Source organism: Folsomia candida, unplaced genomic scaffold (genome assembly GCF_002217175.1).
Source record: "Folsomia candida strain VU population unplaced genomic scaffold, ASM221717v1 Fcan01_Sc001, whole genome shotgun sequence".
Taxonomy (NCBI): Eukaryota; Metazoa; Arthropoda; class Collembola; order Entomobryomorpha; family Isotomidae; genus Folsomia; species Folsomia candida.
In genome coordinates this window covers 2488941-2601411 of record NW_019091193.1, presented here as the reverse complement: position 1 = coordinate 2601411, position 112471 = coordinate 2488941, and the positions used below count along the sequence as shown (strand labels likewise).

The 112471-nt window shown below is 37.1% G+C and overlaps 14 protein-coding genes and 3 long non-coding RNA genes across 26 annotated transcripts; 7 read left to right on the top strand and 10 right to left on the bottom strand.

The window, feature by feature from the left end:
- Nucleotides 1-13981: 13981 nt before the first annotated feature.
- Nucleotides 13982-14530, bottom strand: LOC110841926. The gene is made up of 2 exons (XR_002547266.1): nt 14319-14530; nt 13982-14218 (listed from the first exon to the last, which is right to left on the bottom strand). It is a non-coding gene; the product is annotated as an uncharacterized LOC110841926 (long non-coding RNA).
- Nucleotides 14531-20463: 5933 nt separating this feature from the next.
- On the top strand, nt 20464-22052 carry LOC110841981 (bacillopeptidase F). Its single transcript, XM_022087685.2, has 3 exons — nt 20464-21605; nt 21666-21837; nt 21915-22052. The coding sequence occupies exons 1-3, from the start codon at nt 20505-20507 to the stop codon at nt 21953-21955; spliced, it is 1314 nt and encodes a 437-aa protein (XP_021943377.2). The 5' UTR covers nt 20464-20504; the 3' UTR covers nt 21956-22052.
- A 185-nt stretch (nt 22053-22237) lies between these two features.
- LOC110855101 (oocyte zinc finger protein XlCOF6) lies at nt 22238-26360 on the bottom strand. 3 transcript variants are annotated; one of them, XM_022103528.2, is made up of 9 exons: nt 26166-26360; nt 26042-26086; nt 25789-25891; nt 25264-25666; nt 24696-24990; nt 23790-24560; nt 23377-23700; nt 23216-23294; nt 22238-23119 (listed from the first exon to the last, which is right to left on the bottom strand). In XM_022103528.2, exons 4-9 carry the CDS (start codon nt 25664-25666, stop codon nt 22757-22759), a joined length of 2235 nt encoding a protein of 744 aa, XP_021959220.1. In that variant the 5' UTR covers nt 25789-25891; nt 26042-26086; nt 26166-26360; the 3' UTR covers nt 22238-22756. The 3 variants fall into 3 exon arrangements, with proteins under 3 accessions (XP_021959220.1, XP_021959216.1, XP_035712041.1); XM_022103524.2 differs by having other exon boundaries at nt 24696-24993; nt 26166-26350; XM_035856148.1 differs by having other exon boundaries at nt 24696-24993; nt 26042-26350.
- A 204-nt stretch (nt 26361-26564) lies between these two features.
- LOC110844737 (retinol dehydrogenase 12-like) lies at nt 26565-29678 on the bottom strand. Its single transcript, XM_022091054.2, has 3 exons — nt 29271-29678; nt 28329-28919; nt 26565-28248 (listed from the first exon to the last, which is right to left on the bottom strand). Exons 1-3 carry the CDS (start codon nt 29571-29573, stop codon nt 28081-28083), a joined length of 1062 nt encoding a protein of 353 aa, XP_021946746.1. The 5' UTR covers nt 29574-29678; the 3' UTR covers nt 26565-28080.
- A 485-nt stretch (nt 29679-30163) lies between these two features.
- LOC110842383 (ABC transporter G family member 20-like) lies at nt 30164-32840 on the bottom strand. Of its 2 annotated transcripts, none has more exons than XM_035846121.1 (9): nt 32699-32840; nt 32341-32642; nt 32037-32279; nt 31795-31972; nt 31564-31679; nt 31421-31491; nt 31092-31354; nt 30597-30683; nt 30164-30532 (listed from the first exon to the last, which is right to left on the bottom strand). In XM_035846121.1, exons 2-9 carry the CDS (start codon nt 32368-32370, stop codon nt 30318-30320), a joined length of 1203 nt encoding a protein of 400 aa, XP_035702014.1. In that variant the 5' UTR covers nt 32371-32642; nt 32699-32840; the 3' UTR covers nt 30164-30317. The 2 variants fall into 2 exon arrangements, with proteins under 2 accessions (XP_035702014.1, XP_035702013.1); XM_035846120.1 differs by having other exon boundaries at nt 32037-32274.
- Nucleotides 32841-42415: 9575 nt separating this feature from the next.
- On the bottom strand, nt 42416-44198 carry LOC110842025 (protein SIP5). The gene is made up of 4 exons (XM_022087727.2): nt 44060-44198; nt 43934-43982; nt 43811-43870; nt 42416-42835 (listed from the first exon to the last, which is right to left on the bottom strand). Exons 1-4 carry the CDS (start codon nt 44111-44113, stop codon nt 42564-42566), a joined length of 435 nt encoding a protein of 144 aa, XP_021943419.1. The 5' UTR covers nt 44114-44198; the 3' UTR covers nt 42416-42563.
- A 4127-nt stretch (nt 44199-48325) lies between these two features.
- LOC118433590 lies at nt 48326-51925 on the top strand. The gene is made up of 6 exons (XM_035845646.1): nt 48326-49252; nt 49688-49762; nt 49865-49932; nt 50700-50962; nt 51030-51116; nt 51644-51925. The coding sequence occupies exons 1-6, from the start codon at nt 49181-49183 to the stop codon at nt 51862-51864; spliced, it is 786 nt and encodes a 261-aa protein (XP_035701539.1). The 5' UTR covers nt 48326-49180; the 3' UTR covers nt 51865-51925.
- A 3083-nt stretch (nt 51926-55008) lies between these two features.
- On the bottom strand, nt 55009-70028 carry LOC110863669 (E3 ubiquitin-protein ligase sina). 5 transcript variants are annotated; one of them, XR_002549286.2, is made up of 8 exons: nt 69611-70018; nt 69393-69526; nt 58478-58697; nt 58298-58395; nt 57878-57989; nt 57752-57811; nt 57573-57682; nt 56800-57104 (listed from the first exon to the last, which is right to left on the bottom strand). XR_002549286.2 is itself a non-coding variant. In XM_035855000.1 (7 exons), the coding sequence occupies exons 1-7, from the start codon at nt 69743-69745 to the stop codon at nt 56925-56927; spliced, it is 1035 nt and encodes a 344-aa protein (XP_035710893.1). In that variant the 5' UTR covers nt 69746-70020; the 3' UTR covers nt 56800-56924. The 5 variants fall into 5 exon arrangements, 3 of the variants coding, with proteins under 3 accessions (XP_035710898.1, XP_035710893.1, XP_035710890.1); XR_004835552.1 differs by having other exon boundaries at nt 57573-57811; nt 69611-70019; XM_035855000.1 differs by lacking the exon at nt 57752-57811 and having other exon boundaries at nt 57832-57989; nt 69611-70020.
- LOC110863008 lies at nt 61019-62994 on the top strand. Its single transcript, XM_022112217.2, has 3 exons — nt 61019-61192; nt 61408-61598; nt 62395-62994. Exons 1-3 carry the CDS (start codon nt 61117-61119, stop codon nt 62917-62919), a joined length of 792 nt encoding a protein of 263 aa, XP_021967909.1. The 5' UTR covers nt 61019-61116; the 3' UTR covers nt 62920-62994.
- On the top strand, nt 64769-65830 carry LOC110844648 (mitochondrial carnitine/acylcarnitine carrier protein). Of its 2 annotated transcripts, XR_004835577.1 has the most exons (3): nt 64989-65118; nt 65319-65423; nt 65533-65830. XR_004835577.1 is itself a non-coding variant. In XM_035855012.1 (2 exons), the coding sequence occupies exons 1-2, from the start codon at nt 64785-64787 to the stop codon at nt 65417-65419; spliced, it is 435 nt and encodes a 144-aa protein (XP_035710905.1). In that variant the 5' UTR covers nt 64769-64784; the 3' UTR covers nt 65420-65756. The 2 variants fall into 2 exon arrangements, 1 of the variants encoding a protein (XP_035710905.1); XM_035855012.1 differs by having other exon boundaries at nt 64769-65118; nt 65319-65756.
- Nucleotides 70029-71588: 1560 nt separating the features above from the next.
- Nucleotides 71589-72954, top strand: LOC110863197. Its single transcript, XM_022112450.2, has 2 exons — nt 71589-71929; nt 72234-72954. Exons 1-2 carry the CDS (start codon nt 71670-71672, stop codon nt 72859-72861), a joined length of 888 nt encoding a protein of 295 aa, XP_021968142.1. The 5' UTR covers nt 71589-71669; the 3' UTR covers nt 72862-72954.
- A 241-nt stretch (nt 72955-73195) lies between these two features.
- Nucleotides 73196-75375, bottom strand: LOC110863236 (mucin-2). The gene is made up of 7 exons (XM_022112492.2): nt 75216-75375; nt 75098-75153; nt 74912-75029; nt 74364-74586; nt 73739-74294; nt 73524-73667; nt 73196-73448 (listed from the first exon to the last, which is right to left on the bottom strand). The coding sequence occupies exons 1-7, from the start codon at nt 75295-75297 to the stop codon at nt 73311-73313; spliced, it is 1317 nt and encodes a 438-aa protein (XP_021968184.1). The 5' UTR covers nt 75298-75375; the 3' UTR covers nt 73196-73310.
- A 675-nt stretch (nt 75376-76050) lies between these two features.
- On the bottom strand, nt 76051-77581 carry LOC110863675 (lithostathine-1-beta). The gene is made up of 7 exons (XM_022113037.2): nt 77422-77581; nt 77283-77338; nt 77089-77206; nt 76793-77018; nt 76626-76728; nt 76365-76502; nt 76051-76291 (listed from the first exon to the last, which is right to left on the bottom strand). Exons 1-7 carry the CDS (start codon nt 77510-77512, stop codon nt 76160-76162), a joined length of 864 nt encoding a protein of 287 aa, XP_021968729.1. The 5' UTR covers nt 77513-77581; the 3' UTR covers nt 76051-76159.
- A 2232-nt stretch (nt 77582-79813) lies between these two features.
- LOC110842202 lies at nt 79814-80728 on the bottom strand. 2 transcript variants are annotated; one of them, XR_002547316.2, is made up of 4 exons: nt 80547-80728; nt 80420-80475; nt 80237-80354; nt 79814-80146 (listed from the first exon to the last, which is right to left on the bottom strand). It is a non-coding gene; the product is annotated as an uncharacterized LOC110842202 (long non-coding RNA). The 2 variants fall into 2 exon arrangements; XR_004833320.1 differs by having other exon boundaries at nt 79814-80354; nt 80547-80726.
- A 17367-nt stretch (nt 80729-98095) lies between these two features.
- Nucleotides 98096-99046, top strand: LOC110842195 (glycine-rich cell wall structural protein). The gene is made up of 4 exons (XM_022087906.2): nt 98096-98343; nt 98456-98536; nt 98628-98748; nt 98843-99046. Exons 1-4 carry the CDS (start codon nt 98241-98243, stop codon nt 98853-98855), a joined length of 318 nt encoding a protein of 105 aa, XP_021943598.1. The 5' UTR covers nt 98096-98240; the 3' UTR covers nt 98856-99046.
- A 5271-nt stretch (nt 99047-104317) lies between these two features.
- Nucleotides 104318-106113, bottom strand: LOC118433997. Its single transcript, XM_035846582.1, has 2 exons — nt 105898-106113; nt 104318-105452 (listed from the first exon to the last, which is right to left on the bottom strand). The coding sequence occupies exons 1-2, from the start codon at nt 105963-105965 to the stop codon at nt 104690-104692; spliced, it is 831 nt and encodes a 276-aa protein (XP_035702475.1). The 5' UTR covers nt 105966-106113; the 3' UTR covers nt 104318-104689.
- Nucleotides 106114-108380: 2267 nt separating this feature from the next.
- Nucleotides 108381-110321, top strand: LOC110841625. Its single transcript, XR_002547240.2, has 3 exons — nt 108381-108502; nt 109144-109562; nt 109903-110321. It is a non-coding gene; the product is annotated as an uncharacterized LOC110841625 (long non-coding RNA).
- The last annotated feature ends 2150 nt before the right edge of the window (nt 110322-112471 follow it).

The following is a 112471-nucleotide window of genomic DNA, read 5'->3' as shown; positions in this document are numbered from 1 at the left end:
TTCTCTTAACCAAAGAAACTTCCACCTCTTACGCCGCCATTATGGGACGAATGCAATGTACGCGGGTGAAATCGGGGTACCGCCAAGCTCAAATTATAACGCTCTCCATGGAAGAGTTACTTGGCTACAATTGTCTATTTGGGCACGGTTTAGCGTTAGTGAATAGCATATTGTTTAATTTTGTAAGTCTTAAATTTTATGCGACCTTGCCGATCTGGTTTTACGTGATATTTCCGTCCATTGCGGTTATCATTTTAATCACAATTCACGTCATGATGCCCTGCTTGCACAGTTTGCTGGATAATTCGAAAAAATTATTGGAAACTTTATACATATTTACTGCATGTCAGTGCAATAGGGGAAGGAAGGGGATGATCAAGGAGCTACGGTCGCTTAAGAAGATTACCATGTCGCCAATGCTGGCTCAACACAAGTTTTTCATTTATACGCGAAGTACCAAAGTCACATTCCTCGTTATCTTGGTGACGCATACGATCAATTTGTTACTCGCGGTTCCGAGAAGAGTGATTCAAACGGCGGCACATTTGTTTTGAGTCAAGGATGTATGTAAATACTAATTGCAACTAAATTGTATTGGCTAGAAACTTTTTCTTGTTGAAGTTTTTATTTAAAGTTTATGCGGTCACGAGTAATCTTATTGTAAAAAAGGAAAAATTGATTTGATATTTGGTTTACCATGGCTTGATGTCACCGAGCAGAAAGCGCATTCATAGAGTGGCACTATTCGGTACATAATTTGCCAGTGGCACATTATGTACCAAATACAGATATATGTTTATTAGGATCATAAACAAGAATGCACTCACATACGAGTCAATGCCATAACGCCATAAGCATCTTAAATTCAAATGTAGTATCTAGACTCTCATATGTACATGTTCATACAGTCATACATAGATCTTCTAAAACTGATGTGAGTCAGAATTTTATTTTAAAGTTGGAAACAAGATGGTGAGGTGACGGGTTTAAATTTCGAAATTTTAGGGCTGACGAATTATTCGAAAAAAATTAAAATGACAAAAGAATTGAGATATCTATTGGATATGATCACATGTAAATTTTATAAAAATCCGAACAAAATTGAGGTTTTGTGACGGCTGAAGCACATGAAAACAGTTTTTTTGTGTTTTTCATACCCTTGAGTAGGTGTGGCGTACGCAAATGTGGCTATAGAATTAAACCACTTGCGGGTTTTAGTAGACTCATAGGTTACTCTAATATATTCAAAGGGAATCGAGATTAAAGCGTGGCATATGAAGGGTCTCCCCTCCTTAGCTACAATACGTATAAGTATGACATACCAGCTTCATCGGAGAAATTTCGTAGCTAGAAACCCCAAAGACTACATCATCTAAGAAAAAGGTCACTTAATAAATAATTCCACCTAAGTTGCCCTTCAAATTTTCCCAGCGGGTAAACACTAGATTCCTCCTGATACAGACATAAAACAATATGAAAATTATTACTCACATTTCGTTGTACATACTAGGTGGCCCACCCTAAGTGTCTTCGAAATAAAACGCTGTAGTCTCAACAGTTTTGATGCTACAAATTTCTGGTTAATTTTAATTGAAAGCCAGTTAAATTCTGAGTGGAAAACAGTTTTTGGTTCTCGAAATTTCCTCCCCCCCGAATTAACTGAGCGCTGAGGAGGCGGCTCGAGCCCTCGATGAAATTACACACTGAATCCGTGGATAAATTGTCCAGTCCGTGGTGAAAGATTTTTTTAAAGCCTCCAAACTTCTATGAAGCTTAGAAAAGGTTTGCCCCTAACTTTGACCATTTTTAATAATCCGAGGATGCAAATCCGGCGAAGAGGATGACCATTCCGAATTGGAGATAAAGTTTGCAATTTGTTTTTTTAGTCACGCTTTTGTCATTTTTCGCACTATGAGCTGGTGCTGAGCCCGGTGGAAAGGTCTACTCGATTCCATTGAACTGGATCCCATTGAGGGGATGTACCACGGACTCAAAAACGGATTTTAATAAATTTGATTCCATCACCTTCCCCCCATCTGTGACAAAATGATGAGAAATTACTCCCGATCAGCTTGCAACAGCCAAGACCTTCACAAAACCTGGATAATGTGAACTTTTGACCTTCTTCTTCAATGGGGGATAACTTGGACAGATTCTGCGTGTACAGTGTATTTTTGTTTGTTAAAATATTTCCTCACACTCGAAATCTCCTCATCTGTAAACAGAATCCTCTTAACTTTTTTGGCGCGTACCGCTTGAGGTGCGCCGTTCATTTCTTTTGTGTGGCCCTATTAAGGGGCATGATAGGAGGTGGCAAGTGCTACGTGTCAAAGCCCCAAGCCTGAGGTTCAGTTTGAGCGCTCGTTGGATAATTTACGTCAACAATGTCAGCTGTGAGGCTATTTTCCGTTGAAATTTCGTGAATTTCTTAGGATTCTAGCCTTCAGCGCCTTCACGATGGGTGTGGTCCTTGGACGTTTTCAAAAAATCTTTCTTCGACTGTTCTTAGTCGATCCTGCCCCCATGAACGTTTTTAAAGTCTGTTGAACTCAATTCCAGTGCACGTTCAACTCCTCTCATAGTTTTCAAATTCGCTATTTCTCTTCAGGTTTTTTTGGTGCAAAATTATCACCGCCCGCGTCCTTTCAATACTTTCGCTAAGCTTTGCAACTATTAAAAAATTGATTGGTGATATTCATGCAAAATCGCATGAGGAATCCAATGCGTTTATCAGATTTTCATTTTCTCTAGCGGTTTTAAAGATAAAAGCTAGTTACACTTAGCCTGGGACCAGTAGGTATACTTACATACATACAAACCTACATACATATTGTTGCCCGTATCTACATACTAAATATTTCATGCTTGGTTTTTCCAGTATTCAATTTAACAATTTCCCAATATCCTACACATTCCAAACATCTTGCTCATCGATCAGCTTTATATGTAACCCTGGTAAAACAATAACCCTGGTATCTTAAACTGCATAATTCAGTCTTGGAAATCTTGAAGGGCATCATTCTGAGTCTAATATTTATCTTCTGGAAATTGTATTGGATTTTTATCAATATCACTCCTTATACATAGTAAGTCAGAAATCTTTCTTTCATAAGTAGCTATGTAGAGCATAAAATAAAATTCTTTATATGTATCAACTTGAATATTTTTCTACCCGTAATTATTTGTAGGACCTGAATTAACTAGCCAAAATTAATCTACGGATAATGCTTCAAGCTCTTGAAGAATACTCCAAGTGGATGCAACATTTTACGTCACCCCCGATCAAGTGGTGTCCCAAAAAGACAAAATTTGTATTCAGCATTCGGACGTTTAAAAATTTTCTCTGGTTCTTTCACACCTTTGTTGGCATCGGATTCTGCACAACTGGTGGAGTCGTGGTCATCCTTTTGTCACAATTTTTTCAATTTTATCCACCACTCCCACTAGCTTACGTATTCCTCCTTGGGATAGAGTTGGCCACTTGTGGGGCCGCATTTGCGATATGTAAACTTTGGAATGATTTTGTACGGGAGGGAGTGGGTCATGGGTTGGAATACGTTGTTCGAGATGCAGGCTAATCTCCAACGCAGAGGTAAATACTGGGCATTTAAGTCATTATGAAACATGTGCTGCGGAACTATAATGCCTTTCGAGACAATCTGTGTACATAAATCTAGATTTTTACTCATAGTTTCAGGAAATTTGCCTCAGCAAAAAATCAGTCACACTCGCATGAGTACTTATTAATTAAGGTTTTGTAGGGACAATAGCTTTCGAGACTAAATTTTGATTCTGACTCGTACTTTTATAAAGCTTATCTCAGGGAAATCTGTTAAAGATTATATTTTAAGTCTTCGTGAAACAGTGTAAAAGCAACTGTCTTGATTATTATTTAGTTTTTAGTTATAGGAACATTGTATTAGTTATCAAATTATATTCGAATTTGTCGCTGGATGTCCAGGGCTGAAAACCAGCACTTGTGCTGACGCTCGTACGACACCGTTAATAAAAACTTATATCAATCAATCAATCAAAAGTTGGTTACCTCGTTTGATCCACGACAAAGATAGCCATGCAGTACTAGATGAGTCCAGCAATTTCAATTTCCACTATTTCAATTTTTTAGGTAATTATCAAAAACGGTATCGAAATTTTATATACACAATTTATTTTCTACGTAAAAACTAGAAATGCCCAGCTAATTATTTTGCAATTATAAATATTAAATAAATATTTGCATATTCATGTGTAGCATGTATTGCACACGTCATAATTTTGTAATAACATTAAAGGATTTGTGAAGGGGAGGAATTATATAAGAATGCATGGATAGGGCAATCTCAATTTCTGTGGGGACATTGTACCAAATGGTCCATTGTCACACGGCCCGTTGATTTTAATAACATCTAGATACATAAAATAGCTGTTACTATTAGAAATTTGGAGTAGTGTGCAAAGTAATGGTAGAACATCAGAAGCTAAGCTAAACTTAATCAGCTAGAAAATATCTAAGTAAATAAGTAGCTTTGTGAATCTGTACTCCTGAGCGTCAAATTATGCATTGATAATTTTTAAGGGGTTTCAACTTATAATTAAACATGTTTGTATGTATCCAACTAGATAAAATAGAACAATAATTTATACACTTTTTACTTCTACCTTGAATACAAAAATTCCAAATTGAAATATTTACACTAATTTTCTTACACATTATTCTAGTACGATACCATCGCCTATCAAAAAACCTAGTTTGGCGTGTCATGACAGTTTTCGTCTGGGCCTTCACAACATATCCCCTTGTACTATCGCTGGCTGGAATTGTCTTCAAGTTGGACCCATTCTGTCATATCTTATCCATGTTGAGTATCACCCATCCTCTCCTGCACATCTTCAGATTCTATCTTATCTTCATAATGCCCGCCGAAATTTGCAGATTCCTCGCCTTGATAATTCTTTTCTCCACAAGCTCCTTCCTCATGCTGCGCGATACATTGGTTCTCTTGACCCAAGAAAATTCCATCTCTTTCGCCGCCATTATGGGAAGAATGCGGTGTACGCGGGTCAAGTCGCAGTACCGCCAAGTTCAAATTATAACGCTATCCATGGAAGAGTTACTTGGTTGCAATTGTCTAGTTGGGCACGGTTTAGCGCTTGCGAACAGTATCTTATTCAATTTTGTAACCCTTAAATTCTATGGGACCTTGCCTATTTGGTTTTTTGCCATATTTCCATCCGTTATGGTTATCATTTTCATCACGATTCACTTCACGATGCCCTGCTTGCACAGTTTGTTGGATAATTCGAAAAAATTATTGGACACTTTGTACGTATTTACTGCATGTCAGCCGAATGGGGGGAGGAAGGGGATGATTAAGGAGTTACGATCGCTGAGGAAAATCACAATGTCGCCAATGTTAGGTGGATACAAGTTCTTCGTTTATACACAAAGTACCAAAGTTACATTCCTCGTAACTTTGGTGACGCATACGATCAATTTGTTACTTGCCGTTCCACGAAGAGTAATTCAAACGGCGGCGCACTTGTTTTAAGGTATGTGAATGTAAATAGTAATTTCAGCCAAATTGGCACAGGCCGAAATTGAAGTCTTTCCCTGTCCGACTTATTTTTATCATACACCGCTCTGTCTAACTTCCTTCTAGATATTTTTAAGATTCAAATAGTTCAGCTTGATTTATTGGATCCACTGCTGCGGTAGAAGTGGATTCAATTTGAATTGCGATAGGAGTTCTACCGTAATTCAAATGAGTTATGAGAATGAATCAGTCTTTGTCAAATTTTCATGGAGCAATTGACATTTCATGCGTGGAACTTGAGAAATCAGTTTTCCTTTTACTTTACTACGCTTTACCCCATGATCAATTTGATGGATAAATTAAGGCCTGCGTTTTAACAGTATGCATTCGTCTGTGCCGGTGCTATATACACCTTGGATAAACAAGCTCACAAATCTAAAACTGATTTGAGAGAGTTAGACTTTTATTCTAAAAGCAATTGGAATTTCCAATTTGGAAACAAGATGATGAGGTGGTTCGGCTTCCTCAGTAATATGCAATTTCTGTCGAGTGAGGAGGTCATTAAATGAGCGCCAACCATAACTATCAAAACAAGAATTGGAAAGTTAGGAACGTTCAAACCCCGTGGTGGACTCTTTCCATTGTTTTTTTTACTTTTTACATTTTCTATATTTTAAAAATCCAGCAATTTTTATTAATTTTAGACTGGAATTTTAACTTTAATTTTTAACACCTTATTGATTATCATAAATTACCCGTATTTATTTGTTCAAATCTTGTCATATTTTCTCAGAGAAATGTCTGCACGAAGAACTTCATCGATGAAGTGCAGATCAGTTTGTATCTCTTGCATCTCCTATTCCAGTTTATTCCAGCGGATCTAGTTTTAACGAGTCGAACACTATGCGTTGAGGAATTAAAATTAGAGCCATTTCTTTATGAGAGTCAATAATGAAATGTATTTAATTTTAATCCCTCGACTATAGAATTTAGTATTAATGATTCATTAATAATGAAGAAGGGTTTGTATATGTATGTCTAATTTTTCATATTTTCAGCGGATTAAATATTAACTAAAAGTTTCATTTGTCTATTGATTTTCCAATTTAACTGGATTGATTCAACGTATTCATGTACATATTCACCGGACAGTTTCAACGGATTTATTCATCGCGTTAGTTTCAAGGGTTTCATCAGATATGGCTTTGGAGCTTGAGAGTATTAAGCTAATCGCTGAGATACTTGAAGGGCATACCTTCAACTTGAATGCTTCAAGTGCCCTAAACAAAGCCAAATGAAAAGCCAGCCGGGACGTAAAAGTTTGTATTTAAAGTTAGCGGTCAAGAAAGAGAGGTTATCTGCGTCCCCCACAATTAAAATTTATACAAGAAAAATTATGGCAAGCGACTGAACCACCTTTTAAGTCACTTGATTGACTTTTATCATACCTTCTTAACGTTAAGCATACATATCTGGGCACTTGTAGTCCAATTTATGAGAAAATACTGAATTGTCTCACATACGTTCTGCACATCCCATTCGTATGTTTATCTTAATTTATTGTACACAAATGAATTCAATCCATTGCTTCAAATCCCAGTTGCCTAAGACTACATTATAAATTTAAGAAGGTTGCTTAATAAATATAGAATTCCGCCTAAATTGCCTTTCAAATTTGTCCGCATACATTCTGCTGGCTGGTAAATGCCAGACTGCTTTATACATGAACAATGTAAAAAATTATTACTCGCGTCTCATTGCATACATGTATCTGATAAATATTTTATTCGTTGTTTTGCCGGTATTTAATTTCACAATTTCCCAATATTCTACACACGCCAAGCATCTTAATGACTTCAGATCGATGATCTTAATATCTATACCATAACTCCAATATCTTACATTTTGTAGTTTAGTCTAGAAAATCCTTAAGGTCATTATTCCGAGGATCTAACGTCTTTACTGAAAATTTCATTGCATTATCCTTGTCACGAGATAATACATAAATATATTAAGCAATCGTACGTTTATTTTGGGTGCTCACCCAACATACATAAAATTCTTCGTTTGTATCAACTTAAATATTTGTTCGCCCTATTTAAGACCTGAATTAACTAAATAAAATTAAACAGCAGACAATGCTTCACGCTCTTGAAACGTACTCCAAGTGTATGCAACATTTTACGTCACCCCCGATCAAGTGGTGTCCCAAAACGACACAATTTTCATTCAGCATTCGCCCTTTTAAAAATTTTCTCTGGTACTTTCACACCTTTGTTGGCCTCGGATTCTGCACAACTGGTGGAGTCGTGGTCATCCTTTTGTCACAAATTTTCCTATTTTATCCACCAATCCCACTAGCTTACCTATTCCTCTTTGGGATAGAGTTGGCCACTTGTGGGGCCGCATTTGCGATATGTAAACTTTGGAATGATTTTGTACGGGAGGGAGTGGGTCATGGGCTGGAACACGTTGCTCGAGATGCAGTCCAATCTCCAACGCAGAGGTAATGCTGGAACATTCAAATCATAGCATGTGCTGTGGAACAATAACTTTTGAAAGACTACTAAATCTGCCCGATCTAGATTCTGATTTAAGTGTTTGTACCTATAATGCTAAAAAAATAAAAACAAATTTGTTATACATACATTATTCTAGGACGATGCCACCGTATTTTAAACAACCCAATTTGGCGTATCATGACCGTTTTCGTCTGGGCCTTCACGACATACCCCTTGGTAACCTCGCTAGCTGGAATTGTCCTCAAGTTGGACCCATTCTATCACATCTTATCCATGCTCAACATAACGAATCCTCTCCTGCACATCTTCAGATTCTATCTTATCGTCGTTGTGTCCGCTGAAATGTGCAGATTCCTCGCCTTAATGATTCTCTTTTCCATCAGCTCCTTCTTAATATTGCGCGATACATTGGCCCTATTAATTCAAGAAAATTCTACCTCTTTCGCCGCCATTATGGGAAGAATGTGCTGTACGCGGGTGAAATCGGAGTACCGCCAGGTTCAAATTATAACGCTCTCCATGGAAGAGTTACTTGGCTGTAATTGCCTGTTTGGGCACGGAATGTCGCTAGTGAACAGTGTATTATTCAATTTTATAACCCTTACATTCTATGCAACTTTGCCCATCTGGTTTTACGTGATATTTCCAGCCCTTATGGCTATAATTTTAGTCACGATTCACTTCACAATGCCCTGTTTGCACAGTTTGTTAGATAATTCGAAAAAATTATTGGAAATTTTGTACATATTTACTGCATGTCGGCCGAATAGGTTAAGGAAAGGGATGATTAAGGAGCTACGGTCGCTTAAGAAGATCACCATGTCGCCAATGCTGGCTCGATACAAGTTTTTCGTTTATACGCGAAGTACCAAGGTTACATTCCTCGTTATCTTGGTGACGCACACGATCAATTTGTTGCTCGCGGTTCCGAGAAGAGTGATTCAAATAGGGGCACATTTGTTTTAAATGGAGAATGTTGATAGTATGTATTGGCTGAAGTTCTAGTCCGAGTGAAATTTAAATAAACCGTAGTAACGTTAGAAGTAGCTCACCCTATCATAATGATTTGCATATAACTTTCCACCAAAGGTACGGAATAAGCCGACAAAATAGAAACTCTCACCAATGGTGCAATATAAATGGAAAAATATAAAAAAAAATCCGGAAATAGTTTGCACCACTAGTGCAACATTAGCGACCAACGGGATACATAATTTAGAAAAAATTGTATGAACAAATAGAATAGAACTCTGACAAGATTTTTTGGGGAAAATAGATGGCCCAATTGTTACGCCTGATTTTTAATAACCAATTGCTCGGTACTAACGGCCCTACTTATTCCAAAATTATAGTCCAATCTCGATCTATCTACTGAATTAACTTGCACCATTTGCATCAACGATTGTTTAATACCAGTGGTGCTCCTCAGTCCTGCAATAATAGAGCAGGGACTTATTAATTAGCATCAATTGATGCAAAACGGTCGTGAACAGACAGACGGACGGACGGACGGACAGACAGACAAGAGGAATTCAATAGCTCCCGTGCTACGCAGGGTGAGCTAATAAACATCAACCACAAATTATGCAACGTAAAAATGATAGTTTTTTGTCATACGCAGCTATAGCTCTACCCACAATAGCGTTTAAGATTGTTTAGCATACATGAACTATTGGACGTACTTTTATTGTAAGTCAAATTAATTATGGGAATTGTACGAATTTTCAAACCCCGATTAATTTTGTGTAAATTACATTACACTGAACAGAATAGTGTTTCTTGCCTGATCATTTCACATTGGAAAATTAGGTTGAGCATATGCCGAGCATTCGGATTGTCAATTAGAAATTTTATAAGTACACAAGTAAATAAAATTAATTATGAATGACCAACTATTCATTTTTTTGTGTCATTACGAACGACACTAGACAATTATACATTATACTTTTTCATAAACACAAAGTTCTAAAAATTTCGGCTTGAAATTCATTGGGGGAAAATGTGAACGTAACTTCGAATGCAAGTTAGGATAAAATTAATTTACACATACATCACGATATGAGGCATTTAAACGCTTTCGTCGCTTATCCTTAGTGCTGTACGACCATACATGTGTGGTGGTCCAGCACAGTTGTTGACTAAGGATAAGTGTAAATTAGTGTAAATTATTGCAAAGGCTATAACACAAGGTCAATTCAGGGTAGAAAATCTGTAACATACTTTATGCACAATCCTAGCGTGTGTTTAGCATAATTTAATGATATCTACTATACGTCACGAATTCGACCAATGCTTAGAAATCCCACGTGTCTTAGGAGTAGAAGGTCACTACTTGTCGGGCCCCGATTTCGATCTCCTTTGGATATGTTGTAGTACTACATGAGTGTAGAAAAAGTGAAGGAGGGTTAGACTCCATGAGCCCATTTACGCCCGCCACACCCCCTCAAAGCCGCCCAAACCCCCAGAGTTGCCGCACTAAAATCATCGCCAAAAATCGAGTTTTGGTCAGATTTTCAAAAAATTTACGTTTTTGTGATCCCAGATAGTTGCTTTATCATATCCAATAGCAAACTCAACTTTTTTGAAATTTTCAATATTTTCGAAAATTTTCTGACCAAGGGTATGTATTGAAAAAAATCGAAATTTCAAAAAAGTTGAGTTTGCTATTGGATATAATAGAGCAACTATCTGGGATCACAAAAATGTAAATTTTTTGAAAATCTGACCAAAACTCGATTTTTGGCGATGATTTTAGTGCGGCAACTCTGGGGGTTTGGGCGGCTTTGAGGGGGTGTGGCGGGCGTAAATGGGCTCATGGAGTCTAACCCTCCTTCACTTTTTCTACACTCATGTAGTACTACAACATATTCAAAGGAGATCGAAATCGGGGCCCGACAAGTAGTGACCTTCTACTCCTTAGACCACATTACATATTTATATAGGTGGGTTGGTTAATAATTCTGTCTGAATTAAATAAGTATGTACAGATACGTATTTATGCACACATTTTTCAGCTCCCAGCTCCTTCAGAAAGTCCTAAATAATGTTGTTTTCTTCTCAATATTCAATCTAATAATTATATCCCATATGTAAACCCATAATGGCTCAGATCGATCATGCTTGCCAAAAAACAATTACTATACCTTCGCTTTGAACTACTCAATTCATCCTCCATCTTGGAAACCTTGTCATTATTCAGAGGATATAATATTGTACCTCAAAAATTCCTTGAATTGCTTAAATATTGTCCACATTTGCGCTTCAAAATAGTCAATTTAAATATACCGCTGAGCGCCTTACGACAGAATAGCCTGAGCTGCTACTAAATAAATATTTTCCCGGCCATATTAATAATTTTACTTAGTGCGCCAAATTTAAAAAGCGTACCAAATCATCACTATGCTTCTCGCGTTTGAAGCGTACTCCAAATGGATGCAACACTTTACCTTGCCTCCAATCGTGTGGTTTCCTGAAAAGACAAAATTCCTCTTTAGTACTCAACGTCTTAAAAACTATCTCTGGTACTTTCATACGTTTATTGGACTCGGATTTTGCAGTGTGGGCGGACTAGTGGTCATTTTACTGTCACAAATATTCCAATTTTACCTCCCGCTCCCTGCCGCTTACTTATTCCTCCTTGTGGTGCAGTTATTGTCCTCAGCATCGGCCGCATTTGCGGTCAACCTGGGAATGATTTTGTACGGGAGAGAATGTGTCAAGGGTTGGAACACTTTGCTTTGGACGAAAAATAATTTTGAAAGAAAAGGTGAGACAAAAATATTAGGAATTGAAATTTCTACCGCTTTCTTAGATCCTTCTATGTAATTGTAGTATTTTTTGTATTTGTGTACCTCATAAATTAATTAGCTTCATTTAGTAATCAGGCACGAAAATTATATCATTTGGAAACAAAAGAGTTTTTTATGTATTTTATGTATTTTTCTAAATAAATAATTTGTAAATACTTATTTTAATGCAAGAGACGACATTTTTGTGCTCAAAGAAACTCGATTACAAAAGTGCAGATCAGTATATTCAGAAATAAAAATTTTGGCAACATTTTTATTTTTATAGTTTATTTTGTTCATGTTTCGTAATTGCTTTGGAGTTTTTTTTTCTTAAACACTAAATACCATATTTCAGCGGTTTTTCGTAAATATGTACAAACCCGTCTTCTGTTTAAATATGCCTATACATATGCATAGATCGGAGTACTCCGGGCTTGGAGTACGTACTCCGGCCTCCGGAGGCCGGAGTACGCAGCTTTTTCTGGAGGCCGGAGTACGCGGAGGCCGGAGTACATGTGGCCAGCCGGAGGCCGGAGTACGCGGAGGCCGGAGTACGCATGGCCGGCCGGAGGCCGGAGTACGGAGGCCGGAGTACGCAAAATTTCCGATCTATGTACATATGTATATAAATGTGTATGTACATCTCTATGTGTATGCACATTTTCTACATAAAATACTTATATATTGTATACTTTGTGTACATATATTGTGCCCAAATTACAACTTATGTACTTCAAAATATTCCAGGACGACGCCATCCAGTTTCCAGACGTCCAGTTTGGATTACATTGACCATATTCGTCTGGGCCTTCAGCACATATCCCTTGCTGATCTCGCTAGCCGCAATTTACCTCAATTTAGACCCATTCTATCACATCTTATCCCTGCTCAATATTACACATCCTCTTGCGTACATGTTCAGATTCTACCTTATCTTCACAGTACCAGCCGAATTGTGCAGATTACTCGCCTTGATAGTCCTCTTTTCCATCAGCGCGTTTCAAATGGTGAGGAACACGTTGAATGCTTTAGTTCAAGAAAATTCCACCCGATTCCGCGCCATAGTTGTGAGAATGCGCGGTGCGCTCGTGGAATCGCAGTACCGCCAAGTTCAAATCACAGTGGTGTCAATGGAAGAGCTACTTGACTGCATTTGCCTATTTGGCCAAGGTTTATGCCTAGCGAATGGTATCTTGTGCAACTTTGTAACTTTTAAATTCTACGCGATCCTGCCAATCTGGTTTTACGCGATATTTCCATGCATTTCAGTTATGATTTTAGTCATATTTCACGTCCTGATGCCCTATTTGCACGATGTGTTCGATAATTCGCACAAATTACTGGAGATTTTGTCCCTCTTTACAACCTGTCAGCCGAAAGAGGTGAGAAAGAAGTCGCTCAAGGAACTCAGGTCGCTGAAGAAAATTACCATTTCGCCAATGCTAGCAGGATATAAGTTTTTCATTTATGCACGTAGTGCAAAAGTAGAGTTGCCACTTCAACTCGGCTTGACTCAGCTTATTGAGTGAGTCGAGTCAAGCCGAGCCGAGTTGACCTCAAATAAGCCGTCGACTCAATGAGTTGGCTTATTGAGTTGTGAGTGAGTTGGACTCGGCTTGACTCACTCACTCAATAAGCCGGCTGGCTCCGCCTCCTCGTACTTACACACATACACAACTAAATTCAGTTCTCTCAACTTGTAAACACAAAATGCATGCACACGTATGTGCATATGCTTCGTCAATAAGCTGCCTCGACTCACTCGACTCACTCAGATTCTTAATGAGTCGAGTCAAGCCAAGCCGGCTTGCTTCTGACTCGGCTTGCTTCGACTCACAACTCAATAAGCCGGCTTGCTGGCAACTCTATGCAAAAGTGACATATTTCGTGATTTTGGTGACACATACGATTAATTTGTTACTCGCCGTTTCCAGAAGAGTGATTCAAACGGCGGCGCACTTATTTTAATTGGGAGAGAGAACTTAATTAGTATGTACACATATTCAAACTAAATTGTCATAATAAGTGGGTGGGTGGTCATGGTCCAATGATATCATGCCTATGTGATACATAAATGTTAAAAGGCGGAGAGCACGTTTACGTAATGCAAAAATAAAATCATGAAATCACATCAAAATATTCACACCAATTCTAAAATTTATTAAAATACTCAACAATTCACTTTAGTAACGCCCCACAAACTCCTCTAAAAGTTTAAATCTACGAGAAAACTTGTATGCATTTTATCAATGATGAGGTCCACAGAACATTTGACCATTTTGGCATCCAGTCCCTGCAAAATAACCGTTCGCTTCACAGCATGCGTGCTGCTGGTCGACAGGTCTACCACAGACTTCGTTGCATTGAGGAATTGCTAAAAAATAAAATTAACGTATCACACAAAATTACTTATTTATCTCTTCGAGTTTATGAATTATGTACTTGAATGACAGCAATAGCAAAAAATTACTTACCATCAGCCATGTGCAGAGCAAAAATGGCTACGATTAGGAAGAGAAATGCGGCTAAATTTCGTGACATTCTTTCCAAAACTTTGAGAAACTTATTAAATTTTAAGAAACAAGCTGAACTTTCTTAAACAATTTGGACGTTTGACTTAACTGTGAAATAATGAGACTTTTTCTGCACTGCAAATCTGTTATGATTTCCATTCAACTTGACAAAGCTCTTAAATACTTTTTAAATAAAGCTAATGAATTTATTTATTTATATAAATTTTGTAGCAGGGGATTTTTGTTGGCGTTTTGTACTCGAGTTTTACGCCTTAGTGGTCATTATGCAAAATGATTTCCTATTTTGATGACTCCTTTATGACCCATTCCAACGAAACTGCATGCATAATTACAGGTGTGATGATCAGAGGGCGGATATGTGCTTATTTTAAAATCTTCCATTTGATGACGACCGACGCTCAAACTTTGTGGTGTTTACACCACCAAGTTTACAAGAATTTCGAAATACTTTTATATATTGTTATATATTTCTCGGTTTTCAGAATTATTTATAAATATTTATTATTATTCGAAAATAAGTAAATCCTTTAGATATTTTAGCAGAAATACATACATGCATAAATATGTACTTTGCAAATATCTATTTCAACCATATTAGACGATTTTTTGCTTAATAAAGAAGGCGAATCACAAAAAATTCAGAGGATTAAATTAAAAAATTTAAATTTTGCAAATACTCTTATTTTTATGGTTTTTATTCATACATATTTCGTACATATTTTGGCATTCTTTTTGTAATTATGAAATATGTATTTCAGCGATTTTTCGTAAATACATATCCGTCCTCTGGTGATAATTTATTTTCTGACTTACGCAGTAATATGCATTGGGCTACATACTTATGTCTTTCTACGTAAATATCTATATAAGTACAACTTTCTTCGTACATATTTAGTGCATGCATTACTTATGCAACTAAAGACCAAAACACAAACGACCAAACATACACAGATAATGGCTGTGTACCACTTCAACAAGTTGACAACAAGTTACGTGTGGATTATATAACAGGTGAAAATTAGTAAATATCAGGACATACGTCCAGGTGTGCACGTACGTATATATCCCTAATTATTTTCTAGCTAGGTCTAATTATTTAATAAGTATTTTCAACGTATTTATGTACATTTAGAAATATGATATTTCTAAATGTACATTAATACAATATACATGTATATTCAATATACATGTATATTGCCCACCTCTGGAAATATCTTTCCTCAGCATCCAGCAAATTAATTTTTAATATTTTTCTGGTTAATATGAATATGTATTCTCATATTTAGATATATATTAATTAAATTTAGTAATGTTTTATGGTTGGACATTTGGGTCAACTGTTTCAAGGAAATATGTATGTGGATGCTAATACCTGATTGGTAATTATCAGCATGTGGATTAATTTCTGGGGATTAAATATTTAGGAGATCAACTTTATGGAAGTAATTAAATTAATTTTATTCGGACCTTGAACATGTAAATATGTATTTATTTAGTTACTTAGCATGTAGCATGGCATGGCATTCATGCTTCAGCACGTAAGTAAAAATGCATGAAAATACGAAAATTTACATGGCACTACCGTGTTTTTTAGAAAGTCTTACAACAATATTTTGCTACCATATATAAATATATACATCACAATATTGGAATATCCACACAGATTTATTAATTTATATGTTGGTGAATATATGTAAGTTGTAGCATAGGCTACACAGAATTATGCAATTAGTGTAAAATCCATAAAAGTCAGCTATCTGTGTCACCTATCCGACGAGCTCGAAAGTGCTTCTCACGAGAAATTACGGTCAAGTAGTAGGCGCAAGCAAAAACATTTACGTAAAAGGATAATTAAAGCCTTGCTTAATTGTACATGATAACCTTTCATGTACCCACATGTACGACGGACATGGCTAGCCTTGACTTGTAGACGCACACATAATCTGTATATATAAAACATGAATGAATGATTATTGACGTTAATTATAACGCTAATTTTATTTATATACTCAAATGCAATTTGGTGTAATTAAATAAAATTGTTTCTATTGTTATGCAAAGACCATAAATCAACAAACTAAGATATTTATGTAGGTATGAACTTATGTAAAAATGTGTAGGTATATATAGATCATCTCACTTAGGAAATACTGAATTGTCGTCTTACTTTATAATAGCAATAAATTGATCAATCGGTCAACACAAAATTGCCAAATGACGAATGACGTCAATCCATCGAAAAACTTTCCGTCGCCCATCCCAACCTTGAGTGAGGGGCATGACCTTAAAAACCTTTTAAACCAGGGATCCCGCTTGTGCAGCCGTTCCATATTTTTTATAAATTTGACCGACGTCACGTACGACTTGCTCAAGGCGCGAAGGACGACGTGAATAATTATGAAGTAATCCACCCCCATGAGGACGAAGAACATGGCGGCATCCACAGTCAGGTGGCGGGAGGACGTTGTCAGGACGTACATGGCGGATATTTCGGCCATAATGCTCAACCCGAGGAAGAGTTGGAGACAAGGTTTGCTTAAGACGTCATTGGTCAAACTCTGAGCGACTTGTCCGACTCGATAGTCCACTACGGCACGTGTAGATTTGCGAACCTGGCTGAAATTTTGAGAATAAATGGAATATATTGCGAATCCCAAAAACAATGTTTAGCCCAGTTTTCTGTACACGTTGAAATTCAGAGGATAATTATCAGAGTGAATATGTATTTACGAAAAACTCGCGGAAATATGTATTTAATTTTTTTGTGAGTAAACACTAAAATATTTATGAAATATGTGCAAAAAACCATAGAAATAAGCATTTCGTAAGCAAACTCGTAATTTGGAATTTACTGGTCTGGATTTTTTTGTGATCCAATGTCTTCAATTTTCTAAAACCTATGAATTTTTGAAAATTATCTAAAAGATTTAAATGATTATAAGTACCTATGTTTAAATGGTAATAAAAATTTAAATTCTAAAATATTTCCGGCAAACAAGAAATATGTAAAGATATGCCAAAAATATTTTGAAATTTTTGCTACCTATGTATACGAGTTAGAGAACACACCCACAAAGTTTCCCCATCGGTCATCATCACACAAAAAAGTTGAAAATAAATCCATATCCGCCCTCTGATGATTATGAATACATTACCTGAACAGAGAGACAAGCAACCACTTACATTTCACCACATCTCATCCACAGTTCAATCATAACGGCGGGATAAACCACGATTACGGACATCGTTACGACAACCGCGGCCGCCAGAACGTACCACACCCACGCATAGCACAATCCACTGAACAGCCGCTGCATCACACCCAACGTATCCTCAACCCATCCGTTCTCGCACTTAAAAATAAATGCGGCTATGACTGATGGCGGCGCACATGGTCGAAAATAGCCAAACAGCGACATCAAAATTGAAACTGTAGGCAAGGAAAACTTTGCCATGGTCAAACTTAACAGCATTTTTAGCTGCAGGTAGTTGGACGCTCCTGAAAATAAGGTCAAGGTTAAATAAATACTTACCTGGAAAATTCAAAAACTACGAAAATATTAGTTTTTAAAAATTTGCACGAGCTTAATAAAATGTTGCACCTACTGATACATATGTGCATGTGTATTTAGGTAGCTGACGAATTGATTTCGTATCATTTTTGCATGCAAATTTTGCATCTGTATGTAGTCTGGGACAATCTATCGACAAATTTGTTTGGCAATAACACGACATTGTTAGCAAAACAAAGTTTGCAAAGGTATGCTTGCAATTTTTGCTAACTTCCCAAATGGAGAAGATCGCAAATTCGTACATTCGTACATGCAAATCGAGTTCGGAAGTAAATACACAAATAAATACTCAGTTGGCAAACAAAAATATTTTCCGATTATACAGACTGTAACTTACAATACATAAGTAAGTTTCTTCGATTTACCTCTCTTAATGCACGTTTCTTCAATCCATAGCAAAGTTTCGAGAAGAAATTGGAACTCAGATCGTCTCAACAGAAGGGTCGCTTGCATACCAAAAATTATCAAATACGAGAACAAAAAATAAATTGACATAAACACTTGCCAAACTTGGAGATTGTTAGGAGAATTGTAAATCGTGGTGTAAAACCAGTAGCAGTAATTTCCCGTGTAAAACAAAGTTATCGTGAAAGATGCGAAATAAAAGTACCAGTCCGATTTTGTGTGAATTACGGAGAAACGAGGCTTGCTATTTTTTGAATTTTCTTTTATCGGAATAGCGTACGATATTGCAGTCAGATTCGTGATAAAAGTAATTTCCGGAATATAAGACGTGTAGGAAAAGGGATTTATCAGCTTTTCAATTAATTTTCCCATTTTTATGACCAACTGTAAATATGTTTCCAGGCAGGAAAGTAGTTTGCGCTTGAATGATCGATTTCGAATCGATTAATTTTGAAGTTATTTGGTTGACGCATATCCTGCAGTAGTGATAAATTAGCAGGTTCAGATTGTAATTGATTATTTAGCAAACAATTTAAATTATTGAGGAAATAATTGGTTTGTTACGTATGAACCATGGTGATAATTTGCTTGATTGACTTTCGAACCAATTGGGCCTCAGTGTACTTTGATAGTTAATTCCAATGTCATTTTAAACTCGTAATTGCTCAGGGCTTGCATACTACTATACACATATGCCCATATTTCTGCTCCTTTTATACATATATGTACGCTCAATTTGAGTAATTAATGGCCGAAATTGTAGACAAATCTTAGGTTATTAAGTACGTTATGTTACGACACAAAATATGTTTATATTTATTATAGATGTCTCCATCCACAGTGGCTGACCCCCATATTTTGTGGGGATACATAATATGCAACATATGTACCAAGTTCTGAAGTCATTAGATACATAAATTCTGTTACTCCTGTACAAGGCAGAAAAAATGTCGATCAACTTTAAACCAAACTGAAATGCGTTTGATTAATTTTCGTAGATTCTTGCGTGCATACCTATTTTTCTACCATGCTGCACTTATGCGTACAAATTTAGCATACATATTTATGTATGTACAGATATGTATATAGCTGCACATAAAGTAGATAACATCTTATCTACATACATCTCGTCCCATCTGTAGACGCACAAGATATACCGCACGAGATGTAAGTGGTCGCATAGTGCGACAAATTTCGAAACTAATTTAATTAAAACAATCCCAATATATTAGCATTGAATACATACTAAATATGTACATACGCCTGTATCAATGTATCTAAATATGCAAGTGAAGCAAAAGCGTTTACAAAATAAGTTCCCAGTTTTTTAACAAGAATTTTTGTCCAACCGTTCAAGCAATGTGCATTATACCAAAACAATCATACAAACATATGTATTTCATATGCAAAAGTTAATTATGCACCTATGCACATTCGCACCGATATTCTGCTGGTGATCCATTATTCATTTTGAAACTATTCTTTAGTTAAAAATCTGACAGTGTATGAAAACATGACGAAATTTATTTATTTTACTGATCACTTAATCTGACGGAATTGGCTTTTTAATTTCATACCGTAAATCAATTGTTGTCGAGCTGATCACTTAATTTGGAATTTCCATAATTGGGTGGTATTCCCGATTTATAAATTAGACCTTATACAAATTATATATCTTCATAATTGCAATTCGATAGCCATAAAGAAGATTATCCCGTATTACCGAATCACATTGTGATCGGAAAACCCTAAATGCGTAAATAAATAATTAATTAATTATATGCATGTGTGCACCTAATGCTACATAACTGATCTTTAGTAAGTATTCAATCATGTCTGGGATTTAACGTCTCCCTTTCATCAGATTTGATCAATGGAGTAGTACCGATAGACGAAACGAATTGCAATAACTGATAACTATGTTGTATGCATGCAAAACTGGGCTTTCCCTATTGACCAGACAACGATTAACCGCTTATCTCCGCTTATCGAAGCATTGCCACTTCTAGTTCTATACAAATTAATCTTTGTATATGGTGTCATCGTGTTTATCCTTTTCATATAAAAGCGCTCCAAATTTCCCATTTCTTCACACCGCTCCAAAACCATCAATCCAATAAAATATCTCCTTCCACTCCTCAGCTCCACCATGAAGTTGCTTCTCGTCCTCGCTGCCTCCCTGGCAGTCGCCGCCGCCGGCACGGTCCACCCTGCCCTCAGCCGCGCCATTCAAGAGGGCGCCACCGAGGCGATTCTCGAACTACCCCAGATCATGAACCAGGTCGAAGCCAGCCGATCACTTTCCTCCCTCTCCGGTGACGCCAAGGTTTCCGCCCTCGTCGCCACGCTGCAAGGTCTCACCTCCGCTGCTCAGGCCCCCTTCGTCCAAGTCGCTTCTTCCCTCGGCCTCGAGACCCAGACCTACTGGGGATCCAACATCATCCTCGTCAAGGGTTTGACCCCCGAAACTCTCGCCACCCTGGCCGCCACTCCCGGAGAATTCACCCTCCGCAAGGAAGTCACCGTTCAAATGAGCCCATCCGTCATCGTTGAGTCACCACAAAACATTAGCCAAGCCGCGCAATGGGGTGTTGAAAAGATCAGGGCGCCCGAAGCCTGGGCGCGCACTCAAGGCGAAGGCGTCGTCGTTTGCATCATCGATACCGGAGTGAATCTAGGACACGTTGCCCTCGCTGATGCGTACGGTGGTGCCTGGAGCGACCCGTATTACAACACGGCTGAGCCAACTGACCAACAAGGACACGGATCTCACTGTACAGGGACCATTCTTGGACGTGCCAACGGTATCGGTGTCGCCCCTGCTGCCCAATGGGTCGCTTGCCGAGGACTTAACCACCAAGGGTCTGGAACTGAAGCTAACCTCATCAACTGCGCCCAATGGGTCTTGACCGCGAATCCCAGACCAAATATTGTCTCCAACTCGTGGGGTGGTGGTTCTGGGGATCCATTTTACAACACTGTCGTATCTGCGTGGCGATCGGCTGGAATCATCCCAGTTTTCGCGATCGGAAACTCAGGATCATCCTGCAGAACGGCCAACTCTCCCGGAGACCAGCCCAACCTTATCTCCGTCGGAGCCACCACTGACACCGACGCCATTGCGACCTTCTCCTCCCGAGGACCCAACACACAAGGAGCACTCAAACCGGAAATTTCCGCTCCAGGAAGCAACATTGTGTCGTGCGGAACGGGAGCTAACAATTACGTCACCATGTCAGGAACTTCAATGGTGAGTTACATTGATTTTTTGTAATTTCTGAGGCAAATTTCTTAAAAATCGTCATCACAGGCCACTCCCCACACCGCTGGAGCCATCGCTCTTATCTTGTCTGCCAACCCAACCTATGGATTCGACGAGATTTTCAACGCCCTCACGACCACCCCAGCCCACCCCACCGTTTCCAATGCTGACAGAAATTGCGGACTTCCAGGACCTGGAGATTTCCCCAATCAAGCATTCGGTAAGGTTTGCTACAATTTCAGGGAAGACCGGATAATGTTCAATGAAGACGTATTAAAAATATTTTGTGAATTTCAGGTTACGGACGTATCGACGTTGCTGCTGCTCTTGGACTTTAAATTGAATAATCACAACTTGTTTTAGCCAAACTGAATTATTTTCAAATTGGAATATACATATAAATAAAATTTATTTTCAAACATAATTAACTTCAAATATTTGCGTATTCTTGTCTGAAAATCATTACGCATCATTAAGTAGTAAGTATTTTGAACAATATGCATGTACATAATATCATTTAAATGATAAAAATTAGGGTCAAATGATGAGATTGTTCATATGAAAACCAGCGGAACGATGTGACGCGTAGTTCCTACTAAAAATGGATCCGACATCTTAAATTGTTCATAAACAAATGAAAATTTTATTTGTAATTTAACTTCAACAAATGAATCCACTTAGGATTAACAATTTTATAAATACAATTTATATAATTAATAAAGGTAGTAAAGCTATTATGTCGATTATCGGGTCAAAATTCTCCGTTGGAGATAAGATTATTTTTCAAAGAGAAATGATTGTCTAAATAAATACTACAAAATTACGTAAAGAAAACGATTATGTAGTCTAGATGACTAAAATAAGACTATTTTGGATTACAATTAATTCTTATCTTGTGTTCTAAGGAAATTTAAAATAAAAATAACAGCGCCATGGGTACAATTGACTTACATATTCTCGTTTTTATAAGATAACAAAATCTAGTTCTAATTCATCGGAGAGATTAATCTGTCTACTCACAGTTCTGGTTTATATTATAATCGTCATCTATTACAATCACCTAATTGTTAACATTTACTGCTTATATTAAGAACTATTAAATATTCATTAATTCAGCCATTATCTCTCTCTCGTCCCCTTTAAACTCGTCTCTTTTGACTTTTCGCCATACCGTGAGTATTTCTCAAGTGCAGTGACAGCTTCTCCTTGACGGAAAAGGCCTTTCCGCACAGATCGCAGGTGAAGGGTCGGACCCCCGTGTGGACCTGGCGGATATGACCCTCCATCAAGTACCGTCGGTGGAACGGCTTTCCGCAGTGTGGGCAGTGGTGCGGGGTGGGGGCGACATAGCCGGGAGTGTGGACTCGCTTGATGTGGATTTTTAAACTGTGCTTGACTTTGAAGGCTTGTTCACACTGTGGGCAGGGATAGGGACGTTCATCCGAGTGGCTTCTCATATGAGCGAGGAGATCATGTTTTCTGAGAAATTCGGAGTGACAAATCTGCAGATTAAGAAAATTAGGGTAAAATTATGTATTATGTATATATTCTCAAAAAATTGTGGAGTAAAACACGTTAAATTGTTTTTGAAATCATACCGGACATTTGAACTCTTTTATCCCCATGTGCGTAATCTTATGTCGTTTTAATGCCGTCAAAACCGTAAAAGTCCGACCACTTTAAAATAAGAAGGATATACAATTATGTAGTTTTGTGATTTAAATACTTCATGACAAAATTCATTTTTTTAAGTATATACCATTCCTCACAAACGAACGGGTCTTCTCCATGGACTTTGATCCTATGCGATTTCAGTGTGGTCAAGTCGCTCAAGGTTTCACCACACGTGTCGCAAGCGACTTGAAATTTGCCCTGGTGCCGATCCAGGTGCGTTTTGAGATCAATGGCGAGATAGAACGATTTGCCACAAAGTTGGCATAGGTGAGATTGGTCGTCTCCTGTGGAAGAGGTGGCTGCGTGGTCGCGGGCAATGTGGCGCTTCAGACTCTTTGTATGAGAAAAGGTAGCATCACAGTGGGGACATCGTGCGTATTTTTGCGCGCCACGATGGATGGCCATGTGTCTAGAAAGTTTAAAAATAATTTAGCAACAATTTTCGGTTAGTACTAGTATCCCTAACAGCCTTGCAAAACTATACATGTAATTATTTACTTGCGTAACGCCTTCTTCGAAGAATATGACTTCCCACATTGTTCGCACTTGGCTGGTTTTGACTTGTGCGTGGCCACATGTCGCTGTAGCCGCGCTTCGTCTGCAAATCTGGAATCGCACACGTCGCAAACGAATGGTTTGATCCCGTCGAATTTGTGCAACTCTACATGTCTCTCGTAATTCTGGATGAGGCAGAAACTCTTCGGGCATTTGTCACAGGGGAATTTCTTCTCCCCATTTTCATGACGAATGACCATGTGCACGGCAAAAGTGGATTTGCGACATTTTGTTGAACAAATTGGACACTGATAAGGGTCGAGCTCCTCCTCTACCGAAACGTCGGGATGGATGACATTCAAGTGAGAGTTCCTTGCTTCCATGGTAGCAAACTTGCTATCACATGAGGTCACCGGACAAGCGATGTTGTGGTCGCGATTGATGTGGCGACACAGAAAGGATTGCGTGGTGAAAGCCTTTGTACAAAACATGCACTTGTGGGTACGGGCGGCCGCGGTACCTGTTTCATCTTCATCGACACCCTCCTCGTCAGAGGGAGTTGAGTCTGTGTCGTTTTCAGTTTTGGGCGTCCATTCATTATCAGATTTTGTATCTTCTTCTGAGTCGGAAGGAGGAGATTTTTGCTTCTTTGGTTTTACAGCTTTTTTTGGCGCCACACTAGTGGTGGTTTTAGGACGCTTGACTAATAAGACATTTGTATTGGGATTTTCGTGCTTTTCCGTTTCGGGAGTAGGTTCTCGCTTACGTTTCGTTCTAGAAATAAGTTTGACAAAATTAATACACACACACAAAAAAAAATTACATAATAATTTAATACATGAATTTAGCGTGAATCTTCAAAGCTTTAAAATGATGCATTACACTTTATTAATTCGTATCTTTTCATACCGTGACGTCTCACTGCTTTCCGGCCTTCTCGGCAGCCTCTTCTGACTAGACGGGAATATGGCGAAATTGAAATCGTCATCTTCCACAATTTCCGGTAAATAATTGAAGTCTGGTTCTTCTTCTATCTCTATCTCTCTCTTCGGTGGTGCTCTACGAGTTATGTAGCTAACGAACAATTCGTCCGGACCAAGGCTGTAACGATTGTACCCATTTTCTAGTTCCCTTTTTATTTCCGCTTCGAAAACGTCCGATAGGAAAGGTTTTGTTAGATGATCAACTTCTCTCTGATTTATTTCTTCTAAATTAAAGAAAATAATATTAATACCTATGCACGTTAAATTCGGGCAATTTACGCATTTACGGCATTGGTAACTTGTAAAATCCGTAAGTTTAGTAAAAAATAATTTTACACGCTTTTACATAATAAAGCGACTCCCTTGATTTGCTTTAGTATACAAAAATTTGTAAGCTAATTTTCCTTACAAATATTTGTAAAAGTTTGCAAATTTACAGATTTTATAAAGTTACCAAGACCTACATTAATTGCTTCATTATGTAAATCACCAACCTATCACGGTTAGTATTTCCTCATGAATTTTTAAAATCGCATTCCCCCTATCGTTTCTCGGAGGGTCGTAGGATGACTGCAACATTGTGGACTGAATTTCGTTCATTTTTGCCACCGCTTTTTCCCCCAGCTTGAACATTAGATTCCTGATTTCTTCCAATTTTCCCACCAGAGGGGCACAATCTTGGCAAAGTTCGCAATTATCTTCTATCTCGAAACTTTTATATGGAAACTCGAACATGGCGGATCGACGTTGTGTAAGCAGGTCGCAAAAGAGTTCGATCTTCATGGCCTTGAAGGGGAGGACTTCTGATGGTGGGAAGGAGCGACGACTCCTGGCTTCAACATCTTCCAGTGATTTGAAACAGAGAAGACAGCAGGCGTCCTTGGACATCTGTTCCATCTGTTCAGAATGGAGAGAATTACTTAATTAATTATACCATAAAGTTTTAACTGTAATCAAATTCATAATTCATAATTGTAAAGTTAAAATGTGATTTTTTTTCTTCAATTAATACAATATACCTTGAATATTATGATGTGTATAGTCTAATTTGCAATTAGAAATTAAATTTCATTCAATCCTGAACCTCCGAACTCCAAAAATCCAGATAAGGCAGGTGGACATCTAAAGATAAATTATAAAGAAAACTTGAATTGATAATGAAATACAAATATTTACAAGTGCACTTTTTTAAATATTTACAATTAGAATTTTTAATTAAAATTTTTAATATTTGTAATTGAATTGATAAAAGATTCTTTATTTTGTTTTTACTTGACTCCAATAGATTGAATTCGCATCAGTCAATATCACTCTACCCTAGAGAGAGAAAAAATTAGTTAATTTAATAATTTGTCTGCCCTTGTATTTAATTTAATTGGGAATATTTCGTATTTACGAGAGACGAATGAAAATCGTGGCACATTCGTTGAAGGGAAGAGAGGATATGAGATTAAATTCGTGCCAGTGAAACTCGTCTCAACGTCGCCGGCGAAGGAATTTCATGAGATGGGCATGCATCTATCTGATTCAGATAGCATTCATCTATCCAATATATGAAATGGAATGCCTTATCATGGAATGTCTTAACATGGTATATCTTATCTTGGAATTTCTTATCAAATTCCATGATATCTAAGACATTCCATAATGTCTTACCATGGACTTTACTTGGTGCATGAAAATGCATACCTTGTCTGTTTGCCCAGTTATCTAAAATTTAGATATGTAATTTAGATTCTACTTGTAAATTATCTAAATTTTTTAGTTACATGTATAAAAGAAAAACCAATACATATTTCATATTAACTAATATTTTATTTTTACACAATCTTATGAGTAGAAAATTTGTATGAATTTTCACACATGTTACAATTCTGCGTACCTTTAAATTTTAGCGTAAAACTTGTAACTTATTTATTGAGGGTATTCACGCACCCTTGGTAACTACGTAAACAGCGTAAAATCCGTAAACTTACAAACGTTTACAAACAGCTTCCCGTGAATTCACTTTCGTAATTATTTTTGTAAAAATTTATCTGATAATTGAAACAAAATGAAGATCATTTTCAGAAAAAGGAAATTAATGGAAGAAATTTGTGGAGCTGCATTTATTGATATAATAAATACCACGAACAGTGGAGGCTGTTAACCCTCCTAAATTCTAATCCTAAGTTATTTTTCGACTCCACACTAAATCTTAGCTGAATATATAAATTCTTTTAAATCGGTATGGGTACCCCTTCCTTATTGCCTATCTGGTTATTTTGTGTTCATCTTTGACTTCATATTCTTTCATGAGAAGCTATTAAGTATCACCGTTCCGAATTTCAGCTTTTTGAGACAAGTTATGAAAATCGGTATGGGTGACCCCCTCGGGTCCCGGATGCGAAAATTTTACCAATTTCACGTCATACAAAAGGCGAATTATGACGCTTTAAACGAATTCGCGCTTGAATATCTCTGGTGCAAATTCTAATTTTGAGCTGATTTTCGTAGGCAAGCAAGATAATATCATCAAAAAGATATATCCAAAATTTTAGGGTGATAGCTTCAGAAATGTCCCCTCCAGGGCCCTCAGAGTTGGAGGGTGCCGTAAAAACACTTTCTAAACTTAATTATTCATGTGGCATGATTACCAAGGAGGTCAGAGGTGAAAAATTGTTTTTATTATAACCCCAGATAATTATTGTATCTAATAATGAAAGAATCCGTAATGAATCAAATAATGTGGGCTCTCCAATATCGATGATATTTTGCCCCAAAATGCGATCAATCCGAGCCTGCACGGGAAAATTGACCTGCTGACCTTGAAAGTGGACCCACTGGGTCAAATGACGATTGAGGGTAAAGCTGGAAGTGTGCTAAGTAATATTAAACCAAACAGTCAGGATTTTGGGTAAACTGTTTTGGAGAAGGACCCGAGCTAATCAGCTGACGCCGAATCTTAAAAAACTCGTGAACTAATTTGGATGATTACAGCTCGATTGGATGATTTTGAAAAATCGGTATGGGTCACCCCCTCGGGTACCTCCGGTTGATAAATTTTCCAATTTCACTTCATATTCTTTGATTAGGAGTCACTAGCAACATATATTGCCAAATTTCTGTATCGAGCAATTTTTTTCCTTCCCCAAATTGAGTTTACAAAATACTTTACAAAATTAAAAGACGCCTGTGAGCTGCGTAAGTTTACAAAAGTTTGTAAACTGATTTTCCTTGACAATTTTTGTAAAAGTTTGTAAACGTTTGTAAGTTTACGGATTTTACGCTGTTTACGTAGTTACGAAGGAGGGCGTGAATTGCCTCATTATTTAATTCAGCTTTACCAACTTTTCACTAACCTCCCAAAGTTTGGCTGCATCCTTCTCACTCAACTTTATTCTTTTGCTGTAATCCCAAAACTCGCAATTTCTATACATTTCGCCACTATGGTGGGTCAAGTACTTGCTCAGGGCGCAGTATATGGTCGTCTCGGTACCCTGAACATTCAAAAAATACATAAAATTAGCACACATTTTTGCAATTAATTAAAAAATTTTAAAATCCTTCCAAAAATTACCTCTTTTGCATCCTTTCGCATCAAAAATGATAGCACGGGCCGAATAACCTTCATCCAGACCCAATTTGGTGGATTATCTCGTAAAATATTCGTCTCAATATTGGTTTCGACATATCCTGGGCATAACGCGTACGAATTTACGTTCACCTTTTTTGCCCTGAGTCTCTTCGCTAGTTCCAAATTGAACAGGTTATTGGCCAATTTCGAGTTGCAATAAAATTTTGAAAACACTTTCCAATCTTCCAGCGGGGTTTTCTCGAACATCAAATCATCAAAGTTTATTTGACCCCAGACGTGTGCTACCGAACTGACGATGACGATGCGGCTCGGGTCGGTCGAAACATTTCCGGCTTTCTCCATTTCTGGTAAGAGAAGATTCGTGAGGAGAAAGTGACCCAGATGGTTGACCCCGAAAGTCTCCTCAAATCCGTCCTCGGTCACTTTCCTGACGCCGGGAGCAATAGCGAGGCCTGCGTTGTTAACGAGAATCGAAAGTCCGCCAGGGTTACTGGCACCGCCGTATTTTTGCAAAAATTCTGCAGCAAATTTCCTTACAGAGGATAATTTTGAGAGGTCTAGCTCCATGAGGATCTAAAAGGAATTCACGGTATTCACGTCGAAAATTTAGTGCATAACTTTTAAAATTATTTGTGAAATTGCGTAACATTTTGCATAAAATTTTGTTCTCGGAAAGAATGACAAAATGAAAATTGTGGTTATTCGCGACAATTAAATATGTCACAAGATTGAGCATATGCACATAACTTGCAAAATTCTACTTAATTTCATGAAACTTCTTGTTCTGAAGTAAATCGGCGCACTTTTACTATTCAAATTTATTTCGCAAACTAAATATTTGCCAAAATTTCGCACCGGAGTAAAAAAAAAAACATTGCCGTAAATACTGTTACTAATTTTTCTTCCTCTTTGCGTTATACTTACCAGCTCCCCATTTGTCGTCCTCGTGCGAATATCTTTCACACATTTTTCCGCCTTTTGCAAATTTCTGCACGCCATGATAACTCGCGCCCCACGGATGGCAAACTCCTCCGCGGTCACTTTACCAATTCCGTCCGAGGCTCCCGTAACGATCACTGTCTTTCCTTGGATATCGACTTCATTCGTGAGATCAACCTTTCCCCGAAGTTTCTTAATTATCAGTTTTGTCCCAATAAGAATAGCTGCTGGGAGGATGGCGAAATAAAACAGGGTTGAGCACAACCATCCCGATAGACAACACAACATTTCGAATTAATTGTTGGTGGAAATATTACACTAAAAATTGTGACAGAAATTGAGATGACAGACGACAGACGTGAATGAGACCGGATTGAGATGCTGGATGACTTTTATGCTGTTTTAGGTGGGTTGCAATGACGCTGCTGGATTCATTCAAGTGCAAATTATTAAATTATATTTTGCAATGTCACTATCATGAGTTTTGCCAAAACCCTAAACCACGTTGTGCAGGTTAGGTTTGGATGATGATGGTGCAAGTTTTTCACTAGTTTTTTGTTATCATCGGCCTTATAATATAATTGAGACTTTGTGCGATATTTGCATGCAAATATGAGCAAAACAAATATATGCATAGATGCATTATACACGTATGTCTATGTACATATATGTATTCGTAAACTATATAATGGTTTTGCATTTGTAGGTAGAAACACAATGCATAATACTAAATGCAGGTAACTTTTTAAATATGTACCATATTTTGTACTATTTTCCGGTATGGAAGCAGTTGATTTAGAAGATACATAAATGCATAACTCTTTTTATCCTTTCAAATCCATCAACTGAGTTTACTTGCATAAGGATAATATATTGATTTCTAAGTATCAAACTTTAATAAAACAAGATAGATTCATACATACATATTACATATTCGTAGAATATGCATTATTCTCATTTAAATTGTGTGAAATACTTCAAAAAAACATCGCTTACAAAAAACATTTAATTTTCTAAAAATAGTTTCCTATTTTATTTATATCTCCATCTTCCTGCACAAATTGTGACGAGCAATGAAACAGAAATCCAACAACACCCTGATAAAAAGCCAAGAGCCACGCTTGGGTTTGTCATTCCCGATCCTCTCGAACAAATTGAACGCATCGCGTCGACCATAAGTGTCATCGGGATGAAGTTGGCCACTTGACGAAACCACCACGTGCTCATTATCAAAGGCCAGTAAATTCCTGCAACACTCACAAATACAGACATTTCCTGAGTTATCTTGCTTAAATAAAGGCAAATATGTACCTGTCGTAAATATCATGGACGTAATCATGCCCAGAATGATTAGAATGTTTTCCATAAGACGGTCACAAAATGCACCCACGAGAAAACCTCAAAAAAGTAGTGCATACAAATTAGTTTGCCATGAAAAATGATAAGACATCGTTTACACTCAGGAAAGTAAAGAATTTCATCTCATTTGCATAAATATCTGCCCATTTTGGATGATACCAGCCTTCAAGATTAAATGAACTCTGCGTCACAATATGTAAACGAGAGTGATAATTTGTACCAAATTTGTAGTAGATATATGTAGGTATGTATGTATGTACGTATATCTAAAACTGTATGAACATACCTTAAAATACCTTAAAATGCTTCCTGCGTATCATCACATTTGCATAGTATTTTGACGCATTAACGAGAGACAGACTTTATTCAAAATGGATAGCCCGTAAAACTTTCATAATGAGATTTATGCAAATAAGGTGACCCGCAACAATAATTTTAGATTCTTACCCACTGACATTCCTGTAAAAGCTGTTACGTACATCAACGCCACGACTGTAACCCACGAACCCTTAATCACCATTCCATACAAACCATGCATTATTCCCAAAACTACTCCAATTTGGATTAAGATGATTAAATTTTGGGTGGCAAAAGTAGAAGTTAAGTGATGCCATAAGTGCACTCCGGCTACAAAGTCTCTATCCACGAGTCCTAACATCTTATCCTCCACCAGTAAAGCGGGGATTGCCAGCGCCACGGTAAACATTATCCTGGGTGGAGGGGGGGGAGTTAGTCAGCGAATAAATTATCTATTTAAAATTGTAAAAGTAACGTACAAAACTAGGCATGCAGGTTGTACGAAGACGAAATAGTCAAATGTTTCGGTGGACCCATAAATGGCACGGGACTGAAATAACATAAATTATCTGTATTTATTTAGTAGCGGATTCTGATACAATTATTGAATATCGGTACATACATGAATCGGAGATCTGCTAAGGTCACTAGGAAGGGAACAGGATGCCAAGATATTCCCTACGTAGACAAGATATCTGTCAAAAATAGTCTGTCTCATCCAGAGAGCCAACATCCGGTCTAAAATTGAATGAAAGAATGAATTAGAATGAAAGCATATGCACTGAACTCATATCCATACATCATAATCTGCGTTTATTTTGTGTATGTAGTATGTATGTACATATTTACATACCGGCTTCGTCTAATCGGACTGAAATCGTGGAGCCAAAAATTGTCTTATTATCCGCAAACTCTCGAAAAGTTAGTCGGTTTTTTAAGTGTATGGCATAGTTTTGCGGAAACTCGATGAGTCCTGCGGTTTTGCCCTGTTTGATTTTTTCAAGCCCCTCATCGTACGATATGGCAGGGACCTTCGCAATAATTCAATATATTACCTGACACCAAATAATGTATTTTCCTATGCAATACGATTACCCAAATGAATTCATCTTTATCAAATGTGTCCATGAAACTGCAAATCTCCACGTTGGCGAAACCCTCTTGCGACAAACTGTTAGGAAAATTTGCCCCACAGTATGTTGGCATGGCGTCGGCGTAACTCAGGTTAGAATTATGCACAAAACTCAGCTTTACACGGTTTGGTACTGGACCGATCACATTTTGAAAAGTGAACACGACCATGACCGGAATACAAAGTTGAAGCACGTGCAACCTGTTCTGTCACAAAAATTGAGACGTGAGGAAATTAATACAAATTAAAATGAACATTTAAATGAACCTTAAATCTCTGCGGTTGCGATGGAACCATTTAAACATGAGTGCATAAATTTTTGATCCATTATTGTCCACATTTCTATGGTGCGATTTCAGAACGATTGGTGCGAGGGACTTGGGTGGTAAAACGACCGCTTCTTCCAGACCGGGATCATTAAGGTATTTAAATTTAGGATAATTCGATTCTTTTTTATCATGTTGGCACAACTTGAACACTAATTTCTCCATTGTTGCGGCTTCGTGTGTCAAGAGCAGAGAAGTTGGGGTGCCCTCAGCAAGAAGACGACCACCCCGCATAAAACCCACCTGTAATTGACAGCGTTATGTAAAGTTCCCTTGGCTTGTTATGAAAATTCGCTAACCTTCTCGCAGAATTTTGTCTCTTCGATGTAATGCGTAGAAATTATTATGCTGGTCCCCTGATCACGACAAATTTCATGCAGGTATTTCCAAATCCTGTGGGAAAGTTTTTATTCATAAAACTTTTATGATGCCTGATTTCGTAACTCGCCTTTGTCTTAAAAGAGGATCCAATCCTACGCATGGCTCTAAAGTGGGGTCATCAGTAAGTTACATTTACATACATCATCTTAATCTTAATTATAAGCTCAAATTATTACCGTCCAGCACGAGCAAGCTTGGATTATGCATCATCGCCACAGCCAAGGAAACCTGCCTCTTTTGTCCGCCACTTACATATGAAATGACGAAAATGATAAAATTATTCATATTTCTTATTGCTCTCATAATTTTTGTACCTTAGATTTTGAACAACTTTATTAATTTGCGGCAAATCTAGAAAATTGCTAAGAAATTCGATTCTTTCCTGTATCTCGTGTGTCCTCATGGCGTAGATTATTCCAAAATATTTCAGTGTTTCTGCGATCGTTAATGTACCCAGAAGAGCTGCGTCCTGGAATTAGACAGACTTGAAACAATAATTTTTTATAAAAATTTAAAAATTGTTAACTTGCCTGAGGCATGTATCCACAAAGACGACCAAGATTACTGGGATTCGGTTGTTGAAATACGGTAACGTTGCCAGAATTGAGCTCATGCAAGCCAACAATGCATTTGAGTAGGGTCGTTTTTCTAATCGGAAGATTATAGAAAGTTCCAAAATTATAATTAAATCTTATTCTTAACAATGCGTAAAGAAAGCAGGTGACACTTGCCCACATCCACTGGCACCCAGTAATCCGTAACTATTTAGTCATAATTTGACAATAAATTATATTCATTAAGGATCCCATTAGTTTTTCGATTGATTTAAATACTTACATTTCTCCAATGCCGACATTCAGATCGATACCGTTTAGAACGATCTCACCTTTGGCGAAATGTTTGAAACCGTTACTTATTGTTACTGCCATTTCATAGATAATTTTTAGTTGTACAATTACGTATGTAAATATGTAAAGCTGCAATACAAAAATTTCCTGTTCAGTTTGCTTGAATGCTCAATTATGTATGTATGTAGTGAAGTTTATTCCATGTGCATAATAAGATATATCTCGTTGTCAAGCGATTATAATCGTTCTTTTAGGTGCAATTAATATATATGTACATACATACATACATACCTGCAAATCCTGTAATTATCTACCACTTACCAAGAAGGTACTCCTTCATATCCTTCGTATCATAAAATATGTACGAAACATTGTCAATTTTTACGTACATAGCTCGATCGCTTATTTTATGATATAAATTAATTACAAAGATAATTCTAAATGGCCTCATTGCACGATGTAGTAAGCTGGTGTTGCTTACACAGGTAATGCGTATAAATGAATATATGTACATAGTATTTTATCAAGCTTGAATCCGATTAATGTACTCCGATAAGTTCTATACGCCCAGCAGAGGCCGCCGACGCCGGTACTATTTTACGCGCCGCTGCCGCCGAAAAATTTGATTTCCTATACCTTTAACATTGCGACGCCGCGCCGCGCCGCCGACGCCGCCGAAAAATCGCCAAAAACTGGCGCCGCCGCCGCCGAAAATTTGTCGGCGTCGACTTCTGAACCCAAGTAACTATAAAAAGTAACATTCATGCATTGCATATACATACATACACACATACATACATACGTAATATGCATACATAAATATGTATTCCGACCCAGTGTACAGTTCACCAGGTTCTCATATTAATCTCACCTGGAAAATAAATTGAAATCCTGTAGGAAACCATATTTCCCATACGTTACGACAGTACAAGAAGTTAAGTAAGTAAATATGTACATATGCACGTGAATAAATACATATAGTTATACCTCATCTCGGTTAAACTAATAAGCACATAAAATGAGTTATGTATGTAGAGTCAGCAATCATATTTAGATAACATCCAGTTTCAGACATACATAGCAACGGATGAGACATGTTAATTATTTTTGAAGGAAAAGTCACAATTCATAAGAATATGAAACTTTCCTTGCCGCGTTCATACGAATTTATTCATTTTTATGATTGCATTATGTGTACAAACACAAGGAGGATATTCATTACGAGTTTGTAACGTTTGAAGCGTTAGCAATAAAACGTAGTTCACTAAAATTTGATCTTCAAAATTCATTTGCGAACTTGTGCATCTATTTACAAGGCTAGTATTTAGTTCAAAAAATGTTTCCAAAATTATATATGTTGGAATGAGAGCATACACATGAACTCGTTATGAATACCCCAAATGTTTCGATTGATTAAGTTATGAAAGAGATTACAACTTAAGGAAATTGCGCATGTGTATGTATATTTGTATCTAATATACGTACACCTGAATCTGAACGATATATGTATGTACATATGTAGGTATGTATACATATCTATTGTCTATCTATGTATATAAATAAATACATACCTAAACCATACTCCGAGAAAAAAATGTGTACATTCGTTGGCCGTTGGTCCCCTGACTTTGTATGTATGTAGGTTTATTCGTATACATTGTTCATGAGTTCATTGTAATAAAGTTGATGCCATTCATAAAATTACTTATCTTTGCAATTTACGACCAGTTGGAAATACATACATAAACTTTCAGTTTTTTCTCAGAATCTAACTTATGTACGTAGCCGTATATATACATATATATGTATGTATGTACATTTGCACATAGTTGGATACATATGTAAAGTACGAGCTTATTCATTGTAGTATAAATTGTGTTCGCAGAGATGTATGTATGCGTACATTATTAGATTTAGAAAAAGATTTACATATGTATCTAACAATGCAAGTCTTTTACGTGTACAACTCAGATTGGGTTGGGACCAATTTTATTTTGTTCACCACAAAAAATAAGCATACCCGTATTTTTTCATTTTTCATAATGCGCTAATTTGAGCGCAGGGCGCGAATTTTAAAACATTTTTCAGCCAAAACCTCGGTTTTTAAAAATTCTGTAAATTTTCGAATTTTAGCGTGAATCCAGAAATTCGAAAACATGTCTCTTCAGAATGACTTACCTGACTTATGAAAAATCCAATTGTCTCGAAATTTGAATTTCAAAATTTTTTGCCAGTTTTTGAAATTCATTAAAATTATAAACTCTTTCAAATTTTTAATTTTTCAAAAAATAATGCATTTGGATTTTTTAAAAGTCAGATAAGTCATTCTGAAGAGACATGTTTCGAATTTTTGGATTCGCGCTAAAATTCGAAAATTTGCAGAATTTTTAAAAACCGAGGTTTTGGCTGAAAAATGTTTTAAAATTCGCGCCTCGCGCTCAAATTAGCGCATTATGAAAAATGAAAAAATACGGGTATGCTTATTTTTTGTGGTGAACAAAATAAAATTGGTCCCAGCCCGATCTGAGTTGTACACGTAAAAGACTTGCATTGTAAGTACATATGTACTCCACCAGAAGAAACTATGCTGGTCTATGCTAACTAATAAAAAGAGAAGGATAGGTTTTGCATTTTTACTAACTGAAGTCATGAGCCTTCAAAACCATAATTTGCAACAAATTTGCGAAATATACATATATCTATATATGTATGTAGGGTTGCCAATCCTAAATTATCTATATTATAAGCTGGAAATGTCTTTCTGCAACAGAAGTGAAAGTTATTTTCCGAAACGGAAGTGAAAGTTAAGTTTCAAATGGCGCGAAAATTCAAAATAAATTTAATTTAAAAAATTAAATGTCTGATGGTGGTTATCTGGAAGTGGTTGTGTGGTACTTATGTGGGAGTGGTTATCTGGGAGTGGTTGTCTGATGGTTATCTGGGAGTGGTAGCCTGATGGTGGTTATCTGGGGGGGTTATCCGATGGTTTTTATCTGGGGGGTTATCTTGGAGTGGTGGGTTTCTGGTTGGGTTTATCCGGTGGTTATTTGATGGTGGTTATCTGGGGGGTTATCCGATGGTGGTTATATGGGGGGGTTATCCGATGGTGGTTATCTGGGGGGGTTATCCGATGGTGGTTATCTAGGATGGTTATCATGGGTGCTTATCTAATAGTTGATATATTGGTTGTCGTGACCACTTTAGTTGAAAGTAAAGTAAAACTAAAGTGAAGTGGAAGTCAGTTACGGTATGCAGGTTTGGCCACTTTAGTTGAAAGTAAAGTAAAACTAAAGTGAAGTGGAAGTCAGTTACGGTATGCAGGTTTGGCCACTTTAGTTGAAAGTAAAGTAAAACTAAAGTAAAGTGGAAGTCAATGGGATTGGTCATGTGTCATGTACTTTAAGTACAGTAAAGTAGAAGTCAGTCACTGGTTAACCACTATACTTCGCAACGAAGTGACCAGTTATGTATACCCGTGACGGCCGTGACTGACCTCCACTTCACTTCAATGGCATTTCGCAGTGATGAAGATGACCACTACTAGACAACCACTTTCGGATAACTGCCATTAGACAACCACGCAGATATATAGCCAAGACAACCAGGGTTAGACAACCAGCTCAAGCTAACTACTATGTGACATTAAATTCATTTTGAATTTTCGCGCTATTCGAAACTTCACTTTCTCCACTCTCACTTCCGTTGCGGAACATTTAGTTTTGCTTCGTTGCCGACAGACATTTGCAGCTTATAATTCTCGCTCGCCCGGCGGGAGACGGGCTTATATGTTAGTTTTACATATTTAAAAAGTAGTAATTGTTTACCCTGCAAAATAGTGTTTCTCGTTCTATAGGGTCTTGTATACTTAATTCCGTTTGAATTGTATGACAATCTAAATTAGCGGGACTGCCATCCTCTATAAGGTACCAGCCCCCCAAAATGGAAACGCGTACCTTTTTTAATCTTTAATCTTTTTAAGTAGGGAGAAAACGCGACTGAACTTTTACATACATGTGTCGTTATATCGCATTACTTCAATTCATGCACATATCTATATATACGCGAAATCGTGATTAGCGGCACGTAGCCAAGAAAGTCAAGAATACACAGTTATCACGAAACCAACACTTTAGGAAAACTAATCAACGCCGACTTTAACCACCGATATGTACATACATACATGACAAGTTACTTTGCTTCTGCATAATATTATAGAGTGCATGTTCATCATCCAACCTTATGGTACCCTCTAAAAAATCTGGTAATAAAATATGTAACACCGCGTTGTACGATATGAATGACTCTCTAAACGTCGTAATTATAAATGTGTGCTTAAAACCTAACGGTAATAAACTTTCCCCATACTTGTAACACATTTTCACCGGAGTGGGTCTTTTTGGAAACAACACCTTCCACAATTTCACTTTCACGGTGAAAGTTTCACCCCTTCATAATTATGTATTTCCACGCCCAATAATTTTCACGCCCGTAAGACGGACGCCACGTTCGCAATTGTTGACGAGGAAGGTGTCTTAATCCCGTTTATGTCGTCCATAAAAATTACAGGGAAGCGGTTAGTCCTCGATAACCTCCATGAGCTACCCTTTCAATATACTTCGGTCGGACTGGGCAGCAACAATCACATTTCGTCGACAATTTCCAAATGTGTTGTAGATTGGCGGAATCGGGTATATCGAAGAGATTGGAAGCAGTTAAAATGATGAATCGGAAGCTCGAGTATGTGCAGCATTTTGGACCGGATTTGACCAAAAAGTTATTTCTGAAATTAAGTTCGAGCTTTAAAGAGGGAAACGTTATAATCTCTAACTCTCAGGAAGGAGCGTTTCCCGCGCTGTTTTATGTGCTCGGTTTATGCGCGATGATTATAGCGGTGGGGGTCGTAACTTTACTGCTTGAGTGCAAGTTTGCGATCAAGAGGGTTATATTTGCAACCGCCGGACTTTTCATGCGGCACCTTACCAATTGTTTGGGCTACTTGGCACGGTGCATGGTATACTAGAATTTATTACATGGTATACGTTTCGAGAATAAAATTACATAAATACCGAAAACCTTCTTGAGCCTAATTTCCTTAGTTTTTGGTTTGAACAAAATAGCATAATTTACCTTGTATGTAAAGTACTTTGCTTTTCTCGCTAAAATGAAAAAATACGTTTACCAATTTGTCATGAATTCCGTGTATGTATATATTTATATGAGCCCATCTAAATTGTTAGCACTGCAATAAAATATATTTATAAGCTTATACCTAGGTACATAATCATATAAAAATAACCTGTATCAAGGAGTTGGCCTTGATTCTGGCAAAATGGTACAGTTATGTCGATATGTACATATGTAGCTCCTCTTATCAATCACTTGAAAAACTCCTTGCACTTTTACCACCCCAAATTAGGGTGGTGAAATACAAATTCGCAAAACAAATAAATTTTAACCGCATTAATGTATGAAATAAAAAGTGTCATGAATAATTTACTCGATTTATTATATTAATTTTCCAATTGAAACATATCTGTATATATTAATGCATACATGATGTCGCCCGCTGCATTCGACGACATGAATTAAATCGGCATACACAATTCAGTTTTTATCTCGAGTAAATCAACTAAAAATGTTTCAAATTCAAAACTATGTCGCTAAAAATTACCCGAATATCGATAATTTTCAAAAAGAGTTCCCAGAAAAGAATAACATTCACACCATGACGGTTAAACCGCTTTCACCGGATAACTTGAAAAAATCCAGCACTAATTCATCCAACAGTATTCATACGAGGAATTGGTGGAGGCGACAAAATTTCGCCAACTTTTTCCTAGCATGGTTCGATTTTACCCATTTCCTTTTAATTCTGCCCTTTAAAGTGGTAAGAAATCAAGCTGGCGAAAATGAGAAAGCTGGGGAATACGTTATCAAAACTAACGTAGTGCACCAGGTACTAATTTTGTGTGATTTTTGGCTACAATGAAAGTTTGGTATTGATTTCTCGATATGCTACCGCTTGGTATTAAAATTATACCGGTCGTAAATATTTGCTACTACTGAATCAGTAGTACTGATCGATAATACTTTAATACGGAATATCACTACACAGTGTTACGTATCAATACCACTTTGGTATGGTCATAGGTATATGAATACCGCTTGGTATTATTTTAATACTGTATTTCTAAGAGTGTATTTATATGCCAAATTTAGCTGATCTCTGGCCTCCTTCCCTTCTCCACACTGCTCATACAATTTGGAGAATTTCGGATTCACATGGTCCCCAAGTCGTCTCACAATCCCGTCGAGTTCTTGACCATGTTCGACCGAATTGTAACCTTACTTCACAATTTTGTCTTAATGTACATCATGTGGCGCAAGGCTCCCAAGTTTCTAACAGCCCTGAACAAATTAGCGGCACGGAGGTCCATCCTTTCAAATGAGAAGAGTCAAATGGTACACACAAATTATACTCTTCTTGCATATTAAGGCAAATCACGTAGGCATTTGTAACTCGTAAAATCCGTAAGTTTTTTGGAAAATTATTTTGTATACTTTTACATACTAAATGAAAAGACGCCCCTGATCTTAGCAAGTTTACAAAAATTTAAGCTTATTTTGCATCGAAATATTTGTAAAATTTCGTAAAAATTTGCAAGTTTACAAAATTTATGAATTTTACAATGCTCCTGCGCGAATTGCCTTATTTTTTATTAAATTGAGGAACTAATTTTAATTTCCAATCAAAAAGCTACCATCACGACTAATTGCGGTCTCCATTATGGGGATTTACGCCACCTTCGCTTTCATAACGCCTTTCCTCCTTAGCCATCAATTCTCTTCTTTCTCCCGTCAAATATTAAAATTCGAGGAGCGAATCAAATTCCACTTTTTCCTGACGAGTCAAAAACCATCCGAATTGTTCTACCCGACCGAAAATTCGACTGGAATAAACTCCGTGCTGGATTTGATTTCGCAATCACCTCAAAAAATTCCATCCTTGCTAATTTTCTTCATTTGCTACACCTTCCAAGGTTTCATGGGCAGCTTTACGGATGCATTGGTCCTCGTTACGACCCTTTCACTGTGGCACCCAGTCAAAGAATTTTCGCAAATTTTGCAAAAATCAATTTCCAAAGAATTCAGAGCAGATTCGGAGGAAATCAGTCTTTCCGAGACGATTACAGAGTATCGAAAGCTTAAAGAGTTATCCATCCTGATTAATGATGCCGTTCAAACAGTAGTTTTCACTTTTATCGCCCAAGCAATATTTTTCTACTCGATCCGGCTGAAAGAGTGGTTCACCAATTGTGGGCCCGGGACGCCATACCTAAGTTTTTACTTTGTCAGTTTCTTCCTCATTTTCTATTTTGCGGCGGATATCTGTAAGCAGGTAAGTACTTATTTTACTACGGGATTCTATTCGCTTTTTGATATTCTGGTTAATAAGGTGGACCAATTTCGACTATTGATTTATCAAATGGAAGAAAAAAGTTTGGCTGGTGAATCTACAACAAATGTAATGGTCTTATTACATGATCTGTCCTCGTTTCCGATAGGAATTTCCGGGAAAGGACGTTACGTAATTAACTATTCGTTTGTCGCAACGGTAATGGCATAGTTTTATGGGTTCATTTATGTACATTTGATAAATTCGAGAAATTGGAAGCATGGCAAAATATGGCACACTTGCATGCACACTCTAAATAACCTGGGAGGTAAATCATCACCCACGGTAGTCAATACTAAATATAGTGCTCTGTTTTTGGGAAATAATTAAGGAGGCGTTTTGTCATCAACGGAAAATACCTAAGTCAAAATCTCATATCTGAGCATAAGCACTTTTGAATTTTTTTAGTAACGACGTCACAAGTATTTTGTGCATGACTTCGAGACATACTTTCCGTTGGCAGCCAAACGGTTTCTTAATCATTATCTAAAATTGGAGCAATATAAATATGTCGTACCTCTGCGGGTGAGGGTTTGTGAAGTTATTTAGGGTGTACATACATATGTACGTATGTATTTATATATCTATAAAATCTACTTGAGCTTGTCCACTCGATAATACATAAGTATAATGTAGGTCAATACATCACTTTACAAGCATCATACTTCACAAGCATCACTTTACAATTTGCATGCTTTTAAATCATATTATACATAGATAAATCAATACCTAAGAGTGCATTCCAATCAGATTTATTACATTTCCTAACCGTTTTTTTGCAGATGTGCAGTACCTTGCTGACGTATTTCATTGTCACGGTGCAATTTGGAACATGAGTGCTCGTCCTTCAAAAACAGCAGTTTTTGGAGTAGAAATTCCCCACTTGAAGATCGATTACTTTAAGTTCTACAAATTCATGAGGATTACCTAAGTAGAGAGTGTGTATCATTTCGAAATTTTGATTTTAGCCACGGAATGGTAATCTGATAATCTGGAAGTTTGTATGATGGGAACATATATTTTTGACGTGTCATATAAATATCTCAGCCGCTTTTTGAATTTCAATGTTGTTTCCAAAAGTAGTCCTAATTTATAATTTCCATGTACATATGTATCTCGACAATTCAATATGTGAATTTAGTATATGTAATTTTGGGAATGCACGTGTAAACTTTCTGAAAACACCAATAATAGCACTATTAATAAAATGTCGCACATTGATTTTTAATCGTTCTGCATGCCATCTCTTTGTTATTTCCGAATGCAAAATGCTAGCATTATTTGTTTGGTGATGTGCGTGCGGAAAATGTCCTTTGAAAAACCTTTGACCATCACGTTTTACCAAGGAAAGCATCGTATAATTTCATTAAGTTTGATTATTCAGTTTGATCAAATTGTAAGTTATAAATAAATACACAAGTAATTTACAAGTTAGGCAATAGTCCGAATTCAAAACGCCTCATGCATATACATAAAAGATTATTGTGGCATAACGGCAGTTTGCATGGTATTTCCACTTGCGGTTGTATTCTCCTGGTTCTTCTTGCCATTCTTCTTTGCCTTCTTTTCCGCCTTCTTAGCCGCCTTTTTGGCTTCTCGTTCTGCTTGTTTTGCCTTCTTTTTGGCTTCGTTTGCTTCCTTCTTCTCCTTCCTTTTCTTCATATTTTCTTCCTTCTTACCCTTTCCTTTCCCCTTCCCGGGAGGAGTTCCATTCGGACCGGGTGCTGGAGCTCCACCTGATGCATCTGAAACTTTGAGCAAAAATTATACAGTTATACCCGTCTGTAAAAATTTGCTTCCAATGTGGTACAACTTTAATACCGAGCTATTACTACCCCTCATTACGTATCAGTACAACTTTGATAGAATCATGTATGAATACCACTTGGTATTATTTTAATGCTAGATTTCTAAGGAAGAGTGTGGATAAAGACCAAGTGTACTGTACAAATCCTTTTCGCGTCGATGTCACCGAATTTAATTTAAAAAATTGTAAATTGAATTCCTGGTGCAAGGATATATATAACATAACGATTTTTGAAATATGTGCATCTAACCCCCCTCCAAAAATGGGGGAATAAAATTTTAAAAAATGAGAAAGTCAATGTATACAGAGTACAGTAAGAATTAGACATGTACTTGTATTTGACATTCTAATTCCCCCTTGAATACGAACATTTTTATGCATCACGAGTTTCAAAATTTGAAAATTCGCGGTTTTTTTACGAACATACAAATCCTCAAAAAACTCATGGTTCCCACACTTTGCAGTCTGACAACCTAATGCCAGATTTTTCTCCTTCGAAAGACGAACATTTTAAGCTTTTGTTGTCAGACTGCAAAGTGTGGGAACCATGAGTTTTTTTGGGTCAAAGTTTCTGGGGGAGGGACTTATTTTTGCAAGAGCCGTAACAAACTATTGTCACTCATGAGAAAATGAGACATATAATTGAAGTTATTAAAATTTGTGATGCTGAATTACCAATTCGCCCAAAATTTAAAACTTAAGCTTTTTTGAATTTATATTTCCGGTCGGAAAGTGACACGTGAGACAGACCACCATACGGCACTGTCGAATCGACAGTCAGCGGTGGTGGTAGATACCCACCAGAGTCCGAGTCTCACTCTGCTTCTGCTAAATATGGAAAAGAGTTTTGTAGTACGCTTGGTCTGGTTCAGCTCTGTGCACATATTTGTATGTGACAGGATGACCGAAGAGGATTTACCAGAGGCTGTTGAATTTGCCATGGCCATCATGGGTGACACTTGAAGGGCAGATTCCTCCTCTACATAGAAAGTTGATAAATTAGCGGAAATAGGTTGTATACATTATTGGAAATAATATTTACCTCCACTTTCCAAAAGTGTTAAAGATTCATCCTCAGGGATGGGGGAAGCCTGAAAATTAGAAAATTTGGCAAGTTTACAATTCTGAAGTAAGATTAGTCCAGGCTACGAAATTTTGAACTTCTTACCACTGCTATAGCTACGAAGGCTAAAACTGCGCACAAAATCAAAGTATGCTTCATGGCTGCGGGTTAGGGTTTGATGGAATCTGGTATCTTGTTGAACTATGAAAATTGTCAGAGCATGAAAAAATGCGCAGGAAAACTATGAATTTTATACTTTTTATCCTTTCGTGATTACCCATTTTTTTGCAGGCACAATACAATTAAATACAAAAATTTAGTTAAATGGGTTCGTATTACAAATAACTTCCGGTTTTTCATACATATTTAAATTAAATACAATTGTATGTACATATACATTGGATTTAAATTAAATTATCTTTTAACAATTACAACATCAAAAAACGGGTTATTATATAATTGCATATGTTGAAATGAATGAAAAATATTTCGTGAATGTATAGTGATCTACATATTTATTTTCAGTCCGGTATTTAAGCTAATCATAAAATACATAAAATATTTGAAATGAAGCTGACCAGATTAGAATCAATTTCCGGTTCATGCGACGAATAAGTAGCTAATTTATCGACAGATTACTGCGCATTGCTTTTATTGACACGCTTTTGATCTTGATAAACACATTTATCGTGTAATGAAATACCGTACAACCAAGTGTCAGAAGAATTAAATGCACAAAGGTGAATTTCCGAATTTGCATTAAATAGAATTAAATCTAGTTATGCAGATAAGAGTCATTCAGCATTTTTAAAGCTTAGGAGTAAATATTGTGTACTTTATTTAGATCATTTTCGAGTACTGTTCGCTCAGAAAAATAAACAAGTCCTGGAATTTCTCGAAATTGAATTTTTTTTGCCAAAACAAACTCTACCTGATAACCTTTGAGATTTTTTGTCTCTTGTTTTTTGAACGAACAGAATGAACCATTGATGATCAAAATTCATGGTTGGGTGTTTCCACAAAGGTGTATTAACAAGAGAGGAACTAATGGTCATACTCTGAAATGGTATAATTCTATTTAATACCAAACGGTAGCAACTTTTATGCCGAGAATTCAATACCTATGTATATAAATATACTAGATTTCAAATGTATAGTGTACATAGATATATACATATCTGTATCTATCTACATATGCAACTACTCATACATACATAGAATATGAACTGTGATTCTGACATCACATGCGAAACGTATCACCGAATTAACAAGCATGACAACTGTATTTCCAAAAAATTACCTCAATTAATAAAATCTTGAAGAGTATCTTTTCCTACAGATGTATGCATATCTAGCTGATAGCACTTTAAGTATTGACAAGTAACTTCAAACTTTTCCTCATGTCCCACTAAAGCTTCTGTATAACCCAAGTACTACATTTGTGTGTAAATAATTCAAAAGTCTTAATAACGAAGCAATTATATATTTATTTAACTGTCGTCTTTGTGAAAACTAGTTATATAATTCCCACGCCATGCAAATGTTTTAAATAAGCCATCCTAGATTTACTTCGATGTGAAAGTACGTAGCTTCAATCAGAAAGTTGGTAAAGCTGAGAAATTTGTGAAACCTTTTGTGAAATTGGAACGCAATTTGTACCATTTTTACAAATAAGTGATTAGTTTGTTGACAGCAAAATCTTTTACAATTTGTAAAATCTTTTGTCAAACTAAGTTTTCAATACTGGAAAAATTAAGGTATAATAGATCAACTAGAATGGAGGGGGATCAACGCGAGTGCACCATATGTATCCTTCTTATTTTAATTTTAGCATAGGGCTTACGGTTCAAGCTCACCCGGTGGGGTCAAGATTGTCAAAAAGTTAGATCACATACTTACCTTATGTACACGTTCATCCATATAACCATAGTATCGAAGGAACACACAATTTGGCTGAATTTTTATATGAATCTTATTTCATAATAAAGCGTGAGAAACTATGTATATATCAGACGTGGACCTTATTATCCGGCGAGATTGAAGTTAGATAATAAATTTGCATCGTTTTCTAGTTTCCGTTTCCGGTTTTCCCTGTGCTTAAATTAATTAACTTTATATGTATATATGTATCATCTAGCAACTACAACTCTTGTATAAACCTTGTAATGCTATAGAATTACAGCTTGGTATACCAATATTTGAAATATGAATGTGCACCAATACAGCCTTCGCGCATAATGCTGCCCATTTATATGAATATATTTTTTACATATTGTAAAACAAATTCTACTACTTATGACCTTCAACATATTTTCTGACAATTTGTACCATTTCAGAGGGGAGGCTAATCAACTATGGCTGATTCATACTCTGTACGAGTCTCGCATGGGTATAAAAGTTACCACCTCGGAGTTTCAATTTTGACAAATTTGTCCATGGAGGTGGAAACCGGGACGATGTGAGGGAATAAATTTCCAAACATTAGCATTAGTATTTTTAAAGCTATGTCAATTACGCATTATTGTACATTGTCATTGTCATTTTATTATGTTATTGTCATTTTATTCCATATCTAGTTACGGATTACTTGGAGCGAGTGGATGCGGGTGGGATTTTCTTACGACAGATTTTACGCTGATTAGAATTTGGTTGGCTCATGAGGAATTAATTCAAGTTAAATAATTCCCAGAAAGACGACTTTGCTTTACTGCATCCTCGGCCAGAAAAAATTGGATTCTGGCCATATTTCCGTGATGGGGAGGGATCCAGCGAAATGTATGGGTGACATCGTCTCTTCAATTGGATACATGCCTCAGGTATTTGTTAAAAGAGGGTGCAGGAATCTATTAATTAATCAAGGAGCCAGAAAATTTAAGAATTTCACGTGAAAAAATTATTTATTTTAATTACTGAGGATGTCGCCCTGTACCCGCTAAAAATATGTGAAATATTTTGAATACTTCGGAAAATTGATGGGTCTCGGGAAACAGGAAATATTGGAGAGAGGGGACGAATTAAGAACCGTTTTGAAACTGGAGGATTTTAATAGTTACGTTCAAACTTTAAGGTGGACAATTTACAAACAGACTTAAAATTACATCGTAAATAAAGTTTGAGTTGTAAAGATCAATTAACATTTATTGTTAGTGGCGGCCAGAAGCGGCGCGTCTCGTTGGCCGTGGCGTTGCTGAATCATCCCAAACTTTTGATCCTTGGTATTAAAATTCCTAAATTAATCAATAGTCAAAATCAATTCAAATATAAAAAAAATTATATCGGAAGATGAGCCCACGACGGGAGTTGATCCTTTGTTAAGAGAGTCGTAAGTCGAATTCAATAATTATTCAGTAAGGTACAGTAAAATTATTGATAATTCAATTATCCAGAATTTGGCAGTACATTGGCTGGCTTGTGACCAAAATGGGAACAACTGTCATTGTGACGACGCATTATACCGAAGAATGCCGAAAATTTGACAAGGTGCATACTTTATGGTACTTTCTCTTACAGCCCCTAAGAACATTACTGCATTTTCAAGTCTTTCATGGTAACCAGTCTTTTCAAATTTTATTATTATATAATTTCCATTTTAAAGATTGGGATTATGCGGAGAGGTCGCATTATTGCGGAGGACAATCCGCGCCATCTCCTGGAACTGGGTGGATCCCTGATTTTAGAAGACGCGCTAAAATCCATTTGCAAAAAAGACAAAGAGGACGGAAACAATATCCTCTCCACTAAAACTCTCTCAAATTATAAATTTGATGAAATTGAGCCTCTGCAAGAAGACATTCAGCAGTTGTCTTTCCGTGTCCGACCGTATGATTCGTATCTTCCGGAACATACGTGGACGCGTGATTTAAATAATAGCGTGGAAAAATCACTTTGGGGGAGATTTACGCAAGAATTTACAAAAGTGAGCACCCTCACGAAAAGGAATTTCCTACTGAATTACAGATTTCCAATGTATGTTCTAATTACAGAAAACTGACCTAATTAATTAGACCTCCATTGTAGCTACATACATATGTAAATAATTTATTCATGTGATTTATGTTAAAAATTGTGTCTTTCAGGTACTTGGCAATGGTCCTTCTAGCTCCTGCGATTAACACGTTTGTAATCCACTACACGATCGGCAGAGATCCCGTTGGACAGGTGATCTCCGTCTTTAATGAAGAGGTGGATTGTTTTGGCGGGAATACTAATTCCCCCCACACGGAAAATGATAACTCTTGGAGTTGCTTATTCTTAAAGGAAATTGGGCCCAATATAATTCTGGTAAGTAAAAAAGAAAATGTCACAAGTTGACGATTTTAGAATGGACTAATTAACCATCCATTCCTCGTAATTGTTTAGCAACCAGAACTCTCATGGAACTCTGCGAAAGCGACTGTCGAGTCGGGAAACGGGATTGGATTTATGTATATTCCCGCTAATTTCACAAAGCGGACGATGAATAGATATGCGTCGGCAAGGTTCGCCCTGGAGCAGGATTTAGATCAGAGTACGGTCCAGGTTTCGTTAGACATGTCGAGTACGTTATAAGCGTATACTTGTTTGATTTTGGAGCACTCACAATGGAGGTCTGCCAACGTCGACCTAACTAGTGTCAATCGATCACAAATTTAATTAGTATGAAATTTGCAAATGGAACTATCTGCCAATGCACATGTTTGACGGAGATATTAGCATTCAAAGCGGGATAAGCAAATTTGGAAAATGCAAAATTTGCCAGCCTTGGGGGCACACCTTCTCCTCTTTTTATGCAAATACAGTCAGGAGCAAAACGATAGGCGATATGGTTTTTCTCGCTTAATTTTCACACCAGTGTACCGAATGATTTGAAACTTCACACAAATATGTGTAATAGAATTACTTACTTATAACATACGTATGACATACCAGCTTCATCGGGAAAATTACTTACCTAGAAAAACATGAAAAATAGGTGGTGCAAAACGATAGGCGATCGTCGATATTTTAAAATTAAAAATCTGTATTTATTTTGCTCAGCAATATTTGAAGTTTCCAGTGACTTTAACTTGTTCGAGGGTCCTCAGGCTTTGAAATAAATTCATTAACTCGGGGGTATAAGGGACCCACGAGCTATGGAAGCGCCTTTTTCCCCACTTTTGCCCACGTGTTAAAAATTGCATGTTAAAGCTAAGTGACGCTATCGTACTCCTTTGAAATGTGGTACGCATCGCATATTGATATACCCCAATGGTTTTTGACCGGATTTCAGACGGAAATATTGCCTGGTCAATCCAGAAAACGGATTTTTCTTTGGAAAATGTAAGTTTTTGTAAGGCTCGACGTACGAAATCGTGTATTACCTTGCTGACAAATTTAATTTCGCCCTATAATTTAAAATACCGCCTTCCCTGGAAGTATTAGGACTAGATTGACACATTAATAAGGAGCCACTGTGCTTTTCATACCCAGAATATCGCCCTTACCCTTAAATCTATCGCTGTCCAAATCATGACCCGTCCAGCACCGCGCTCCCAGTGTAGATATCGTACCAGTTGGTGTGGAAACCTTCGTACCGTCCAGATAGCATACAGGTTGGACTTTTCCAGCGCAACTGGTAAGATATCTGTACCGGAAGGACGTTGGTGGATGGGTCACGATTTGGGCAGCGAATGATTTAAGGGTAAGGGCAATATTCTGGGTATGAAAAGCACAGTGGCTCCTTATTAATGCTACGTGTCTGCCGAAATTTTGAAGGGATACCTGAGATTTATGGAAAATCGGGCCAGCGTTATCGGAGTTGACCCAAGGACATTTCAAATTCCGCTTAAGGTGCTTGTCATTCGTCGCTTATACATACATATTTATCAATAATGATAACGACACGATTTAATTTTTTAACACGTACATATTTGTTCTCTAAATTTGCAATAGTACAACGCAAAACAGGATCCGTACGAATTTACCTGGCAGGATAACCTCTTCCCAGCAAATGTCGTATTGTTAGTGATGTTTTGACTACATTGGGTTGGTAAATCTGATTCGTCTGATCTGATTGAATCGGACATTGTCCGATTGCCAACCATGTATACTTTAACACTGCTGTCGATATCATGGATTTCAAAATATTTTAAGTGTTTGTATTTTAAGTGTACCCCGAAAAATCTAGGAGTAAGAATTATGTATATGATTCGACAACGACATCCAACGACTATTTTTAAAGTAAACTTGCAGTATACGGATAGGTCACAAATGTCGAAAAAAATTTACACTTTTTGGGTGTCAGGCTGACACCTAAAAAATTGTCTCTCAACAATTTTTTCGACAAGTTTACTTCAAAAATAGTTGTGGGATGTCGTTGTCGAATCATATAATTCTTACTAAAAGATCAAACATTGCAGCCAGATGTGGAGGACCTTTTAATCCAAATGAGGGACAGAGGTCGGCCCCATCGAATCGGTCAGCGTAGAGTACGGTGACCGCACGTGGCGATGCAGAAAGGGGCCATCCATATATTACGTCATCAAAAATTATCGATTTTAACACCCATCCACCCAACGTGTAAATTAATTGATAGGGATTTTTAACCCGTGAAAGATAGGACTACTTAAACCACCCACGCATCAAAATGATGACGTAATATATGGACGTTCCCAAATATGAGCTATGCACACAGAGTCCTAAAAATATTCAAATCTTGGGCGCTACAAATCCGTGATATGACAGGAAATTATTTCCTTAAAATCAATGTGGATCATTGTAATTTTAGGACAAGTTTCTTTTATTCCATGATGTGTGGACTTTCCTTCACGCTGGAGAAGGAGGCGGGAACGTTGGAGCGGACTTTAGCGTCCGGAGTTAAAATCCGTCACGTCAGAATGTCCTATTTCCTTTGTGAAACTGTGACATCCATTATGCAGGTCGCCATCGTGTTTGCGATCCGCTTACTTACGACGGGATACAATATCAAGGGGTCGTTCGTCCTCTGCTTTGCAATCGCTTTTTTGACTTGTCTAGTCAGTATTGGAGGTGGTAAGTGATGTAAATACACACATAATTTACAATTTTTCAAGGGGAAATTCTACACTTTTTTGTGTAGGTTTGTTATTCGGGGCGATTTTCTCCAAGAGATTAGAAGTAACTCTGGCGAGCATCTTTGTCATGATAGTAGCTTTGGAAACTAGTGGTGAGTGTTTAAATAATTCGTAAATTGTATGTTTTGGTAGTAAAATTGTTACCATACGAATGCACAAATATGTATCTACATACATTCTTATTCAGGGAGCCTATCTACCGATAAATTTTCACCATGGTTAGCATTTTTTACAGTTTACACCATGGAAATTAATCAATTTATTCGTCAACTCAAAAATTAGAGGTGTGCACCTTTAGAATCAAATCCACATATACCAAAACACTAAAATAGAATTGATAAACAGTACCGTATGATAATTTGGTAATTGCTAGGTATTAAATTAGCGAAGTTTTTGATATTTACTCGTATAAGATTACTCCCAAGCGGTGGCATATTTATACTACCAAGAAAACAATATATGCGTGGCTGCCCAAGATTTCTACCGGTGTTAGTTGTACTAAAAAACGTCCGCACGTCAAAAAAAATCGGATAAAGTTAATCGAACATCAGGAAATACAATCGTGAAAAATTTCTAACGCCAGAAATTAGTGATAATCACGTGAACTTTGTCACTTTAGGAATTCTATGGCCATTGGAGATGATAAGTCCTTACTACCGTTGGGCCTATATGTATCTCAACCCAATCTCTCTACCGGTGGAGGGAATGCGTCGCGTGTGGAACAGTGGGTGGGGTCTGGAACATAGTGTCGTCCGGACAGCATTTCTGGCCCCGATCGTCTGGATCTTCGTCCTATCGATGGTGTCCCGTATTGTGAGGAAGATGCAGACGAATAAGTGAAAATTATTGATAATTGCTTACACTAGTTAAGGTAGATATTGGTTCAATGGCAGCATATGATTTGAAATAAAACACGTGCATATGTATCGATGTATGCATATCTAAATATAAAGTGTAGCTGAATTTTATTTAACCATTAATCTTGAGTTTTATAGATATTTTTTATATATGTTTTGTATATGTATATGTTTATATATATATATATTTATAGATATGATTTAGCAGTATTAAAAAATTCCTTCCCATGCCGACATCAACCATTCCTTCACTACGAACCCAGATATTTTGTCCTCTAGAAGCTTACACGGAGATCTTGGGGTCATCCAAACTGTTCGGAAAATGCCCGTTGCATTGGGACAAGGCAAACTGCCGGCTCAAGTTGGACTTGACAAAGGGCTACGCCTTATACTGGGCACGACTTGGCTTCTGTTTTGTGACTTCTGGCCTTCCCGTGATTTTTATCCTTGTCAGATATCCTGCCAACAATTATTCCGATGTGTTTCCCAAGTTTGACGATAACGTGCCATCTAGCGTGATTGGAATGTATGCAACGCTTATGATTTTAGTTATCTGTCTAGGAGCAATGTATGCCCTGGTAATATTATGGTTGAAGGCGATCGCAACCGCGCAGGAGGGCGCGTTCGCTCTAGTGCAAGATTTGGCACAAAGTAAGTCCTCTATTTGATTAGATTATGCATGTAATAATCGTCGAGTTTGTCAATGCAAATTATTTAAGGTTACAACAATTTAAATGCTATGTCATCCTCTCTTTTACTCAACCTGAGGTAAATTTTCCAAATCCTTATTTAGAGTGAGGGTCTCAGAAAAAATAGAAAAGCTGACCCTCACCTCGTGTTATTTCGTGACTAAAGGGGTCAAGTAATACTTAAATCTTTTCTACTTGATGTTGAAAAGAGATGCGGAATTTATTGCACAAATATATTTTTAGATTGCCCTATGAAACGAAACGGTTATCAAATCAGCCACAAAATCCAAAAGATTGCCAAATTCGTATTTCAAATCTACCATCTACCACCACTAGCAATATGCTTCATGGCTGTCTTGCTCCAACTGGATCCACTCTACTATATTCTTGAAGATCTTGATCTACTACCCATTTCCTGGTTTAGTCGCGTCTTAACCTTACTCCTTCGACTGGTCGCCAACGTTGCCGTGATTTACGAAGGTTGTCGCATAGTAGCTCTCCTCATCGGGTTAATGCTAACCTTGGTCAACACTCTGTGGAGGTTGATGCACATGTGGGGCAAAGTAGTAACAATTAGTAACCCCATCGGATTAATGTTCTATTGACAGTTTGCCGTGCTGACGAAACCATTCAGGTCGCAGCTCTTGATCGCAACTACGTTCGGAATTTCGATGGGATTCGTGTTACAGGTAATGCGCAAATTCATGTGTAATTCGCCGATTTTTTCAAATCTTATGTCAAACCTTGAACTTATAGGTCGCCATGAACTACGCCAGCATAGTGTCCTTTGGCCACATTTCGTTCATATACTACGCCATAATTCCATACATGGGTCTCGTCGCGGGCTTAATGGTGTCCGCATTTCTTTACATTGCTGCTAAATTGTATCAAGATGTCGAAGAAATGCTGGATCTCATAAAGGCACGGTGTGTATCGAAGATGTCGGTTCAATTCAAAGATCTCGCTGCACAGAGGGTCGTTTCGTTTGAAATTATGCGAGGGTCTACCCCCGCCCCGATTGAGATAGAATTTAAGAAAGCGTATTTCGATAAAGCGATGGATTACACGGTCTCGGCGGTGATGACGATTAATATTTCGTCTTGTCGGGCCAGGTAAATATGTATGCATGAAGGGGAGGGCCGCAATTAGAGGACTCTATGGTTACGCTACAATTTTGCAAACACTAAATATCTTCATAAATATGCAGATCACCCCTCGTTTTAGTAACTAACGCCGCAATACTGTAGAATGCATACTGGACTAACAAAATCAATAAACACATAGCTAAAAATTTAACATAGTATTCATATCGACAAATTTGTCTGTAGTTTTTTAAACATCTGTCCTCTGCGATGCGATACGCTAATTTACTCAAGAAACAATAAGGGGCCGTTCATAAATTATGTAACGCAAAAATCGACTTTTTTCAGACCTCTCCCCCCCTCTCTGTCACACTAGTGTAACGCAAGACCAATACCCCCCCTCCCCCTGTGTAACGTAACGCAAACCTCATTTTTCCTAAAAAAAATGGAAAACCCAAAAGCAACGTGCAAAGACTAGATGTTACGTGTTACCCCCATATAGTGGTCTCAACGGTTCTCGGTTCTCATAGAACCGAACCGGAACCGATGGCTCGGTTCGGTTCCGGTTTATACGGAGAACCGAACCGAACCGAAACTTTTATTACCGGTTCGGTTCCGGTTCCAAGTCTTTGACAACCGAACCGAACCGGCCGGTTCGGGTTGAACCGAACTTCATACATAAATACATTAGCGAAGTTAATCATATTTTCGAAAAAGTTTTACGAATTTCCCGAAATACACATAGTTTCCAAAATGAAATTTTGACGTGGCCCCACTGCCAAAGTTCCCAAAATGAAACTTTGACATGGCCACACCCCCAAAGTTCCCAAAATGAAACTTTTATTTGGTCACACCCCCAATGTTTCCAAAACGAAATTTTGACCTGGTTACATCCCCAATGTTTCCAAAACCAAATTTTGACTTGATGACACCTCCAAAGTTTCCAAAATGAAATTTTCACCCCCAAAAGTTTCTAAAATGAAATCTTTACTTGGTCACACCCCAAAGTTTCCAAAATGAAATTTTGACTTGGTTACACCCCCAATGTTTCCAAAATGAAATTTTTACTTGGTCACACCCCCAATGTTTCCAAAATGAAATTTTGACTTGGTTGCACCCCAAACTTGGAATTGTTTTCTAACTTCAATAATATATACATAAGTGGTTTTGCTGTTGACATGTATTAGAATTTGCTTGTTTAAATACAGATAAGTTATTGGCTTATATGTGAAATTTCATCAGAAACACGTCAATTAGCATTGTTTGTTGTTTATTGCATATTAATAACACTACCGGTTTGACCCGAACCGCCGGTTCGGTCACGGTTTGGTCCGGTTCCGGTTCGGTTCCAACTAAAAAAGTTCGGTTCTGTTTCGGTTCTTCAATTCTGGTTCTCGGTTCTAAACCGGTTCTTCCAAGAACCGAACCGAACCGCACCGTTGAGACCACTACCCCCATATCTTTGTTGGATAGGATTTGATGGAGATGTTCTGTTTTAATCAAAAATTTAACTTACAAATTTGTTTCATTAGTTTGTTAGGAAGAAATTGTGATCTAAACTCTGATTTGATAACTTTTTGAAGTTAAAATATATAATTTTTTAAAGTAATGCTCATGTAAGTTTCCTTGAAAAATCTTGATTGAAGATTAAGACTAACGGTGGTGAAGTAATTTTAAGCTCTCCTCAAGGGAACATGAAGCCTCATCTTAAGGTGCCATTGTTTGCGGGTTTTGAAATGTGAATTCTTGTCTCAATTTGCCCGTCTTCCATGTATTCAAATGGCGATTTTGAAACATGTTAATCTCCTGCGTTTTTTTAAATGAAGATTTAATTGCACCTAAAATTCGATAATTTTTAGGTTTGCAAATTTAGGAGGTTACAATTTTGATTTTTCCTTCCATGAGAAAATATTTACATAACTGTTGCATCTTAACTTTTATCTACCTTATTTCAGTTTTCTCTTGGCAGAAAATGTCAAAATTCTAACCTCGTACCTTGCAAATCTAAAAATTATAGACTTTTACGTTCAATTAAATCTTCCCTTTAAAAAACTCCACGTTTCAACAGGTTTCAAAATCGCCATTCGAGTACATGGAAGAAGTAAACCTTACAAAGGAACATACCGAGGTGTCCAACGAGTTAAGGGTCGACACCTGTACCAAAATGACCACAATGCATGACTTATTAAACAAACTGAAGGAATTTCCGTGTAAAATTCACTTTTCGTCAAGTTGTGACGATATTTGTGACGAGCGCATGACCATCGGGTTGCCAGAGAGGAAGAGGTCGGCCGCTGAACGATCAGGTCGACCACAGAGAAGCGTCGTCTTCACGTCGTCTTCAGAGATTTCGAATTCTTTCAAATTTTGAAACCATTTTGAAATTTTGAGGAAATTTTGATATTTTGAAAAAATTTTGAAATTTTGAAAAAATTTTGAAATTTTGAAAAAATTTTGAAATTTTGAAACCATTTTGAAATTTTGAAGAAATTTTGAAAATTTGAAGTCAAATTCTTCAAAATTTTAAAATTTCTTCAAAATTTTAAAATTTCTTCAAAATATCAAAATATCCTCAAAATTTCAAAATGGTTTCAAAATTTGAAAGAATTCGAAATCTCTGAAGACGACGTGAAGACGACGCTTCTCTGTGGTCGACCTGATCGTTCAGCGGCCGACCTCTTCCTCTCTGGCAACCCGATGGTCATGCGCTCGTCACAAATATCGTCACAACTTGACGAAAAGTGAATTTTACATGGAAATTCCTTCAGTTTGTTTAATAAGTCATGCATTGTGGTCATTTTGGTACAGGTGTCGACCCTTAACTCGTTGGACACCTCGGTATGTTCCCTTGTTAGACAAGAATTCAACTACAAACACACATGCAATGGAACATTTCAGAGACATACAACTTCAATACTTCGACAACACGGAGGGCTCCAATTTTCTTAAGTTTTCAAACCGCAGTGTTTATTTTTTTGCACAATTACCGATTTTAACCTATTTTATTTTGCGTGACGTAACGCAGGACTTTGACCCCCCCTCCCCCCTAGTCACATCTTGTAACGCTACTCTCAGACCCCTCCCCCCCTCTCGCGTTACATAATTTATGAACGGTCCCTAAAGACAAAAACACTTTAGTAAAAATTCGTGAGAAACAATTAATTTGTAACTTCGTTTATTATTTTCATTGTATTATAATTTTATCAAAATGTCGAGAAAGCACATACATAGTATGTATCTGTGTACATGTAGATACGTTCTCAATAGTGCCCTCAAATGTTTTTTAATATTGTACAAGACCACGTAAACTTGTACTTATATGTTTCATGATCATTTGGATTGCAAAATTCCAACAACTTGTTCATTGGAATGTTTACATAGTATGGCAACCCTTCGATGTATTTTGGCCGATCGTGAAAAGCAACGACGGGCAATGTCCACGCGAGCTCGATCTTTAGAATATTTGAAATGTTAAAAATCTATGTTCATTTTATCATGTAAATATCTGTATTACTCGAGTCAGGTAACGTACCTCAGGTCAGGTTCCTGACTCGAGTAATACTCACAATTAAACCTTTTACCAAGCTACACGGGGATTTTCCAGCGAGTTATATCAAAAAATCAAGCCAAAAATTAGGAATAACATGGCCTTTATCTTTCCGTCGAATGACCCATTTGAATTAAAATATTGAAGGGCAAAGTTCACACAGATCCGCCTTTAATTTCGTTCCGCAGAGGAAAATTTACTCAAAATCGAACTTTGACCCCCAATATATTTCTTCGAAGGGTCATTCGACGGAAAGATAAAGGCCATGTGATTCCCAATTGTTGGCTTGATTTTTTGATAACTCGCTGGACAATCCCAGTGTAGCTTGAGAAAAGATTATATTGTCAGCATTATTTACAAGTTGTTTGATCACCTTGCGCCCTTCTTCAATTGTCTTAAATACTTTATACTCATAATTGTACTTCTTTGCTTCTTTCTCACTTCCCATTATGGTCACCCAGGCGCACATTGACAAGTCCAGAACTATTTTTGTATGCACTAGAAAAGTGTGGTCCTCCTTTTTAATGATATACGCTAGCCATTGTCTATTACCTGGGTTAGGTTACGTTCAAGTTAGCCCGGTCTTTGAATATGTTTAAAGTGTAGTTAAGGCTAAATACATAGATACACACCTATAAATATCCCATCTTTGCACTCAATGCTGTAAAAAAAACTAACATTGGATATAGTTTTGTTGTTGTGTTGCTCTTCCAAATGTTTAATATAGTCTTTCATGGCAATCTTTTTTCCGGTACACCTCGTTACTTTCCATTCATCACAAGAAACATCCCTACGAGTAAAATATTTGGGGTGGTTTTAATTAGTTGGTAAAGTTTAGTATGTGCATAGTTCCTAAATATTTATAACATCCCACTTATGTGTATTTAGATAGAATAGTACATATTTATTATTGTGTCTTGATCTGAAAAGCAGAATATAACTGGCATTCGAGACACTTGAAGAAACTACCGTAAACAGTAGGTAAATAATTTTGTGATTATGACACGAAAAAAATCTATCCTTACACAAGCAATTACTCGCTGACATAAAACAAACCGATTTCTGAGGATATAAATATATACATACATACATACATACCGGTAGTAACAGGTGTCCTTATGTTTTTTAATTTCAGTAGCAGAAATTAATTCCTTACACCCGGCATCAAAGTTTGGGCACTTGAGTTTAAAGTCAAGCTGAAAATAATTCAAGTAGTCGTAATACACTTATTTTTTAGCATAAGGAAGATTGCATGGAGATGAAATTTTCTGCAACAACCTGTCGCGAAAGTCTCTCAGCCAAGATTGAAACCTGGAAATTGGGATCCTTACAGATCCCACATGTTTCAATTTTCTCGACACAAATTCCACAAACAATGTGCCCATTGACGCAATGGTGAATTGGCGATGCAGGCACGTCCAAGCAGATTGTACATTCGAGGACGTCTTCAAATTTTTGTGGAACGGATGCATGTGCCATTCTGGAGAAACCAATGTACCTATGTAAGTATATAATTCAACTTCAAGTTTATGTGTATATGTACGAATAATATTGTTTCCTCGAACGTTCAATATATACGTAATATTCTTGTACTAAGCACAATAGTATACATATTATAAATTATTTCACCCCACAACCCTTATCTTGTGCAGCGTCCCTAATCAGTTAATTGGATGATATCAATCCTTCATACAAGGTGAATGTGTGTGCTAAATAATCCTACTTGATATAAAAAATAGCGTGATATGGTTCTGTGTGTATTTGCAGCCATGTGAATATTTTTTATGTACATGATTAACGCAAATCGTATTATTTTGTATACGAGAGGATGCAAATTAGGGTTACAAACCTCTTATATATGAATAAGCATTTTGTTAGACTAGCTTCTGATGGATTCTTGTGGCTTTTGATGGTGAATACGCTTTATGCGTTTAGTATCATACATATGTGTACTTAATATTTCTTCGATTGGGGGACGGACACATAAAAACTATCTAAAATTCCTCTGGACTTTGTTTTACTGATATGTGAGATACTCATGCATAAGTGAAAAAGATGCTAGCATAAACCCCATCCAAAAAGATTATTCGACTCCTTGGAATTTGGATGCTGAAAATTTTTGAAATAGCAAAGTTTAACAAATTTGTTCGGTTTGCTGAAGCTTATCGAGTTTAAGATGTAATGCATATGAGATCAGAAAGTTCTGCAATCACATTAATGTGATTATTTGTAATTACCAATAATTTTACTTGTTTGCTTTTGCATACATAGTTCTTACCCAGTTAAGCTATCCAGTTATTAAGGGGTGAAAACCCCTTTATGGAAATGTCTTGTCTGTCTGTCCGTCTGTCCGTCCGTCTGTATCCACGATAACTTTAGAATGGTTTCGTATTTCGGGATGTGGTTTTCGTCAACGTGTTTCTAATTTTTGAAGTATGGATGAGTTCGAAGATGGGCGTTGTAGGTCGTAAGGTCACGGCGCCACGGTGATGACGCCAACGGTCAAAGATGTCGAATTTTTCGTTTCCACCGTTTTAGACGTATTTTTGGACGGGGATTTCAGAAATCGCCACCATTTCGACGTGCGACGACCGTGTGACCGTGTAGACGACGCCAAAGTCGAAAATTGGCGAATTTTTTGTTGCCACCGTATTAGACGTATTTTTGGGCGGGGATTTCAGAACTCGCCACCATTTCGACGTGCGACGACCCCATGACCGTGTGGGAGGTGTCGAATGTCGAAAAAATGACTTTTGTCATATGGGGTGTCTATTGAAAGGTATGGTCGTGTACTTTAGAAGTACGCGGGTGGGGTGTCAAAGCGGGGCAAAATAAGATGCGGGGTAATGTGAGACATTGATGGGAAAGTGCAGAAAGACGTCGTGGGCGTGCCACAAAGACAATTCCGTGTGTTTTCACCCCTTTGCTACATTTCGTTTGCAACGGTTTATTATTAATACTGTGGTTTTTTAAACAGAGAAATGTATGTTTCTGTGTGTGTGGTGTGACTTTTGTGTAACTAACGGTGGCAAAGGGTGACCATGTAGGCGTAAATAAGGCGGCGGTGTGGTCACAAGTTGGTTACTGGGTTGGTGTCATTTTATTTTACACACAAAAGCCAATTACAAATTTTGAGTGTTAGAGAGACGAGTGGAGAAATCGTGCTGTTATTCTCGTAGCTGGAGGGACACTGTTTTAATTTTTCACAATTGTGCACGAATATCACAAAAAAAGCGACGCTAACTTTACAAAGCACTTCCTCCTCTCCTCCTCTCGACCAATCACAAAAGAACACCTTGAAATTTAATTTAATTTAAAGAGGAGGAGAGGAGAGGTCAAAACTTTAGAAAAATACAAATTGTAAAAGATAAAAATGTGAACAAAACTCAATTATCAGCAGGCAGACTGGAGCCGGTTCAAATTTCCCTACCGGTCTCCAGTCTCAAAACCATACAAAATTTAATATTTATCATGTCATGTAAATTCTCATTATCATTAAAAGTTCATATATTTGTTTAAAAAATAATTATGTAAATTCTCGACGACAAATACATACCAAACACAATCATTGCACTAACAAAATTGGAGTCTTCTAACTTGCATATTATGCAAAATAAAAGTATGCACTTGTATGTAATCATTGGACTCATCAAACTCGGTCAGGTTGACGTTCATAAATAAGGAATATGAACATGTTGAATCAAATGGTATATTTATCACACATTTTTAACCGTATCTATGTCACCTGAAGCAATTATGCAATGCTTATCAGTTCACAACTTACGTGGCTTTTTGAGCAATCAATCTCTGCCACGTTAACTCACATCTTAAATAAATATGTGCTTACTTTAAAACATTGGTTCTCTCTCACCCATCAATTCTACCAAAATTATTATAAGTTTTACTCTTTGAAAATCATGAAGCTAATTAGTTTCGCTCGAATTGGGATTATATCCACAATTTTAATTATTTATGGAACTTCACAATCGTACGGTAAGTAAAATCGGGTAAAAATGTTGACCTAAGCCACAACTATTTATGTATATACTTCGGTACAAACTTTTTCTTGTTCAATTTTTACAAGGTTACAATTAATGTTTAAATTGTTAAAATGTACCGATTTATTTACAGAGTTCTGTATAATTTAAAAAATTAACTTTGCATATGTTATGAATTTTAAGAGTTACATAAAAATCTCAACATTTCAGGTTCCAAATATGCCGACGAACTGGCCGAAGCCGGCCAACAGTTGCAATCCGTCCTGGTCAAAAATGAATACACTTCTGACCTCAGATCTAATGTTTTTGAGTACATTTCCCACTCAAAAAATGGAATGACCTTCTTCCTCTACGTGATCCAAATTATGCATGAAATGCTGAATCAACCCGAAGTCAAAGAGGTCAGACTTTGATGCATACATTTTTTACTAAAAAATATGACTGCAAAATTCCAGAGAAACAAACCCATGAAACTCGTCACACGTTGGAAATACATAACAAGGCTGTAGAAATATTACGATTTAATAATTATCCAACTTTTCACCATTATAAAATCAGTCCTCCCCTCGCACACTTATGTAATTATATTTATGTACAACTGTGTAGTTTTAAAATGATTAATTTCAATTTTTATACTTTGAACCAAAATTTTCTTCTGTAAATATATATTAACCGATACAAAACCTTGCAAAGTTTGGAACCTTTCTCCACCTTATCATAAGTTACACAGCCTTGCGAGAATTACTGATACAAATTAAAATCTGCACTCTTAGAAATCCAATATTAAAATAATACCACGGTGCTCAAATCTGACCACAAAAAAGTGGTATTGATGTATAAGTAATACCGTGTAGTACATATTCGCTCGGTATTAAAGTTTTACCATATCTGTAGTAAATTTTTACGGACCGACATATCAATTAATACAAAATCAATACACTGTAAATAGTCTGGTAATAATAAACATTACCGAAAAACACAAGTAATGACTCTACCAAAAAGTTAATGATAAGTTGTACCGTGTGGTAATGGCTTGGTAATAAAGTTTTACCATCATAGTAACGAATTTTTACCTGGTAAAATATTATTACCAAATTTATTACCGAGAAATCATTACCTGCGTGACTTTACCGGATTATTAAGAGTGTATCTTCTACCTATACCAGCTTTCTAATAGTGTATATACAAAACTTCCAGGTCCTCCAATTCCTCACGGACAACGACATCGACATCATGAAACTTTTCTCCGTCAACGTGCCACCCAACGTGGTTGACAAAATGAAGAAAATGGAGGAAGGCGAAGATGACTCGGGTTCCGCGGACACCGCCGCTCGACCCCCGCTCCCCAACATTTCCGACCTCATCGATCTCGACGCCTTCATCTCCATCGCAATCGAACTGCTCGAGGAAAACACGGCGGTCCAAAAAATATTCGACATGCTGTCCGAAACCTCCCTTCAACTCGAGGTTTACGCCATCATTCAAAAATACAAGGACACGGACAACTTCAAAAAAGTGTTCCAAAGCAGAGATGCCCCCATCAAGCTCCCCACGCAACAAATTATTAAGGGACTGACGAAAATGTTCACGTCGAGGAAGGGAAACGTGGACAGATTCGTGGATGGGATGGAGCTTATGCTGAATTGCAAGGAAAATGCTAAAAACTCGGGGTGTGCCGGGATCGCGAAGTATCGGAAGTTGGAAAAGAAGGTGGAATTATAAAAAAAATATGAGGATTGGAATTATTGTATACGTAGTACTGACTTTACCGGAAATAAATTGAGATTTGAGAAAGTATTTAGAAGTGGGGGTACTCACGTCAATTTTCATTTATCTCGAAAATTTAGCGTATTAAAAAAAGAGTGTTTTTACGTCCCAAAATTATTAAATTGCAACGTTGTCATTCAATATTACTCATTAATAATGAGTAATTAAGCGTAGTCTACTAAGCCTTCGTACATAAATATGTATATATTTCGCAAATTGAGCATAGTAACATCCGAAGCATAGTAACTTGCGAAGTTTGCGAAATTTACGAGGTTTCGCAAAACTTTGTTGGAATTTTTTTTCGAATTTACCCAGCCATTGGCCACGTTTTTTTTATTTTACAAGATTATTTCCTTGTCTCACTCCTTCTTCCAATAGATGCAAAGACATACGGGCGAAAGAATTGTCTTATTTTCTGCGTTTGAACTTTCGTTTCTCAGTTTCTGCTCCAATTTGTAATTCTCACCGTTTAATTTCGAACCAAAGTTGTAAAGTATTCAGATTTTGAATACTATCTGTACTACAGATTCTGTAGATATGGGCAGATTAGATTTATCTATGGCTACACAAGTTACTGCAAATTGTTTCTTGTAAATAGTGCATGTTGGCTGAGTGTGATTCGCAAAATTAACTAATCCCTTATAATAATCATCTGTTATCGTGTTAATAAAACAATGCTCTCTTAAAATCAAATTCCAATAATTTTGGATGATGATGACGATTACGCACTATCCACTTTGCACTAGCACATTCAACTTGAAGCTTATGTATGTACTTTATTGGTGACGGTGGCCACATTCATAAATTACATATACAAAAGTATGCTAATGATCCTTATACATATCTCATAAATGTATGATAACACTCCTCTGGCAAGATAACGTTTCCAAGAACACTTAACTAATACATATGTATGAATACACATACTTCAAAGATAATGCCAATATTTAAAAAGATATTACACAAGTCCATCGTTGTTTAGTTCATTTTTTTGGTTCGAGTGCTTAACGCAGATATCTGTACTGTATTCGTATTAATTGGTAAACATCCAAGAAACAAATATGAATATTGATTCGAAGAAACTAACCTGTGGTGCTTTTGCTGCTGTCAACGGCATAATTGTCGGCTACCCGTTGGACACTATAAAGGTTTGACATATACAGAATAAAGTAATAACGTGAAACAAGTAATTACCCCAAAAAATTAAATGAACACACCTCCTGGGTGCGATGGGGGTGGTCATATTGCCGCAAAAGTTGATTGGATCCCCCCTTGGTGTCATACATACATATGCACGATGCCACAAAACGATTTCGATTGTCGCGTTATCCTGATGACCGACAAACTGCCAGACGGACAATGACTCTGAGAAAAAGTAGCAGGAGCTACTTAATAAATGAAGGGTTTGCACATAAATAATTTATTTTTATTTATGAAACAACAGACACGACTTCAAATCCTCGGGAGTAAAGCTGTCAACACGAAAGCATCACATAAACCCTATTATCCTCCCTTGTACTCCAGCTCTATGGATTGCTTGATAAAAACGGTACGACTTGAAGGAACCAAAGGATTGTTTAAAGGTTATTCCCAATTAAATTCTGATCTCTAATTGTAACACTACAAATGCTGCTTATACAAATCCCACAGGCCTCACGATAACCTTGCTCGGTCAAACACCCATCTTTTGTCTAGGATTTATTGGCATTGATACCGGGAAAATTATAGCAAAACTCCTGCCCCCGCCGACTCAAGGGGCCTTCAGCTTTCGTAACTGGTCCATCGCCACCTGCATTTCGGGTGGGGTGACGACTCTTTTGATGACACCGGCTGAAAGGATTAAATGCACCCTGCAAATTCAAGCCGTTGGAACGACGCATCGCCACCACAACAATGGAACATGGGACTGTATTAAGCATCTCTGGCGCACGGGTGGAATTCGAAACTTGTATAAAGGGCTGGGAATCACGTATGTGCGAGGAATTACGCAAGCCGGCGTATATCTTGGAACGAGTGACACAATCATTGCAATGATGACACCATCCAGTGGGAAAATGAGTCCGGGCCGATCAATGATTACTGGCGGAATGTGTGGTATGCTGGTTTGGGCTGCAATTCTACCGATCGACACGGTTAAAACTATTATTCAAACAGGTAAAAATTTAGCATAGAATAAGCATCAATATTCTTAACGTAGGAGGGGATGACTCATCACAAAAATTGACAAAATCAGCACATTATTAATCATTTCTTGGGTCTGGGAATTAATTTTAAACTTACGGACGAAAAATTTGTAGAGCACGTTTTTGTCAATTACAAAAGGAGAGGAGATCTCAAATTTAAGAATATTTCAGAAAAATTGGAACTCATCGATGTCCGCCATCAACTTACAGCCTACATATTTCCTTGTCGTCCAGAATTTGAAGATAAATTTCAAGAGGGGGGAATTGATTAAAAACGTACTGATTTTTACCATTTTAGCCACTCGTCATCGAGTCCAACATACTTTAAGTATACATACTTCTGTATGGACCACTGTTTATTGATGATTTTTATATAAATCCATAGAACCTGAAGGCCCAAGAAAATCTGCAAAACAAATCGTATTCCATATGATGACGACGGAAGGAATACCAGGATTTTACAAAGGACTTGTTCCCGTTGTGATGCGAGCCATGATTTTTAATGTTGTCACATTTAGCTCATTTACATTGTTTTATTCTATTTTGAAGGAAATGTAAAGGAAAGGCGCATTATCTGATAAAGTTGTGGATGTGGAACAACAAAAAACTACATACACTTGTACACGTGTAATTATTTTTAAATACATAGAATGTAAACGTTTTTGAGCATCATGGTCAGAAAAGGAGGGCTGGAGACGAGGATATCGACGATCAACAAGAGATTTACATTGATGAATCACTTATGTATAAGGGGTCATACGAAACATTTCGATATTTGGTCGTCGGTAACTGGCGACACGGTAAAAATGTCGAAAAATATCAAATGCAAAAGTCGACCTCCATAATGAGAGCTACAATGTACAAAGAGATTTTAAAAATCTAACATTACACCTCGTGCATCACCCTTATGCCAATCACGAATAAGTTAGCTTCTTTCGCAGATTGGTTTGTCACACTGATCCTGAGCTATGCAGTACTGCGAAGTAACTACTGAGAACTTCACACGTGAATTTTAAAGTTCAATTTATTTATTGTTAAAGTTTGATTGTGACAGTAAGTATATGTACATCAATGCATTATTAAATTACTCATACATAATTTACATACATGTGCACTACGTTTGATGTTGATCCAAATTTTAAGTTTGTAATTATATGCTATATGTTGTTCCAATTTATATGTTTATACCTATATTATTTTCTAAATCAGGCTTTTAGTACCGACTTCCTTCTCGGGTTTTCTTGCCGACTTCTCGTTCATGATATCGCCCTAAAATTTTAATATACTTCGTGAATACTTTTTATAAATACTTACACTGACTAGGGATACCTTTTCTATGATAGTTGAAAAATGAGTTCTAATTTAACTTTTTGCATGCACCATGATATGCTTTGATTGCAAAGTGCAAAAATTTTTCTGCAAAACCAATTTGCTAATTTTTTAATAGCCTTCAAAGTTGGCGAAAGTGGGGGCGGAATAGGCAGAGTGGGAGCGGGTGGAGATGGGGGCGGTCGTGCCCCCCACTATACATTAACCACCTGTGACGGTCATTATTATCTGTGTGACCCAAGGAAATCCATCAGTAACTTATGTTTGATAAATTTAGTAACTTGTTTACTTGAAATTTAATTAATTGTAAGAAAATTTAGTTAAGTGAATGAAAAAAATTGATGCATGTTGATGGCATTGTGCGAAGTGGTAAGATCAGTTTGCCCAGTTTGCACACCAAATACTTAAATCCTATTGTTATTTTAGTCATTTGCTCTTTCTCTTTTGTTAAAAATTCTCTGAAAATTGTTCAATTAAGTAATCATATTAGCAATTACACTCTAAATATGGCGAAAATCATTAAAGTGTGCGAATTGTTACTAGAATTAGTAAAACTAAAATATGACACCGCTGGAGTACCCGCTGGATAATTGACAGTGGCTTAAATCTTAACGACTTAGCAAGTGAAGGACTGATTTTATTAAAAAATTTACTTAATTTTTCAACTAGTACATGTGAAACGCTCGATGCATTGGAAATTTCCAGTGACAAGCCGAATGCGACCGCTTGAGTTATCGTGGTGAGGTGGAGTCTGTTTTCAAAACAAAAAGTATGCACTATCTTAAAAATAATGTTATCCTTCTTACAAAGAAGTGCTCAAAAGCACTCCTAATTCGAAGTAAATAAGTAAATTTTACTATGTATTTAAATCCAGAGCAACACTACACTAGATTTGCATAGTTTACTTAATATAGAATTGAGAGAATCCCCTATGGGGTGGTCCATAAATTATGTCACGCTGAAGATGGGGGAGGGGTTCCAAGCATCCGTGACAAAGTGTGACATATGGGGAGGGGGGGGTTCGGCCGATCCGTGACATCACGTTAGAGTTGCCACTTTAACTCGGCTTGACTCAGCTTATTGAGTGAGTCGAGTCAAGCCGAGTCGAGTTGACCTCAAGTAAGCCGTCGACTCAATGAGTTGGCTTATTGAGTTGCGAGTTGTGAGTGAGTTGGACTCGGCTTGACTCACTCACTCAATAAGCCGGCTGGCTCCGCCTCCTCGTACTTACACACATGCACAAACAAATTCAGTCAGTTCTCTCCAACTTGTAAACGCAAAATGCATGCGCACGTGTGTACATAGGCTCCGTCAATAAGCTGCCTCCACTCACTCGACTCACTCAGATTCTTAATGAGTCGAATCAAGCCAAGCCAGCTTGCTTCTGACTCGGCTTGCTTCGACTCACAACTCAATGAGTCGACTCGCTTTGACTCACAACTCAATGAGTCGACTCGCTTTGACTCACAACTCAATGAGTCGACTCGCTGGCAACTCTACATCACGTTTTGCAGGCCTAACTTAATGAAAACTTTAACTCACATTTTATTTCTCCGACTTTGACCAAACTACAGTTTATGTCTACAATTATTTAGAAATATATGTCCACCCGAATATCAAACCTTTGATCCAAAGCATCAAAAATTTCAACCAAGTTTTAGATTTCGAGATTTTCAACCAAGTTTCTAAATTTTGTTCAAACCTTCCAATAATTAATTACCAATATCCAATTAAATTATTTGTAAATTTAAAAAAATCATGGTACCATAAAGTTTGCACAATTTCAAATAATCGTCATACATAATTTTGCATAAATTCATTCAACAATTAAAAAACACTGCTAAATCTGCGAAAATTTGCACAATTTAAAAAATTCGTCCGAAAGAATCATGTTTTTCATAGTTTCAAAAATGTGTACTAATCGAAGACAACTGTATGATTCAAAAATGTTAACAATTAAAAAACTGTATGGCAATAACATGTAAGAAAACTGAAAAATTTGGCGGATTTTTTTCAACTTATTTGAAACTTTTAAAAACTAAAAATAATAAAAAATGAACATAGGAATTTTGGAAAGGTTGTTACCCACAAATCTGTCACGATATGAATTTTAACTCTATCAAGGGTACGATATGATTATAAATAGAGCTAAGAATTGTCCCTTTCCTGTAAAATTACATGGGTTTCACTCAGTTATTGCGAACTATTCGTTTCAACCGCAATTTGCACTACACCTTCTCTGACAAAGGCGTGGCTTCATAATTATCTGCAAATAAAGTTAATTTGTGCAAAATCTAGTACATAAGACTCCTTTGTGAGTTTTGATAGTGTGCCCTATTTACTACTCGCTCCTCTTTTATAGAACACGTGTATCTTATTCTTCCTATTGGAAAAATTCAAATTTTAAGGCGTGACGTGACAAGAAGGGGGGAGGGGTTACGGCGAGCGTGACAAAGGCGTGACAACAGGGGTGGGGGGGGGTCCTAAAAAAGAACTTTTTTGCGTGACATAATTTATGAATAACATAATTGACATTGACATGATTGACATAATTTGCATATTATGTTAGTTTGTATTGCAAACTTTGTAAATACATACATATGCCATGGGAAAAAGCCAAATACTTAATATAAGTTTCGAACAGTGGCCGCGGAATTGTGGGGACGGTGATAAAATGTCCTCACGGTTATGCAGAATTGTGGGGACAGTGGGAAAATGTCCCCAAAGTTATTCTATGTCCGCCCATGTTATCTAAACCCCTCCCTCCCTTACCCTACAATATTAATGTCCCCACATGTCCCCACATCTTCTGCGGCCACTGGTTTAACATATTGTACAAATTGAACCCCGGCGAAACGAGTTCGGTTTTGGAATCGAAAATTTAAATATCTATGTATGTAAAATCATGTTACTTACGTCAAGAAGGACTTTCTTGTCGCAGTAATAAATGTTGAGATGGCCGAGACTGCTGGTAAAATTGTGAAAACCAATCCAATTGTTGATTCTGTGGGGGACCATGATCGTGCGAACTCCGTTGTCATTAAAAATATCTTGAATCAAGTGAAATTATTAAGAATTATATAAGATTACACGCAGTATAAAACATATATATACATATCTCTGCGTGGCCTTACGACAATTCCGGAAGTGACGACAGTCAAAGCAATTTGAATGGTGGACAAAACTCGAACGATTTTAGTTTTCAAAGACTTCTCCCAAATTTCATTTTTATCCAGACTCTTCGCACTATAGGAATTAATTAGTGCCATTTTGACAAGCTACAAGTGTCAATTATTAATTTTTCACGTACGTAATTTGTAAAGAAAATATGAATTAAATGTCTATATTTTTCTCGTCTGATCTAATGTACACGTTACGTATGCATCTCTACATACGAAGTGGTTTGGTTATGGTCCATTTCAAGTCCTTCAGGAGGAGGGAGGATACAGTAAACTTTATTTTTAGTACGACATATGCATGTATTTCACTTCATGTAAATACGGTAGCTATTTATCAGAAAATTGTCTTTTTTCAATCGTCAATACGTAGCGTGTGACATGCTACGTATTGACAATTGCACAGGACATGCTGCATGTCCTGTACAATTGTATATATGTATAACGAGCTGATCTCTACTGCTTAATATGGGTAAGGTAAATATGTATGGATATTGGCTACCTAACATGCAAATATGTACATAATAAGTTATGTACATAAGTAAATAGATACAATATGCTCTCACCATAAACTGGTTCCTTATGACGGAGGCTACTTATCAGAATTGAGTTATCTGAAGTAACATGCAACAAAATAGCAATGCTGGATAAAAGGTCGTGGAAAGTACACTGTTAAAATTCTGATAGAGTCACATATGTATATATGCCATGCAAAAAGTTGTTCGTTTGATGGATTTGTCCAAGTCCAAATCACAAAAAACAAAATGGGGCCATACCCCCTTGAAATTTGTAATTTTCATACTCCTCAAAGTTTTTGTTCGAATATGTGTCTCCTCCAGGGTCGAAACGGGAATCATGTCACAAATCATTCTCTGCGCCCTCCCCAGGATATCATCCGTCTCGGTGTGAAGATTCACGGCAAATTGACCAGCATGACGTACATTATTAGTCCCAATCTCGCAGGGAAGGACGGGTAAAATAAGGCCGGGATTTTATTTGCCAAGGCTATTCAATACTAACAACATTGAACATTACTCCGATAACCATTCCAAGCAGCATGGTCCCCACGATAAGCATGGACGAAGAGGGTGTAATTACTTGAAGTATGATGTGAAGGATTCGATAATTTTCGATGAGTTTGTCCCACAAGGAAATCCTTCCGATTTTACGAACCATGTTGCTAATAACTCTGGTAAATGTGATGGGTAACAGGATAGTAAACGCTAAGACATTGAACGCTTCGAAAACGCAGGACACAGAAAGGGTGACGCGTATTAAAAGGATGGACACAATGTGCTCATTGTTACGCAGGACGTAGATGTACATATTTTTAGCACATGCATGCATATAAATACTCACCATGGTGAAATATTCTGATTCATCACTCAATAATTGTTTGTGATGATTACATATTTGACAATGTTAAAGCCGAAATGAATTTTGGCAGCGTAGTCAGTTATCACATCCGATGAATCATTCCCAATTAAGGTTACATACACAATCCCATTGTTAACTGAACGTTGAGATTTACAAATCAATTTAATGCATGTGTAAAAATAATAAATCATTACAACGCATGTAGCCAATGGGTGAAAGCAGTTTGTTATGCATACGTCAAAATGAATATCATATTGTTTTTGTCCGTCGAAAACCAGCTAAAATTGATACGTCCACGTGTTTTCTATACTTCTGACACGCGTACACAATTTTATGACACCTTTGAGGTCAAAATGGGGATCAACATTTTCGGGGATGAAAGGATTTTACGCTAAGAATGTCGATCTATTGATCACGCGCTGCGTATCGGACCAACGGACAGACAAACAGAAGGACAAAACAATCTTATAAAGGGCTTTCACACCTTATTAATCTTATCTCATGAATTCCTCATGACAAATATGTACATAAATATGATACGCGCAAACCTTACCACAAATTCGTCATCTCCGCATATACCCCATCCGAAACTGCATACTTTACAATTCCCAAGTCATCTCTACCTTGTCATCCAAGCAACATGGAAATCATCAAGATTTTCATAATACCGTTAATCTTAGCTGTAACCCTTCTCCAAGGAGATGCACAAGAGCTTCCCATCGAAAATCCCAATAAGCCGGAAGACCGTGTCCCTGCAACGCTTACCTTTTATCGGACGGATGGAAATAGTCAGTACGTCGCAGTTTCATCGAAATTAAGCGACACGAGTGAAGATGAGGATTGGCAAGATTTCTTCAGCGACGCCTCAACCGTCGATGTCATCGCGTGTGTGACAGGAATGTAAGTATGATATGTTTCGTCCCAAGTATTTAAATAAGTAGTTAATTATTTTACATGCGTAATTTGTTAGTGTATATATTTATGCATACAACTGTTCGTTAAAAAAACTTGAGGAACAAATCTGCGAGGTTATATGGCATGGTTTGTTTGAAAAAAAATTAGCAAAATTTACAGACTTTGCTCTCCATTTTTTAACGAACAGTTGTGAAAATATAATTAATTTGTAATGTGTAACTTTATTCGAATTAATTTTTTTAAAGTGGTTAAATCATTTTTTTACTTTAAATTAAAAAAATAATTTCAGTTGGAGATTCTTTCCTTCCACAAACTATCACGTTACTCCCGAAGCCACGGGGTACATCCTTGGGAAAAGTGATAAATCCAGTTGTTATTTCATTGGCCAAAATGGAGCTGTGTTTCTTGACTTATTGTCATATCGGGGGTTGGGTGGGGACGACGTAAACTGGGATGCGATTCACTTCTTCACGGAAGATTACGGGGGTGGCGAGACGATGTCGTTTTACGCCCCATTTACCGGCATCCCGGACGAATTAATACCAAACATTCCAAACCAAGTTTTCGTCACGAGATCCTTCCTCATCACGGGGAAACAACCGGCTGACCCTGATCCCGTAAATACGCCGGTTTACAGGATAATTTTTGATCCTTTAGGCGACGCTAGGGAAGGTTCGGTTTGCTTTGTGTTAAATAAGGAAACTGTTGAGGGGAAGGTTAGCAGGATGCATTTCCAGGAACGCATGTACTACGTGGATGATAGTGATGGAGGAGTAAACTCGCTATTTATGGGATCCTTGCAGCATTTTACGCTGAATAATATGATCGAAGATGATTGTAAAGTAAATTCTACGGTGGGACAAAAACGTCTGGAGAGTCCTAGGTCTGTGGCAACGTTCCCACTTATTGGTGCTTAGAAATAGTTTAGTGTTAAAAAGTGTGTTATAAATACATGTACATGTATCTAATTGTTTCTTGTAAAGTACAGTAATAAATACATGATGTGAGAATCACGGTGGCTTTTATTCCGAAGATTAAGTATTCATACATATGTACATATGTATATGAGGTTGCTGATAATATGATGACACACATATGTATGAATTGGCATGGTCAGATAAGGCGGCGTCGTTTAATTGACAAAGTGACATAAATACACACGCATATGTACATACATAAGTCGAGCCAAACTATATGTATATTTATCTATGTAAGTACTTGGGTACCGGAGTGAATTTTAACACCAGAAGGTGAATTGAAGCATAAGTATATTCATCTCACATTTATTTTTACTATCCATAAAAAAATGTGTATAGAGTAATTTATATTTGCAAATTTGTAAACCACTTGTGGGACTAAAAATACTTTAATCATATGAATAATATTCTTTTTCCAATTTTTGATTATAATATGCGGGCGGTTTAGGAGTAGGTGTGCCTGGAACGGGGGTACCACCGGTACATTTCGGGACTTGAAATGGTAACCGACATATGTACAGATCCCACTAGAGAGTTGTTATTTCCATTAATTGGAGGTCCTCAAAGAATATGTAGATGCATATATTTATTTGTTAACTCACAGAATCAAAATAGTAGCCAGCAGGACACGTTTTCCGAATTGGTGGTAGAGGTGACTCCTGGCAAGTGTAGTAAAAGCTGCAGTTGAAAGGATGACCGATATCGCCGACGTAATCGGGTGGGCAGATCCATTCAGCGATGGGATCCTTAAATGTGATTTAATTAATTAATTAGCGATACCTTATGGAGGTGGAGATTAAAAAAAATATATACACACAACGGTGGTTGTCTCAGTTGATTGTTCGGTTGTCGTAGTTGGTTCTGTGGTGGTTGTAGTTGGTTCTTCAGTTGTCGTAGTTGGTTCTTTGGTTGTCGTAGTTGGTTCTGTGGTTGTTGAAGTTGGTTCTTCGGTTGTCGTAGTTGGTTCTGTGGTTGTCGTAGTTGGTTCTGTGGTTGTCGAAGTTGGTTCTGTGGTTGTTGAAGTTGGTTCTTCGGTTGTCGTAGTTGGTTCTGTCGTGGTCGTAGTTGGTTCTGTGGTTGTCGAAGTTGGTTCTTCGGTTGTCGTAGTTGGTTCTGTTGTTGTCGTAGTTGGTTCTGTGGTTGTCGTAGTTGGTTCTGTGGTTGTCGTAGTTGGTTCTTCGGTTGTCGTAGTTGGTTCTGTCGTGGTCGTAGTTGGTTCTGTGGTTGTCGAAGTTGGTTCTTCGGTTGTCGTAGTTGGTTCTGTGGTTGTCGTAGTTGGTTCTGTGGTTGTCGTAGTTGGTTCTGTGGTTGTCGTAGTTGGTTCTGTCGTGGTCGTAGTTGGTTCTGGGGTTGTTGGTTCCGTGGTAACCGGGCTGAAATATGGATTCATATTTGTACGCATATGTAGTTAAAAAAACTCTGGTTTATTTATTCAAAATTACTTTTCCTTTTCACAAATATAGTAGAACAGGTTAGTTTTGGGTAGAGTGTACCACGTGGTTGGATCAAAAACTCGATTATGAATAAATACACAAAAGTCAGGTTCCTTTATCGGATGTCCGACTTCCCAGGGTGCCCATGCGTCGACCATAATTTCGTCACCGGTCCCGACCCAGAAATATTTCATACTTTCGGCATCATATGCACCTCCGGTCCAGGCTTGTTCTTTAATGTAAGCATTAAAAGTTATCTAATTAATTACAATTATTTCTATAACTTAATTATCATAAACATCGTTTATTTATACATATTTAATGAAGCACTTCACGCTGAACTTGGTTTGGGAACATTGTAAAATCCATAAATTCTGTAAACTTATTAATATTTCTAAGGAAAATTACCTTACAAATGTCTGCAAACTTACTCAAAGAAATGATGTATGTATCTTGATTTTGTAAAATGATTTTACAAAACTTACTAATTTTACGAGTTACCAATGACTACGTGAATTGCCTCAATATTTAGCTAATTTCTTGTCTTATTTATGTACCAATGTCATTCTCTATCATGAGGAGTCGAAGTTCAAAATCTTCCTCTGGAGTTCCGACAGACGTCAGATTTCCATGATCCGATCGGATGCATCCTGTGTATGCGTTGTTCCATGTGCTCTAAATGTTCATTATTTTTAAATATTTACCAATATTTACCACAAAGCAAGTTTACTCGCCATACTTACCGGGACATCGCTGACGTAATATGAAGAAGTACGAAATGACCCGATGAAGGTAAATTCTACGCAGTTTTAAAAAATTGCAATTTATTTACGCTAATCTCACCAATAATTTAAAATCTACCTGGAAGAGGTTCCTCTTCTACCGGTGCAGCACTTATCAAATTAAGAACGCTAAGAAATAACAAGGTAAAAATTGGACCCATTATAAATTAAGTGATTCTTGAACAAAGTTGGCAACTAATCGCAACAAGTTCCAGTAGTGAGTGGTACAAATTAATAAAAATGGATCCAGGTTAATACGGTACGATCCGTCCCATGATAAGGGAGCCATGTCCTGGATGCTTATCATTTTATTACCGGTAATTTAAGTATGACAATACATTTTGCACACAATATAAAACATTTGTGTGATACATATGCAAATAAGTAAGTGTTTCATAAAGAGGGAGACAAATTTATCTTTACTTTGTTTAATTGGACAGGAAGCGGGACAGACTTTTGTGACATGTTGCACGAATTAAGGCCAATAATTGTTATACTTAATTAATTTCTTGTTCCATAAATTTATCAGTTTACCAGATTTTTTAAATATATGAAGTAATTGCTTATACAAATTTGCATAAGGTGGTGTGATTGTGATTCACCAATTTTATCAGTTATCTACTAAAAGTCAAGTTGTCTTCTCATCCCGTATTATTCAATTGTTGGATTGTGCACATACAATTATGCTCATCCTCAATGTTTTGTCCATGCATAGACAAACTGCATTTTATGATATAATCCGTAGATATTTATATGTATGACGAAATGTGTCATTCATAAAGTATGAAAATAGACATGACATGTAGCATATGCATTACAATGAATATGCAATTAAGTACTTAATAATATCAGACATATTTATCTATTATTTAATATTGTGTCATGCAAACGAAAAATAATAAATCACGAACCACTTATAATGTATTGTTTTTTATTACAATTAAGAAAATTAGGAATTGTTTATTACATACTTATTCCATAAGATGTGCACAAGTGACAAGTGTGAAACTCAAGACCTTAATCCTATCGATAATACCATTCTTGCATTATCCTTGCATAAGATGGTGGTGGCTTAGGAGTTGGTGTCCCTGGAACGGGAGTACCCCCAGAACATTGTGGAACTTGAAATGGGGGCCGGCAAATATATTCAACCCACTGACAAAGAGGATAAATATTAAAATACACCAACAATTTTATGTGTGGTATATGTACTTATTTTGCAGCTTACCGTATCAAAGTAGAAGCCTACCGAACAACTTTTCCTAGTTGCCTGTGAATCCAGACAAGAGTAGTAAAGACGGCAATCGAACGGATGACCAATATCGCCGACATAACCGGCTGGACAAATCCATTCAGCGATGGGATCCTAAAATATGTTTAAATTAATTAATAACCAATAAAAAATTTGGCTTAAAAATTAACAAGAACCATTAAAATCTCATTCTTATTATACTTACATACATGAAACATCATCAATAAGTAAGCTTACCGGCGTTGTCGTCCCTTCCGTTGTGCTGGTTGTACTGTCCGGTTCAGTGGGTGTCGTCAAGGTCGTCTTTTCCGTGTCAGCTTCCGTGGTTGGAGATGTCGGGCTGAAATTATGAATGCATTTTAGAAAGATAGTAAAAAATTTACGTATCTCCTTAATTAACTTACACATCCTTTTCGCAAATGTAGTAAAATGGCTGCGTTTTCATTTCCGTGTACCAGGCAGAGTGACCAAAAACCGTGTTATGGATGGCTATGATGTATCCATCTTGCTGGAGGGGATGTCCAACCCTCCAAGGGGCCCATTCGTCTACCTGAACCTCTTCACTGGTCTCCTTAATCCAGTAGTATTTCTGCCTATTGAAGTCATACCCGCCCGCGGTCCATACGTCCTCTAAAATTCGTCATTTGTCTAATTGAGTAAGCTTAATTATTCCTACAATTATGTAGATAAACTTGGTTACCAATGCTATTTTCTATCATGAGGAGACGTACTTCGAGGTCTTCGTCGAATGTTTCTACGGAAATTAAGTTTCCATGGTCGGACCGAATGCATGCTGTCAGAGCGGCGTTCCACGTGGTCTGAGTTTTACGAATAATTTATTTATGTATCAATGTTCATAATTAATCATAATTAATAAAAAGAATATTTACGTACTCTGACATTGCTGACGTAATACGAGGAATCACGATATGACCCGATGTACCTAAATTCTAAAAAATTTTTGGTAAAATGTTTATATAATTTGACTAATTTTATATATTTTTTGCAAATTTGCAATAATTATTATCACTACCTGAACTTGATTCGTTCGACTTGGCAGATTCTGCTAGAAAAAGAACGCTAAAGAATAAAAATATCCATTTGTTATAAGAAAGACCCATCATAATTCTGGTGATCAGCGGAATAGTAAAACTGTCAACTTGTCGCGTCAAAAATTGGTGAATGTCGCCATTCATTATCAAAAAGCAGATTCAGGTTGCATACCTACATACATACACGTGAGATATGATCTGATAAGGGGACCGTGTACCAAATAACTTATCTTGCTTTTACATATTCATTGCATAATGAGTAAATTGTTTTGAAGTTTGCGACAATAAATTTATTTAATGCTAAATGTTAAATTGGTTGCATAGTTTAATTACTAAACTTATACTTTTTACATATTTTTGTTCCCAAAATACGTCATAATCACATTTTTTGCACTTATCCAGAAAAATATTTCGCTACACAAAACTTCATTGTAATTTATCACCCAAGTTTAATGTAAACATTAAACTTGGGTGATAAATATGACGTGATTAATACCCGTCTTTCTAAATATCAGCATTGACGGCATGTCATAGGCCCATTAAATCTGTATCGAGCATGACATTAAGGTAACGTCTCAAAATAATTACCTCGATTTTGTAACAAAAAAACATGTTAAAGGACAAGCTCTCAGATATTTGGTAAAAAACAAATGCGTACAGAATTTGGGTTCCAGATACCGTAATTACGGTTAAATCAAAGTAAATATGCATTACACAGGGTCAATAAGAGCTTTTATTTATTTATTTACTTAACATGGTTCGTTTACATATTTAAATTGTGGATTTATCCCTTTGACGAATTCTGATACCGCTTCGACTTACATAACACTCTCAAATTTGCATGACAAGGTGTCGCCAATACGCAAATGTTGGAGCCGCTCAAAAAACTTCAATCTTATGCATGGAGGTATATATGTGCTATTATAAGATCTTATCTCACTCGTAAGCTGACCGAAAAAATGTATGTCGGGTTTTACACAACACAAGCCAATAAAATATATTATCGACACAAATAATAACTATGTCGGAATTGTGCCACATACAAAACAGATATTCTGGCACATCGTGCGGGCAATGGGCATTCACGCAAACTCTCACTCGCATCTCTTTGCATCTTCACAACTTTGCGATGTTTGTGAAATTGGTTCCGTGAACTATTTTAAATGAAGCTACAAAAACTGAAAATAAGAGAAGATGTGCAAATTCGCATGACGGCGAATTTGCGAAAAATAGTTTGCGACGAAATATGTAGATGCTCTTTTACTTGGCGTATTTCGTAAAAAATAAATGAATCTTATCGTTCGTTACAAACGAAATGTTGTGTGATCACATCCCCTGTCCTAGAAAGGGGTGGTCCAGTAGTCGATTAGAGCAACACAGTTGATAAAATACTTCTCCTGGAGTCATACAGTGTCTCAAAAAATTGAAGGCACCTTTACGTATTTTTAATTGCGATATGATCCCATGCACTTAGAGCTATGAAACTCTGCATGTACTTGTATAAACTAATTGACGAATAATCCCTCGTCGCCGATTTCTAAGGTCACCGCCCGGTCGAAGGTCAGAATTTTTTTACCACTTCAAAATGAGAGGCCAAAATGAAAACTTCATGGATAATTTTTTTTGGACTTTCTAATATTCTTTATTGGTTGCGGCAAGCCCTCACGAAAAAAATGAGCTATCGTTCGACCGTGTACGATTTTCTTGACGCCCACAGGAATTTTTCGCCAAGAACGGTTTTGAGGCCTAAAATCGTGACCGTGGCGAAATTCAAACATTTGAAATATACAAAACCATACAAACATTGAATATATGCTTTTGTATATTTCAAATGTTTGAATTTCGCCACGGTCACGATTTTAGGCCTCAAAACCGTTCTTGGCGAAAAATTCCTGTGGGCGTCAAGAAAATCGTACACGGTCGAACGATAGCTCATTTTTTTCGTGAGGGCTTGCCGCAACCAATAAAGAATATTAGAAAGTCCAAAAAAAATTATCCATGAAGTTTTCATTTTGGCCTCTCATTTTGAAGTGGTAAAAAAATTCTGACCTTCGACCGGGCGGTGACCTTAGAAATCGGCGACGAGGGATTATTCGTCAATTAGCTTATACAAGTACATGCAGAGTTTCATAGCTCTAAGTGCATAGGATCATATCGCAATTAAAAATACGTAAAGGTGCCTTCAATTTTTTGAGACACTGTATGTACAAACATACAAATAAATATTGTGCAGCAAAGTGCGTTTTTATTTATTTATTCAGAGCACCTACCTGTCATGAAAACAGGAGGTCGTGGGTTCGTATTCCACTGCGGTAACCACTTTTTGACCTGTTAGCGATTTCCGTATTTCATTCATAAAATAACACTCGAAACTTTAAAATTTCTATTTTTATTTATTCTTTTTCACAAATGAAGTATATATCTAGAATAATTAGCCCTGCGTAATGTGTACCACTTGGTGGGATCGAAAATTTAAAAAAATTCAATTCTTTTCGCAAATGTAGTAAAATGTCTCCGTTTTCATTTCCGTGTACCAGGCGGAGTTACCAAAAATCGTGTTGTGAATGGCTATGCAGTACCCTTCTTGCCGGAGGGGATGTCCAACCCTCCAAGGGGCCCATTCGTCTACTTGAACCTCTTCACTGGTCGAAACCCAGTAATATTTCTGCGTATTCGGATCATACCCACCCGCTGTCCATACGTCTTCTAAATTTTTTTACCATATTTGTTTAATTATGCTTATTTACATAGAGCAATCATTTTTAGAGTTAAGAAAGTAAATTATTAAAAAAATACGAATGCTATTTTCTATCATGAGAAGGCGAACTTCGAGGTCTTCTTCAAATGTTTCGACGGATATTAAGTTTCCATAGTCGAACCGGAGTCATCCTGTGTATGCGTTGTTCCAAGTGCTCTGATTTTTACGAATAATTTATTTCTCAATTTTGATACATATGTAACAAAAAGTGTTTTGCATACGGTGACATTGCTGACGTAATACGAGGAAGCCTGATGTGACCCGATGTACCTAAATTCTAAAGAATGTGTAAAAAATATAAAATTTATATGTTTTTTTAAAATTTTTATTGAAAACTTGTAATATTACCTGAACTTGATTCGTACGAGTTAGTAAATTTTGCTCGAAAAAGGACGCTGAACAATAAAAATGTCCAATTGGTATAGAAAGAAAGACCCATCATAAATAATTCTTGACGGAAGTAATAAAACCGTCAACTACTGATACTCGCATCAAATTCGATTAGTGAGTGTCCCCGTTCATTTTTATAAAACAGATGCAAGTTACACATGCGATCTGATAAGGGGACCGTGTATCAAATAATTTATCCGGTTTTTCCTGATTGCAGGTAAATTACTTTGAAGTTTGGGAAAATCAATTAAATTTAAACGTGTAAAATGATAAAGATTTTATTCGGTTGTAAATTGATTGGACCATTTACATAATTAACTTTTACTTTTAACAAACCTACACATATGGTTTATTAATTGGATTACAGGGAAGTTAAATAACGAGAAAAAGCTCACTTTATTTGAAAATATTTCGAATGCTATTAATATACTTAATTCGTACGCTTTGTTTCCGTAATCATGAATGTACGCGATCGTTTATGTGTATTTATCTCGCCGAGATAAACAGAATTCAAAAATATTTGCGTAGAAAAGTAATTTATTAACCAATTTTTTTTCATGAAACAATTCCATTAATGTTCACCCTTCGACGGAAAATTACGTTTTAAACTCCACATAAGCTACCGGAAATTTACGAACCCTTATTACCTTTTTTCTACAAACTTTTCCGCATCCATAAATTTTATGCATAAATTTCCTCCCCACTTTCCATATCCCCTTTGGATTTTCACAAAATGCCACCCCACCCGATAAGAACAATCCAATCAACAAAATAATAAACGACGTCCCTATATTCGCCTGCAATTTCTGCGCCGGGTGGTCATCCTCCCTCAGCATATTCGTCTTTGCCACCGTCGTGTGTGCAAAGGTGATTACATTTTCCCAAAAATTATACAGCCCGCCTTCAAACACCCCGGCAAATTTGAACTTAACCATGGCACTGTACCACCCAGACTTTGTCATCATTAGAAAAACCCTCCTCGAAAACAAGGTGTCCTTACTGGTCACGTACGGCCTCCTATTTTTATGCGAGCGTCCACCCGGCCCCAACATTTTTTCGAGTAAATGTTTCCTCGTCAAGTGCCTGGTTCGCAAAACTAACGCGGTCTTTTTGCAGTTGGCAATATCGTGGGGAATTTTCGTTATGTCCAAGGATTCCGTATTTTTTAACAATCTCCCAAAATCAATCTGATTAAACATGTTTTCCACCTTGTTAACCAAGTTGGAATGCGTTTTAAGTATTTGCATAGTCTTGTTTCGACAATACCAACGAGGGGATTCTATCGTTATTTTGGCCAAATCCCCGCTCTGAATGAAACTTTTGCATATAAAATATCGAAATACGGAGTTTATCGTCGAATTGAGTCTCGGATCTAGTCCGTTCTTCCGTTTCCAGAGTTCAACTCGATCATAAAACTCCTCGTCAAACTCGCCATTGCCAACCCTGTACTTCCTAAAAGTTATCGGGACGGGTATCCCTGAGTCTTCCCGGTACATGTCTGAATTAACATATAGACCAATCAGCTTAAAATAATGGGAAACAAGTTGAGAAAACAGGTCGGGTTGAAATGTCCCCAACGGGGCGGTTATATCATTCGTTACCACGCTTTTGTAGACATTAATGGTCAAAATAGAGACAAGGACAAATATCAAGACAACAGTTTTGATCTCCCCTTTAAACCGTTTTATGTTCAAGGATATCTCCAAATTTATGGCGAGCACGTCTACAAAAGTGAAAACCTGGGTCAACCTTGATTTTTGAATTGTCCCGCCCACCCCATAACTCATAATCAACATTGCTATTCCCGCCGAACAAATAAATATCGCTAACCACACCGATTTCTGGAAGGGTTGTACATATCCTGAAAACCGTAGCCCTTCATCTCCCATGGATCCACACGTGACAAAGGAGAAGCTAATATTTCCCAGCAGGATCACCTCGACTAGGGGAAACTGTTCCTCGTCGAACAACGTGGTCAGTGTGGACCCCCTCAGTGACTGCAATACGTCTGAATAGTTCTTGCTCCATACTTTTTTCACCGCGAGATCCATCCCGACATCGAGTTCGACAGATTTCACGACTTTCAGAAACCTGACGATGCTCATGTCCCAGAGGAGGAGCGTTGTTTTGCCGTAGTTCCGTCTAAAAAGAACGCGATCCAGACAGGCCAGCTCGCCCGCGAGGGGGCGCATCTGATAAAAGTAGGCGGCAAGCTTAACCGCCGCTGGGCGTTTCACGCACCACACGAAGTTTGTTTCCAGGGGAAGATAGATAAGCTCCTTGGGTGACAATAGCTTGGTCATTTTTACCACGTATATCGTTGGGGTGGCAAAATACACTGGCAAAGGGTCCGGGTCGTATAAGGTGATGGGTGGGCGGAATATTTCGACGTGGAATTCGCTAAGGTAGAAGCCAACGACGGTGGAGGAGGGGAAGTTGGGGTGGAATTTGTGGTACGACAGGCCTTTCTCGGTGGCTAGTATTCGTGGATGAGAAAATCCTACCTGCATGGAGTTGTAGCGAATGCCGTTGAAAATTTCGAGGTCCAAGATGACCACGAGGTACAGGAGGCATTGAAGGTGGTTTGAACGGGGGCGGTATATCGGGTTGATATGCTGGACCATGAGGGAGGTTCGGTTTATGGTGTCGTCATTCCTACATAAAGCATATCAGATAATAGTGAATATTTAACCATTTAATTACTATTCGTTAAAAAAGTATATGCAAAAGTCCTTAAATTTTTCGAAAGCCTGTAATCTGCTAATCTGTTAACCATTTAAAGAGGACAAGTAAAAGTCATGATGTCCATAATTCGTGTCACCAGGCGACAGTAGAGTTACCTTAATTCGTGAGGGAGCTTTATCTCTAAGGGATCATTATTCGTAACCAAAAATGCCAGTCAAATATGTTACTCCGTGGCAACATTTTCACAAAAAATTCTTAATTTTTAGCCCGACCCAAGGCTTATGTACCCGTGTTGTCCATCTGTACGATGATAACTCTTTTTAAAATTATCCGATCGACTTGATATTTTCCACACATATAGACCATCCAAATACACAATTCGAGTTCGAAGACTGGTTCGATCGGTCAAGTGGTTGGCCGGTAGGGGTCATATGGGTGTTGGGGGTCAAGGGTAACGAAAATTCAAAATTTGCGTGAAAGTTTATAATGACTTGCAATGGAAGAATATAACGTGGAATTGAATATATTTTTATCTTGAGGTACCCTATGGGGTAAATGCTAATCCTAAGTTATTTCTCGACTCCATACTAAATTTCAGCTGATTATATCAATTTTAAGAAATCGGTGTGGACCACCCCCTAGTGTCCCTCTGCAAATTTTTGTTCATATTTAACTTCCTATTATTTCATGAGAAGGCAGATCTCTGGTCCTAATTTCAGCTTTCCATGTTAATCCCTGAAAATTGGTGGGGGTCACCCCATAGGGTCCTTCCAGATGAAAATTTTCCAGATTCCAATGTATATTCTTCCATGAAGAGCGATAAGAAAACTAAATGCCAAATTTCAGAACGATATGACGATTTTGAAAAATCAGTTGGAGTCCCTTACCATAGGGTCCCTCAACATGAAAATTTTTCGAATTTGGGTTCATATCCTTCCTTTAGGACCCATTTACTACCTCTGCACCAAATTTCAGCTTTCTACGACAATTTCGAAATTTTGGTGCATAATACCCACCCACCCAGATGACCCCTACGGGTCATCCAGGGGACCGCTTTTGCCCATCTTCGAACTCGGTTCCTAACTTTGTCCACTATGCATCTAGTAAAAATTTCAAGTCAATCGGCCAACTCGTTCCAGAGTTATCGAAAGACAGACAGACGGACGGACGGACGAACGGACATGACAATTACAGAAGCCCTGGTTCGGGCTAAAAACAAATGTTGACGTCACGAATTATGGCGAATTTGCCTAGGAACGACAAACGTCTACGTCACGAATTAAGGTAAGGTTTTCTGTGGCAACATATGTCATCGTCACGGGTTATGGAGCGGATTTTGGCGATGACATATGCCTTTGTCACGAATTATGGACAAATCGCCAAAGCGACATATGCCACTTTCACAGATTAAATGGTTAATCCGCCAAGTAACCTCGCAAATGTTTGTTGTCTCTGTTTTTTAACGAATAGTAGCTTTTCAAATATAAATTAAACTAACTCTGAATAGGTGTTGTGGGCGTTGGGGATGGGAAAGGTGCGGGTGAGTCCACCAAGTCTTTGGGCGTTGGTTGGACGAAGGGCCAGGTACGTCACGTCGATGGCGTTGTGCGTCGATATCCCACGATACGCCACACAGGAGGAGTCCGTAGCTGTGAGGTAGAGGAAATGGGGCTCGCTTGTGGGGATGAATATCTCAAATGACGCACAATAGTTCGTATGTGTAAATGGGCACCAAGATACGGATGAGGAGTTATAACACAGTTTATCGGTTCGGTCGCTAAATAACTCACACGGCACACACCATAGTTATTGTTTATGCACAATTATAAGAACATTTATTTATCGTGGCGCAATAAATATACAAGTAGACTTTAGTAAAGTGGTAAGTGTGTAATTTAAGGGGAAATGAAATTGTGACTGGGACAGGTAAGTATTTATAATATTTGGAATTGTGATATTTAGGATGAGTGGCGGAGAAGGAGAGAAGATGTTCTCCTGTTGAGTCCCAGCCTGCCACTGTCTGAAGAACAGTAGCGTCGGCTGTATTTCTGAAGGTGGATTCAAGGAGGCGATGTGTCCTTGAATCTTGAATATATAATGTTGAGTGAATGTCCGGTCACTTGATAGTGAGGAGGATGTGGAGATGGAGAAGAGAGAGAGACGAAGGGATGGTGCATGTTGCATGTGACATCCCTTCAGGACCCCGGGGGACGACAGAGGTGGTCCCCACCGTGCAGCGTCGGCGGTCAGGAAGAGATTGGTCATCAGGGGGCGATGAGGGTGTCAATCGGACGAGACTCGGCCAGAGAAGTGGGAACTTCCTTCCGTACGAGGGATTGGGGCGAAAATACGGTACAGTACCTTGGGGGATTTTTCCTCAGGGGGCGGGGGGTGTCTGAAACGATAAAAACAAAATTGGACGACCAACATTAGTGCATGATTTGTCACAGTTTAAAATGTATAGGAGGGATAGTATTTTTCACACAGATTTTTCGTCTCTTCGGCAGTTTGTGTAAAAAAATTGACATTTAAGGAAAAATGTAAAAAAATTGACATTTAAGGAAAAATGTAAAAAAATTCGGCATATCTGTGTGACAAGATTATTATGTATACACACTGAAAAATTACGGGAATGAATTGGAAATTGACTCTTCCAGTGAAAAATACGTGTGTATACTTGTAAAAACATTTGTATGTATAAAAATTGAAAAGTTAGTCTGTGTAGATAAAAAGTAGTGTGGGTACACTAAAAAATTGAGGAATAAAATACAATACATTTTTCTAAGGCGAGACCCGAACGTAACCATGCACCCAAAAAAAAATACGTGCATGGTTACGGCGAAGCCATAGTATGCAGTTAAGTGCCCACCTCAAAAAAGTCAGATAAGATTGTGAGAGAACCATACGTCGTAGAGACATGCGGTTTCGACCAATGGGTAGTAAATTCTTTGTAGTATTGTTTATAGATCTCTGGGCTTAATCGGTTCATACCTTCATGGTGTAATTCTCGTTTTAGTGACTTTTTTTCTGTATCTCGAAATATTCCGCTGAAAGTGAAAAATCGGCAAAGGGGAATCGAAAGGGCTTAAAAAATTATTAAGATCATTCTTTAGGGTCATGAAAATCGGATGTAAAATGACGAAGTTATGGAGGTTTGAAATTTTTAAAATTCAGTTGTTACATGCATAGCAACTTAGGTAAAGAAATTATTTAAATGTAAATCATAGCCAGAGCCAGGGCTTATATAATCGTCACGTCCGTCCGTCTTTCGATAACTCTCTCAACCGTTGACCAATTTTGACCAAACTTGGTACAAACATGTGTCTGGGCAATGTAACGACCTAGTTCGAAGATGGGTTCGATCAGAAAAGTTTTGGACCGGTAGGGGTCATATAAATGGGTGGGGTATTAGGCACAAAAATTTCAAAATTGTGTTAGAAAGCTGAAATTTGACATAGAAGTTGATAATGGTTTCTAATATAAAGTAAAATTGTAATAATTTTCATCTGGAAGGACCTGAAGATACATACAGATTTTTAAAATTCATCCAATCAAGCTGAAATTTGGTGTGGGGATTGCTAGTTGCAACTAATAGAAGAATTTGAATTGAAATTTAAAATATTCTTATCTGGAGCGACCCATACTGATTTTTCAAATTCATCAAATCGAGCTGAAATTGGGTAGATAAATTTGTAATGACTCGTAATGGAACAATATGAATTAAAATCAGAAAAATTTTCATCTGGAGGGGCCCTACTGGGTGACCCATACGGATTTGTTTTAATCGTCGTATTGAACCGCAATTTGTTACATATTCTGCCAATTTCTACCAATCTAAGAATGTGAATTTAAATTAGAACCATTAGTTTTAGGCCTTTTAAGATGGCCTTATAGATTTGTCAAGATGTCTGTCTGTCCGTCTGTCTGTCTGTCTGTACGCACGATAACTCTCTTTAAACACAAGCTATCGATTTGAAATTTTGTACACTTGATCTTCTGGTCAAAAGTAGGGATTAGTTCGAAGATGGGCATGATCGGTCAAGTGGTTGGCCGGTGGGGGTCATTTCTATCCAAATGTGTTGCCCTTAACTACCAAGAACCTTTAGAGCAGGTTAAATTATGTAAGTGCAAGTAAAATATTTGTAGCTTGAGAAAGATCTATAGTAATAATTTTCAGTAATTTTAGTATGAAGATTGCGACTGACCTCAAAGCGTTTAAATTGGAGTGGAGTTTCAGAAATTTTCAACCTGGGAGGCCCGATAGGGTGACCCCACGGATTTCTAAAATTTGTCGTTAGAAGCTGAAATTTGGTACAAAGGTTGCTAACGGATTGTAACAGAAAAAAATCAATTTAGATTGGAAAAATTTTCATCTTGAGGGACCCTATGAGGTGACCCACACTGATTTTTAAAAATCGTCATATCGAACTGAAATTTGGTAGAGAGGTTGGAAATGGGTCTTAATGAAACAATATGAAATGAAATTAGTATAACGTTCTGACAAAGATATGTTCACTAATCAATCCTGGTTCCGGCTGAGCAAAGCTGTACTGATAGGTTTTAGAAATTACTTTAAAAGCATGAAATCCGGCGCGGTAATACTTACAATTATAGTGGCTTCTCGTTAAAGAATTTGCAATTAAAACTTAGCTAAGTGCAAACAGAATCACCCTGCGGGGTGACCCATACCGTTTTTAAAAGTTGTAATTTTCATCTGAAATTTGGTATGGAAGCTAAAAACTGCTTCTGGATAACACATACAGCTTTAGAAGATCAAGATGTTAAAGAAGCCCACTGGTCAAGGTATTGAAGTGGAAGGATTTGTAAACAATTCAAACATTTGGTGCTAAATAATATCCAACAAACATTTAACCGTTCACCACGGAGGTTGGTTATGTTGATCAATTCGGAGAAAAATTTAGAAGTCGGCTCTGACTCATCGAGCCAGGGACTCTGTCCATGACTCGGGATAAATGGAGTCTGCACTATAGGTTTTTAATGGTTTATACCAACAATGAATCACGAAATTATAGCCAAACAAATATTAGGAGTCTGACTTTTTGTGAATGCCATCTAGAAAGGCCCCGCAAAGTTGCTTGAAGTAGGTTTTTATTATAAAAATGTTGATATGCATTTATGATAAAATTTTGTACAAAAGTCGGATTGGGTGATAATCCCAATCTTTTACTTACTCGGGCTATGCACTGTGGGTTTTTAATGGGAGTTAAAAAAATTGTTCACTTAAAAACTCCAAAATAAATAAATTTAAAAAAATAAAACTAAGGCGAGAGGCGCTATTACAAACACGAAACAAGCCCTCCCACCAACACCCCCGTCTCGCCATGGCCCCATTAATATTTTTATATCTGGGGGGTGTAACCACAATTTATGATTCAAACTTTTAACTACAAATGTAAACTGTATTTAAGTTGATAAATATTACAATTTTATATTGCATTGCACTTTTAAAGCCTATTATCTGCAGTTCTTAATACATTACATTTACATTACAGTTACATTAATTTCAATTTAAACATGTCTAGCATTGATCAACAGAGTCCTGATAAATATATTCTTAAAAACCCCGAAACACTTATGTAAAATGTTTGATAAAATATGTATAAAAATATTTTTTAATTAAAGATGTTTGATTAAAGAAAACCTATGCCTTAACCAAGATCCTAAAGTTTCAAATCTATCCGTATTGTAGCTGAAAAGTTTGGAATATACCTGGTTCATCAACCGTCGTAGAAAAATGAAATATTTACTTCTTAAAATCAACTTTTAACGTAGGCAATTATGTGATTAAATACATTCTGCATTCATAAATTTCAGAATTGAGCTAGCAGATTTTGAAGTTTGATTTGCGACATTTGTGTGACAATTTTATGACACCATCACGAAAATGCATGCACCCATGGTGGCATATATACCCTATTATAGGTGGTTTTATAAATCGTTTTGTATGATGCAGGAAAGAATTACAAAAAATAAAATTGTGGTTACACCCCCCAGATATAAAAATATTAATGGGGCCACGGCGAGACGGGGGTGTTGGTGGGAGGGCTTGTTTCGTGTTTGTAATAGCGCCTCTCGCCTTAGTTTTATTTTTTTAAATTTATTTATGTGGTATTGAGTAAAAAATAAGGTAAAATCTGGGATTTTACAGTCAGAAAAATTTAAAAAAATAACAATATTAAAAGAAATTGGTTTAAAATTGAGAAACAAGTCAATAATAAAAATATAAAAAGTTTTTTATGTAAAAATTCGGCAAAATTTCGGCTTTTTTCGTTTTTTAACGTCTAAAATCGCCTGGAGAGTAGCGAGATCGAGGATAACGCGTTCGTGTGCTACGACGCAAAATTGTTTGCTCTAGCTCAGATTCGGCTTCAGAATCATCATCAGAAGAATTGGGGACAAAACCGATCATCGAATCTTCGTTACGTGGGGTACCACTAACGACAGTAACGCTGGGCGAAGTACTATAAACAGAACAAGCAGATTCAAGTGAAGAAGAACCTGAACTACATGTATGAAAATATTGGGAATTTTGTGAATTCGACTTCTCTGAATTACGGGCATCATCATCAATATCCATTGGGGGATTAGAGTTGTGGGAATTTGTGTGTGAAGAAGGTCGGGAACTCTGTCTCGAAGGTGGCGGGACTCCAACGGAAGAGTTTGACCTGTTTGCGGCTCGAAAAATAGGTTTCTTAGTTAATCTGTAATTGCTTTTAGAGTGTACATTCAAGTCAATAGTAAATTCAAAGTCATCAACCGAATCGACAGATTCGTCGTCGTCTTGGTCATCTGACTCGTATTCTGAGATGTCACCCCTGTACTGTTCATGTGGGTAAGGTTTAAGGTCAGAACCCGGAACTACTAAAATTGGGCAGTCATAATCAGGGTGTACTTTTCGTAGGTCTTTTATCCCATATTCTGTATCAAGTTTGTCGATTACTCGAAAACGACCTATCCATTTCGGCTTACGTGTCATACGAGATAATGTAATAACATAGTCTCCTATTTTAAATTTTGTCGGCTTATGGCTCGACTCAGAGACTATCGACATAACGGCAATCGGCATAAATTGTTCGTCATCAACTTTTAAAAATGGACTGATTACTTGAGAAGGTAAAACGGGATCGTAACCGTAAACTAATTTGAAAGGAGGAATTTTTGTAACTGAATCCGGAATAATATTCTCGGCGTACGCGGTAGCTGGAATTACTCTGTCCCACGTATTTGGTGATTTACTCACAAATCTTTTAGTAGATGTCTCAATACTAGCAATTTTCTGTCGGTTTGTAGTTGGATTCATTTTTGCGGGAACAACCCAGTCAAAGCTAATACCTTTTTGGTTGCAAAATAATTTAAATTTGTCACAATCAAAAACGTCATTAGGTTTACAAATAATTTCAAGAGGACGAGAATGTCTGGAAAATACCTGTTTTTCCACAAAGGAGCGTATAGACTGCATATCAGAATCTTTTTCAGGCCAAACTTCTACATATGAAGAGGGGATATCAAGAGCAACAAAAACATACTTATTTTGATCTGGCCAGGACGAAGGAAAAGGTCCAAGACACTGTAGAATAGTTCTTTGGAAAGGAATTTGGGGAGGGTGGGGGGGGGGGTAAAATTACTGCGGGAGTTACAATTTTTGAAGTTTGATAATTAGTGGAGGATCAGTGTTAGTACTAGTATCCGTAGTGAGATTCGGATGGGTATCAGTTTGTTGTGACTTAGTTTCAAGGATAAGAGAGGAAATTGGGATCGGAATTTCAATAATTTCAGGGGGGTCAGTGTTAATACTAGCGTCAGTAGTGCGGTTAGGTTGGGGATCAGTTTGTTGTGACTTAGTTTCAAGGATTATTGCGGAGATTGGGATAATAGGAATTTTTGGGGGTTCAGGGAAATTTTGTGGTACTGCGGCAACAACAGGTTGTTTCTTACTTACTTTCTTGGGGGAGGAACAGGAATCTTTGCAGGAATTTCTTGAGTTTCAGAAACTTTTTCAGCTTCCAAATTTATTTATGTAGGTTAAGGGGGAGGTTGAGGAATATTAGGATAATTGGTATTAACCATTGAGGGGTGAAGAGAAACAGGAATATTTTGTTGCCAATTTTTGTCACATTTAAAATCAGCTACGCCAAATTGTAACTCTCTTTTCTTAATATTAATTGTAACGTCGTACGCGTACATGAAATCTGTACCAAAAACTAAATCATGGGAAAGATTCGGACAAATAAAAAATTTCCATAAAAATTGTCGGCCTTGAATATTGATTATTATTTCTGCACTTGAATTAATATAATAAACTTCATCATTTTTAACTGAAACTTTAATACGAAACGGAATACACGGAGTAATCCGGTGAACTGAAACACGAGTCAATAATTTTAAAATTTCTGGATTAATTGGGGAAATACCTGCACCAGTATCATGTAAACCTATTCTTACAATATTTTGAATTCTTACTGCTGTGTGCATTTGTATCGGCTCATACGGCTTATCGTCAAAACTTCTGGGAAATTTTTGGCCTAAATGATAAGTACAAGGAACTGAGAGTATAGTGGCTCCAGTAGAAGAAACACTCTTTTGTTTAATTTTTAAATCGGCTAAATATTTAACATCGGCATGTGTGACATACGGTTTATTGAAATTAGGAGGAGGAGATTTGGATAATGGGGGGAAATGATGAGGAGAAAGTCGAGAATGGTTACTATTATTCGGATAATTTTTATAAGAATTGTTATAAAAAGTTGTGTTATTAGAACGTCGATATTTTACAAATTTATTATTATTATTCACAAAAGGAGCTAATTTCGCCCGAGGGACCCGCGTACCCAGGCGCATTAGTTTTTCGAATGATTATTAGAATCATCCCGAATTCCCTGGATTTGTGGATTAGGAGGATTTTGTTGATTAGGAGGAGGATTATGTACAGTGTTGTTGTGTCTTGGCTGTCGCCAATTGTTGTCGTGATTTCGAAATTGTCCATTATTAAAATTGCGATTGAAATTGTGTTGATTATTAAAACGTTGATTATTAAAATGTTGGTTATTAAAAGGTTGTCGTTGATTAAAATGTAATTGTTGTCTAGGAATAAAATTGTGTCGAGGATTAAAATTGTTGTGTTGTTGTCGTGGTGGATTAAAATTGTTCTGATTGTTAAATTGTCTAGGATTGTTGTGTTTGTGTTGTTGAATAAATTGATTCAATTGGTGGCATTGTTCAGTCGTGTGTGTATGTGTACCATGAAGGGCACAAGGAAGGACAGTGGGGGGTTGTGGGGAAAGGTTGAGAATTTTTCGGAGCTTGGTGTTTCTGAACACCAGCCAGAATTACACTGTCAGCTTCAGACGAAAAAGCTTTAGGAATTGTTAAACTGTGTCGACCCAATAATTCGTCAATTTTTCGTAATTGTTCTAAGAAAGCGTGTGCATCTGCACACTGGGAAGAAGTAAATTGTAATTGAAGTTTAATTGGAAGTCCCTTAATTAATTGTTCCACAATTTTACTGTCTGTCATATTAGGATCAATATTGCGTAAAATACTCAATTTAGAAGTTACATATTCTTGTGGATTAGATTTCTCAGCATAAACCAAATCTTTGTTCGCTTGCTTATGTGTACTAATTTGAGAATCATGATTAAAAAAAAGTTTAAATTCTACTAAAATTGCTTTCCACAATTCGTCATAATCATTGTTACAAGTGGTAACTAAATTAGTAGCGTATGTAGGAACTCGTGATTTGAAAAAGTCTAATGCTTGACCTTCTAAAATTCGGTCTAAATTTGTAGAAATCCACTTTGTTGTAACATGATGTTCGGCTAAATCGGCAGTTAAATGAGCAATAAATTCATTTACGTCAGTTTTTCCGTCAAATTTACGAAAATATTTGATAACCTTATTAGGGTGTTCGACTGCAGGAGGGTTCGACATGTTGAAAAAATTTTTCAAATAAAATTCCAAAAAACCAAAATAAAATCAAACGACTATTCACCAAAATTCAGAATTATTTCAAAATAAAAACGACTTATTCTTCACTTTAACTTAACATTAGGTTGCCTTTGCCAGTTTCTAGCATTATTTCATAATATTGAAATAGAATTGTATGTATTTCCCAAATAGAAAGAGATAATTGTGTGTACCCTTGTTACGACCATAATTAGAATAATGCGGCATTAGAACAAAGGAGAGGAGGAATAAGGATACTCACGAAGGTTGTCCCTCGGCTTGATTGCCAAGGCTTACCCACAACTGCTCGCATACCCAGGATCTGCAACTATGAACCCGCAGGCCTAGCCTTCGTCCCCTGGCTCACGACGACACGAGCCGCCGCAACATTGACCACCGTGGTGTAGCTTGGGTCAATGTGAGGGACGGTGCCTTCTTCGGAGTTGAGTAGGGTAAGGTAGGTTGTGAAAAGGTAGGTAGGTAGGTAGGTAAGTAGGAAATGAATTCAGATTTAAAATATGTAAAAATGGTCCTAAATTGGAATTTTGGGAAATGTCTCGACTAACAAATGCATTGATGTGTAATAAAGTTCAACCAAACTTTGAATAAATGAACACAAAGCAAATTATTCATGCATGCCAACACACAATTTTTCTTTTCTTCTTCCTTGTTAATTAGCATAATGGTTAGTAATATTCAAATAAGTGACGCTATTCTAATGAATAGAACTGTCCTAACAAGAAGTGACCTTTACAAGGACAAGTGTACGTAAAATCGGCTTATTTTAAAAATATTTCGGCATATCGGCATTGTTTTCTGTAGAAAACCGTCAATCGTCAAAGGCATAATAAATTTGAATGTATGTAAAAAGATTTGAAGGAAATCGAGTCATAAATAAAAGTTTTAAAAGGAATTATGTATGTACATTTGTAAAAATATTCCTCTCTTTTGAAGAATATGTCATATTTTGCTTAAAAATGAAAATTGAAATCTGTGTTCCTGACACAATATGTAAAATATCATTACTTATGTATGTATAAGCTCAAAATGTAAAAGAAATTGTTAAAAACCCGATTTATTGTACGTATGTACTGAATTACGAAAAAGAGAAGCTGGAGGCAGCTTGAGATAAGTTTGTACAAATTTTCTAAGTTTTTTGAGAGCACTGGGGCATTGTGAAACAGGTAAGAAAAATTTGGGCAGAGTTCTGTTTCGATCTGACCACTTTTAAAAATTTTTCAGAAGTTTCTGAAAGAAAATGGGGTAATGTGATACTACCCAAAAAAAAATTTCGAAGGATTTTGTTTAAAAATTGCCTTTTTTCATTTTTAATTTTCAAAAAGTAAATCTCAAAAAACTCTCTCAAAAGTATAGCGTCTTTTTGTTAAATAAAAATGTAGAAAAAATGTTTACGGCACCTTTTTATGATTTTCATCATGGCTTAGAAAGATACGAACCAGAAAATCCGAAGTTTTATGGAGAAGACGGCGTGGTCCACTCGTTTGGGGAGATTGAGACGAAAAAGGGGGGTCCACGAATTTCGGACGAGTTTTCGGGCAGAGTAAAGCGCAGAAAAAGAACGAAGCCGTTCCACCAATTCTGTGTTCTGGGGGCAAGATCTCGTGATGAGGTACAAGAACGAAACGATGACGGTCCTCCAATTCTGTGGGCGTTGGGGATGGGAAAGGTGCGGGTGAGTCCACCAAGTCTTTGGGCGTTGGTTGGACGAAGGGCCAGGTACGTCACGTCGATGGCGTTGTGCGTCGATATCCCACGATACGCCACACAGGAGGAGTCCGTAGCTGTGAGGTAGAGGAAATGGGGCTCGCTTGTGGGGATGAATATCTCAAATGACGCACAATAGTTCGTATGTGTAAATGGGCACCAAGATACGGATGAGGAGTTATAACACAGTTTATCGGTTCGGTCGCTAAATAACTCACACGGCACACACCATAGTTATTGTTTATGCACAATTATAAGAACATTTATTTATCGTGGCGCAATAAATATACAAGTAGACTTTAGTAAAGTGGTAAGTGTGTAATTTAAGGGGAAATGAAATTGTGACTGGGACAGGTAAGTATTTATAATATTTGGAATTGTGATATTTAGGATGAGTGGCGGAGAAGGAGAGAAGATGTTCTCCTGTTGAGTCCCAGCCTGCCACTGTCTGAAGAACAGTAGCGTCGGCTGTATTTCTGAAGGTGGATTCAAGGAGGCGATGTGTCCTTGAATCTTGAATATATAATGTTGAGTGAATGTCCGGTCACTTGATAGTGAGGAGGATGTGGAGATGGAGAAGAGAGAGAGACGAAGGGATGGTGCATGTTGCATGTGACATCCCTTCAGTGTGTCGCGTAATATGGACCGGTCTGGATATGGGGCTTGGCAAATTTAATGCTCCAAAATAGGCAATACTCAATTCACAAGATTCTTGAGCTTTTAAGAAATCGTCAAAATTTTGAATGGTACAAGTTTTGTTTGCTTCGAGTAAACCCATGCAAATTACGGTGCATAAAGTATATTCGTAAAATTGACGGAATATGTTCCCAGTCATATTTGAAGAAAATGGGATATGTAGCAGTTATAAAATAAGGATGCAGTGATTACTTATTTATGGTTGAGTCAAATAAGTGGTTAGCCTTTGAATTTTTACGGCAAAATATAAGAGTTTATATGAGGGTTTTTGAATCTTGGTTTCAAGGTGGGACGCACATACATAAATATTTACCGTCAGAAAATGTGTACATCACGATAAAAACTCTTCAAGCATATTGATTAATTTCAAATCAAACTTATAGATGCTTCGCTTGAATTATTCAGGCCACCCGATCCACTGAATTGCGTGCGTGCGTCCCGGAAAGCGCTGGAGTTAATTAATTATATAAAAACACTCAACTAAATTTTTCGCCGTCGAAAACCCCATACAGCTATTGCCCCCAGAAATAGGCAAATAGAACGGGAAAATAGTGAGCTTTTTTCGTGGAGGAGGGTATACTATGCTTTGAGCTGATTGGCTTTAATTGCGGAGAGATACATACATTTTCGTCCTTGTACATTTTCCACCTAAGGTCACTTGGGCGCCAGTGACCCGGGGTGATCAGGTGTATCTCCCAGCTTACCGATTCGGTTTTCTTGGAAATTTGGAACTCACTATTTACAGTTGGAATCACGAAGCCCTTGGAAAATACCGGTCATTGTGTTTTCTCCGATATGCTGATGCGTACATGAAATAAGTACATACTTATATACAAATGTATATGTAGGTATGTATGTCCTTTTCCCATTTGTATTTAGTTTTATGCGACAAATTAATACCATTATGTATGTATAAAGACTTTTCCTTTCCAGTTTAATGTGATAGAACCTTGATGACAATGCTTTAGACCAACTTTAGATTCGAGGTCGGAATCTGAATTTTCTGCGACAGATGTTATACACCACGCACGAATAGGCGTATGGGTCGGATCCATCGCAACCGCAGGTTAACCCACGGCAGCAATCCGATTGATATGAACACCGTCTGTGTTGCGGATAGCATAACGTCTAAAAAAATATTTACGTATATCCAATTTACATAAATAAGTACTTGTTAACTTTAAATACTTCACTCCATTTCCTACCCCAATATCATCCTCCCAATACCACGGATGCCTGGATTCCACAATTGCCACAGTGACCAAAATCAGAAAAATGATCAGGGTGACAGGTTTCATCTTTCTCTGGTGAAATATAAAGTTTTTTTTCCAATTTCAGAAAAAGTGTTCAGCATAATCCCCAAAATGATGTTTAGAAAATTACCAATTTTCAGAAAAATGGGCGATTCTTTCTTAGCAAAGTGTGCTTTTGTTCCTGGAGTCTGTAGCTATGTATTAGCTTTAGAAGCGTCAAAGCAACAATAGAGATGGACTTGTGTGAAACCAAATTGGATAAAAATTTTAACAATGGGTTAGACTATATCATTGTTGCTCATGCATACGTAAATAAAATAGTGCAGCCTAATTATTACGTTTTACGTACGAGAAACTTGGCATAATACAACTAGGTATTTTCAAATCCAAGTTCAAATCAAATATCAAAAATTAAAAGGCTCTTTCTCACTAAAATCAATCCTTTCATTTTTCAAGTCGGCTTCTACGATTGATTTGATTTATTTCATTGCATGCAATTTTATAACTATTATGAGGCATTTTACATCAGTTTTGTAAGTCCATACCACGTTCACATGTTTACAAAGATCAGCTTACGAACCAAAAATATCTTTTATTTTCGTAGAGGTTTGTAAATTCGTAAGCAAAAATTTGCCCTCGAGATGTTCGTACATAGGTTTCGTAAATTTATGTGGTTACGGACGTGAAATTTCTCTACATATTTAAAATGATTTAACCACATATAAAAATCTGTATGGAAATTTTAGAGAAAGTCAGGCGACGACATGCCCCTTAGGGGACATCCATAAATTATGTCACGCAAAAATTACGAATTTTTAGACCCCCCGTTAGCATGTGTGACATTTTAATTTCATTAGTAGATTCTACATAATTTGTACTCTTTAATACTACTAATCATAAGCATATACTAAAAAACCTTTTATCTAGGAAATGATTAAAAGAAAGGTTGGGTTTTCCTAGTAAGGAAAACCCAAGTAATTTGTATTTTTTAGAATTGTATTTTTACATTTTTTAGTGGGCTTTTCACACATTTAATAAAAATGCACCTGCCAATGGCACATTGTTATATTTAGTACACTAACGCGAACCTCGAAGGGTCCTTTGGAATTTCCTGGTTTAATCCAGTGAGGACTGGAAGAAGTCCTCAGTACTAAAATAGATTGTTACAAAATATGTATGTACATATATGTCCTTTCTCTCTGTTGGTCCGTTGTGAATAAAAAGGCAGTGAAACCACGCCACATTTCACAGTCACTTTTGATCCCACAATTAAAAAGCACGTCAAATTATCTCCCTTTAAAATTTTCAAGATTCCAGAAATCCCATTGAAATGGAATCCAGAACAAATAATTATCTTTCCCTGATCTTGTTGGTTGCCTTGCTTGCTTCCATTGGGGCTGCAATGCCAACTTCTGAAATTACATCTACTAACGGTGAGTTTGTTGTAAAAAAAATCTACGGAAATTTAAAATAGAGATCAAGCCGGAGTCTCCGATCATACAAATATATTGAATTATTTTTAACGATATTACTAAATTTTTGCAGTTGCTACTGATTACTCAATAAAGACTTCCCCCATCATGTCGCGGAGAGCAAGACAATACTACCCTTATGGTGGTTATGGGGGTATTCTTTTTTTCGTGTCTTCTTCACTCCGTCCGACTTTACATGTGAGAATATTTTAATTGGTTATTTAATAAATGCTGCCTAAGTTTAGGATACGGAGGTTATCCAGGAGGATACTACCCGGGTGGTGGATTGGGATTCGGACAGAGTCAATCCAGTGCCGCTGCGAGTGCTAGTGCTAGTTCCGGAAGTACTGGATTTGGTGGATTTGGGTGAGTTGGTCGAATAATCTTCGCTAGCTCTTACTGTAATCGCGTATTTCACTTACTGACTTACTTATATGCAAATTAAATTATTTTATTGCAGATACGGAAAGTAATGCAAATCTATTCGTTTTCGTCTCCGGATTTTAATTAGTCAATAGTTAATGTTATTTAGCTGTTTATTTATTCAAACTCATCTTTATTGATTTGTACAACCAATTGACAAATTTTGTTAAATAATGTTAAACAATTTATATCGACATTTGGCATATTCCTTGTAATTAATAAAATTTTTAGTTCCATATAATTTCGTCCCGTGTCTTGGAATAATAGATTAATTTCGTTGTGCGTTTTCATATGTACCGACATACATATGTACATATTTACAAATAAGTACTGTTAATTTACTCGTTTAATCTATATATATAATTGTGATCATGCATGATAGGTTTATGAATCTCATCAGAAGTTATGAATGTTCGCATAATTTCTCGGCCAAAAATTAATCATATAACGGGTAAGATCCAGCATAATTAAAGCTTACTCTTTTTGATATTGAAGTATAACCAGGACCCTGCAGAAATAAGATACAATTCCATTGCTATTCCGTTGTACATATTCAATACTCGTCTTGAGACATACACAACTAGTCAAACTCACAATCAAACGTGAACGTGTATTCCTGTGCGTTAAACTATTATTTTTTCATGACTCAGGACATTTCATTATGAAATTTCAATGAGTTTAAACACATTATGTTCAGCAAAAAGTCAAAAGTAAATGGCATATTTTTCAAATACAATTCATCCATTCATTCACTGTACTGCTAAAAAATCAACTGGCTATATTACATGTGCGTATTTACCATGCATGATCAAGTATTCTTGTGTTCTTGTGTTTAACCAATGTCAAGAGAGGATTAAAAAATAAAGTCTCTACCAAAGTCATAATCACGATATATGTGTAAACTGAACATACTTTTACTTACGTCTAGTGGTCTCAACGGTGCGGTTCGGTTCGGTTCTTGGAAGAACCGGTTTAGAACCGAGAACCAGAATTGAAGAACCGAAACAGAACCGAACTTTTTTAGTTGGAACCGAACCGGAACCGGACCAAACCGTGACCGAACCGGCGGTTCGGGTCAAACCGGTAGTGTTATTAATATGCAATAAACAACAAACAATGCTAATTGACGTGTTTCTGATGAAATTTCACATATAAGCCAATAACTTATCTGTATTTAAACAAGCAAATTCTAATACATGTCAACAGCAAAACCACTTATGTATATATTATTGAAGTTAGAAAACAATTCCAAGTTTGGGGTGCAACCAAGTCAAAATTTCATTTTGGAAACATTAGGGGTGTAACCAAGTCAAAATTTCATTTTGGAAACATTTGGGGTGTGACCAAGTAAAAATTTCATTTTGGAAACATTTGGGGTGTGACCAAGTAAAAATTTCATTTTGGAAACATTGGGGGTGTAACCAAGTCAAAATTTCATTTTGGAAACTTTGGGGTGTGACCAAGTAAAGATTTCATTTTAGAAACTTTTGGGGGTGAAAATTTCATTTTGGAAACTTTGGAGGTGTCATCAAGTCAAAATTTGGTTTTGGAAACATTGGGGATGTAACCAGGTCAAAATTTCGTTTTGGAAACATTGGGGGTGTGACCAAATAAAAGTTTCATTTTGGGAACTTTGGCAGTGGGGCCACGTCAAAATTTCATTTTGGAAACTATGTGTATTTCGGGAAATTCGTAAAACTTTTTCGAAAATATGATTAACTTCGCTAATGTATTTATGTATGAAGTTCGGTTCAACCCGAACCGGCCGGTTCGGTTCGGTTGTCAAAGACTTGGAACCGGAACCGAACCGGTAATAAAAGTTTCGGTTCGGTTCGGTTCTCCGTATAAACCGGAACCGAACCGAGCCATCGGTTCCGGTTCGGTTCTATGAGAACCGAGAACCGTTGAGACCACTACTTACGTCGTTCTCATTACTCATTATACACATATGTAATAGTAAGTATTTTGCATTATGAAGTTCTTACATAGGGATCATCCATAAATTATGTCACGCAAAAATCGGGATTTTCTAGACCCCTCCCCTTCCCCCCTTTAACATGTGTCACATAGGCACGATTTCATTGGGGCCTTGGACCCCTCCCTCCTCTCGCGTGACATAATTTATGAACGGTCCCTTAAGCAGACATATTATATACAACTCTGTGCACATATCTGATTATTTTAATTAACGCATAGAAAACTATTTGCATGTGACCAGCATACCTGTTCACTTTCATTCATTTGAGTGATTATGATAGAGAATGATAGTGAATGAAAACGAATTTCCTGTGATTTAAATGAAAATGAGTGAAAGATTCAGTCGTTTCAGATGAGAGTGACTGTGAATGAAAAGATTTCTCACTCCTTTCATTTTTCACCCTATGCTTAATACATGGGGCGAGTACGAAATGAAGTCAGATGACGTGAAATGAAATGAGTTTGAAAGAAAATGACAGAGTGTGAATGAAAACCTTCAGTCAGAAATCGAGATGACTGAACTTTGAATGAAAAAAGTTATTTTGAACAGGTATGGTCACCAGGCGACCTCAGCCTCTCGGTTTGAAGGTGATCAGTAGCGTAATTGTCCACTCCATTATCGCCGAGAAATACGTCTTTAACAAGGTCTTATCCAACATGTAGAAATTGATCTCACAGAATCCAGCATATATTCGAATCGGTCTCATCGCTTTTACCGCCTTGTATTCATATCCCGCTCTCACTCTACCCACGAATACCATTTCGGCAGCCCCACTTTCCCAGTGATCCAACATTTTGGCCGAAATTTCATGCAAATTTATGCAAATCGGTAGGGTCGCATTAATTATGGATAAGGTTATCGCGGCGCCAATCGGGAAGCTGAGATAGGCCAGGGGATGTATTCCATAGTTCAGGAATCGTATCGAGGCAACATTTAAGGTGGCCGAGAGTCCGAGTCCTACCGACATCAAGACGAATGCTTCCGACGCCATGTCCACGGCCGGAATTATGATCAGCATCTGGACCAGATTATACCTGTAGAGCCAGATCGGTGTAACCAGTCCGTCCCTATTTCTAAATATGTAAGAACGAACACCAAATTTTATTACATAAATGTGTCAATGACCGAATAGGGTCGTCACTTGTTTACTAAGGAAATTTAAGTTTGAAAGAACAAGAATTGTAATTTGGTCAACGTGCCAAGACAATCAGTGTTTCTCTTTTCCCTTCCAAAATCATTTTGGACTGGCCAGTGGTCAAAAGTGTCAAAACTGGTCGATATGACCAGTGTCTAAAAGTGGCAAATGGGGCAAATTGTTACAATAATGGGACACCTGAAGACATCAACTAACCCCATTTTCTTTTTGGACACTTTTAGACATTTTTGGACACCGGCCTTTTTAGCTGGTGGTCAAAAAGCTGGCGTCCCGTCCAATCTAATTGAAACACTAGTACCAATATTTCTCACGATTTTTAAATTTTTCAAAAATCAGTAAACAAATTATCATCATATTTAATTCTTACAAATTTTGTTCCGTCTTAAGAAAATATTTACTTTACCTGATCTGCTTAGCATGTTGAAAGCAGGTATTCAAACAATTAGCCACCATTTGTCCTGGTAGGACGAAAAAGAAGACGAGGAATGGGAACAGTCTTTGTATTTCTAAGAAAAATATGTACGAAAAGACGAGTCTGATGGTAATCGTGAAACCAAGAGCTATTCCGCCATTCTCAATCCCTGCCCAAGCCAACACGTCATCCAGAAAGTACGCTATGGCATCCGTTTTAAGAGGGAGGACGCTGAGTGGTGAGGTGACCGCGACTACACCGGATGTTATGAATCCCGCCATGCAAGCTATTCCTATTTATTTAAGATGTTAAAAATATATATTTGCATATTTAAGTAGTACTTAAATATGCAAATATATTTTCGCAAATCGCAAATGAGCATGTTTTATGGAAACATATCAAAAAGCTGGTGTTTTTACAAGAAGGTTTACGAAATTTGTGAGATTTGCGAAGTCGTATTTTGCGAATCCCCTCACAACAAAAATTTTTTGAGCATCGCAAGTTTGGTAAAAATGTACATATAAGTAAGTCTCGATGCGAATTTTTTTAGTGTATGGTATAATGTCACTAATAAACTACATAAATAATGCTTAAGATTAGTTTATCTGCTACACTTTGCACCTGTTACATCCAGCTTTCCATTGTGCAACCTTATTCCAGGAAATCCGATGAGTTTGGCATATTTCTGTATGATCGATTCGTGAACTCGAGACCTTTTTTTAACTAGAATGATCAAATTAATTAATTACAAAATCTATATCATGTACTAATTTTTGTTGCAAACTTATGTAAAAATACTTATCTTACCACCAGATTTCTCCTGTGGTCCTTGTAACATTTCATGTACCTTTATGATATTATTGACAAGTAGTACCGATTTTTGGCCCCATAAAATAACCGCGATTGCCAAGGCCGCCCCCATGATTCCGACCAGTTCGACTATTGCGTATGTGATGGCCAGCATTATACCCACTCCGACACGGGGGGCGTACATCATCCAGTACGCTTCGTATTGAGAGGAACGTTAGGACGAAAAATATACCAAATATGGCACAATACCAGGCCAAGTAGGCCCTTGGACGACTCTTCTTGTCGAACGTGTACCTACGGGTGGTGGAATTCCATCCGATCGGTGTTTTCCATAGGTAATTGTTTATCCAGAATACCTTATCAACGACAAACCAGACAAGTGGGGTTGGAATTTTTGAAATATTGCAGATGAGTATTATTTGCTAGTCGCAAGGACAAAGAAGGAATGGTTATATTTTTAATCGGAGAAAAATTAATAGAAGTAGAAAGGAAATCAATTTTGGGATATATGTTTTAATACAGTACTAAAAATCAGTTCGATTAGAGTTCGATAAGTTCGATTAGTAATCGAATTAGTTCAAGGTTTTTGTACGTAAAAGAATAATTATACAGAGGGTGAACCATGATTTTACATTTCTTACTTGTTTGTAATTATATTACTGTTAAATCTGTACAGTTGTCCAGTCTTGAGCTGTATTTAAGTGGCTTTACAATTACTTTGCAGGTAAACTTAGGGGTAGATACTACCAAAAATTTACATGCAGCACAATATCTAAAGATTTACAACTTTAGGCAAGGATTTTTGCTCACTCTCTGTATATTTAATTTAAGCAATATTTCAAAATACGGCGAATTTGTCCCACCCACCGATCTACTTACCTCAATATATATGTATGTATATCAGGTTTAATTGCAAATAACAATTACCCAATATTACCATAGGAATACCTTAGCAGGCTTGTAGATATGTATGTATTGTACATGTATAATTAATTTTACCCGGCTAAACTGAAATTGATGTGAAGAAAATCGAACATTTTGCAATAGGAGAAATGCCAATAAGGAAAACGAATAAACAAATTAAAAAACTGAATATACATATACATTCAGTCAGTTACATTTTTCAAATAATGTGATGGGAAATACTTTATTGTACAAATGTAAAGGCATAATGTAGTATGCATATGTGTGTATGTATGACGTACATATTTAAGAGCATCAAAATTTTGCTCGCAAATTTCTTCCAAATATTACATAACAACAATCTGTTCAATTTCAGCATACTAAAAGTATGTAAGTACTTTACTTACCGATCAAATAATAAACATGCCTCAAAATATTTACAAATATGCTAAATTAACTTTAGCCCACATTTTCAAGGGACAAATAAAACAATATGTACATAGATATGTACAAACATTTATAAATTCCAGTCGTCTATACATATTTTCATACATATGTAAATACCTATTTATGTAAATTATAGATATTTACATCTAAACAGATATACATTCATATATTGCGTCTATTACGATTGCACTTCTTCCGGCAGTGATAACATCCTTGGCACCTGTCCACGAAATTTCTCTCTCGCCTTATGTACCTTCACCACTTTTTCCCATACAATACTCCGACCTCCCCCTCCCCTCCCTACTCTCGTACCCCACACATTTCTCACCTCCACCAAAAATCCAGCCAAACACCCCGCACACATTGCAAGATAAAGTATAAAGACATTTTTCAAGTTCGACTTCCACAATCGTAACGGTTTTGGTTGCCTAAATTGCCACAACTCGCTCCTCGAAAATTTCACCTCTTGCCCAACCGTTCCCGAACCCGGGGACAATTTTTTATCTCCAAAAGCTAAATACATTGCGGCCAATTCGCGTGAAATCGTCATCAAATTTTGAATCCCGGACTCCGTAATTCTCTGCAGAATTTTAACCGCTTTTTGAGCAAAGTGGAGTCGAAGGGTCCAAATTAGTTGAAAATTGGTTAACTTATCTTCCGAGAGATAAGTGCAGGATGAGTCCAAAACGGTGAAGGATATCCCGTTGTCGTCCATGATGGGTTTCAAGGTGAGGGCGTTGTCCTGTATGACACTGATTGCTTTATGGTCTGCAAGAATCTTGAGGACTTGCACGGGTTGAGAGAATATTTGGCCGAGGGGGTCAAATCCTGGAATTACTTGGAAGTAGAGGTGCAAATCTTTGATTTTTCTGTAGCGAGGGATTGACATGGTTATGCGATCGATGGCCAGCGGCATGGCGTCTTTGGACGGGATTGCGAATCTAGAAATTTGTAAGATGCCATTATTTAATTATTATCCGATGTAATAATGCGAATGTTAACTATTCTGAATAAATCCCGATTATTTTGTGGCGCATACATACAGCTTTCAATAATTGCTCTAAGAGAAGAAGTTAAGAGGAGAAGTTATTTAGTCAATATTTTAAGAAAGAAATTCAGTAGATTCGAAAAACTTAGCTAGTTTCGCAAAATTCTCCTTGTACGAGTTTTCATAAATTTTCAAAACTACTGCATTTACGAATGTCCGAACAAAAAATAATTCTTGACAATTTTATGAAAAAAATGGGTTAAATTGGTTTATGCATAAATCATGTGTCCAATAATTTAGTTCAGTTCAATTTACTTTTGGAAATATTTAACTACCACAAATTGATCTAGAAAATTATCTATATGCCAAAATTCGAAGATTTCTGTGCAAAAATTTACCTAGACTCAGAATTCTTATAAATTTCTTCCACCGTTGCGAACTGCTTTGCTCTCAATGGTTTAATCATTTTTGTCGTCACAACACATAAATACGCATTTGTAAGAATGCTCAAAAACAGTAACCCAAACACGACACAGTTTGTCCTCTTGCATTGCGTGCTTTGCGCCAACAATGCAATGAAAACATCCGCAGAGTAGGCAACGCTTCGAAAAACGGCGCCATACGCGATTCCCGTGAGAAGAATGAACAGCCAAATCATGTCGTCAAACGGTCTCGATAACGTGGCCCACTTTGGTTCCTCAAAGTCCGGTTTATGATAACAGTACAGGAAACGAAAGGTTCGTTGGGCATTGACGTAGATTTGCGGATTGTACAATTCCATGTTACCCTCAAAGTGGTTAACGTTACACAAATAGCAAATAAAGAGGCCGGGATGGACGGGAATTTCGTCAACTTCCAGGTCAGAAACGGGGCTCAAAGTCAGGTTGAGTTTTAAGGAGAGAATTCTTGATATGATGTGAGATTCGTAACATCCATGATCCGACGCTCCGAATTGATCGCTCCAACATTCTGGTCTTAAGGCGCTGGCTGTTTCACCTGAAATCAGGGGACGAAATGACTTATTGGTCGCATCAGGAAATTCGTGTCGTGGTTATGTGGATAAATTTTTCCATATGTATTATTTGCAAAGCTATTTTATTTAAAGTACATGCCCAGAATATTACCACTACCACTTTTAAAACTTTCAACACAGATATTTTACAATTCTCACCTTCAGTCGTCGAGTATAACTGCATAGGACTCCCATTTCCTGTATTTATTTCCTTACTCAATTTAAACAAAGACACCAGATCTCGAGCATTTTCCGCAGAATAGACAATGCGATCCACTCCGTCACAAAAATAGCAAAATATTCCAATTCTCCAACTATCTGCATGAATAACCCGTAAAATTGCAATAATTGCATGAAAAAGTGGCAGTTCTTCAAAAATATCGCCGTCCCCATCTTTTTTCACCAGAGTCAAAAACTTTCCCGGATTCCATTTATCCGATTTATCCGGCGTTTTAATCGAAATCAGAAAGAATACGTTTTCCGAGTATCCATACGATGTGGATTCGATAACTGAACTCAATTCTTTGTTACGATCTAGTTGATTCTCTTCAGTGTACTCTGTTTCCATGGTAATGTGCACAATTGGACAGACGAGGAGTGGGCTAAATTTAATTCTGTGTAATAGATTTCGATATTTCGTCGCATTTTGAACTTGAGCCGTCCAAGATAATGTTAAAGAAGAAATCAGTCCTATTTCCGATGACAGCAGAGCTGACAATCTGTTAGGTAAGACAGTTATGGACGTGTCTTGTATATTTTGCAAGAAACAGGCCGAACAATTTAACAAATTCAGTACCGACAATTGTATGGATAGATTTCTAAAGGAAACAATAATCGGTTTCATTTTGTTATCAATTTTGAAATTTGAAATGCCCAAAAACATAGAATTGTATATGAAGAATTTTCTTCCTAAGATTTGCTAAGCAATACGCAAAATCATAAGATACCACATTTAACAAAGATTTAACACATTCGTTGAAAGCCCTACAACAAAGAATTTGTCCCTTCCAAGAAGCTTGGCTTAAAGTATTTTCGCACGTAGAATATCAGGTTTTGGAGACATTGTCCTTTGTTAAATACACATGCTCTCATCCAAAGGAAGACTAATCAACTTGGCACGCAAAGGTTATGTTTTTCCCATGAATAACTAAAGAATACACATATTTATTTGCTTATTATATAAATTCTACGGAGACAGCTCCGAAATAATCCCAATTTACTTCTTTTCTCACATTTACATACTTGTTTGTAGCCATAAGAAGATACACAATTAAAATATCTATTATTGGCAAAGTATTAAGTACGTTTACATACATGCGTAAATATGTATGTATGTATCTATCATACGAGTATAAATATATGAATGCATTATAGATAAGTACATACATATATGCATACACATAGATACATATATCTGCTCAAGTTTTATTTCCTAGTACATAAATTTTAAAATATTTTCTTTATATAATTTTTGGACCACATGGTTTCTTCAGCTAATACTTATTATACATATGTTGTGTAACGAATAACGATACATGTACGAACTTTATTGTATGAGATGTCTTTGTTACGATAACGACGCGTAAAAGTTAAATCGAATATTAGTCGATAAGTGATAGTCTCATAAGTAGTTATCAAGGTTCATGGGATGGGTTACCAGGGGATGTCACCGGACCGGCCTGTACATAATACATACATACACCATTGGTACATATGCACATAAGCAGAATCCATGCACCTATTTAAATACATACATATGTACATGAATGGAAGAATAGAGTGCGAATGTACGGGTTCTCTCTTCAAGTGAACGTTACGTTGGTAAAGGAACATCGTCCCGACATGCACTTCAGCGCCCCTGGTCGCCCCGAGATTGATGTACCCAGCAAGATTCACGCAAGAGAAAGAGTCGCTCGTTTGCTTTCCTGTGTTGTTCCTTGTTCCTTCACGCACGTGCACCGTTGACCCACGGAAATTAAATAACACCCAAGGTAAGCTTTTTTTCTGATAGTTGAACTTTGAATTCTACGTAATTTCCATGTAATTCTTCTTATTGATTATTTCTAATTTCGACTTTGCACAAACTTCGATCGTCCATCAATTAAGCATTTACAAATTTACTATTTACCTGTAAATTCAGGACATTTTTACCAAAAGTTGAAGTTTATGTCGGAAAGCTGGCATATTTTGGCTCCAGTTATTAAATACCAGTCCGTAAAACTGCTGCCTTAATCCTTACTAACGTAATTGTTTTAGTATTTAAGTACATCTTAAGTTCGAATCTATATACATATCACGTAAATAAATATGTAAATATTTACAGATATATTTATGTATACATGTACATTATTTTCTCAAAAACGAGAAACAAAACTGTCTCATTTTTGTGGTAAATAAATATGTACATATGTACATAAGTACTTTTCTTACCTACACTTATTTTTTTTAAACCATTTCTTTTAAATAAGTAAGTGTATCATAAATTAGACCCTTTTCTCCATCCCAAAACTATACATTTATTAATTCCAGCTAAAACTATTCTTAGAATGGGAAGTTTGTGTGTTTTAAGGTCTGACTCATCACATGCATTTTTTCATTAACTAAATACATATTTATTTACATCTTTCTCCAGTAAATCGTCCAGTCCTTCCGTGGAACGCAGCCCTTGAACACTCTCCACAATTTTGTTCACCAAAATGACGGTCCGAATTTTGCATATTTTACCCCTGACCAGCTTCGCTATCAACTGGCACAAAGGAGGCGACCTCGTTGAACAAATAGTCTATGCAAATGGCGGCTTCGTAATTGCGAATCCAATCGACCGAATAATCACGTTGGTGGAAAAATCTGGCAGAAAACATATTTTCCCGATCCGTCGAATTCCCGAAATAAAGCTGGGAACTTCCGACTTGGAAATGTTGGTTCGACTCGGGTCTCGACAATCGTTCATCCTAAACTTTGAAAATGAGTGGGCAAAGGACACCGTGATCGGAGAGCTGAACGTCATCCGGGCATATTTCCGTGATTTTGGGGTTTAGAAAATTTTTTCCGGTGAGTTAATACATAATTTTGTTGAGCTTTTTATATAATCAGGTCGAGTAGAAATTGGTGCAATTCATGCAGTTCTGGGTAGCATTGTAAAATCCTTAAATTTTGTAAACTTGCAAACTTTTACAAACTTTTACAAATATTTCTCGGGAAAATTATGTACGTAGGCAAAAAATTTGTGCGTAAAGTTACTCATAAACTTACAACCAAGGGCGTCTTTTTATTTTGTAAAAAATTTGTAAAATGAATTTAGGAAACGTGCGGATTTTACAAGTTACCAATGACTGGGTGAATTTCCTCATTATTCAGCTATCAAGTTTACAAAATTGTTTGAACTTTGCAGATTTGAGAATTTTGACAACAATGAACGGACCACAGCAATTATCACTCGCCCATTTGAAGTCTTCCAAAGCCTATACATGCCTATACAGTTAAAAAACAAAAAAATTTAAATTCTAGAGCATTTCTTATATGTTATAATAATTAAGTTCTTCCATGGATCTTGTTAAGGTCTTTAATATTCATTCTACTTTTGTTTGCCTTTTTTGATACACATTTACATAATTTCAAAAACTAAATATGTATTACAGAACTACATAGATAAATATGTGTGTGAATAAGTTAGTTAATTAAATTTTAACAGTTTAAGGCATTCTTTCGCCAACTTGCATTAGTTGATAGGAAATAATTTTAGAAATACTTATCCACAGTTGTTCAGCAGATAAATAATTAACTGTATAAATGAGTATCTGATCTAAAATACGTAATTTTTTCATACATATTTATTTAATTGAAGCCATAAAATATAGAAGTTATTTTTACACGTATGTACAAAAAGTCTACACATACACAAATATGTTTTAAATGTTTCCAATTAGAAATTAATATAAATAAAACTAATTATTTATATTTCTACACGGGTCCAATGTTTTTATGAAAATTCATGTCGCCATATTTGTCTACATACAGGCAAGCATGAATTGTTTAACTCTATCATAAATCTCACAACGCCAACTAACCCACCCCCAGCACACAAAGCTAACATATATTTCGCCACTTTTAACGAAATTGCGTTGGCCCCATGAATCTCAACTTGTCCTCCGCTTTCCCCCATTTTCTTGGCAAATACCACCTTAAATTCCTCCCTGCTCGTGACATTTATCGAAATTAACAATTTCCACAAACCCGACAACTTTTCCCACCTCCCCGAAATTCCGGATTGCCTCAAATTCGAATAAAATCGGTGCATCGTCGGCGCAAAAAAGTTCGTATTTGTATAAATCATGTTTGGAATGAGGAAAGGTGTTTTATTTTCGCGATTCCGTACAACTAATCGCGTCCCTTGAACTTTGATCAATTCACTCAAAAGCGATACAGTTTTTTCATCATCTATAAAGGCGAAAGTTTCGTAAAACGGTAGGATTTTGCTCCCATCCGAAATTGGCAGGAAATCCGAAATATTTGTGGCCAAGTCGTACAACTCAAAATGTTTCGCGTTCAGAAATGTCAAAGTAGAATTAATTTCACGCAAGAATTTCTTAAAATGTGATCCACTCTGATTTGCATAGCTTTGTACCATGGTCGGAATTATTATCGCTTGAAGGATTGACATCTGAGCAGTGATTCCTCGACGCTTCTTAAGATTTCCATATGTCGTCGTCACAATTGGCAAGGACGATTCTGCCAGGGCGTAAATCGTCGAGGGCACCTTTGGTGGGAGGGGTTGCGTCAAATAAGAAAATATGCACCCCCTTGTACAAATTTTCTGTAAGTATGTAACCCCCGAAGAACCATAGGGTCAAGGTAAAATTAAGGGCGATCATGTTACCCCCGAAAATTCGGAGTAAACCACTTCCTGCCTGTCCGAGATATAGGGACATTACATCTAAAAAGGTGACCAATACGGAACAATTTGTCTTTAACTTGACCAAAATTTGGTACACCGTTACCACAAGAGCCGTTAAGAAACAGCTGGTCAACACAAGCGTCCACGTGGCGGCGTCAAACGGCGACGAAAACGCTTCGAACCCACTCAACCCTGATGTTAATCCCGTTATAATGACGAATTTGAAATCGTCATAAACAATTTCATGCACCGTTTTCGGATTTGATGTAGCATAGAACGTATAGTTGAATCCGATGTACGTTCCCGCCATCTTAGTTGACCCCATGACGGCCCCCAGGTCTTTACTTTTGTGATGTTTCGTCGTGAAATTATAGACTTCCGACATGACCGACATCGTACAGATGGCTTGATCTGCTAGCACATCAAACGTGTATAAGTTTGCGCCACATTTGGACGTTTTGTAAATTGGCCAGGACAGCGTGGCCGTCTCGAGGATAACTTTTTTATGTAGATTTTTATTAATTTGTTCCCAAATTAGGTTAATGTCGTTAAGGGAGGATATTTTGAAGTTTTTGAAAGGTTCAGTGTCACAGGGAATGCATGCAATATAGAAATGATCATAATTTTCTGTGACTATGACAAATTTACTGGTTCCCATGCCAACAGCGAAGTAATTTTGGTAAAAGGACATCTCAACAAATAAATCAGTCACGATAAGAAGAATGTAGGATGGGTTAATTTCTCGAAGGATGAATGATAAGCCCAGTCGTAAATTTAAGAGGTACCGTACGTCCTGGACAAATGTGACCAAACACTGTGCCACTAGTCGATTTGTCCTTATTCTGCATAAATTTGTGTCCCTTGTTCTCCAAACTGTCGAACTTACACCTCTTTTGGATGAATTGTTAGGATAAATGGTGTCCAGTATGACAGGATGATAAAACTTGTTATTTGTGACAATTTCGTAGAAATAAGGCCCAATTTTGTCAACGCTACCATGCAGTCTTGGAAATTGGAAGACACAATTGTCGAATATTCCGAGCCATTTTATAGCTTCACTAACAAT

What these genes read in the sequence shown, in the direction of transcription:
- LOC110841981 (XM_022087685.2), top strand. Translation starts at nt 20,505, where the DNA reads ATGAAGTTGCTTCTCGTCCTCGCTGCCTCCCTGGCAGTCGCCGCCGCC. An exon ending in CCATGTCAGGAACTTCAATG is followed by an intron (nt 21,606 to 21,665) that starts GTGAGTTACATT and finishes TCGTCATCACAG; the next exon opens with GCCACTCCCCACACCGCTGG. An exon ending in TTTCCCCAATCAAGCATTCG is followed by an intron (nt 21,838 to 21,914) that starts GTAAGGTTTGCT and finishes TGTGAATTTCAG; the next exon opens with GTTACGGACGTATCGACGTT.
- LOC110855101 (XM_035856148.1), bottom strand. Translation starts at nt 25,666, where the DNA reads ATGGAACAGATGTCCAAGGACGCCTGCTGTCTTCTCTGTTTCAAATCA. An exon ending in GAAAGCAGTGAGACGTCACG is followed by an intron (nt 24,561 to 24,695) that starts GTATGAAAAGAT and finishes ACTTATTTCTAG; the next exon opens with AACGAAACGTAAGCGAGAAC. An exon ending in TAAAAGAGTTCAAATGTCCG is followed by an intron (nt 23,120 to 23,215) that starts GTATGATTTCAA and finishes CTTAATCTGCAG; the next exon opens with ATTTGTCACTCCGAATTTCT.
- LOC110844737 (XM_022091054.2), bottom strand. Translation starts at nt 29,573, where the DNA reads ATGTTGTGTTGTCTATCGGGATGGTTGTGCTCAACCCTGTTTTATTTC. An exon ending in GGACGACAAATGGGGAGCTG is followed by an intron (nt 28,920 to 29,270) that starts GTAAGTATAACG and finishes AATTCCTTTTAG; the next exon opens with ATCCTCATGGAGCTAGACCT. An exon ending in TGCGAAAGGATGCAAAAGAG is followed by an intron (nt 28,249 to 28,328) that starts GTAATTTTTGGA and finishes TTGAATGTTCAG; the next exon opens with GGTACCGAGACGACCATATA.
- LOC110842383 (XM_035846120.1), bottom strand. Translation starts at nt 32,633, where the DNA reads ATGCGGGGTGGTCGTCTTCTTGCTGAGGGCACCCCAACTTCTCTGCTC. An exon ending in TTAGCAGATCTCCGATTCAT is followed by an intron (nt 31,492 to 31,563) that starts GTATGTACCGAT and finishes ATGTTATTTCAG; the next exon opens with TCCCGTGCCATTTATGGGTC. An exon ending in CAACCTGCATGCCTAGTTTT is followed by an intron (nt 31,355 to 31,420) that starts GTACGTTACTTT and finishes CCCTCCACCCAG; the next exon opens with GATAATGTTTACCGTGGCGC.
- LOC110842025 (XM_022087727.2), bottom strand. Translation starts at nt 44,113, where the DNA reads ATGAAGCATACTTTGATTTTGTGCGCAGTTTTAGCCTTCGTAGCTATA. An exon ending in AACACTTTTGGAAAGTGGAG is followed by an intron (nt 43,871 to 43,933) that starts GTAAATATTATT and finishes CTTTCTATGTAG; the next exon opens with AGGAGGAATCTGCCCTTCAA. An exon ending in GGCAAATTCAACAGCCTCTG is followed by an intron (nt 42,836 to 43,810) that starts GTAAATCCTCTT and finishes TTTTGCTCAAAG; the next exon opens with TTTCAGATGCATCAGGTGGA.
- LOC118433590 (XM_035845646.1), top strand. Translation starts at nt 49,181, where the DNA reads ATGGTTTTTGACCGGATTTCAGACGGAAATATTGCCTGGTCAATCCAG. An exon ending in CATTTCAAATTCCGCTTAAG is followed by an intron (nt 49,763 to 49,864) that starts GTGCTTGTCATT and finishes AATTTGCAATAG; the next exon opens with TACAACGCAAAACAGGATCC. An exon ending in AGTAGCTTTGGAAACTAGTG is followed by an intron (nt 51,117 to 51,643) that starts GTGAGTGTTTAA and finishes TTGTCACTTTAG; the next exon opens with GAATTCTATGGCCATTGGAG.
- LOC110863008 (XM_022112217.2), top strand. Translation starts at nt 61,117, where the DNA reads ATGAAGCTAATTAGTTTCGCTCGAATTGGGATTATATCCACAATTTTA. An exon ending in TGGAACTTCACAATCGTACG is followed by an intron (nt 61,193 to 61,407) that starts GTAAGTAAAATC and finishes TCAACATTTCAG; the next exon opens with GTTCCAAATATGCCGACGAA. An exon ending in ATCAACCCGAAGTCAAAGAG is followed by an intron (nt 61,599 to 62,394) that starts GTCAGACTTTGA and finishes CAAAACTTCCAG; the next exon opens with GTCCTCCAATTCCTCACGGA.
- LOC110844648 (XM_035855012.1), top strand. Translation starts at nt 64,785, where the DNA reads ATGACACCGGCTGAAAGGATTAAATGCACCCTGCAAATTCAAGCCGTT. An exon ending in TAAAACTATTATTCAAACAG is followed by an intron (nt 65,119 to 65,318) that starts GTAAAAATTTAG and finishes AGAATATTTCAG; the next exon opens with AAAAATTGGAACTCATCGAT.
- LOC110863669 (XM_035854997.1), bottom strand. Translation starts at nt 69,745, where the DNA reads ATGGCACTAATTAATTCCTATAGTGCGAAGAGTCTGGATAAAAATGAA. An exon ending in TCGTCACTTCCGGAATTGTC is followed by an intron (nt 69,527 to 69,610) that starts GTAAGGCCACGC and finishes ACTTGATTCAAG; the next exon opens with ATATTTTTAATGACAACGGA. An exon ending in CTGAGAGACTTTCGCGACAG is followed by an intron (nt 58,396 to 58,477) that starts GTTGTTGCAGAA and finishes AATTATTTTCAG; the next exon opens with CTTGACTTTAAACTCAAGTG.
- LOC110863197 (XM_022112450.2), top strand. Translation starts at nt 71,670, where the DNA reads ATGGAAATCATCAAGATTTTCATAATACCGTTAATCTTAGCTGTAACC. An exon ending in ATCGCGTGTGTGACAGGAAT is followed by an intron (nt 71,930 to 72,233) that starts GTAAGTATGATA and finishes AAATAATTTCAG; the next exon opens with TTGGAGATTCTTTCCTTCCA.
- LOC110863236 (XM_022112492.2), bottom strand. Translation starts at nt 75,297, where the DNA reads ATGGGTCCAATTTTTACCTTGTTATTTCTTAGCGTTCTTAATTTGATA. An exon ending in AGAAGAGGAACCTCTTCCAG is followed by an intron (nt 75,154 to 75,215) that starts GTAGATTTTAAA and finishes AAAACTGCGTAG; the next exon opens with AATTTACCTTCATCGGGTCA. An exon ending in CTGGCTACTATTTTGATTCT is followed by an intron (nt 73,449 to 73,523) that starts GTGAGTTAACAA and finishes ACAACTCTCTAG; the next exon opens with TGGGATCTGTACATATGTCG.
- LOC110863675 (XM_022113037.2), bottom strand. Translation starts at nt 77,512, where the DNA reads ATGATGGGTCTTTCTTATAACAAATGGATATTTTTATTCTTTAGCGTT. An exon ending in GTCGAACGAATCAAGTTCAG is followed by an intron (nt 77,339 to 77,421) that starts GTAGTGATAATA and finishes AAAATTTTTTAG; the next exon opens with AATTTAGGTACATCGGGTCA. An exon ending in TAGGCTTCTACTTTGATACG is followed by an intron (nt 76,292 to 76,364) that starts GTAAGCTGCAAA and finishes CCTCTTTGTCAG; the next exon opens with TGGGTTGAATATATTTGCCG.
- LOC110842195 (XM_022087906.2), top strand. Translation starts at nt 98,241, where the DNA reads ATGGAATCCAGAACAAATAATTATCTTTCCCTGATCTTGTTGGTTGCC. An exon ending in TGAAATTACATCTACTAACG is followed by an intron (nt 98,344 to 98,455) that starts GTGAGTTTGTTG and finishes AAATTTTTGCAG; the next exon opens with TTGCTACTGATTACTCAATA. An exon ending in CCCTTATGGTGGTTATGGGG is followed by an intron (nt 98,537 to 98,627) that starts GTATTCTTTTTT and finishes GCCTAAGTTTAG; the next exon opens with GATACGGAGGTTATCCAGGA.
- LOC118433997 (XM_035846582.1), bottom strand. Translation starts at nt 105,965, where the DNA reads ATGATTAAACCATTGAGAGCAAAGCAGTTCGCAACGGTGGAAGAAATT. An exon ending in TATAAGAATTCTGAGTCTAG is followed by an intron (nt 105,453 to 105,897) that starts GTAAATTTTTGC and finishes ACAAATTTCTAG; the next exon opens with ATTCGCAATCCCGTCCAAAG.